At 35.6% G+C, this 106,013-nt stretch overlaps 5 protein-coding genes, 2 long non-coding RNA genes, 1 other non-coding gene and 3 pseudogenes across 15 annotated transcripts; 7 read left to right on the top strand and 4 right to left on the bottom strand.

Moving 5' to 3' along the window:
- Nucleotides 1–4,362: 4,362 nt before the first annotated feature.
- Nucleotides 4,363–7,524, bottom strand: LOC132622124 (uncharacterized). The gene is made up of 2 exons (XR_009575821.1): nucleotides 7,389–7,524; nucleotides 4,363–4,738 (listed from the first exon to the last, which is right to left on the bottom strand). It is a non-coding gene; the product is annotated as an uncharacterized LOC132622124 (long non-coding RNA).
- A 2,015-nt stretch (nucleotides 7,525–9,539) lies between these two features.
- Nucleotides 9,540–9,688, top strand: LOC132625263 (5.8S ribosomal RNA). The gene has a single exon (XR_009576710.1). It is a non-coding gene; the product is annotated as a 5.8S ribosomal RNA (ribosomal RNA).
- Nucleotides 9,689–10,062: 374 nt separating this feature from the next.
- On the bottom strand, nucleotides 10,063–22,853 carry LOC132622121 (phosphatase IMPL1, chloroplastic). Of its 4 annotated transcripts, XR_009575820.1 has the most exons (12): nucleotides 22,439–22,850; nucleotides 21,246–21,313; nucleotides 20,559–20,692; nucleotides 18,148–18,236; nucleotides 17,418–17,475; nucleotides 17,278–17,330; nucleotides 16,763–16,861; nucleotides 16,481–16,594; nucleotides 15,615–15,716; nucleotides 15,207–15,372; nucleotides 10,775–10,831; nucleotides 10,063–10,655 (listed from the first exon to the last, which is right to left on the bottom strand). XR_009575820.1 is itself a non-coding variant. In XM_060336659.1 (10 exons), the coding sequence occupies exons 1-10, from the start codon at nucleotides 22,727–22,729 to the stop codon at nucleotides 15,274–15,276; spliced, it is 1,107 nt and encodes a 368-aa protein (XP_060192642.1). In that variant the 5' UTR covers nucleotides 22,730–22,850; the 3' UTR covers nucleotides 15,056–15,273. The 4 variants fall into 4 exon arrangements, 2 of the variants coding, with proteins under 2 accessions (XP_060192642.1, XP_060192643.1); XR_009575819.1 differs by lacking the exon at nucleotides 10,775–10,831 and having other exon boundaries at nucleotides 22,439–22,849; XM_060336659.1 differs by lacking the exons at nucleotides 10,063–10,655; nucleotides 10,775–10,831 and having other exon boundaries at nucleotides 15,056–15,372.
- LOC132622122 (lectin-like) lies at nucleotides 11,684–14,667 on the top strand. The gene is made up of 3 exons (XM_060336661.1): nucleotides 11,684–12,030; nucleotides 13,292–13,410; nucleotides 13,959–14,667. The coding sequence occupies exons 1-3, from the start codon at nucleotides 11,734–11,736 to the stop codon at nucleotides 14,329–14,331; spliced, it is 789 nt and encodes a 262-aa protein (XP_060192644.1). The 5' UTR covers nucleotides 11,684–11,733; the 3' UTR covers nucleotides 14,332–14,667.
- A 1,866-nt stretch (nucleotides 22,854–24,719) lies between the features above and the next one.
- Nucleotides 24,720–26,614, top strand: LOC132622835 (uncharacterized). Its single transcript, XR_009576019.1, has 3 exons — nucleotides 24,720–24,963; nucleotides 25,304–25,359; nucleotides 26,311–26,614. It is a non-coding gene; the product is annotated as an uncharacterized LOC132622835 (long non-coding RNA).
- A 19,097-nt stretch (nucleotides 26,615–45,711) lies between these two features.
- On the top strand, nucleotides 45,712–45,843 carry LOC132625265 (5.8S ribosomal RNA; annotated as a pseudogene).
- Nucleotides 45,844–46,385: 542 nt separating this feature from the next.
- LOC132621764 (phosphatase IMPL1, chloroplastic-like) lies at nucleotides 46,386–94,064 on the bottom strand. Of its 5 annotated transcripts, none has more exons than XR_009575684.1 (9): nucleotides 93,686–94,064; nucleotides 92,480–92,547; nucleotides 91,778–91,911; nucleotides 90,173–90,261; nucleotides 89,446–89,544; nucleotides 89,163–89,276; nucleotides 54,705–54,806; nucleotides 54,297–54,462; nucleotides 46,386–46,804 (listed from the first exon to the last, which is right to left on the bottom strand). XR_009575684.1 is itself a non-coding variant. In XM_060336152.1 (8 exons), the coding sequence occupies exons 1-8, from the start codon at nucleotides 93,974–93,976 to the stop codon at nucleotides 54,364–54,366; spliced, it is 996 nt and encodes a 331-aa protein (XP_060192135.1). In that variant the 5' UTR covers nucleotides 93,977–94,064; the 3' UTR covers nucleotides 52,426–54,363. The 5 variants fall into 5 exon arrangements, 2 of the variants coding, with proteins under 2 accessions (XP_060192135.1, XP_060192134.1); XR_009575685.1 differs by lacking the exon at nucleotides 46,386–46,804 and adding an exon at nucleotides 52,426–53,324; XR_009575683.1 differs by lacking the exons at nucleotides 46,386–46,804; nucleotides 54,297–54,462; nucleotides 54,705–54,806 and adding exons at nucleotides 79,777–80,298; nucleotides 87,885–88,050; nucleotides 88,293–88,394 and having other exon boundaries at nucleotides 93,686–94,062.
- On the top strand, nucleotides 47,820–50,715 carry LOC132624447 (lectin-like; annotated as a pseudogene).
- Nucleotides 54,831–57,809, bottom strand: LOC132621766 (phosphatase IMPL1, chloroplastic-like). The gene is made up of 3 exons (XM_060336154.1): nucleotides 57,018–57,809; nucleotides 55,810–55,877; nucleotides 54,831–55,655 (listed from the first exon to the last, which is right to left on the bottom strand). Exons 1-3 carry the CDS (start codon nucleotides 57,282–57,284, stop codon nucleotides 55,514–55,516), a joined length of 477 nt encoding a protein of 158 aa, XP_060192137.1. The 5' UTR covers nucleotides 57,285–57,809; the 3' UTR covers nucleotides 54,831–55,513.
- Nucleotides 79,203–79,334, top strand: LOC132625264 (5.8S ribosomal RNA; annotated as a pseudogene).
- Nucleotides 81,319–84,314, top strand: LOC132621765 (lectin-like). The gene is made up of 3 exons (XM_060336153.1): nucleotides 81,319–81,672; nucleotides 82,957–83,075; nucleotides 83,624–84,314. The coding sequence occupies exons 1-3, from the start codon at nucleotides 81,376–81,378 to the stop codon at nucleotides 84,060–84,062; spliced, it is 855 nt and encodes a 284-aa protein (XP_060192136.1). The 5' UTR covers nucleotides 81,319–81,375; the 3' UTR covers nucleotides 84,063–84,314.
- Nucleotides 94,065–106,013: the final 11,949 nt, after the last annotated feature.

The following is a 106,013-nucleotide window of genomic DNA, read 5'->3' as shown; positions in this document are numbered from 1 at the left end:
CTTTTTCATTTGTTGCTTATCATAGATTTTTACATGTAAGCATTTCTTTTACTTTATATTTGTATTATGAAATTTAAGAATTTCTGAAAATTCTTTTACTCATATGTAGGCATTTCTTTTACTTTATACTTTATATTTCTACTTTAATGAGCTCATATGTGTTTACCAAGATTAGTACAAAAATGATTTTTTGATAGTTTTAAAAATTATTAAATGAAGACAATATTATCAGTCAAGATCGGGTTATCTTAAAATCTCTTGTTTGGTTAACTAAAATTAATCTTTTAAACATAAAATGAGTTTGAAGTAGGGCCAAATTAGAGTGTCAACTACCGATTTGATCGGATTCGGTAACACTTTGATTCAAATTCTGTATTTGTCTTAAAAGTTCATTTTGTATAAATTATTAATTTAGAACTAAATAACTTAAAAAATTAGGATTCAAAACTCATATATTTCAAATTATGGCTCCGCATTTAATTTGAAGTAAATAATTTCATCAAAATAAAAGTTATGGTATTAAAGGAGTGAAATGAAAATTTTGCTTTTATATATTGAAAATATACCATTTGAAGTTTAATTATTACCAACATAAATTATATTTCTTTTATTAAAATATTACTTTTTATATCTGGAGTTGGGCTCAGACTTAGCATGAGCCTCGTGAGACTAGGTATATATATATATATATATATAAATTAAATAATGGGTAAAGCATTTGCAGAAACCATGTATAAATAAAATTAAGGAGAATTTGAAAAGGTGTCAGTAACTTCACACCCTCAAACAATTAATCCTACACGTTTCTTAGGATTAAAGGCATCATTATGGTACATTAATGAAGAAATAACCATTCATATACCATCAGGCGAATTTAGTCTACATTAAACTACTTTTTTCAACATTTTGGCTTCTCCACGTTTTGGACATAATGACAGTAGATAAATAAGGTTTAAAGTTAATGCCACCTTTTAATATTCTTGAATTCCTTGGTGGTGGAAGGTGAATAGGAGAAAAAATTGAAGTATAGAGCCTCTTATCATCTGGTTTAATATCGTAAAACTATTGATTTAATAATTTTTTAAAAGATAAATTTGGGGAAAGGGCATTTTTGTAATTTGACTTTTAATTTAAGAGATTCCCACTTTTAGTATAACTAGTCTCTATGTTCGTGTTTTGCACGAATATATCTTGTGTCAAATACTATAAAACGCGTACTTAAAATAATAAACTTTCAGCTTATATATAATCTAAAAATAAAGATCAAGTATTCCAGTTTTATCCAATACGATAACATAATTTTGAAGGGCATAAAAATCGATCAATATTATCGAATCAACATTTCAATGTAATATGCAATGCCTTTAAACGTTGTAAAATTTAGGATTATAAAATATTTAGAATTTTGAAATTTTCTTGCCTGTTGCCTATGAGTGAAGTACTTGTAAATATTATTATTTTATATTGAGCAAGATACTTGAATACAAAAGCCAATAAAAAATTCATTTTGTTGTCTATGATTGAAGTGTCTGTAAATTGTATTATTTTATACTCCCTCCGTTTCTTAATAAATGGTGTTTTAGGCTTTTCATTTTGTTTCAAAATAAGTGGTGCTTTAGAATTTCAAGAAGAAATTGATCTTATTCTTCCAAAACTACCCTTATTTACATAATCAAGAATCATTACGTAGTTTTTTTTCTAGGCATTTTAATTAGGGGTAAGTTAGTAAAAACACTACTAATTTTTTAGGAGTGAACACTTTCTTAACGGGTGTGCACAAATTTTAAAAAACTACGTATTATGAAACGGAGGGAGTATTGAGCAAGATGCTTGAATACAAAAGCAAATAAAAAATTAATTGTTATCTATTAATATTAATGGCAACAAATATTTTATCAAATATGAATGTAGCCTAATTTAGTAGGATTCTATTATTGGATAAGATCTTCAAAATTAAATTTTATCCAACTTATACAATAGTCGCTGTCTTAAAATAAATATTTTTCTTTAATTTTATGAACTCTTATTCTATATTTGAAAACCAAACATATGAATTAATAAAAAATATCTAAGCCTATTAAAATATGATCCAATAGTAACCTGTTTTCTAAGTTAAATCTCTTAGTTTAGTTACGGACAAAGCATAGTTTAAATGTTCAATTACTCCTAGGCAAATAAGGGTACTGGATATATCCTTCTTTGAACGTGATAGTAAAGACTCTCCAATTAATTAGATTCCGAACAAAATTCAGAAGTAGTATTTGTTTCAAACTCTATTTTCAATTATAATATTTTTTCTGTTTACCAAAGTAGTCAATAGAAATATGGTAGAATTAGACTAAAAGGATATATAAGTCGTTCAATATTTGAAGGATATTTCGATCAACCAACATTTATATTCACGCTTTTAAAATAACTAGTCTCTATGTTCGTGCTTTGCACGAATATATCTTGCTTCAATAGTACAAATATTTTGAGTCTAAGTACTAAATGTCTCATTATTTTCTATTCCATCAATATTGAATCGAAGTTCTTTTTTTTTTTTTTGTCATATTTTAGGTTGAGTATCTTGAACGTAATAATCTAAAAAAATTGTATAATATTTTCTTGCTTCATTATCTATCGAGTTTGTATTGAAATACTTATTGAGGATGCTTTGATTGACAAACACTATATCAGTTTAAAATTGTCTTTTATAGTAGTACACTAAGTGTTACTATTATTTAGTTAGAATTCATATATTGATAATTTAATAGAAGATAAAATAAAAAGTTGATTTTTAGGCATAAATATTACTTGATAGTTTATTTGATCAAAGGTGTAGTGTGATGATAAATGTGATTGAACTTATAATTATTTACAATGCTTATGGCTGAGTTACCCAACACATATCTTGAATTTTCTTAATTGGACTAATGAGATTGTTTTTCATCTATACAATCACGTGTTCTTAATTTTATTTTACAGACACTAAAACTTATCTTAGTTTTATTTTGCTTGAGTTTGCTAACTTTTCAAAATTCAAAAAATTAAAAATTTTGCTTGAAGTTAGTTACCTAATAATAAGTAAGTAGGAGTCCTTGTCTTCTAATAACTCAATTTTTAAAAATAAAAAAAAAAATAATAAAAAAAAAGAGTAAGGGAGTACGTTGGGTTTCGGAAAGATTTTAGTTTTCAGTTGAATTCGAAGTCCTAGATATTAGGGGAAATTTAATATTTTAATTCTATCCAATATGAAATTATTATTTAGAGAAATATCAACTTAAAAGGCTATAAAAGTCGTTCAATATTTAAAGGATATTTTGGTCAACCAACATTTATATTCATGCTTTTAAAATAATATAGATATAGACTAGTCTCTATGTTCGTTCGATGCACGAATATCTTCAGTGAGGAGCAAGATTGCCATCGAAATAAGCACAAAGTTTTAAAAAAATCACATCAATATTCAGTATATGAAATATTATATTTAAAACTAATGGATTAAATTTTAAAATTCCAAGTTTAGTAAAAAGTATCCCAACAAACAATTAGAGTTACCTTTCTTATGTTTTTCATGTTTGGCCTATGTCTAAATCAGCTGAATGCTATTTTTTTAATTTTTTAAAAAACATTTATGCACTTTTTTCATCTTGTTTGTTTATTTCCGAATGTAGAAGGAAAAAGTTCATAAAAAGCTAATGACACATTTTATTCAACTCAAATTGAGATTATGAGAAACAAAAATATGTTTCACAAATTTGACTTCTATATCCATAAAGCGTTTATTTTACCATAAAACACATTTAAATTTTAGAGCGTAAAGTAATAAACTTCAAAAAATAAAAATATTAAATTTAGAACCCATGAACTTTAATGCATTCGCTTCTCATTTAGCATAAATTTTTATTTGCTAGTTATAATAATTTACTTTTGAAATAATTTGTTAACAGAATTAAATCTCAATTTTCTGTTTGTTAACATTAAGTGGTCATGACCAATTAATTATCAAGTTCTTTTTTCACGTGTAACGGTAGACTATAAAGGATATTGGGCTTGTTAAATTCTTTCTCCAACTAATACACGTTTCATGGAAATCCTTCATCAACTCTTATTCCTAATAATCAATTTTATATTATTATTCTTTTAGGTTTTTAGGCTTAAGAAGTACTTATGTTAAAAAGAAATACGAATAGAGTTTATTAAGGGTATAAAAGTCGTTCAATTTTAGGTTAGGTTTGAGTATATAAGTTCCATAAGAAATAGTATTAGAACTTATTAGGGGTATGAAAGTCATTTAATATTTGAAAAATATTTTGGTCAACCAACATTTATATTCATGTTTTTAAAATAATATATATATATATAATACAAAGACGAGTCTTGCAGAAAATTGTTCAATAATCTTTAAGATGGGTGCAAGGCACTCAATTAAGAATACAAAAGATAGTCATGAGAGGCCTATGAAGACAGAAGAAGCAAGCAAGCTAAGACCAGAAAGAAGCAGCATGACTGATGTCAATTATAATCCAACAGTCCAGCGCCCCACAGGAGAGAGCAATAAGAGTAGTGATGCCAAAAAGGCAGCAACAACAAATATAAGAAGAGCTCAACTTCCATTTACAAGATCTCTGCTTCCATATTATCTCAATGAGATCTTGAAAGAAGCAGATACTCCACTAGAGATCGATTGTACGGCAGCTATATAATGGAGTTCACCTCAAACAAAATAAGATGGTAGAGCACTTAAGTACTGTGGCTATAAGAATAAAATAAAAACTTAAAGTTAGCAAGTTTTGAATATAGAAATTAAGTCATTCTTTTTGGAATAAACTATAAAGGTAAGAGTGACATATAAAACAGAACAGGGGAAGTAATGCGTTAAAAGAGACTAAAAATCAGTAAACATGTGTTAGCAGTCAGGCCACCAAATGATAATCAGCATTCACGTCCCCTATTAGAAGCTATTCTAAACCAACATGTACCACATACTTAAAGGTTTATGTAGTTGAAGACTAGCAAACTAAAATGGCCTGAAATGATGCTGTTAATTGTTTATGCAGTGATGCGCTTCTTCCAGCAGCAGAACTACTACAAGTTTCCTGGCTAGAAATCCATGGAAGATTCAATACAGTTAGGCTATCCCCAGGACTCATTTATGAGGTTGTGTTTATTGTCTTGTTGAAGGGTCCTGCTTATGGATGGGAATATCCAGTGAATCTCCGACTAATTCTCCCAGATGGTAGCAAGCAAGGACATAAGGAGAATATGGTGGAAAAAACACGAGACAAATGGATAGAAATCCCAGCAGGAGAGTTCATGACATCAGCAGATCAGAAGAATGGAGAAATAGAATTCTCTCTATATGAATATGAACGTGAGAATTGGAAGAGGGGACTAGTCATTAAAGGTGCTGTCCTCGGTCCAAAAGCCTGAGTTCTATGGCATATACGTATTTGGCATGCAGCTTACTCAACTGCAGTTTCTTTTTAGCTTTTTCACACTGATGTTTAAAAAGATAAGCACTAAGCTAGCAGCAAAAAGCATGAGATAGTGTTGTTTTGCATATGTAATTAAGATGCATGTTCTATGCAGATATGTTTGAAGCCTCAAACATTTGACATAAAGCCCAGAACTTAATAGTATCAAGTGATAGATGTGTAATGGAAAGAGTTGACCCTATCTAGGAAAAATCTTGCATAACATGTGTTAAACTGGTGAAGTAAATAAATAAAAATATATAGAAACCTATGGGTCTGTAAAGCTCCAGAATAAAAAAGTAAAACTCTCAATTAAAACATTAGCGTATTTGCCAGAATAACAAAAAGTTGTACTATATGGGAATACATCTTAAGAGCCGGTATTGCACTCATATGAACATATAATGGATATGTTTGCCGGTTCTCTAAAGTTGTATGCACTGACTTGTGACTTGGGTAAAAATAGTTACTCAATCAAGTCTTTTAAAAGGTAATATAGATAACTCTATTTAATAGCATTGATCGGTAATCTAAAAGAAACGATAATATGCTATAGCATGTTAAATTACACTAATGGTATAAAAAATCATTCCATTATCAGTGCATTTAACGAAAAACATGGAAGAACACAAGTTATTGTACTTAAAGGAAAACCATACGAAGAATTATGCTTGGTGGCATGAATATATTCACAGAAAATGCAAGGAGATGATGAGAATAGACACTGACTCCCCACTTCAAGAGAGAAAATGAAAAGATGCCCCAACTAGAAGAGTTTCAACTGAAAGCTAATCTGCTCACGAGAGTGCAGACTGAATACATCACCTGGGCAGACTACATGAACCAACAAACATGAAATGGGGTCAGGGTAGTTACAACTTGCACTAAGTATGATGTTTGTTCACTAATATCAAATAATGGAAAGATAAAGCCGTAGTGGACTATATGGGGTCAGGGTGATTACAACCTGCAATAAGTATGATGTTTGTTCACTAATGTCAAATAATGGAAAGATACAGCCGTAGTGGACTATATCAGGTACATTACAATTTGTTTAGGATTGAAGCATAATTATATATTCACATTGAGTACTTTAGATTGCAAAGGTTGTCTGCGGAAACTTGTGTTAAGATGATTTGCATTCGAGGGATGCATTAGGGCCTTGTCTACTTACTCTAGAATTGACGAACTTTTATTGCTTGATTACACTTGGGTTCTTGCACAGTATTAATCTTGGATCCTCTAATTGTAACTGATAGATTTTCCATATTACTAGCAATCCTTTTCTAATTCATTCTCACAAGCATACCCAAGGATTTGATTAAAGCACCCAATTTGATTACAGAAACAAGTAGTTTATTTTATCCGTTAACTCAAGTCAAATAATCCAATTGATTAATCATGACTATCTGTTGTTTAACTAACTATCCCCTTATATGCCCTCTCCCTAGTTTAACGATAAATAGGCTTTAACCACAATTACATACATGGTTAAGTTTATTCTTACAAAAGTAAAAAAGACTTTAGAATATCAAGAAGAATAACTTGTACACATGGTGAATTTGTTAGGGAAGACGAGAATCAGATGCTTTACGCTAAGATTTGGGGCCCCGACTAATTTGGATTCACGCCATGTACGGCTCGTTAAAGGAAGAAGCACTCACTACCAAAATAAATTCTATTCTCAGGGCTAGACCTCTAGTTAAAGGTGAAGGGATACTACTCATCCCACCGCAACTCTTAATAGGAAGATTCTGAGTTTCACTTATAAAGAAAAAATCAGAATAGCATCAAACTTTATAGAAACAGGTACCCATAGAGCCTAGTTTTCTTTATATAATAAAAATGAAACTTGCAGAAAATTGCTTAGTATCTTTAAGATGGGTGCAAGGCACTCAATTAAGAATCCAAAAGATAGAGAGGTGCCACCTGTGAAGACAGAAGAACCAAGCAAGCTAAGACCAGAAAGAAGCAACACTGATGTCAATTATAATGCCACAGGAGAAATCAGCAATAAGACTGATGTTAATAAGACAGTACAGCGGCCCGCAGGAGAAAACAGCAGCAGCAATAAGAGTAGGGTTGCCAAAAAGGCAGCACTTCCATATACAAGATCTCAGCTTCCATATTATCTCAATGAGATCTTGAAAGAAGCAGATTCTCCACTGGAGATCGATAAATCGTCCACAGATCAACTGTACGGGCAGCTATATAATGGAGTTCACCTCAAACAAAATAAGATGGTAGAGCAACTTGAGTTTCCCTTCTTTCTCTACTTATTATTTTTTGCTTTCTTTGTGGCCAAGGTTTTTTTAGAATCCACTGAGACTCCGCCCTTTGTTGCCTTTTTCACTTTGATTGCTCCCGAGGCTTTAGTTCAGTGGTTAAGGGTGCAGTGGGTGATGCGTGTATTAAACGCATGTCACGAGTTTAAACTTCACTGAATTTCGAATTGTGCATTAGTTGATCCCCCGAGAATTTCTTGTCTACACATAAAAAATAAAAATAAAATATCCTAAAGTTCAAACAATCAAACACTAACTGGATAACCAAATGCACCCTCCTTTTTTCACCTTAATCTAATTATCTGACATGACGAGTGGCACAATTGGTCAGTAATCAAGAAGGATAAGTCTTTTGGCTCTTGGTAACTGATTCTTGTGGTGAATTTCTTTTTTTCCTTATTTTATATATGATCTTATTCTAATCTACTAACAGTATTATATATGTTGGATTTTTCATTTTGGTTTTTTTTAACACCAACAGCTTCTTTTTAAATTTCATAGAGTTTTCTGCGCAGCCTGCATTTTAAAATACTTACATAGCTGTTATAATATACTCACTAAATACACAGCATCTGCTTTTATAATATTCTCCTTCTTGATAATTTCTTCATTTATTTGAAGTTTATTTATAGTGTTATGCAATCTTAAAGATAATATTAATTCTATTATGATATGATATGCAGAAGTATTGGGTTGATAGAACGAACAACGCAAACTGCTTTATGTTATACGCACAAGATCTCTCAATCACTTGGGGAGGAGACACCCGTTACTGGATCTGGGTAGATATAGAAGAGACAAGGTAGCCACAAGAAGATATATATTATAGAATTTAAGTTATATATATATATATATATATATATATATATATATATATATATATATATATATATATATATATATATATATTATAGAATTTAAGTTATATACACCATTCGTGTAAGTGATTTTTACAAGTTACCATTACTTGTAGAAAATATTTTATCTAATTTTCAAGATTACAAATCTCACATTTTAAAGAGGTTTAACTGTAGATTATCCTTTGGATGTTTGACAGTATACAAAATTATTTACTATGACATATAACTTAAACCTTATATTATGTAGTATTCCCTTAGCTTCCCTTTGGTTCCCTTTTCTTTTCTTTTTTCAGTCTGCAAAAAAAAAAAAAAAATGACTCCTTTATAAATTTGGAAACAGTTTAACTTAAACTTCCTATTTTTCATACCGATGAGCTTTTATATTCAAACAAATATTAAGACATGATTAAGACCACAAGTTACAAAAGTCAAGCAACCACATATCTATTATGACATGTTAAGCTGCCAAAACATAGCTAATGGTTTTGAATTTTACTGCCTTTGTAGTGCTGAAAAAGTTTTAGCAGCAGAACTAAAAAGTGTGTGCTGGCTGGAAGTTTGTGGGAAATTTGATACAGCAGCACTTACCCCTGAAACTTTATACGAGGTGGTGTTCGTGGTGAAGATAAAAAAAAGATGCAGATGGATTGGAATCGATTACCATGAGGCTTATCATCCCAAATAAGTCGAACAAAGATGTTACAGTAAATCTCATGAATGAACAAGATAGAGAAAAATGGACGGAAGTGGCAGTAGGAGAGTTCTTCACAAGCAGTGAATTTAAGAGGAGGAAGAAGAGGGAGGAGATTGAGATTTTTCTGTATGAAACGGAGAGATTGAATTGTAAACAAGGTTTAGTTATCAAAGGTATTGCCATTTCCCAAAGTCTGACCCCTGAGATTCTCAGGTAATTCGGTGGATAATGAATGCCACTGTATTCTTTTCTATCTCGGCTCTCGCATCGATGAAGAACGTAGCGAAAAGCGATACTTGGTGTGAATTGCAGAATTCCATGAACCATCGAGTCTTTGAACGCAAGTTGCGCCCGAAGCCATTAGGCCGAGGGCACGTCTACCTGGCGTCACGCATCGCGTCGCAAAAAAAAAAAAAAAAACTATTTTTTTCCAACACCAGGCTTTTATTTGCAGCAGCATTTAATTGTAATCCGTAATGTGAGTCTAACACCCACATCTTACTATTGGACTAAAGCTGTGGGCTTAACCTTCTATATACTCTTCATTTAAAAAAAAAAAATCTCAAAGTCCCTGCTCAGTGTTTGAATCTTTACTAGGGTAATTTAACTACAAGATAATAAGGATTCGAAGGTTCGTTGGAGGATCAGGCTTCTTGGAATTTGGTACTCTTTTAACCTGTAAACCAACAGCTTGAATTCTTGTATGTGGCCAAATAAGTTGAAGTGCTTAAAAGTTATTTTGGCTTAAAAACACCTAGAACCAGTCAATCCAAACAGGCTCTTAGTCTAGTGATTCCTACTATGAACAGATATTAAGCAAATGCATGCCAGTGTAAAGCCCCAAAACTTTTGGGACTAAGTTATACATGATAAATTCATAGCTCACTCGGCGAGTAAATTAGGCCAGGTGCCAATCATGTTGCACCCAGTTTGTGGGCGTGACGCACAGTGATGCTTATAAGAACAAAGTCTTGAAAGCATCACTGTGTTGATGCTGGCTTGATATTACAGTAACTGGAATAAATAAGGATTATACCTTCATCTAACCTAGATTATCTGCTCACTCTTTCTTTGAATGTATTCATGCTAAAAACAAAAAAAAAAATTGAATTGGCCAAAGATCATTTGTGCGATGCAACAACAACAACATACCCAGTGTATTCCCACAAGTGAGGCTATGATCTCAAGGAAATGGAGAATATAAATTAGATAAGGACTGATCTGGACATATCGAAATAAAATCTGGTCTTAGAGATGCCATATTCCTCAGCAGCTGCTTGCCGTATGCTAAGACTTCAATCAGGAGAAACATCTGATACTGAAAGTATTGACCTTAAAAAGCGGTAACTCGACAATGCTGCATGCAATTAACAAGTAAAAAGCATTTTTTTAGAACAATAAACATGAAGCTTATCTCACAGGTCTATGTTCTAGAATTAATGCTATAAAGTTAGATTCTTAATTTTAACTACATACCAGAAGATCAACTCTTCTGCCCAATAATTGAACATGGCAAGCAATTCACAAAGCTAGCTGCCATATGTTCAACATACACCCACGAATAAACAAGGACGGGTCATACTTTCACACAATTGTTGTATCAAGTAACAGTATTATGAAATCTTGCAATATATATTTTGATCTAAAGTAAAGAATTTTTTATTCTTACACTAATCAGTGTTATTTAACATGTTCTAGCGTGCTGTCTGCCTTATTTTTCACGATAATAGTTCCACTTATTACGGGCAAACATGTACTTATCTTTTACCTGACCTGATAATGTAAAACTTCTTTTACAACTCTATATAAATTGATGCAATTACAAAAAGGAAGCAGCTATTGACCAAGGGTTAAATGATCAAAGTACAATCAGGACCAGAACAGGCAGAAGGCCTAAGAAGGTGTTGCAGGAGGTTAGAATGTGTTTAAATGTGCCAAGTGCAAGCTATTTTTCAGATAGGAGGATGTTTTTCCAATGAGGCATAGCCGAATAGCTAGAGCGATGAGCTTTTCAAAGCTTAGACATTCAGTAACATTAGTGAATTTATCACCAAAAGGGAAAGTCTACATTGTCATTACTTTTTTTAAATAATCGTCGTGTCCTAGCCAACTTGCGCAAACCTCAACTAATTCCATGGGGTACCCACTACCTCCCACAAGCACAAATATCGGGTATCTACATTAACATTGTCATAACTTATCGTAGAGGAATAACTTTTTTAAGGCCTCTGTTCATGAATCTGTGCTGGCATCTTTTGATTTTATCTTTCTCGAGTGGATGGCAGGAATAGATTCTTAAAGATAGATTCTGACTCCACTCGAGAAAGATGAAATCAAAAGATGCCCAACTACGAGAGTTTCAAAATAAAAGCTTCCCAGTTGATGAGAGTGATTACTGATAAACCAACCTCCACAAAGAGATCTTCTTCAGAGAAATGGGATCAGGGTTGTCACGAGATCAGGATTTACAACAAAATCAAGAACTACGCAACACTTCACCTCCAAGCCAACATAATGATGCCGCTGTACTCAATGAAGAACCAAGAAAGATTATGCGAAAAAGCAGCAAGAGTACTGAGACTAACAAGACAACGGAAGCCACCAAAGTACTCAGATTTCCACATAATTATGAAGAAATCCTTAAAGAGGCAGATTCTTCAGTTGACAGATCCTCCATAGACAAACTATATGATCAGCTACATGCTGGAGTATTTTTGAACCAAAAACGCAAGGTAAGAAAACTTGTCTCCATGGTTTAAGTATAAAACTAAGAGAAATGCTCTATTTGAAACACTGGCCAACCCTCTGAAAAGGAAAATTTTCCTTTACAAGCATCAAGACTTCCTTATTATCCTATTTGCAAAAAGATTTTTTTAACCTAATTCCACTCTAAAAACATTCAAGTTCTTCAAAAAATCAACTTTATCTATATTTCTAAATTCCCTTTCATTTACTCCCTCCATTTCAATTTGTTTGTTCGGTTTTGCCCTTTTTTTTTTTTTTTTTTTGAAACTAGTAAAGTTGTATTACTCAGCATACCCTGTATGCTGGCAACCTCCAAAAAGTGAGTAACCTGGAGAAAAGAAAAAAAAACTTACAGAGAACCTAGAAACTCTACAATCTGATCTGTATCCTCAATACAAAGCTGTTTACACCAAAAGAACAAAGTTACAATACAATCCATTTTACTTTCAGAATAAAATTGGACCTATCATCTTAAAAACATCTTTCATTTCTTTCTCTCCAGACAGTCCACCAAATGCAGGATGGTATTATCCTCCACCACCTTTTCTGACCTTTGCTCCCTCCCCTCCTAATCCAGCAGCTTGGCAGATCTGATGTGTGGTCTGGCATGATCCATCTAGTATTTGTTTGTCTGGTTTTGACTTGGCAGGGGGTTTCTAGTAAAGAAGACTTTTGAATTTTGTGGTCTTAAACTAAAGATATGTTGAATGTACCAAAATGCCCTTTGATCTTGTGGTCTTAAACATGCCATGTGGAGAATTGAAATTAAAGAGTTGCCAAAAAAGGAAAGAGACATTCTTTTTGAAACAGACTAAAGGAAAAGTAAGACAAACAAATTGAAACGGAAGGAGTAAGAGATTAACAAGAATTCCAACTTTTACCTTAACACCAAGCACCTAGTTAGTTCGGAGTACTAGATATCTTGCTAGTGTTCTTCCTTTAGAAGTTTTCTATGGGTGTTATTTTGATGTTGATATACAGGTTCCGGTGTCCCAACATGCTACATGGAAGCATATATCTACTTTGAGTTTATGTTGTGTTCTTTATGCATATTTTGTTTAGCTTAGATTTCTGCCTTCAAACTAACCCCAAGAGAAGCATGTCCTCTTGTGATTTATTGGACCAATTGTCCAATTCTGATGTTCAAGCTCAACTAATCAATTAAGCCTAATCGCTTGAAATTACAGTTTTTATTCTGTAGCCATAATATCTACTCCTATGACAATACTTAATTTGCACTTCATGCAGAAATACTGGGTTGATAAGAAGTCAAATGGCAACTGCTTCATGCTGTATGCAAGAGACCTCTTAATCACTTGGGCAGAAGATAACCGTTACTGGCGCTGGCCCTTGGTACAGGAGTCGAGGTAATATGAATTTTTTTAATTACCTTCAATGTAGATCCAAAGCTTTAACTAATCCAAAGCATCCTTTACAACACATAGGGCTGGAAAGAAAAAGAATAATCCCTCTATTTCATTTCAGGAGGTGGTGTTTGATAGGGTACGGCGTTTAAGAAAGAAAGATTTTTGGAACATACCAAATATACCCTTATAACTTGTGGCCGTAAACATGAACATGATACTGATAAGAATAAAATGAAAATTTAAAAGTTAAAAAGTTTTGAGTATAGAAATAAGACATTCTTTTTGGAATAAACTAAAAAGGTAAGAGTGACATATAAAACAGAACAGGGGAAGCAATGTGCTAAAAGAGACTAAAAGTCAGTAAACATGTGTTAGCAGTCAGGCCACGAAATGATAATCAGGATTCAGCAGTTAAAACTAACTAAAACTTTCACATTCCCTATTAGAAGCTATTCCAAATCAACATGTACCACATACTTAAAGGTTTCTGTAGTTGAAGACTAGCAAACTAAAAAGGCCTGAAATGATGCTTTTTATTGTTTATGCAGTGATGTGCTTCTTCCAGCAGCAGAACTACTAGATGTTTGCTGGCTAGAAATCCATGGAAGATTCAATACAGTTAGGCTATCTCCAGGACTCATTTATGAGGTTGTGTTTATTGTCATGTTAAAGGATCCTGCCTATGGATGGGAAAATCCGGTGAATCTTCGACTCATTCTCCCAGATGGTGTACCGCAAGAACATACGGAGAATATGGTGGAAAGGCCACGAGAAAAATGGATAGAAATCCCAGCCGGAGAGTTCATGACATCAGCGGATCAGAAGAATGGAGAAATAGAGTTCTATCTATATGAATATGAAGGTGGGCATTGGAAGAGAGGATTAGTCATTAAAGGTGCTGTCATCCGTCCAAAAGCCTGAGTTCTATGGCATATAATAGGAATTCGGCATGCAGCTGCAGCTTACTCAACTGCAGTTTCCTTTTAGCTTTTCCACACTGATGTTTAAGATGATGAGCACTACGCTAGTATCAGATAGTGTTCTTTCTTTTGCATGTGTATATTAAGATGCATGTGCTATGCAGATATGTTTGAAGCCTCAGACATTTGGCGTTAAGCCCAGAACTCAAAAGTATCAAGTGATATATGTGTAAAGACAAGAGTTGACCTATCTAGGAAAACTCTTGCATACCATGTGTTAAACTGGTGAAATAAATAAATAAATAAATAAATAACTTGTTTCCCCCCAGCAGGGAAACCTATGGGTCTGTAAACCTCCAGAATGAAAAAAGTAAAAGTCTCAATTAAAACATCAGTTTGAGGTTCAGCGTATTTGCCAGAATTTAAAAAAAAAAAAATTGTATTATCTGGGAAAATATTTTAAGAGCCAGTATTGCACTTTCTCAGTGACATACGAGCATTTAATGGATAAGTTTGTTGGTTATACTATAACATGGAAAAAAACATGGCATAACATATTGTTAATAGATATAATCGTATAAGCTGATCGACCAAAAGTCGTATAAAGTCTATTCTACTACTGATCGACCAAAAGTCATATAAAGTCTATTCTACTAACGGAAATGTCTTGCTACTCAATGTCGTTCCAGTAAGTCAACCAGCTATAAGTATATAACGGGAATAAATACAGTAAACATTTGAATATAATTTATTTCCGTTGCCAAGATCCTTTTACCTAAAGGATATGTTATATTAATATGTACCTAATACCAACGAATATTTGACCAGTTCCATACAATGGTAAGTAAAATAGAAAATACAAATGCAAATACTGACCTAACCAAAATCTGATCGTAGCAGAATCTTTCAAGCAGGACATCTAAAAACAAAACCTAGGGATGTATCAAACTTCTGTATGGTAATTTTCTGGCTTGAACCACACTGAGAAATCAATCCCTTTGCTCTTCAAATTCTCTGTTGCTGGACCAATCTTCTCAAGGAGCTGGACATGTTAACGGAAATGATAATGAGTAGCAAGACATTTCCTTTAAAGAGTTACATGTTCTAAATTTTTACCAAATTTTAAGAGGAATTAGAATATTCCATCCTCTAGATACTTAACAAAAATATTTAAGAAAATTAACCTACTTGATTTGACGTATTACGCGTTAAGTCAACTGCAACTATATGCAGATGAAAAACAGATTGCAAGTTAATTTCATTTCAACGTAGGTAAACACTTACCTTGGCATGGAGCAAACCGTTGGATACCAAGACGGATCTATCAAATACTGAAAACCTTCCACCATCCATACACGAAACTGTCCCTCCAGCCTCTTCAACTATCTGCATGAAACATACACCAGTATGAAATAAAGACTCGAATACAACCTGTCAATAGTTAGTTAACTAGCAGTAACCACTTAGAGAAATTTGAAAAGTACAACATTTAATCTATCTCACTTTTCATGAGTGGATGTCCTGGAGGTATTTCATTAGTACAGACTTTACCAACATCTGATACTTCAAGTTAAAAAGATGAGAACCATTCACTTCTTCGATTCATAAACCAATTCACTGATCTTGAAGAATTTGCATCCAATGGGATCATACGCGAACTTAGAAATGAGACAAGTTTTATATATTGCTACTAAGGTTTCATTCTAACAAACAAAGGCACTCCTGTTATAGGACCTTAACTCTCCTGCACACTTTGCCCCACTGCATTACTTGTTTATTTTACAATGGTTAGTTCTACTTATCGACCAAAAACAAAACACACACACACACACACACACATACACAATGGTAAGTTCTGCTGTTTTTCCTTTTCTTTGGTGAAGTACATGCTATCTTTAACTGACTAAATCTCTATTCACAAATCTATAAAGAAAAAGAAAATAAGTGGCAAAGACAAAGACAACATTTAACCTTTTTTTTTTCTTTCTATTTAATGGAAAAGAAGAAAAACAAGATATGATATTGAAAGTACGACTTGCTGATTGGACCTGTTAAGCATCAAACTGTGCCTACTCAGCTCTTTAGAATTTTCTTCAAACATGAGTAGAACAGTGTCTGAGATATATCGGTAATAATGAAAGCAACAATACCAGAACTCCTGCAGCCATGTCCCATGGCTTTAGACGATATTCCCAATATGCTTCAGCAATCCCCAAAGCAACATGACACATGTCAACTGCAGCAGCACCAAGCCTTCTCACACCCTATACAGAACATGGCAGGACGAAACGTTGTTATTATTATTATTTTTTAGTTTATTTTATTTTTTTGGGGGGGTTGGAGTGTGTAGGGTGCAAAATTTCAGAAAAAGATAAGAATAAAGTTTACTAAGCCAGCGACAGGAGCATTAAGATAAAGGATAAAGTTGCTACCCGGCTGACATCAGTAAATTCCTTGAACAATTCCATATTGGTTGCCCATGGATCATCATGATCATATCCAAATCCAGTCACTAGAAGAGATTGTTCCACCTAACCCCCAACCAAAAAATTAAGAACAGTAACGAATAAGTTAAAGGAATTGGGGAAAGAAGATTGACAGTAAGTGTACCTTTCATTTAGTGAGCTTTATATATGCAACACTATTGTCAATTTAAGACTTCAAAGCCAGGCCATATATTATCTCTTTGCCAAAAAGAAGGTGCAAAACTAGCACAATTATCAAATTGTAACAAATATACTTGCATGTAAATGGGTATAGACGCATAACAGGTCACACAGAGCAGGTAGAGTTCAACATTTACCCGACTTCCTAATGCAATAGGACAAGCAAGAACTGTGTGTATCAGATGCTATGAAAGTTATCAACAAACTCTCATTTCTAGTCATGGGTCTGTTGGAAATGGCAATTAAGCTTGTTTTACACATCTGTATGCATAAGTTCTCACCTTGTCAGTTCCACTGACATGAATCATTTCGCCATTAGCAAAGGCTCCTTTGCCTAGAAGAAGAAAATTGCATAATGTCATGAATAGATCTTTGGAATTTGCAATTGAGTAAATGACTTGTTATATATAAATGTCTTTACCTGCAGCTGCAGAAAAAGTGCGAGTATTCCAACACATAGGGCCACCAACAAACTCAACCTGTAAAGAAGCAGATCTTAACAATATTACAGTCTGGACGAGGATTTCATATGTCATATCTGAAAAGATATCAAAACAAGAGATTTGGTTCATTGATGATCCTTCCACTTTATGCTTTCCAAGTTCGTTCTCACAGTGTTTCTCCAAGATTCTGTAGATACTACATAAAAGTTACTATTAGATAAACGCCACATAATTTTGGTTGGTCAGCTAATTCTAGTCTTCTAAATTAAAAAATAGAGTTCCCTAGAGTTAAATTCGGCGACATTTATTCGAGCTCAACTAACACAAATTATGGATAGCTTTAGGAAGAAATCTTACAGCAATATTAAAGCACGTCACTTTTCAACTATTGTAAAATTTGTAAGTTTGCTGAAAATTCCTTCCCCTTTTTTATCTCTCAGTTCAGATCCCTTTATAGCTAAGAATATAAGAATTCTAATTTATGTTTTTTTTAGAATATATTATATGTGGCAGTAAGAGAATATAACAAATCAATCTCTTGGCACTACAACATTTAAGTTGCTAGTGATCATTCAAGATTTTGGTTTTCTTCTTGCACATTAGGTGTAAGATTATCAAAGACCAAGCTTGCTGGATAAGAGACAGTGCTCTTCCACTGAAACATAATAAATAATCCAAAAGAACATCAGAAACTATCCCAGCATATACCACAGCAGCTGCAGCAGGCTTCCCTCTAAAAAGAACACCCACAGAGACCGCAAAGCTAGGATAGCCATGCGCGAAATTTGTTGTTCCATCTGCAAGCCAAAGTTTCTCATTAATATTCATTCCCCATAGGTTGAGTTGTCTTTAAGATAATATGTGGTGCTCGTTTCTAGAATTTTGTTGAACTCACCCATGCAAGATATCTATTTGTATGTTATAAGATGATTTTATCAAGATTAAATTAAGTTTTTTAGCAAAAGATTTGGTCAGCTTTTGAAGCATATATTGTAGATATCTCACTTGATACAGTATATTTTTTGCATACTAGGGAAAGAAGAATCCACAGCGTGAATTGTGCAATCAACGTGTCAGATTTTGACTAAATTTCAAAAAGTAATCTGCAATAATCTAGATCTCAAGTTAGCTATGATATTCGTTAAATTGCAGCCCTTGATGTCAAGTTGCAACCGCTTCAAACGTCTCGTTATTTGGCCTCCCTTAACAAAGTCATGACCATTTACTAAAGTTGTGGAACTCTAGCCTGGTTGCGCTAGCCGCTCCACGTGCTTATGCGGCTGCATGGCTATGCCAATAAGTTACCTGGCTGTTTTATGTGCTTGCACGATCGCACGGCTATATCATGCTAACCTCCGCTGCTGCAGGACGTATGCAAGGAGTCGTAGATTTTTGGAGTTTCCTTCTTGGCTTAGGATTTCGGGTTTGCATATAAAGAGGGGAATTGCAAGACAAAGAAAGGGCCACCAGAATTCAGTTTTTAAAGGTAAGATCAAGCAAAAGCAAGGAGTCTTTGAAGAGACTGAAGCACCAAATAGAATTTCTTTCTTCTACTTTTGAAATTCACTTTGGAATCGTGATGTTTAGGAGAACCTCCGTGATGTTCTCAATTCTTCACCTTTTTTAATTTTGGGTAATTGTGGTGTGCAGGCCACCTTGCATCTCGAGTAATCCACTTGTTACCTCCTACAGTAGAGGTATCAGACAAATCTCCCCAACAAGGCTTAGGTAGGAAAGAAGAATTTACCTCATGTCATTTTTTACTGCGAGTAGAACTGGTCCCTATGGTTAGCAATCCAGCTCTTCAACTGCTACACCACTTCCTTGGGTGTCTATGACGTTCTCAACTCTTGGCATGAACCAGTTTTACTTCGTAAGGTTCTGACGGAATTCAAGATATGTTTTTCTTTTTGAAAAGGAAAAAAAGGAACTTCCAAGACCATAGAAGGAACAGAAAACAGTTTTTCAAGGCAAAATCAGAGACAAGAGTAGGAGCTTTTGAAGAGACTAGAACACCAAATTGGGTTTCTTTCTTTCACTGTTAATTTCCACTTCCAAATAAGAGATTCACTATGATGTTCTAGACTATTAGCACGAAATAATTTTTCTTTCCAATTTAGGAAGAATCTTATCATGTAGTTTGGATTAATTACTATCTTTCTTGGTCTTTATTACTAATAAGTGAGTTGTTTGTTCAATCTTGTATTTCATGTTTTCAATTGATTGACCACCACAACTAGATCCTTTTGGATTTTAAGGGAAACTTGGGAGATATTATCAATTTAGATGGAGGATTGAAAAGCTTGTGATCTATAGCATACAAATCAAATAGATGAATTTGGTATGATTTGATTGTAGAGTGGGGTAATACTTCAAACCATAGGCATGGAAAGTAGAGCTAAACTCATTGCATCCTCCTTATCTTAATAACCATAGAAATTATAGGTTATTTAAGAAGGTTAGCTTCACTTGACATAGGAATGTAGCCCTGAATAATTATGAACTCCGGCACGTCTCACATTATCAATAAACTCAAGAGGATGAGAAAGATCCAAACAAAGCAATTTAGTGAAGTCAGAAACACTAGGCTTGCTACCACAAGATTTTCTCTTAGCTACTTAGTTATTTTCTTTCCTTTCTTTATCAGTACTTAATTATTTTACTTCATTGTTTATTACTTCCACCCATTTTCAATTCTCAATCAATATGAAGTTAATGTCAACTCAACTTCATTATAAATCTTTGTGGGAGGATGCTCAATATTCATCCATATATTGCTTGTGCAATTACGTGCTTAACAATTTGCTAGTATATAGCTGCTTAGTACTTAGCTTAATGAACTTGTGTATTTGTTAAATCAGAACTAGTTAAATGTAACCCATTTAAACTAACTAGTTAAATGTAACCCTTTTAAACTAAAATAACCTGGCAGTTACAAGTTTAAACTACTTGGAACATTAACATTACCATTCTCAAAAACAAAAAAAAAAACTACTTGGAAAATCAATAAATTCAATCTACTTAGGGGAACCCACACAAGTTCTCTAACCCCGATAGAGAATTCGGCTACATGCCTAGCTACTTCCATTGCTGTGAAATCAGAGATCTGTAGAACAAACCTAAAGGGTCAATGCACCAGAGATAATCAGATGATGAGTCTCCAATAATTCCTCCTTCCTCCCCAAGGATTAGATGATCTGGAAAATTCTTCCTCACGACCTCAAGGATAGCAACTTCACTACTTTTATCTGTGCTGCAATAAGTTTAAACCAACACATTAACCACTGCAACAACATGATGAAAGTCTTCACGTATACATGATGAAAATCTTCACGTGCAGAAATAAAATGAACATTATAACCTACTCGCTAACAAGAAGGCATTCTCAAATGTTAGTGTTAAATTCAAGCAATGGTCTTAAGAGAAGGGAAAGAAAAAAATAAATCACGGAGCAGTTACCAATGATCAGATAATGATGGAAAGGGAAGTCAGACTATTCACTACAGTCTAGTGAAGAATTAAATCATTTCAATGAAAGCATAATAAATAAAAATAAAGGAAAATATTCTTCGTGACAAAACTAGACATAGTGATAATGATAGAAGTAGAATCACTAATTACTGAGAATCGCACGAGGGTCAGTCTTGACACCAGAAACTGAGAAACAACACTGCAACAAGAATGGAAAATCTATCAGAAATGGTGTTTAACAGCCTTATAAATCAACCTGACACATCAGCATAGAAGAAAAGAAACAGAAGCACTATCTCAGTTCACCAACATAGGAAAGTAATACAAGGTCTTACTCAGTCACTAGGTCAGTGAGCCCTTTATAGGTAACATTTCGAGGCTTATTCACAGCATCCATTACAACCTAAAATGAAAAATGAAAAAAAATGAGAAAAAACAGTTATGGATTAGGCGCCAGAAAGATTATTTAAAGGTTAGATGCAGAAGGGAGATAGATAAGTGGTGAAAAAAGAAATTGCAGGATCCCTTACTTGTCCATATAAAGAAAAGCAAAAAATGGATATTGAATGACCATAATCAGCACTATAATCTCAATGCACAAGAAAAGAAGACAGAGGATACCTCACAAAGCACAAGCAATACGATGATTGAGGCCAAGAGAAAAGGTAAACAGAAAAGGCAGCAAAAAGAAGGTAAAAGAAAATCGGAACAAAGCTATCAAGAACTAGAGCACGTCTATAGAGACGTGAGGAGTACAAGACATTCTATTAAATAAAATCTTTTGATAACTGCTAATATATGAGCACCTATGTATATATTCCTATACATCTTTTATTTCTTCTGATTGGTTACCTAATGGCTAATACCAGTAATCAACCTCATCCTAACCCCCACCCCCGAGCAGGCCTTTCCCTTTCCTGGCAATCAAATTAGTGAAAGGTGATAATAATACAATGTGTGGTGAATGATGACAATATAACACACACTTTAACGTAGAGTAAAGGGTTGTATTTATCTTTCTCTAACATCCTAACTCTTAAATGAAGCTTAACATCATGTTCTTAAGCATCCTACTTATCCTCTTGGCAACCAACTCCTTGTCTCTGATAGCTCAATAGAACGAAGGGTATCCTAATTCAATAAAGAGTTCATGGTCAAAAACACAACCGACCTATCACTTTCTCGCGAGTTTCACACCCCAACTATCAGCTATTCCCTCTTCCTACCTGAACTATAACCATTTACCTATTAAAACACACCTCGACGCTGATTAGGCCAATTGTTCCCTTTTTCTACCTGAACTATGACCTAGATGTGTTTTAATACATAAATGGAGATAATTCAGGTAGGAAAAGGGAACAAACTGATAGTTGGGGGTGTATGTTTTACCATTATCTCTTCAGTAAATCATGCAATGCACCAGGAAAAAAATTGCAATTTGTAAACAAGAACTCAAAATTCAAATCTTTAAGCAGAACATAGAAATAAAACCAGAAAGAAAGAAACTAATTAAAAAGGGGGGCCAAACCTGAGCACCAGTTTTGGCAGCAACTTCAACAACTTGAAGTAGCTCACTAGAGGGAATACTTCCAGTTGAGTCAGCACCAATCTTTGAGTATACTTTCTTGTTACCCAATTCAGATAAAGTAGCCTTGGTGCAAAATGCTCCATTTGTTTTGGCTCTAGTGGAAAAACTTGTACAAAACCCGTGTTTTGTGCTACAACTTCTAGGAAATGACAGATTATAAGGAAGAAGAATTCTGGGTAACTGACAAATTCTTAAACATGAAACTGTGGATGAAAGAAGACATCTTTCCATTTTCACAGTTTGAGTTTTCTTGGATTTTTGTACCAAAGCATCGGTGTTTGAGCTTTGCTATTTTCCTCAAATATTGTACTGTATTAATTTGAAGAATATGAATTGTTTTTGTACGACCCTTTGTTGCGTGATATTTTTCTTTGCTCCCTTTATTATGAAAACTAGTGAATGTATCCGCGCTTCGCGCAGTTATAAAAGTAAATATTGTTAAATTATGTTGTATTAGGAATTTCGGGATAGAGAAAAAACTATTAGTAATTATATATGTAGTTTGGAAACAACATTATTAGTTATTGCAAATAATAATATTTATTACTAATTATATTTAGAGACTTTTGGAATATACTAATGAAAAAGATTACTAATTTTATATAGAAGTAATTGTCGCCTTGTCTTGTTCGAATCCAACCAAGTATTGATTTCATAAATAAAATTAAATAGCATAAAAATGTGAGTATCATTACTTATATTTAGATGGACTTTAATAAGAAAAGAACAAAAATAGAAGTCTTTGGTCTAAGAAGTCCCACTTCAACCCTCCAGAATAAATAAATTCCATCGTGAAAAACATTTAAAAATATATTTTTACTTTTCCTAAAACACAATCACTAAATTTTAGTACATAAAGTAATCTTTTGACATCTAATTTCCATTTCTTACCCTTATTTGTATCTTCTATTTTAAAAGAGAACTTCAATAGGCAAATTGGTTAGCGAGTTTATAATTCAAATTTCTTATTACGATTTTTAATATGGGACTCATTAATATCATTATTACAATTTTCTTAATTTTCTTTTAGCTTCGGTTGAAACTTTTTTAGAGAGCATGATTAGTATCCCCCACCCCCCCACCCCCCGTTTTTTTTTTTTTTTTTAAACCTTGGTTAAGCACTCCAAAAAAAAAAACCTTAGGAAGCATATATATTTTTGCCAATTATCAGGCTGATCCCCTTCATCTAGGGATTTCTTAAAATGCAATAATAAACTCAACATTAGAAAAAATGAACAAAAAGATAATGCAACATATTTTGCTAGCAAATAACTGCAATTTCAATAATGCTAATATAAAATGAAAAAAAGCATAATATTGTTCATGTAAGAGACCGTAACTTCTTACTACTTCACATGTGGATTCAAAACCTATGTGTAACACCCCGTATTTTAGGACTGAGTTTAAGCTCATATCATTAGAGTTCTAGTGGAAACATGGAAGGTTTGAACGTTTTGCGAAAATGGTTGATAGGCCTATTTCGGGCAGCGATAACTCCTTGATCGGTTTGGAATTTTGGAAGGTACTATCAATGAAGTTGTAGTATGTAGAAATACCTTTCTAACGATATAAGGATCAAGCCAATCAGAGATCGGAGCAAGGAGATATGATCGTCTCAATATGGCTAATAGTAAGGCACTTGAAATCCTATAGAATCGGCTAAGTTTTTGATACGTCTGACTTCCAGTCAAATTTCATGAAAATCCGTTGGGAATTTGAGAACCCTTCCTTGATGAAAGTTGTAGCCCTTTGAAATAGCTTTCCAACGGTATCTTACGGGGGTCAAACGGACATCTGTGCAAAGAGTTATGCCCATTTTACTGAAGCATGTTCGCTGGAAATTCTGCCAGCGTAACGGCGACGTTACGGGCCGTATTTCGTGTTACGGTCCGTAACAGTGGACCGTAACGTCCCGAAAATTTCCAGAAACTCACTGGAAATTTTCACCAAGATACGGTACCAAGTTACGGTCCGTATCTCGTGTTACGGGACCGTAACAGTGACCGTATCTTGGTCCGTATATACGTTTCGGGTCACCTGACTTCGGGAGGCCATAACCCTATCATAACTTGGGAATTTGGGAAAACTCAAAGAACGAAAGTTGTAGATAATTGAAAAACCTGTCCAACCATAGGTTGTGGGTTCACAGGAGACGTCGGGATAAGGAAATATGGACGTTTTAAGATAGATAGGTCCCAACCCGTTTTCAAGTTGGGTCAACCCATTTTCCCCTTGGTATATAAAGAAAATATTACCCTAACAGCCCATTTTTCCTCCAAAACTCAGATTTTAGAGAGAGGAAGTGAGAGAGAAGGGAAATTAGAGAGAGAAAGTAGAAAATCAACCAAGTTTAAGGCCCCGAATCCCAAAGCTCGTGAAGGAAAAAGTGTAGTACAAGTCGTTGTCGTCATTTTAAGCCCAAGATCGGACTTGGGGGTGTTGATTTCGTGGTGACTACCCAAAAGGTAATATTTCTACTCCCCAATCATTTATAGTTATGAATTGATGAATTCTTGGGAGTATAATAATTGGGTTTGTTGAAGATGATTATATGAACTATGTTAGAATTGTTGGATTGATGACTTGGGATTGTTGTATTCATATGGATTATGAAGAATGATGTTAATTGCATCTAATTGAGACTGTAGAAATTGTTAGAAGTAAAAGAATGGGGATTTGGTGAAGAAAACACCATTAATGGGGGTTATAGAGCTTCATGCCCACTAAGTGTTTGATAAAATGCTTAGATGAACAAAACATGGATATTGTTGCTAATATAGAATCACTATGACTTGTATGCTATAGATTGAAGTTGAAGGGGGTGAAGGACATTGTGATACGCCCAAAAGCGGAAGGTTAAGGTATGTAGAACTTCCATCCACATGTGGGAACTTCTATGTTCTTCCCCATGATCCGTTTAGTAAATTCTATGAAGTTCAACTCCTAGGGCATTAAACCCAATGTATTGGTAGCCCGTAATTATGTATGTATGTATGTACATGAATTCCGTATATATGTTCGTTATTGTGTTCCTAAACCTCCATTTCGGACATTAGGAATCCTAGCTTAATCCATGAATCATGAATTCTTCCTCATGTGTTCTCATGATGTTTATATGAAATTGTAAAATGTTATTTTACAAATTACAAGCATGTTTTCAAGTCAGCTACAAACGTATGATTATGCATTATGGTATTTCTCATGATCAAGTTTACAAGTTATTTCATGAAAATATGTTTACAAGTCCTTTCGTGAAATCATGATTTCAAGACAAGTACAAGTTAATTCACGAAAGTCATGGGCTTCTTAGCCAACTATATTATTTTCATGTTCGGGAGTTGTAATAATACCGAGAAGGCTCAGATAGCCTGAAACTACGTATGCCAACGTAGGATAAGAATCGCTCCGCCCAGTAGGACGATTCCTTTATATGTTCCCCATTGAGGGATTTGGATCCATTCATGTTATGTTCATGTCTCGTGCCCCGGCAAGGTACGAGATGGCTTAGCTGATCGGGCAGAGATCAGACTCCACGCTCCTCCCCGTGGTGGTTTATGTCGGTATTACAGATTATTACAGATTATTACAGATTACTACAGACTATCTCATGCTTCCAGTACTCAGTTTCAGTTTTAAATTTCATGATTTTGTACTCATGCTCATGCTCATGTTCATGTCCAAGTTTTCAGTTTCAGTTCTTACTATGTTATTCCATGTTCCATGTTGTTTCTTCCGGTTGCTTTACATACCAGTACATTCAATGTGCTGACGTCCCCTTTTTATTGCCCGGGGGCCTGCATTTCACGATGCAGGTACTGATATACAGGACGACACATCTGCTCAGTAGGACAGCATTCGTATCAGCTTATTTGTGAGCCCCATCTCATTCGGGGTTTAGTCAACTTTTATCTTATGATTAGTTATGCATCTAAAGGTATGCTGGGGGCCTTGTCCCAGTAAGTATGTTTTTCAGTCAGACTCATGATAGAGGTTTCATAGACTAGAACAGACAGTTATGTCATGTCAGATAATCGAAGTCGCATAGCCATTTTGGCTCACTCATGTTTAAACAAGTACTTTATTAAGTATTATGACTTATTATGTTTTATAAAGGCTCATCATGCATTCACGTTATATTCCGCTTATGTTATGCATCATGATGATTCAGCAAGCCATGTGGTTCGTTCGGTCACATGTAGTCAGGCACCGAGTGCCGTGTTACGTCCAGGCCATGGTTCGGGGCGTGACACTATGCACCTAATTTCTCTATCTCGATTGATAATATTCTGTAATATCAGTAATATAACCTGTAAAGTTGAAATTCAGGTTATGCGACCGATCTTCAATCTTTTGGAACACTTCTAATATATAGTTACACAATAGTTTTTGTTGTAGCGCGGGCGCCTTGGAGCAAAGAGAGTTGATCATCATTTGGCAAAACACCAAACATACGAAAGAATTATTTGGATAAACCCAAATTATTTGTTGATTCTTTATTTCTTGCAATAGCTTTATTTAGCATCAAAGACTTCTATCTTCATCCCTATAAAGTTGGAAAAGAACCCACAAAACTCACTCAAAGAGAAAGAAAAATAGAAAGATTAACACAAAAGAGGGATTGAGGAGTCACCCAAATCCGAGAGAGGTAGAGCGTCTGAAATTGTTTATTTTTTTGTCTCTTTGTAGTCCAATTCATCAGCCCACTTTCATAGGCATTGTTATTATCCATATGTCTTCTTGTTTCTCCTGTGATTAAAGATGAGAATTTTGTGAAGAGGAAGAAGTACACAAGCAATAAGAAACGCTAGAAAAAAAAAAACATGTAGATACAACAAAAGATAAGGGAAAAATTATCGACATCCTATTATGAACTATACATCAACCATTTTATTCATCGTTGACACGTAACTATACGAAGGTTATCTTGATCCAAGTAATTAGTCATGTCTTCGTACGAAAAAATGTTGGGCGAAAAGGACATTTAGTCTACTGGTATTGGTGAAAAGTGAAAACATAGGCATGGAGAAGAAAAGATGAGAATGAACGTAATAGTATATATTAATCCATTAATCCTCCACTATCACATTATTGACATTGATTAACAGTAAATAAAGCTTCAATATATCATCGGTTATCAGCTCTTATGCATTCTCTTACTAATAGTTATTGATCTTTCATTTCCTAAACGCTTTTTTTTGCATTTACTTTAGTAATATAATTGAGGAGATTATCTTTGAGAATTATTTAATGATATAAATATAAAATAGTATACAGTTACAATTATGACGTAGAGGACTAAAATGTGCTCCTCATTTAGTTATGCAATTATCTCTTCCTCATTTAATAATATAATTATTTAGCCACTTTTAGATTTTTAAAATAATTTAAATAAAAGTATTTGGGAAAAAAGGCAAAAAAACCACAAAAAAGATAAATAGCAATGATGGCCATAGAGGGGTGTCACATCACCTTGTCTATGCCTAGCTTTATTATATATATAGATTGGACCTTTTGTATTACTCCCTCCGTTCTATATTAGTTGTCACATTTTTCTTTTATACACCTCTTAATAAATCACAAATAAAAGTGTGTATGTTTACTACGGTACTACCTTACCATCTCTCTCCAATAATTTACAGTCTAATCGATATTTGTTGTTCCCATGAACAATCAATATTAAGGGCAAAATGGAATAAAATTATTAAGTTTATCTAAATTTTATAAAATGACAAGTATTTTGAGATAAATATTTTTAATAACATTGACAACTAATATGGGACTTAAGGAGTACAATTGTAACAAAAAAGAAATCCAAATAGTAAGGATGGTTGTGGGCATAACAACAAAAACAACAACATGTCAATGTGATCCTACAAGTGGGCATAATATGGGAAAGATCAGAATTCGCATTTTTTGGATTCTTGATTTGGATTTTCGAATTAAGGTTCAACTTTGAATTTAATTTGTGAAAAAAGTTAAAGTTCAGATTTGGAATTTTGAATTTTGAATATCCAAAAATATGAAATTTTTATATATTATTTTTTGCCCTATTCATTAGACATTAACCCAATACTATGTTCAACATCCTATTAAAGCAATTAATATATCTATTAATACGTTCAACCTTATCAAATTTTAATATCTTATTGTGTATCTTCTTTATAGGTTATTGTTGAGTACCATTATCATCAATGCTGATATTTGGCATATTTATATGTGTTTTAGTATCACTTATTTTTCATTTTTAATGCCTTTGAGTGGTTTGAATGTAAAAAAGAATACCCAAAATGACTCAATTATTGCTTTTAATATTTAGGAAGACAACCGTTGCGGGCAACTGATGTTCCATTTAGACATTTTTTTCGCAATCAGCTAAAATTGCAAAATGGGTGTCATACACTCACGGATGACGTGGCATGGTGACTAATCAAAATAGGAAATGTGGCAATTGGGTGTAAAATAATAATTTAAAAATCAATTACAAGAAAAAAGAAAAGATAAAAAATATTTTCACCAAAATAAATAAATAAATTACCTACTTTGCTAAACCCTCCCCCACCTACCCCACCCCTCCTTCCCCCTTTCTACACCTCTGCTACTGCTGGGCACCATTTTTTTTTTTTCTTTTCTAACGGCTCCATTTTTATTTTTTTGTTTTCATTAGACTTTGATCCATTTTGGAAGCATATAATTCAAAATTTGGCACTAATCTATAGCCCCAATTCATTAATTTTGTTTTTGTTTTTTTGTTTTTGCAGTCCTCCAATTCGGAAATTCGATTTTCGAATTTGAAGCTCCAAGTTATGTTAATGGCGAGTTCCTCAAATCTCAATTCGAACTCCTCTCGACGTTCCAGTTCTTTTGAGATATCACCCACTCGAAATGGAGCCCGTTTGAGGCAACCCGAAAATTCAAATTGGAATCTTTGAGCTTTAACAATGGCAACTTCAACTTTCTTCTTCAATGGAGATATGCCACATTCAGGAAAAAAAATGGAGTCGAGAAGGCTGTGTTTTAAAAGAACAAAAAAATGTGACTTCCATGGAAGGAGCTTAGAAGCTCGAAAAGAGAAAATAATTAAATCAATTAGGTGCGCGAAATATTGTTCTTAAGAGCATTAAGAACTTGTTCATGAAGTATTCAGGAGTTTGGTTGAGAATCAAAGTTGTTTGAATGATTTTTGGAGCTGGGTTTGACGAGCAACATATTGCACAGTGAAAAAAAAATTGCAATGGTGTTAATTTGTTAATTTGCAGTGGAAGGATTTATCAATTTGTTATCACTGTTATGCCGGAAAACTTATCCGGTGGTGGTGTTGTGGTGGCAAGTTGATGGTTTATGGTGGAGGAAGTGTTGGAATGAAAGAGAAGGAAGAAGAAGACATAAAAAATAAAAATCGTAAATTTAAGCCCTTCACACGCCTGTTTTTTGTGAAGGTCACACAATTTTCCAACTCAACGAAAAGTGTCTAAATGGAACATCAGCTGCCCACCTGAGGTGTCTAAATGAAACAAAAGTTACTTGAGGTGTTCAAGTGAAAGAAGTGGAGGACCACAAGAGGCTGCGATGGGTTTGGCCTTTTTTTTATCTAGTAGTTTAGGAAAAATATTACCACGACTATCTTGTTAGCACAAAAATGGGAATCAACCCAAAAAAAAAACATAAAAAAGGACAAAGAAGTCACCGTTTGGGATTGAGAGAGAATAATAAAAGTTAGTGATGGAAAGATGTAAAGTACCATTCATAAAGGCAATATTTTAGGGTGATGATTTCATGTCAAAAATGCAGCTCATACATCTTTTTTCTAATAAAGTATTGTACTTTATATTTAACTTTTTAATTTTTTTCTCACCACTGTTTAACTTTTCCTCAATACTCATCACTTATCAAACACAAATTCTCTTTGATTTTTTATTCTTCAATCTTCATTCTCTATATATGCTCAAAATCAATTGATCGGACACTATTTTAAGAGGGAAAAAAGAGCTGAAGAGATGCTTTGGATTTGTTTTTTCAAGTTTTCAAGGATTGTGGATTTTGAAGGAGCGAAAATTATTTTAAAATCAAGTTATCCATCTCTTGAATCAAATTCTATCTTTCTATCTTTTATTAGTTTTCATATTTTTTTATTGATATTAATATTTCATCCATATAAAGGGTCTTTTAAATTTTTTATTAGAATTTAATTGGTATTTATGTTTCATCCGAAAGAAATTTCTCAAAATTGAAATTGTCTTACCAGATCAACAATGCCTCAAGAAAAATTGAACAGATTAGCTATATTGTCAATTGAAACAGAATTACTAGAAGATATTGATAATAAAAAAATTATTACTAATTTTGCGTCTCAAAAAGCTAGAAAAATAAATTTCAAATAAATAAATATATATAATTTTTTAAAAGTTAAGGCCCCTCATTAGAGTTTGGCCTTAGGCCTCTGATATGGTTGAGCCGCCCCTGCCTAGAAATTAATAATATAATAATAATCATTATTCACAAGCGTTAAATATACTTAGCAACAGAAATCACTTATAAATAGTATTGACCTTTCTGTGAGATAATATCAATCCCAGACAATTCAAATTATATTTGTAGTGACCGCTAATCTTTTTAAAGACTTGAATTAGGCATGATCATTGAAATATTACCCGCTAAAACAAAGTTCAAGACCCACTACTCAAGAACCATCTAATTTCAGTGTTATCTATATTAGTTCCAAAGATGTCCATCCCCTTATCATTTGGATTTTTTCTCTTTTTGGATGGTGGTTTCCCGTGGATCATTAATGTACGGTATGGTATGGTATAGTATAATGTTGTACTGTATTAATGAATACTATGTTTGGATAGACTGTATCGTTTGTTGTAGTTTAATAACATTTTTATTGTTTGGTTTGACTGTATGGTACTATGTAATAACATGTAAGTTTACTAAAATACCCTTAACTAATATAACTATTTAAAATATCAATAATTACTAGGATAACCCAAGTAAAAGACAGAATAATAACTGCGTTCATCTCTTCTTTTTTTGTTTGACTCTTTCAGTTTTAAAAAAACCAAATAACAAAGTTGCTTGAGAATATTTATATCATTAAGATGTTTTTATATCATCTTGATTACTTCACTGAGAAGTGTTCCCTTCTAGCGTTCTCCTCTTTCAAGCTTACATAAGGGCTACAGATAGTTACTTTGATGTTCTCTATCTACAACTTTGTTCATTAGTCTAGCTTTCTTTTATATTTTGATAAAGTAAGTTGGTTGCTGCACTAAGTTCGATCCGCAAATAGCTGGGAACTTTCACGTCTACTTCATTTTGTTGATTTTTCATTCCTAAACTGTTATTATCTAGTAGGTTAGTTTCATGAATATAGAGTACAGAGCATAAGATATTAGATACCTGATAGATTTTATCTGAAATAAGTCCCATATGATTAGCATATTTGACTCTACCATTCATATCGATGTAATGATCTGTTAGAGCATTGCCTTGTATATATCCCTACATTCAATCTGAAACCTCATATTCGACAACAGAACTTGAAATGAGAAGTATCAATAATGAGAATAGCAAGAAGGGTGTGCAACTGAATGCATTGGAGTTCATACTTTGATATTCACTCGAGGCTTGTCACCAACTTCAATACCATGAGAGATAGAAGAAAGTCACGAAACGAGATAACAAAAAGACTGATCCTGAACTCCAGTACAAGATACAATACCCTACTATTTAGACCAATGTAACAGTTTAATCATTGTGTTTGTTTAAATTGAAGAGGCAGATGAATGAGTTGGTTAAAACAGGATAAAGTAACTTTTAAACTTATGCAACAATTAGTTGGAAAAAAAAGAGCTTCTGTGTCCTAGATGCAGATGAAGCTCTAAAGAACTGAATGTTAACAATACATATTCTACATTAACAGAATGTAGCTGCAGTACCGTTAATTGCAAAAACGCTACCAAGACACTGTAGTGCTGTTAATTGCACTAACAAGGCATTCACGCTACAAAACAAATAGGAAGAAAAATACAAACAAGAAACGGAAGGTTGACACTATCATTATGCAATAACGGCAAAAATATTCTAGTTTCAATGATGATAATCCGACATGAATAATATAAATTCATGTCGAATAAATCCATAACATAAAATGTATTGCATAAAAATATAAATTACTAACAAAATCCACTACTAAATAATAATAATAATAATAATAATAATAATAATAATAATAATAATAATAAGATTAAGATTAAGAATACTAGTCTAACTCAACTATCAGCAATCAGCACAGACAATATTAGTGCTTTACGGGCTTCCCATGGGGCTCCAATCAACGTACGACAAAAGTCTGCATGGTGACAAGTATATAAATAAGCTCTTGTGATCAGAGTCTCTTCTAAATCCATCTCATTTACCATTGCCCATATCTCAGACTCTGGAATGGGTGGTAGTGTTAAAAGACAGTTGATGGCACTTGCCAAATAATCCATCCCGCCTCTCAACAAAGTAGCCATTTCTCAAACATGATCCTGTTTTGCCCATTTATTCTTATTAGCTAGTGGTGTTCCTGAAGAGACACTCAATTTAGTGGCACCATGAGTTGGTTGCTCTTGCTCAGCTTTCCCATATTCATCTATATTTTCCAGGGAGGCAACATTCTCAGAAACCAGTTCGTCTATATCATCAATTGTCACAGAGCTAGTACTTGGTCTTTTCAAATTATCACAAGCACCTCTTCTCAACATTTCTGGTCCAGTCTCAGCATGTTTTCCAGTAGCTCTATCTTTTTCATATAGTACAAGTAACTTATCAAAATGTCTCATTGGCTTGTCCCTCCATTCAGCAGCTTCGGGCTTAGCCTACATAGTTAAAAACCATTAATTAAGAATTGAAATATATCATCGTACTCGCCACAGAAGGAGTTCACCAATAGAGGAACAGAGCACTGCTCACGTTAAAAAGAGTTGGAGGCAAAATTGAACGTAGTAGTTTATATATTAATAAAACTAGGGTAAAGGATAAAATAAGAACTTTAAATAATAAGTAGGGGTATAATGGGTAAATGAAATACGTAACCACGGAAAAACCACGAAATCCGTGGTTACAAAAATTGAGGTTTTTCATGGTTATTTAACCATGAGATTACCATGGATTTACAATACCATACCATATAATTTTAAGAACAATGGAAACAAACATGATTTCATAAAAAACCATACGTTAATGAACCATGGGAAACCACCATCCAAACAGGGGGTTACAATATCAAAATTATGTATTGCATTCTTATATAAAATTTGGCGCCATTATTCCCTTACTTTCAATACAGTTTAAATATACTATAAGATATATTCTTCATGACTAAATTAAATTCATCTTTGACACGTAACCTCATATTTTCTTGGAAATATAGAATATAATAACACCACATCATAGCCCTAGAACGAAGTTCTCTTCTCCCATCAATCCAATACACCAAGGTAAGCCTATTCTAAGCCTTTAAAGTGAATTTTAACATATACACATGATTTATAAATAGAAATTCATTGCCTTTAATCTAGGGTTTTCAAGAAAACCCATCTCAAGAATTCAAGATTGAAGCTTTTGGAACTCTTCTTCAAAGATACAATCTTTATTACAAGTTTTGGAGCGATTAAGGTATGTAGGGTTCCTATCCACGTGCGGAACATCATTGTTCTTCTCCACATCACGTTCTTCCATGAAATTATGAAGTTTCACCAAAACTAGGGTTTCTAGTCAAATTCGTGATGACCCTAAGTTACATGTACCATGACGTATCATGTTCATATTAATAATTCATTATTGTATTCCATCTTGGTTATTGTTAATCCGTCTGTAATCCATGAACACCCATGCTTGGTATTTCGTGGGTTCTTAAATGAAAGATACGAACCATTATGCTTATTTTCATGAAAATCCTACATCCTTCCATGTTTTCATACAAGTTATATCATATATCTATATCCATGCTATATCACATTTACGAATCATGTTTACAATCAGGTTTATGTAATTCATGGGCTTCTAAGCCAATTATATCCATGATCATGTCTTTGGAGTTGCATAGATTACCGAGAAGGCTAAGACGACCTGAAACTACGTACGCCAGCGTAGGATAAGGATCGCTCCGCCCAGTTAGGACGATTTCTTCATGTTTACCCATTGCAGGTTATTGGATCCATTCATGTCATGTTCATGTCTCGTAACCCGAGAAGGTATGAGATGGCTTAGCTGATCAGGCAGAGATCAGAGGCTACGTACTCACGTGGTGGTTACACGTCAGTTATGCTAAGGCTCTCCCATTCAAAATATTTTACTCAAGATATATATATATATATATACTCATGTCAGATGATACTCATGTTCATGTTCATGTTCAGCTTACAGTTTCAGCTCTTACTGTTTCATATGCCATGTTTATTTCATTCAGTTGCTTTACATACCAGTAAAATTCAAATGTACCGACGTCCTCTTTTATTGCATGGGGGCCAGCATTTCACGATGCAGGTATTGATTTACAGGACGACGGATCAGCTCATTAGGATATTACCAGTATCAGCTTTTGGTGAGCCCCATCTCATTCGGGGTTTTATCTTTATTTATATTTATGTCAGTTATGCAGTTAAGGTATGCCGGGGGCCTTGTTCCGGTAAACAGTTTAGTAGTCAGACTCTTGTCAGAGGTTTCGTAGACTAATTTAGCATGCCATGTTAGATGCTCAGTTTTGGTTAGCCCTTTTTGGCTACATATTCATGATGTTGCACACTTATGTTTAATACAAGTATTTTCAAATTTATTATGATATTTCATACTTATTTAAACTTTCATGAGTACATATTCCGCATTAGTTCCTATCTCATGTTGACTCAGCAAGCCATGTGATTCCCTCAGTCACATGCAGTAAGGCACCGAGTGTCGTGTTATGTTCAGGCCATGGTTCGAGGCGTGACAAAGGTCGTGGAGTGACTCTTTGAATTCGGATTAAGGTAAGTTGAGACTTACGTAGTGTTATGTGTTGGTAAATGTAATAAGGGGCGTAATGGGAAATTAGAGGTCCCGTACTTGTGAGGTGACAAGCACTTGTGCGGGTACCAGTATATCTGTATGGGTAATTAATATGTAAAAGTGCTATAATTGTGACAGAGATTATGTGTTTAGCCTTCGTGATATGAGAATGGTGGATAAATCCATTTAGGTTGGTAGAATTGTTGTTTATTTGGGCATGAGAGCCATGATTGACTGAATACTAGTGATTGTTGATTTGAGTTGCATTCATCACTCCCCATCTCGTCTGATTTATGAAAAGGACTTACAATCTTGATATTAGGCATTTGCATGGTCTATGCATATCCATTCATTCTTTCATGATATTGTTAGCATATGATTGGTAAATTACAAGACAGAGGCCTGGGAGGCCAGATATTGAATATAGTATATGGTTCGGAGTGATGATGATATTCAACCAACTGTTGGGACCCGATGTGATCTGGGAGATTTGGTATTCCGGGTAGGAATATGGACCTCATGGGTCCCCCATGAGTCACGTGAAACCTAATGCAGGAGCGTGTATATATTGGATATGGCCATTGTATTGCATACTATTCACTTGTATTGCACGCATTTCCTTTATATTGCATACCATTTATGTCGTTTATATTATTTTCATGCCATGTGTGATGGGATCTTTACTCTTGAATTTGACTTAACTAAGGAAAAGACTGAACCTTTACGACTAAGCTGGAATAGAGATGGATTGTAAGAGTTGATATAGTGTTCATACCTTCTATACTTGTGGATTTCGTATGAATTGTGGATTTAAACTAACCAAGCAAGAAGAGGAGTATAGGAAGTACCAACCCTCGTCATTACTATCGTTTAGGGTCAATCAACAATGTTGTTGGGTACACGTGCTTCCCGTACTTACTTTACACTGGTCGCACCTACTTTTTGTGTGCAGATACTAATCCGGGCACGAGTTGAGCACCTTTCTTGGAGATTGTTGGAGCTTTTCGTGGCGTTTAAGGGTATGCTGATGAGGGTCCCACATCACCAGACTTCACTCTATCTTTACTATTTCTTCCTTATCTTCATTTCAGAAAATCTATGTATTATTATCCAGACTTGTACTCGTAATAGATGTTCATGTACTGTGAGACTTCCAGGTTTTGGGGGATTGTATTGACTTAGCCTACCTTTGTTCTTGTTTATTAGAGTTATTATGAGACTTATTATGATTTCCTTTATTTAAATTCCTCATTTTAGTTATATTTCGTGACTTAGCCTTGTTTGGGGATTTGGGTCGTGACACCGCATTTATACTTTCAGACTGTCACGACCCAGCCCCGTGGGCCGTGACTAGTGCCCTAACTGGACACCCACACAGACTTACTTATCAGATCGACATATCAAAGACTTATTCAAATTTAACATATGTTATTTATACAGATACTGTGAACAGACATCGTCTTAAGCGGTCACCTGTAACAGACATATCATACAAACGCCGGCAGACTGGCGGAATACACATCGCCCGAATATACATACATATACAAACATGTGGGCCGTTATGGCCATAATAGCAAATGGGACCGCTTAGGGCACAAATCACAAACATAATCGAACAAGCATGACCTATGACCCACATATATGTCTACAGGCCTCTACAAACCATAGCAGAAACAAATGACGGGACAGGGCCCCGCCATATCCCATATAGTCAAATATACAGAAATATGTACAACAAAATATATGTACCAAAATGTAGGCTCCGGATCAAAGGGAGCACTCCAAAGTAGCGGAATATGAAATCCTACACAGGCGGGTCACCAAAACGAATGTTTGTACCTGCGGGCATGAAACGCAGCCCCCGAAGAAAAGGGGTCAGTACGAAATATGTACTGAGTATGTAAAGCATGAAATGTAGAAATCCAAATCAGAACTGAAATAAGGAGTATGAAAAGTGATTACAGAATCGGTATACCAAACCTGTTTTAAAAACATAAGTAATGCAAATAAAAATCATGCATAAGGCTCAGGAACGTGGTCGCCACTCCGACGCTGGCGCCACAACACATCATACTCCAGAAGGTTTCAAATCTCCGTACAATCCCCGAACATATCATATCATCAAAACATATCACATCATCAGAACACATCATATGCCATATCACATCATAACGCCGTATATAAGCGGTACCCGACCCTATGGCGAGGTCTCGGGAACCGTAACACATCATACTGCCGAATATAACATAGTGCGCACGATCACAAAACCGGCCCGGGATCCGGCGAACAATGTAATAGTAGTATGCACGAGCGGAGTAGTGCGGAAACCATATGCATATAATTAAATAAATTTCAAAACTCGATGGACAAATATATTTACGACATCCGAAGGCTCAGAAATCAGTTTTGGGTCAATCGGAATTAGTATACGAAAGTTACGAACTTTTGAAATACAGAACCTTCTAAAAGCATTTCAGAAGCTCTTTTTGGAAATTCAAGTGACATTCATATTAGGGGACTTTCAACTATCATTATGGAGTAAATCAAATGGAGCCTTTAAGATCATATGTACGTATCAAAATATATGTATCCAAGACTTTAGCCATATCAAATATTTTTCGGACATCATTCGGAAACATATCAACTAGAATCTTCGAACATCACAAATACGTATCCAACCATACGGGATAGCTTACGGAGGTCAAAGACATCGGTCATCCTAGTGGCTCTAAGAATAGAGTTTTCTTTAGAAGCATACATAAATGTCATTTGTTCATTTCATAAAGGTCATGCCAAAAGAAAGAAAGAGAGGCTCTACATACCTCGATCGCTCGCTAACAAATCCCGATCACTCGCTAAACAAATCCCGACTCAAGTCTCGGGCTCTCCAAGATCTACAATAACATTATCAATTACTAAACATTAGCTACAAGTACTTAGAAATCCAATTCTAACTAGTACTTGTCTACAGAAATTTCGGCAGCATCTCCCCTGTAAATTCAACATCCCCGAGAATTTAACTCGGCCAAATTCATCAACAACCATACCAACAACCATAATAATAGTCATCAAGAATCAATTTAAACGCATTCTAACATTAATGACTTTCTTCTCTACATAGCGTATCATATTCAATTCAACTACGTCTTTTCAAGCCAATATCACCACTTACATATTCATTTACTAGCTCAAGATTATTCAAACACAATTCAAGGACATTCCAAACAATCTACACAACATTCCGACAATCCCACCAAAACCATACCTCACCCGAAACATCCAATCTTCGACATGAACATTACACATTTTTATCCTCCAATTTCATCAACAACAACAATAATTTACACCTTGACTGTGATGACCCGACCCCCTTGGCGAGTCCGCAATCATCTGGGTACATGGACCCCATGAACATGCGTGCATGACATGACATACTCAGGTATTGTGCGTGAGAGGGTAACTGGCTTTTGTAACGACCCGACCCCCTTGGCGAGTCCGCAATCGTATGGGTACTTGGACCCCATGAACATACATGACATATGGCACTTGTGGCCCATGAACATACATGATATGCTCAGGTATTGTATGAGCAAGAGACACAGACAATTCGCACACTCTGCAGAGCTTCGAACCCGTGACCTCTCCCCTTTTGTCCTCCCGAAGGAGACGACTTTCACCAGTTGAGCTGCAGCTCAATTAGTAAGAGTCGATTCCCTCAGGGGAATGTAAAGGTGACTGCAAGGTCGCGGGTTCGATCCTGTTATATCCCGTATTTTTGAACGTCGGATTATTTGTAAGCTGAGGTGGGGCCCACACATCGAGATTTTTTTTTGGACATCTGAAAAGTCATATGAATCACATATGTGAAGTTAAACACAACTCAAGAAGGACCCTTGGGCCAAATCAAAGTGGAAGTCCTCCAAACGAATATTTTTAAGAACGGTATTATAAGTTTGGAATTTGGAAAATACCAAGAAATAGAAGTTGTAGATAATTGAATTAGCTTTCCAACCATAGGTCATGGGTTCTCAGGTGACGTCGGTGCAAGGAGATATGGACGTTTTAAGGTCGAAAGGTCAGTGGGCTAGGCCCAACTCGGGACCAACCGAGTTGGCCCAAAAAAAAAACGAAGAGAAAAATCAGGCCCAATAGGGGCCATCCGGCCATGGTCCATAAAAGAGGACCCAAGTCCATGGGTTTTAATTATTTTCCATGTGACAAATTAAATATAAAGGGAGTCTTAGTCATGGAACTTTCAAGAGAAATTTAGAAGGTGAAAAACAAAGCAAAGAAGAGCAAATTAAAAGGGCCATACGGCCAAGCTCTTGAAAAATTGACCCTTTGAAATCTTTCTCCAAAAATTATTTTCTTGTGGTATTTCTACTAATTCAAGGGTCCTTTACAACTTGGTGTAATTATTTTGGAAGAAAGAACACTTGTTTCTTCAAGTTGACAACTTGGTCAAGTGAAGAAGATTGTAGAAAAAGGTAAGAATTAATCCCTTTTTATTATGTTATGAAGGTTGGTTATGTTGTAGTATGTAGAAATGGGTAGAATTTATGGAAATATGGAAGTTTACAAAGTGGGTGTGCATATATGTAAGTGGACATATATGTATATTGTTGTATAAATAATATGAGTTGAATTTTATGTTGTATTCTAGTTGTGGTTATGGTGAAATTTATATTGGAAATGGAAGAAAATGGTTCAAGTTGGCATGGAAAATTATTGGAAATAGTTATAGGAAATTATGTGATTTTAATGAAGTTTTTATGTAATTATAGAAGTGGAGTTTTAAATGTGAATTATTATGTTAGTTGGTGAATTTGGAAGGATAATAGTCCATATTGGCATGAAAGATTGGTTGTTAAGTGGTTATGAGAAGTTTTGTGATTTTATGGTAGATTTATGTAATTATGAAAATGAAATTATTAAGGTGCAAATTATGATTATGGTTGATGAAATTGGAAGATGGAAATATGTTATGAATATGTAGATTGAAGATTAGAAGTTTTGGATGGATTATGGTTTTGGTGGAAAGTTTGTATATTTTGTATATCTTGTGAATATTTGGTAGAAACGATATGAAATGCTTCCGAATTATATTGTAATGATCTTGATTAGTAATGAATGTAAAAACATTGAGATTGGTTTGGAAATGTGAAGTTGGAATGAAAGCTATTGCATTATGTTGGAAAGAAGACTAGTTGTGTTATATTGTGTTTTGTAGTCATGGTTGTTGTCATTGTGTTGATAGTTTGGCCGGGTTGAATTCCCGGATTGTTGTTGATTAAAAATTGGCTAAGTTGAATTTTGGGGATGGTGTATTTATAGGGGAGATGCTGCCCAAATTTTTGTAGACAAGTATTGGTTAAGATTGAAATCTTAAAGCCTTACAATTAACATTTGGTAATTGTGACCAAATTGTAGATTTTGGCGAATTTGAAACTTGATTTTGGAGACGTGTATGAAGCGGAAAAGGTATGTAAGGATTCACCCTTCCTTCTATGACATGTCTTAAACGTAATAAGTTGGATACGAGCCTCGGGGACAACTCTATTCTTCGAAATCCGCACCCAAAGTTTCCCCTTTTTCATTCAGTAGAATTGAATTAAATATTGTATGAAATGTTGAAAAATTGCCTAAACATCTAGAACTTGCACAAATAGGACCCGACTACCTTAAAACTCTCACAAGTGACGTCATGAAATGTAACGTATGTAAATCGTGTACGCCACCTCATTTGACCCGAGGTGGGCCCGTTATTCCCGGATTTTCTTAATTGTTTCGTTTATCGAACGATAAGTATTGTAACTATTCTAATGAGAATATTTTTGTGATGATTATGACGAACATGATTTCATAGTTGAAAATCTCGAATTATGGACTCGATATGAACATGAGAAAATAGAGTTAGTTCCTAATCCTCAATCTTATTTCTTTGAACATGATTCTACTTTCTAAAGACTTCAAGAATACAAGTTGACACCTTATGAGGTTTGTGATCTTATTATATGTCTTCTCTTAATACTACTCTTTATTTATAGTCTTGCCTTATATTACTAGTCCCTCCAAGGCGAGACAAAGTGACCATGGTTATTCCATAAGATAATCGGGGACTACCGACCTTATGTCACTCCGATACGGACATGATTTCCTTTGGGCTCTAATGCATGCTGCTTATATGTTATAAGTATATGTACATGTATATGGGGAAGATTGGGAAAGAGAAGGCGCTATAGACGCATAGCCACCTGATCAGTTGGAGTATGGTACATGATATCGTCCCGGACGCGGGATGCCCGGACGCGGGATATATGGTTAAATGGATCGGAGCCGACGCCTCGGCAATATGATATGTTCTATGTTATATATATATGAAAAGAAATGTTTTCCAAGAAAGCAAAGTATTATATGTATATGGATCGGGCTGCACGTGCCGCAGCAATACGTTATAGTATATGCACATATGGATCGGGCTGCACGTTCCGCAGCGCTAAGCATGCATGGTATCCGCCAACGTGCACTTATATGTACAGGTTATGTTTCTACTTCATGACACGCGCTATATCTCTTTTATGTTATTATTCATGCCTTACATACTCGGTACATTACTCGTACTGACGTCCCTTCTTGTGGACGCTGCGTTTCATGCCGCGCAGGTCAACAGGTAGACAAATTTGACTCTTAGAAGCTCCATCAGCAGTACTGTGGCAGCGCTCCAGTTGTTCCGGAGCCTCAGTTTCTTGGTACTACTTTTGTGTACATATTCGGGCACGGTAGAACCGGTCCTTCTTGTATATGTAGATGTACTTTGTTTAGAGGCTCGTAGACAGATATGTACAGTCAGATGTTTTGTACTTTTGTGGTCCTCGTCGTTGTATAATGTGCTAGCAAAGTTTATAAGTCCATGTCTACAATTATGCCATTAATGTTAGCGTTAAGCAACAGAAAAAAAAAAAAAGATACGGTATAGTCTATACGGCCCACCTAGTAGTAAAAGTACGATACGAGATAAGGGGTGCTCGGTACAAGTATCGGGTACCCGTCGCGGCCCCTAGTTGGGTCGTGACAGATCCCAGCCGCTGCAGCGTATATCGAACTGGCTAAGCACCCTCTCACGCACAATACCTGAGTATGTCATGTCATGCACGCATGTTCATGGGGTCCATGTACCCAGATGATTGCGGACTCGCCAAGGGGGTCGGGTCATCACAAAAAATGTGACTTTTTGTCGAGGATCCGACCCCCTTGCGAGTCGGGTTTCACCAATTGACTCAATTGGTGAAAGTCGTCTCCTTCGGGAGGACAAAAGGGGAGAGGTCACGGGTTCGAAGCTCTGCAGAGTGTGCGAATTGTCTGTGTCTCTTGCTCATACAATACCTGAGTATGTCATGCATGTTCACGGGCCACAAGTGCCATATGTCATGTTCATGGGGTCCATGTACCCAGATGATTGCGGACTCGCCAAGGGGGCCGGGTCATCACATTGAAAACTCCATTCCCATAATTACATAAAACTAAAATAAAATCACATACTTTCCTACAACAACTTAACAACCAATTTTCATGCCAACTTGAACTATTTGTCTTCCATTTACATCACAAGGGTCACAACAACACAATTAACATACTACATAAATCTAATTCGTGCTCCTCCACCAACTTAATACACACGACCATACACACACACACCCACAACACACAAATTTCATACTTTTCATTTATTTCCACACACTACAACATATATATAAGTCTTTCATAATATAAAAAGGATAGAATTCTTACTTTTTTTCAATTTTTCCACTTGCCAAAAAAAGTACTTTCTTGCCTCAAAAATTATACCACGTTGAAGAGGGTCTTGAACTTAGTAGGAATACTAGAAAATTATGATTTTTGGATCAAAGGTTGATAGGCTAAATTTTTTTCTCTTTTCTCCTTGGGTTGGCCGAACCCTTCTCTTGTTCTTGCTCTCTCTCTCTTTTGTTTCTTGAATGTTCTTGAATTATGAAGAACTTATGGCCCCTGTTTCCTTTTTAATACATGGGTTTAATTTTTATGGGCTTGGGCCATTTTTGCTGCCCATGGCCGGCCACCACTCAACATTTGGACCTCTTTTTTTTTTCTTTTTATTTTTTATTTTCCAAGACCATTTAGTTGGGTTAATATTTTGTAAGTCATGAAATAAATCTCCAAAATTCCAATTTTTTCCCTTGGCCTTCCTCGATATTTCCGCATCAATATTTTTCATGAACAACATATATGTCAAATAAATTCAAAATATTGCTTTATCTCTTACTAGTCACAATTATTTCAAATTATCCAAATGTGCGAAATTACGGGATATAACACAGACAGTATTCAGAATTTAATAGTTATTATTAAATTACACTCTTCAGTCAAATTTTCATGTTTGAATTCACATTCCGCAATAGTACATGTCCCATGTTGATTTAGCAAGCCATGTGGTTCGCTCGGTCACATGTAGTCAGGCATCGAGTGCTGAGTTACGTCCAAGCCAGGTTCGCAGCGTGACAACTGATAAGCCCCCAACTACTGTGTACCTTGGCTCTAATTTTCTATCATCAAGATGTATCGATACTCCAGAGTTGAGACGTGCACTTAATTACGCACGCATTTATATTATATCAATAATTCTTTAAAGTATCCTCCCTAATAGCTTAACCTTTTAGTACGTTGAGTAAGTCGAAAAAATAGAACAAAAGAAATACATTTATCAGCAATACTTATAACGTCTTCCCTTTTGAAAATTAACAGGATATAATTCTTGTTTCATTGTTGATCCGATATACTCCAATGTTTAATGATCCTCAATAGTTGAAAGAAGCAACACTCACTAAGGAAAAGTATGGTCCAATTCCTAGAGTTTGCATATTGTGCAATCAAGATCTCTCAGTGAAGGCATATAAGGTTCGACGATGGATGATTGAAAATAATCCACCACAAGATGTGAAGGTTATTTTAAGCTCAGATCATATGGTCATGTTCTCTAAAACTCTAGAGTTGTGCTCTCATTTGATGGAAATTGCTTTAAAGTACCATTGAAATTGTGTACTGTCAAACTTCTCTATAACGACCAGTATGGTTATTCAAAATATTTCTTGGATGCTATAGGAAATGCTATCATGGAGAATATGTAATATTTCATAACATGAAAAACCATTTGTGATGAAAACTCGACCATTATATATAGTGGAATATTGTTATAATTAGGATGATTGTTATAGAGAGAGAATTGACTGTATAATTCATGTACAAGTAAGACTAAGATTTGAGGAGTGTGTGGCTTTTATGATCGATGAGAGAAGCTTTCTGGTGTTGTTGTGCAAAATACTTCATGGATTTTACACTATCATATGAGTGTATTGTCCACCTTGTATTTATTGAATTTACATTTTCTGCTATATACATGTCTATTATTATTATTTATGTAGCTTTTCACCTGGATGCGCTGCTTACTCTCATATAAATTGTCAAACACTCTACTAATTTTTTTAGTTATATGAAAATAATAATTTTGCCTTTGTTCCACATGCATTAGAGGGGAGGAATTTGACCTTAGGTATTTCAAATTATTGCTTTTGAATTATTTTATTTTTTGAATATGTGCAAGGAAATTTGTTTTAAAATATAAAATCAAATGTCAGCTATTTCAACTCTTATGTTGGGCTCTTGCAAAATAAAAGTTCAAATAAAACCTGAAATGTGTCATTTGAAATTTTAAGCATTTAAATTTTATATATATATGCTTCCAAATGCCCCATAAAAATGAAACTAAAATTATTCAGGTGTTTTGTATGACAGAAATATCTTTTGCAAAATATCTTCCTCAAATATGTTTTTCTGGTATTTGGTTGGAGATGCAAATATAATTTTCTTTGAAAGACTAACAATAGTGTTAACAAATATCTAATACGCACAAATCAACTGACTTAGAGAGAGAGAGGCTCTACCTTCTCTCTACCTACCCACCCTTAAATTATTTTTCACATATACCAAGAGGGAGAGGCTCCGCCTCTTCCCTACCCCTTTCCCACACCGTCTTTACACCACCCACCACCGGAAAATGGCTGATCCACACATCCCACAAAACGATCCGCCGGAAATCCCTCTAAAACCACCAGATCCACACCAAATAGATATGGAGGAAGGCGAAAGCACACCTCTCGCATCGATGAAGAACGTAGCGAAATGCGATACTTGGTGTGAATTGCAGAATTCCATGAACCATCGAGTCTTTGAATGCAAGTTGCGCCCGAAGCCATTAGGCCGAGAACACGTCTACTTGGGCGTCACGCATCGCGTCGCAAAAAAATAAAAACTATTCTTTTCCAACACAAGGCTTTTATTTGCGGCAGCATTTAATTGAAATCCGTAATGTGAGTCTAACCCCCACATCTTACTATTGGACTAAAGCCGTGGGCTTGACCTTCTATATACTCTTCATTTTAAAAAAAAATCTCAAAGTCCCCGCTCAGTGTTTGAATCTTTACTAGGGTAATTTAACTACAGGATAATAAGGATTCAAAGGTTCGTTGGAGGATCAGGCATCTTGGAATTTGGTACTCTTTTAACCTGTAAACCAACAGCTAGAATTCTTGTATGTGGCCAAATAAGTTGAAGTGCTTAAAAGTTATTTTGGCTTAAAAACACCTAGAACCAGTCAATCCAAACAGGCTCTTAGTCTAGTGATTCCTACTATGAACAGATATTAAGCAAATGCATGCCAGTGTAAAGCCCCAAAACTTTTGGGACTAAGTTATACATGATAAATTCATAGCTCACTCGGCGAGTAAATTAGGCCAGGTGCCAATCATGTTGCACCCAGTTTGGGGGGGGTGACGCACAGTGATGCTTATAAGAACAAAGTCTTGAAAGCATCACTGTGTTGATGCTGGCTTGATATTACAGTAACTGGAATAAATAAGGATTATACCTTCATCTAACCTAGATTATCTGCTCACTCTTTCTTTGAATGTATTCATGCTAACAACAAAAAAAAAATTGAATTGGCCAAAGATCATTTGTGCGATGCAACAACAACAACATACCCAGTGTATTCCCACAAGTGAGGCTATGATCTCAAGGAAATGGAGAATATAAATTAGATAAGGACTGAACTGGACATATCGAAATAAAATCTGGTCTTAGAGATGCCATATTCCTCAGCAGCTGCTTGCCGTATGCTAAGACTTCAATCAGGAGAAACATCTGATACTGAAAGTATTGACCTTAAAAAGCGGTAACTCAACAATGCTGCATGCAATTAACAAGTAAAAAGCACTTTTTTTAGAACAATAAACATGAAGCTTATCTCTCAGGTCTATGTTCTAGAATTAATGCTATAAAGTTAGATTCTTAATTTTTAACTACATACTAGAAGATCAACTCTTCTGCCCAATAATTGAGCATGGCAATCAATTCACAAATCTAGCTGCCATATGTTCAACATACACCCACGAATAAACAAGGACGGGTCATACTTTCACACAATTGTTGTATCAAGTAAACAGTACTATGAAATCTTGCAATATATATTTTGATCTAAAGTAAAGAATTTTTAATTCTTACACTAATCAGTGTTATTTAACATGTTCTAGCATGTTGCCTGCCTTATTTTTCACGATAATAGTTCCACTTATTACGGGCAAACATGTACTTATCTTTTACCTGACCTGATAATGTAAAACTTCTTTTACAACTCTATATAAATTGATGCAATTACAAAAAGGAAGCAGCTATTGACCAAGGGTTAAATGATCAAAGTACAATCAGGACCAGAACAGGCAGAAGGCCTAAGAAGGTGTTGCAGGAGGTTAGAATGTGTTTAAATGTGCCAAGTGCAAGCTATTTTTCAGATAGGAGGATGTTTTTCGAATGAGGCATAGCCGAATAGCTAGAGCGATGCGCTTTTCAAAGCTTAGACATTCAGTAACATTAGTGAATTTATCACCAAAAGGGAAAGTCTACATTGTCATTACTTTTTTTAAATAATCGTAGTGTCCTAGCCAACTTGCGCACACCTCGACTAATTCCATGGGGTACTACCTCTCACAAGCACAAATATCGGGTATCTACATTAACACTGTCATAACTTATTGTAGAGGAATAACTTTTTTAAGGCCTCTGTTCATGAATCTGTGCTGGCAGCTTTTGATTTTATCTTTCTCGAGTGGATGGCAGGAATAGATTCTTAAAGATAGATTCTGACTCCACTCGAGAAAGATAAAATCAAAAGATGCCCAACTACGAGAGTTTCAAAATAAAAGCTTCCCGGTTGATGAGAGTGATTACTGATAAACCAATCTCCACAAAGAGATCTTCCTCAGAGAAATGGGGTCAGGGTTGTCACAAGATCAGGATTTACAACAAAATCAAGAACTACGCAACACTTCACCTCCAAGCCAACATAATGATGCCGCTGTACTCAATGAAGAACCATGAAAGATTATGCGAAAAAGCAGCAAGAGTACTGAGACTAACAAGACAACGGAAGCCACCAAAGTACTCAGATTTCCACATAATTATGAAGAAATCCTTAAAGAGGCAGATTCTTCAGTTGACAGATCCTCCATAGACAAACTATATGATCAGCTACATGCTGGAGTATTTTTGAACCAAAAACGCAAGGTAAGAAAACTTGTCTCCATGGTTTAAGTATAAAACTAAGAGAAATGCTCTATTTGAAACACTGGCCAACCCTCTGAAAAGGAAAATTTTCCTTTACAAGCATCAAGACTTCCTTATTATCCTATTTGCAAAAAGATTTTTTTAACCTAATTCCACTCTAAAAACATTCAAGTTCTTCAAAAAATCAACTTTATCTATATTGCCCCCCCACCTCTTTTTTTTTTTTTTTTGGAAACTGGAAAAGTTGTATTCCTCAGCATTAAGGGTATGCCGGCAACGTCCAAAAAGTGAGTAACCTGGAGAAAAGAAAAAAAAACTTACAGAGAACCTAGAAACTCCACAATCTGATCTGTATCCTCTATACAAAGCTGTTTACACCAAAAGATCAAAGTTACAATACAATCCATTTTACTTTCAGAATAGAATTGGACCTATCATCTTAAAAACATCTTTCATTTCTTTCTCTCCAGACAGTCCACCAAATGCAGGATGGTATTATCCTCCACCACCTTTTCTGACCTTTGCTCCCTCCCCTCCTAATCCAGCAGCTTGGCAGATCTGATGTGTGGTCTGGCATGATCCATCTAGTATTTGTTTGTCTGGTTTTGACTTGGCAGGGGGTTTCTAGTAAAGAAGACTTTTGAATTTTGTGGTCTTAAACTAAAGATATGTTGAATGTACCAAAATGCCCTTTGATCTTGTGGTCTTAAACATGCCATGTGGAGAATTGAAATTAAAGAGTTGCCAAAAAAGGAAAGAGACATTCTTTTTGAAACAGACTAAAAGGAAAAGTAAGACAAACAAATTGAAACGGAAGGAGTAAGAGATTAACAAGAATTCCAACTTTTACCTTAACACCAAGCACCTAGTTAGTTCGGAGTAATAGATATCTTGCTAGTGTTCTTCCTTTAGAAGTTTTCTATGGGTGTTATTTTGATGTTGATATACAGGTTCCGGTGTCCCAACATGCTACATGGAAGCATATATCTACTTTGAGTTTATGTTGTGTTCTTTATGCATATTTTGTTTAGCTTAGATTTCTGCCTTCAAACTAACCCCAAGAGAAGCATGTCCTCTTGTGATTTATTGGACCAATTGTCCAATTCTGATGTTCAAGCTCAACTAATCAATTAAGCCTAATCGCTTGAAATTACAGTTTTTATTCTGTAGCCATAATATCTACTCCTATGACAATACTTAATTTGCACTTCATGCAGAAATACTGGGTTGATAAGAAGTCAAATGGCAACTGCTTCATGCTGTATGCAAGAGACCTCTTAATCACTTGGGCAGAAGACGAGGTAATATGATTTTTTTTAATTACCTTCAATGTAGATCCAAAGCTTTAACTAATTCAAAGCATCCTTTACAACACATAGGGCTGGAAAGAAAAAGAATAATCCCTCCATTTCATTTCAGGAGGTGGTGTTTGATAGGGTACGGCGTTTAAGAAAGAAAGATTTTTGGAACATACCAAATATACCCTTATAACTTGTGGCCGTAAACATGAACATGATACTGATAAGAATAAAATGAAAATTTAAAAGTTAAAAAGTTTTGAGTATAGAAATAAGACATTCTTTTTGGAATAAACTAAAAAGGTAAGAGTGACATATAAAACAGAACAGGGGAAGTAATGTGCTAAAAGAGACTAAAAGTAAGTAAACATGTGTTAGCAGTCAGGCCACGACATGATAATCAGGATTCAGCAGTTAAAACTAACTAAAACTTTCACATTCCCTATTAGAAGCTATTCCAAATCAACATGTACCACATACTTAAAGGTTTCTGTAGTTGAAGACTAGCAAACTAAAAAGGCCTGAAATGATGCTTTTTATTGTTTATGCAGTGATGTGCTTCTTCCAGCAGCAGAACTACTAGATGTTTGCTGGCTAGAAATCCATGGAAGATTCAATACAGTTAGGCTATCTCCAGGACTCATTTATGAGGTTGTGTTTATTGTCATGTTAAAGGAGCCTGCCTATGGATGGGAATATCCGGTGAATCTTCGACTCATTCTCCCAGATGGTGTGCCGCAAGAACATACGGAGAATATGGTGGAAAAGCCACGACAAAATTGGATAGAAATCCCAGCCGGAGAGTTCATGACATCAGCGGATCAGAAGAATGGAGAAATAGAGTTCTCTCTATATGAATATGGTGGGCATTGGAAGAGAGGATTAGTCATTAAAGGTGCTGTCATCCGTCTAAAAACCCGAGTTCTATGGCGTACAATAGGAATTCAGCATGCAGCTGCAGCTTCCTCAACTGCAGTTTCCTTTTAGCTTTTCCACACTGATGTTTAAGATGATGAGCACCACGCTAGTATCAGATAGTGTTCTTTCTTTTGCATGTGTATATTAAGATGCATGTGCTATGCAGATATGTTTGAAGCCTCAGACATTTGGCCTTAAGCCCAGAACTCAAAAGTATCAAGTGATATATGTGTAAAGACAAGAGTTGACCTATCTAGGAAAACTCTTGCATACCATGTGTTAAACTGGTGAAATAAATAAATAAATAACTTGTTTCTGTAATGTACTTGGATCGAAATCAAAGAATTAGGGAAAAAATGGAAATTTTATTACTTGTAGAATTCAATACAGCAGTTGCTACAAAGAAGAGTAAAATGAAAGAGAACTAATTCGAAGCTAAACTCCATTAACGAGCTTGAATTCCTCTGTGAAATCCTAAAAGAATAAGAAGGAAGAAGAAGATGAGGGAAGAGAAGAAGAGCCGGGGAAGAGACGGATGAGAGAGAGAAGAGAACTAGAAATCAAGAATTAGCCAAATCTTTACATCCCCTTTCCGTTGGTTCACGTGTGTATATACGGGAGTGAGTTGGAACTTAAAACTCACGTGCTTCCCATGTGCCCCAAAATTATATCTGGGATCATTACAATCCATCCTGCTTGAAATCAACCTTGTCCTCAAGGTTGTTGATGAAGGATGACTCATGAATTGCTGCAATCATTGAGCCCAAAAGATAATGTTCTTTTGCCCGATCTAAGAAGCTCATTGTGGAATTGGCAATTAGTAGCAACTGGTCCAAATTCCATCCTCCCGGAACCTACCTTGCCTAAATCGTCTCCACCTTCATTCCGACCATATCCAGGTGGAATTGCAGGTAGCACAACCACTAAGTCCACAACAAGGTTGCAATACAAAAGGATAATGCTTGAGATATATTTCATACCAAGATCAGTCACCCTTATGTCAGGACAGAACCTTAAAGCATCTGCACTTAATAGCTTTAAACCAATCCTAAAAAGGTATTCTTTGTTAATGTATAGTAGAGTATCTTCAGAAGTTCCTGAATGAAAGACTAGACTTGCTTGATCATCCTTCCTTCCAAGTTCATCCAAATGGATGGGAAGGGCAGTAGCTAAACACAAGAAGCAAATACACTCACTCAAGTTCGCGACTGCAGCAGCAGAAAAGTTTTCGTAAGGACTCCTGAGCTGGCAAGATTTCAGGTTGTGTGAAGCATATAAATTTACCACAAAAGTCTGGAATATCACTGAGCTAAACCAAATGCTCCAACTATTGAAATTTTTAATTGCAAACTGTCCCTTACTACAAACATCCAACATAATTATGCTGTTGATGTTAGTTCTAAGCAGAACTATAGCTCGTCGCACCATATGAAAATCAGTGTGCGTAACCTCACTGTATTCCACCTTCATTACCCCTGATATCAAGAGAGTAGCTACCACCAAGTTATCAAACTCAATAGCTAAAAAGTTTAACAATGCCACCCAACATATCTTCTGATTTGGCACTGTTTCTAAAATTTTGCAGCAAGCTAATTTGGCATTTGTAATTGGGACAATATGCTTCAGATGTTTCGAAATTGGCAGCTTAATCTTCATACTTATCATTGCAACTGTAAATTTAATTAGAGTTGTTGATGACCCGGGGCTTACTAGGTTGGTCCATAATTCCTAACCAATCAATTGTACCTCAGGATTTTCACCAATTTTGGTGTCAAATACATTGCCACGACCTTCAACAAAGAGGATCTCTCTACCACTGCTGTAAAATACACTGCCAGGACCTTCAACAAAAAAAGGATCTCTCTACCACTGCGTTGTATAGCAAGCAAAGTTGTATAGTAAGCAAACTCCAATCAACTCTTCTAACATAACAATCATAAGGGACACACCCATCAACTTTCACTCCCAGCTTAGCTTGTATTTCCAAAGGCAATAAAACTGTCACATGAAGACTCTTATAGCAGGTAATACTGGAATTAACATGAACCACTTCTATTTTTTGGTCAAACTGAAGATGACGAAGAAAGAAGAACATGGGCATCTCTGAAAAGAAAAAGACTTGGAGTATATTTTTTATCAAAACCATCAAGAAGGTGTTCATTAAACAAAAACCGGGTACAATTTCTAGCAAGTGTGACTCGATATGTTTTTCAACATACCCATGAAGAAACTTAGAAGGGAAGTACCATGTAACCATTCTAGATTTGCTTATATCACCAGGGCACTCTATACTAAGGTTGCTTACATATTTTCCTGGCGGACCCCTTTCCATTGGAAGATAACAAACTTGAATTATGTGTAATATATGGCGTACATAACATAAGACATGAATTTCGGAATATCTACCACATGAATTGTTATGGAGCCTCTTGTTTGACATTTTATCAAACACCTTGCGCCCATCTGATAGCCTGCTCATGGGGAGGTCATTAGTTTCCTTTATCTCAATAGTCATCAACTTGAATGTAGTATAAGAACTGGTAGCACTACCCATCAAGCAAGAACGCGCTTCAGCCAACTCCGAGCTTCGGTTAAGATCTCCTTCTGCATTGTTAGATTCTTCGGCATCACTTGATTGAATTACTCCTTCTACAGGATCAGATTCTTCAGCATCACCTGATTGAGTTACTGAAGCTTTTTCAACCTCATTTGACTCAATATCCAATATTTTTGAAACTTTTGGTCCTGCTGTACTTTCTTGATCTTCTTTAAAAACATGATAATCGGTTCCCTTATCTTCCAGCCTGATTCCAAACCTCTCTAATAATCTGTGCAGTGGCCAGTCATTTTATCCAATTTTCCCCCAATCCGGACACTAGCCGACTGAATCGTCTTTGAAAAACCGTCAAATGCAATTTCTTCGGTCATGGCTGTCAAACTCCCAAAGGTGCCGAGATTAGGCTCTGATACCATTTGTAATGTACTTGGATCGAAATCAAAGAATTAGGGCAAAAATGGAAATTTTATTACTTGTAGAATTCAATACAACAGTTGCTACAAAGAAGAGTAAAATGAAAGAGAACTAATTCGAAGCTAAACTCCATTAACGAGCTTGAATTTTTCTGTGAAATCCTAAAAGAATAAGAAGGAAGAAGAAGATGAGGGAAGAAAAGAAGAGCCGAGGAAGAGACGGATGAGAGAGAGAAGAGAACTAGAAATCAAGAATTAGCCAAATTTTTACATCCTCTTTCCGTTGGTTCACGTGTGTATATATGGGAGTGAGTTGAAACTTAAAACTCACGTGCTTCCCATGTGCCCCAAAATTATATCTGGGGTAATTACAATTTCCCCCAGCAGGGAAACCTATGGGTCTGTAAACCTCCAGAATGAAAAAAGTAAAAGTCTCAATTAAAACATCATTTTGAGGTTCAGCGTATTTGCCAGAATTTTAAAAAAAAAAAATTGTATTATCTGGGAAAATATTTTAAGAGCCAGTATTGCACTTTCTCAGTGACATACGAGCATTTAATGGATAAGTTTGTTGGTTATACTATAACATGGAAACAAACATGGCATAACATATTGTTAATAGATATAATCGTATAAGCTGATCGACCAAAAGTCGTATAAAGTCTATTCTACTACTGATCGACCAAAAGTCGTATAAAGTCTATTCTACTAACGGAAACGTCTTGGTACTCAATGTCGTTTCCAGTAAGTCAACCAGCTATAAGTATATAACGGGAATAAATACAGTAAACATTTGAATATAATTTATTTCCGTTGCCAAGATCCTTTTACCTAAAGGATATGTTATATTAATATGTACCTAATACCAACGAATATTTCACCAGTTCCATACAATGATAAGTAAAATAGAAAATACAAATGCAAATACTGACCTAACCAAAATCTGATCGTAGCAGAATCTTTCAAGCAGGACATCTAAAAACAAAACGTAGGGATGTATCAAACTTCTGTATGGTAATTTTCTGGCTTGAACCACACTGAGCAATCAATCCCTTTGCTCTTCAAATTCTCTTTTGCTGGACCAATCTTCTCAAGGAGCTGCACATGTTAACGGAAATGATAATGAGTAGCAAGACATTTCCTTTAAAGAGTTACATGTTCTAAATTTTTACCAAATTTTAAGAGGAATTAGAATATTCCATCCTCTAGATACTTAACAAAAATATTTAAGAAAATTGACCTACTTGATTTGACGTATTACGCATTAAGTCAACTGCAACTATATGCAGATGAAAAACAGATTGCAAGTTAATTTCATTTCAACGTAGGTAAACACTTACCTTTGCATGGAGCAAACCGTTGGATACCAAGACAGATCTATCAAATACTGAAAACCTTCCACCATCCATACACGAAGCTGTCCCTCCAGCCTCTTCAACTATCTGCATGAAACATACACCAGTATGAAATAAAGACTCGAATACAACCTGTCAATAGTTAAGTTAACTAGCAGTAACCACTTAGAGAAATTTGAAAAGTACAACATTTAATCTGTCTCACTTTTCACCAGTGGATGTCCTGGAGGTATTTCATTAGTAGAGACTTTACCAACATCTGATACTTCAAGTTAAAAAGATGAGAACCATTCACTTCTTCGATTCATAAACCAACTCACTGATCTTGAAGAATTTGCATCCAACGGGATCATACGCGAACTTAGAAATGAGACAAGTTTTATATATTGCTACTAAGGTTTCATTCTAACAAACAAAGGCACTCCTGTTATAGGACCTTAACTCTCCTGCACACTTTGCCCCACTGCATTACTTGTTTATTTTACAATGGTTAGTTCTACTTATCGACCAAAAATAAAACACACACACACATACACAATGGTAAGTTCTGCTGTTTTTCCTTTTCTTTGGTGAAGTACTGTGAGGACCCACAGCTGGGCGCTGACCATGCTGTGAACCTCTGGGTATCTGACCCCATGAATGACTGCTGTGGCATCTGCGCCCTGCTGACCAGTCATGACATACTCAGGTATTGTAGCAGTGAGGCACGATAATTCGAGATAACACGCTGCAGCGCCTCGAACCCGTGACCTCAGGCCTTTTGTTCTCTCGAACTAGTGAAGAATTAAATCATTTCAATGAAAGCATAATAAATAAAAATAAAGGAAAATATTCTTCGTGACAAAACTAGACATAGTGATAATGATAGAAGTAGAATCACTAATTACTGAGAATCGCACGAGGGTCAGTCTTGACACCAGAAACTGAGAAACAACACTGCAACAAGAATGGAAAATCTATCAGAAATGGTGTTTAACAGCCTTATAAATCAACCTGACACATCAGCATAGAAGAAAAGAAACAGAAGCACTATCTCAGTTCTGATACAAACAAATAACCACCAACATAGGAAAGTAATACAAGGTCTTACTCAGTCACTAGGTCAGTGAGCCCTTTATAGGTAACATTTCGAGGCTTATTCACAGCATCCATTACAACCTAAAATGAAAAATGAAAAAAAATGAGAAAAAACAGTTATGGATTAGGCGCCAGAATGATTATTTAAAGGTTAGATGCAGAAGGGAGATAGATAAGTAGTGAAAAAAGAAATTGCAGGATCCCTTACTTGTCCATATAAAGAAAAGCAAAAAATGGATATTGAATGACCATAATCAGCACTATAATCTCAATGCACAAGAAAAGAAGACAGAGGATACCTCACAAAGCACAAGCAATACGATGATTGAGGCCAAGAGAAAAGGTAAACAGAAAAGGCAGCAAAAAGAAGGTAAAAGAAAATCGGAACAAAGCTATCAAGAACTAGAGCAAGTCTATAGAGACGTGAGGAGTACAAGACATTCTATTAAATAAAATCTTTTGATAACTGCTAATATATGAGCACCTATGTATATATTCCTATACATCTTTTATTTCTTCTGATTGGTTACCTAATGGCTAATACCAGTAATCAACCTCATCCTAACCCCCACCCCCGAGCAGGCCTTTCCCTTTCCTGGCAATCAAATTAGTGAAAGGTGATAATAATACAATGTGTGGTGAATGATGACAATATAACACACACTTTAACGTAGAGTAAAGGGTTGTATTTATCTTTCTCTAACATCCTAACTCTTAAATGAAGCTTAACATCATGTTCTTAAGCATCCTACTTATCCTCTTGGCAACCAACTCCTTGTCTCTAATAGCTTAATAGAATGAAGGGTATCCTAATTCAATAAAGAGTTCATGGTCAAAAACACAACCGACCTATCACTTTCTCGCGAGTTTCACACCCAACAACTATCAGCTATTCCCTTTTCTTACCTGAACTATAACCATTTACCTATTAAAACACACCTCGACGCTGATTAGGCCAATTGTTCCCTTTTTCTACCTGAACTATCACCTAGATGTGTTTTAATACATAAATGGAGATAATTCAGGTAGGAAAAGGGAAAAAACTGATAGTTGGGGTGTGAAACTCAATTCAGGTGTATGTTTTACCATTATCTCTTCAGTAAATCATCCAATGCACCAGGAAAAAAGTTGCAATTTGTAAACAAGAACTTAAAATTCAAATCTTTAAGCAGAACATAGAAATAAAACCAGAAAGAAACTAATTAAAAAGGGGGGCCAAACCTGAGCACCAGTTTTGGCAGCAACTTCAACAACTTGAAGTAGCTCACTGGAGGGAATACTTCCAGTTGAGTCAGCACCAATCTTTGAGTATACTTTCTTGTTACCCAATTCAGATAAAGTAGCCTTGGTGCAAAATGCTCCATTTGTTTTGGCTCTAGTGGAAAAACTTGTACAAAACCCGTGTTTTGTGCTACAACTTCTAGGAAATGACAGATTATAAGGAAGAAGAATTCTGGGTAACTGACAAATTCTTAATACCATTATCATCAATGCTGATATTTGGCATATTTATGTGTTTTAGTATCACTTATTTTTCATTTTTAATGCCTTTGAGTGGTTTGAATGTAAAAAAGAATACCCAAAATGACTCAATTATTGCTTTTAATATTTAGGAAGACAACCGTTGCGGGCTTGTCACTTGCATGCTTTTTTCTGGCGTAAAAACTAGAGGTTAGTTGGTCATGCGAAATTTTTAGATCAAATAAAAGCGCTTCCTAATCTTGTTTTTAGCATCAGCTCGATTTGACAGCCAAGAGACATCAATGCAATTGGAAAAGCCTTCGGTCAGTTTCAAGTAGAAGATTGGAAAAGCCTCCTAATCCTCAACTTTTCTCTTTTTCTTATTTTGTTGATTCTCTCTTGTTTACTTTGGGTCTTTTTAAGTAGAAGATTGTTGGCTAATTATTTTATTTAGGGTTTTGATGAAATTGAATGTCGGATGATTTCGTTGATTATTTCTTAATCATTTGAGATTAAGAATTAGTTGATCGCTCACTTTGTTAATTGAAAAAAGTCATTGTTTATTTTTTAATCATCTGTAACTTCTACTCGTTCATCCTATTATCATTATTTGTTTTTGTTCTTTATTTTATTCAATTACCTAGAAACAGAGCCGGCTCAACCTATAGGCCACATAGGCAATTGCCTAGGGCCCCACAATTATGGGGGCCCGACATTATTTTATACTATGTAGTAATTCTTTTTAGGCCAAACCCATCGCCAGCCCCCTGTGATCGTCCACTTCTTTCACTACTTTGAACACCTTAAGTGACTTTTGTTCCATTTAGATACTTCAGGTGGGCAACTCATGTTCCATTTAGACACTTTTTCGCAATCAGCTAAAATTGCAAAATGGGTGTCATACACTCACGGATGACGTGGCATGGTGACTAGTCAAAATAGGAAATGTGGCAATTGGGTGTAAAATAATAATTTAAAAATCAATTACAAGAAAAAAGAAAAGATAAAAAATATTTTTCACCAAAAATAAATAAATTACCTACTTTGCTAAACCCTCCCCCACCTACCCCACCCCTCCTTCCCCCTTTCTACACCTCTACTACTGCTGGGCACCATTTTTTTTTCTAACGACTCCATTTTTATTTTTTTGTTTTCATTAAACTTTGATCCATTTTGGAAGCATATAATTCAAAATTTGGCACTAATCTATAGCCCCAATTCATTTTTTTTTTTTGTTTTTGCAGTCCTCCAATTCTGAAATTTGATTTTCAAATTTGAAGCTTTAAGTTCCGTTAATGGCGAGTTCCTCAAATCTCAACCAAACAACACCAAATTTCGGATTCGAACTCCTCTCGACGTTCTAGTTCTTTTGAGATATCACCCACTCAAAATGGAGCCCGTTTGAGGCAACCCGAAAATTCAAATTGGAAGCTTTGAGCTTTAACAATGGCAGCTTCAGCTTTCTTCTTCAATGGAGATATGCTATATTCAGGAAAAAAATTGCAATCGAGAAGGCTGTGCTTTAAAAGAACAAAAAAATGTGACCTCCATGGAAGGAGCTTAGAAGCTCGGAAAGAGAAAATAATTAAATCAATTAGGTGCGCGAAATATTGTTCTTAAGAGCATTAAGAACTTGTTCATGAAGTATTCAGGAGTTTGGTTAAGAATCAAAGTTGTTTGAATGATTTTTGGAGCTGGGTTTGACGAGGAACATATTGCACAGTGAAAAAAAATTGCAATGGTGTTAATTTGTTAATTTGCAGTGGAAGGGTTTGTCAATTTGTTATCACTGTTATGCCGAAAAACTTCTCCGGTGGTGGTGTTGTGGTGGCTAGTTGATGGTTTATGGTGGAGGAAGTGTTGGAATGAAAGAGAAGGAAGAAGAAGACATAAAAAATGAAAATCGTAAATTTAAGCCCTTCACACGCCTATTTTGTGTGAAGGTCACACAATTTTCCAACTTAACGAAAAGTGCCTAAATGGAACATCAGCTGCCCACCTGAAGTGTTTAAATGAAACAAAAGTTACTTGAGGTGTTCAAATGAAAGAAGTGGAGGACCACAAGAGGCTGGCAATGAGTTTGACCTTTTTTTTTTATCTAGTAGTTTAGGAAAAAAATTACCACGACTATCTTGTTAGCACAAAAATGGGAATCAACCCAAAAAAAAAAACATAAAAAAGGACAAAGAGGTCACCGTTTGGGATTGAGAGAGAATAATAAAAGTTAGTGATGGAAAGATATAAAGTACCATTCATAAAGGCAATATTTTAGGGACGCATGATTTCATGCCAAAAATGTAGCTCATACATCTTTTCCCTAATAAATTATTGTACTTTATATTTAACTTTTTAATTTTTTCTCACCACCGTTTAACTTTTCCTCAATACTCATCACTTATCAAACACAAATTCTCTTTGATTTTTTATTCTTCAATCTCCAACTAAACTCTTCAATCTTCATTCTCTATATATGCTCAAAATCAATTGATCAGACACTATTTTAAGAGGGAAAAAAGAGCTGAAGAGATACTTTGGATTTTTTTTTCAAGTTTTCAAGGATTGTGAATTTTGGAAGAGCGAAAATTATTTTAAAATCAAGTTATCCATCTCTTGAATCAAGTTCTATCTTTCTATCTTTTATTAGTTTTCATACTTTTTTATTGATATTACTATTTCATCCATATAAAAGGTCTTTTATATTTTTATTAGAATTTAATTGGTATTTATGTTTCATCCGAAAGAAATTTCTCAAAATTGAAATTGTCTTACCTAAGATCAACAATGCCTCAAGAAAAATTGAACAAATTAGCTATATTGTCAATTGAAACAGAATTACTAGAAGATATTGATAATAAGAAAATTATTACTAATTTTGCGTCTCAAAAAGCTAGAAAAATAAATTTCGGATAAATAAATATATATAATTTTTTAAAAGTTAAGGCCCCTCATTAGAGTTTGGCCTTAGGCCTCTAATATGGTTGAGCCGCCCCTGCCTAAAAATGTCACGCCCCGAACCTGGGCCTGGACGTAACACGGCACCCGGTGCCTGACTGCATGTGACCGAGCGAACCAACTGGCTGGCTGAATCAACATGTGATACCAAAACATAACTAATTTATAGAATAAAACTAACACATGCTGATTAACTAAAAGTCTCACTGAAATATCATAATGCGGAAATACTTAGACAATCTGAAATATATCTGACAGTAGCCTACATGGCTAAACCAAAACGATTGATCAACTGCCAACAAGGCTAACATAATAAATATCTGACTGTCTGAACTGTGTCTATGAAGCCTCTAAGAGTACTGAATAATAGAGCTGTCTATAAACTGAAATAACTGGATAGCTGACAACGCCCCGAAGGAATGTGGGCTCACCAGTAGCTGATACGTGCACTCCTAATTAGCTGAGTCGTCAACCTGTGTATCGTTACCTGCATCGCGAGATGCAGGCCCCCAAGCAATAAAAAGGGACATCAGTACATTTGAATTGTACTGGTATGTAAAGCAACTGAAGCAATAAAATACTAAAACTGAAACTGAAACTGATATCTGTAACTGTAATAGCAAGGAAGTAGAGATATGAATACTCCCTGCTCTGTATCTGAATCATCTGTATTATCTGTGTTTGTATATGTGGGGCCTCGGCCCAATAATAAATGCACGCTATGGCCTTGGCCTAGTAGTGCGTCAGTCAATGGCCTCGGCCATGTATACGTATACACAAGACTGTGTTGTGCCCTCGGGCAAAATCACATATGTATAATTATGGTTAATTAATAAGGACTGAGACCATAACAACAATGAACAATGCCGAACTGAAATAGACATGCTGGACTGAATTGAAAACACTGACTGTTTCTGGGCATACTGAATTTCTAGACTGAGACTCATGTGGTAACAATACATAAGTCTATAAAGATTACGTGCTGAGTTCATGATATTCAAATTGATAACCATGAACGAATTCTGTATCTGCAAACCTAGAAGATAACAGTTCTACAACATATCATAAAACTAGGGCTAAACTCTACTTTGAGTCAAATTACTGACAAGTAGGAAGAATGAGGCGTAGGGAGAATCATGAACATTCCCTAACGTAGATAGTTAGCCTCACATACCTTAATTCCAGCCTTTGAGCGTAATACAATGTTCGTCAACCCTTTCAACTTTGATCTATATCAATATAAGTCAAAGGGATTCTATATTAGCAATAATATTCATGTTTTGGTCATCTAAGCATTTTATCAAACACTTAGTGGCATGAAGCTCCACAGTCTCCATTAATGGTGATTTCTTCACCCAATTCTCATTCTATTACTTCTAGGTGATTCTACAATCTTAATTAGATGTAATTAACATCATTCTCCATCACCCATATGAATACTACAATCCCAAGTCAACAATCCAAAAACCCTAGCATAGTTCATATAATTCTCTTTATCAAACCCAATTACTATTCTCCCAAGAACTTATCAACACTTTAATCATCATGAAACATCATAAAACTTACCTTAGTTATTGTAGGAATAAGCCTTGAGTTGAAATGCTTCACTTGAACAAAACCCTAGTTCCACCTTCTATGGAATTTCTTGACTTGAATGGATTTGATATGTTTCTCACATTTAGTTATGTGGATTGATGAAGTGGATCTTTAGTTTCACTTGGATTCTTGCATATGAAGTGTTTGGATGGCTCTAGAGAACCCTTGAGTCATGTAGGGGAAATGAGAATGAAAAAAATGAGTTTGGGTCTCTTATTAATATCTTAAAATCTGACCCATCGGGCAATTCTACGCCCATTTTTATGGACCGTCAAACTGTTTGACGGACCGTCAAAATGGTCCGTAAAACTACCCAGCAAAAATTGAGTTTCTGTGATCATTTTACACTGACTTGAGTCAATTTGACGGACCGTATAATTGTTTTACGGACCGTCAAAATGAACCGTAAAACTGCCCAGCAAAATATGGTTTTCTGTGACCATTTTACGGACCGTATAATTGTTTTACGGACCGTCAAAATGTTATACGGACCGTAAAAATGAACCGTAAAACTGACCAACAAAAAATGATCCTCTGTGACTATTTGACGGACCGTATAAATGTTTTACGGACCGTCAAATGGTCCGTCAAAATTCTTCTGCTCGGACAGTCTGTCGTATAATGGGCATAACTCTTTGCACAGATGTCCTTTTGAGGCCCATAATATACCGTTGGAAAGATATTTCAAGGGGATACAACTTTCATCAAGGAAGGTTTCCCAAAATCCAAATTAATAGAGGGGTTATGGTCGTTGGAAGTAAGACCTTCCATAAACTCACTTGCAAACATGCCCCGTAGAGTGGCTTCCAACTTTTCTTTGCCCAAAGACATTTCTTATGACTTAATTGGTTTTCAAAACACTTCCTATAACCCTCATATTGGTTCCATTATATTATCATCTTATGAGTCAAACTTTCGTCCGAAGTTACGAGGTGTTACAATATCTCCCCCTTGGGATCATTCGTCCTCGAATGATAAAAATTCGGGATTCTACAAAAATTTCGCCGGAGTTTCCCTTGTAATAAGGCACTACCAACCTGTCACAACAACCCATAATATCATTGCCTCACAGGGCTACATCACAATAGCATTATATATTGGCCACACACGACTAAATGTATGAAAAGAAAACTTACATACCTCAAAATCTTGGTGCTTCATCATAAATATATTCTGCGGGCTGAAACAAGTGAGGGTACCTGGATTTCATATCCTCCTCGGCTTCCCATGTAGCTTCCTCAACTTCCTAACTTCTCCACAGGACTTTCACTGAGGCTACTTCCTTAGTTCTCAACTTGCGAACTTGACGATCAAGAATGGCTACAGGGATCTCCTCATAGGTGAGGCCATCCTTAACTGTTAGAGTATTAGTAGGAACAACCAACGATGGGTCTCCTACACACTTCCTCAACATGGATACATGAAACACTAGGTGTACAGCGGCCAAATCTTGTGGCAACTCAAGTTCATAAGCTACTAGACCAACCTTTCATAGAATTCTGTAAGGTCCAATATATGGCGGGACTATGTTTCCCCTTCTTACCAAATCTCATGCCACTCTTCATAGGTGAGAGCTTAAGAAATACCCAATCATTAACTTCAAACTCTAAGTCTCTTTGTCTTACATTTGTGTAAAACTTCTGGCAATTCTGAGCCATTTTCAATCGCTTCTAAATCAACTTGACCTTCTCTACAGCCTGATAGACCAAATATGGTCCTAACAACTCTGCTTCCCCAACTTTAAACTAATCAATCAGTGATCTACACCTTCGCTCAAAAAGGTTTCAAATGGTGCTATCCCAATTACCTTGAAATCAAGGACACAAGCTTACTGAACGAATACAAGATTGCTAAACTGCTGAGATACTAAACTGAATGTCTATTGAATTGACTGAAGACTGGGCTGACTAAATACTGAGCTAACTGAATACTGGGTTAACTGAGTACGGGACTAGCATGAATAGGTGAGTACTGGACTGATATCTGAGTACTAAGCTGACATAAATATCTGAGTATTGAACTAACATGAATATTATAACATGAGATCTGAATAGCGTATCTGTCTAACCATTTGTCTGAGGATGAAAAGTTGTACTAAGGTTCACCTTGGTACCCAATCCTTTCTGAAAGGATTTTCAGAAGTTCGATGTGAACTGAGCACCATAGTTTGAAATAATGGACACTAGGGTCCCATACAATCTAGCAATTTCATTAACATATGACTTGGTATAATCTTCTGTTCAATCTGTGGTCTTAACTGGCAAGAAGTGCGCTGACTTCGTAGGTCTATTCACAATCACCCAAATTAAATCATGCCTCCTATCTGAACGAGGTAGACCTAGAATGGTGAGCTGCTGACATAATTATCTCTCTGAGTCTATCTACAGCTGGAACGCATAATCTGACTCGGTATCTCAAGGTACCGTTATCTCTCCCTTGTTCAAAAGCTAAGGCTTTATGTTTGTGAATCCCCTCTTTTATCTGCAGCAAGTAGGAATCACCAAACTTCTTCTCTCTAACTTTTATAACTAAGGAGGAATAAGCCATGTTCTGGGCAACAACTCCACTCACTTTGGAGTCCGAAAGTCGAATTCCTAGCTTGGATAAGCGGTGGACTTATTTCACCATAGTTCTCTTGTCTGCCTAAATCATGAGATGTACTTCCCATACTTGATTTTTTTTTTCGACTCACTTCTGAGCGATTTCTTATTGGGAAAAACTAAATTACTTACATGAACGGGTTGCTACTGTATTCATACCTGGCATACTCCATCTTAACAACTTAACTCTGCTCACACTGTAAATCTTAGGACAACCCCTATAGATACACCTAGCTATAACTGATTCCCCAACCGGTATGGATACTTCGAAAGGTTCATGCAACTTTTCGGGTTCTATCCCAAATTTCTTAGCAACATACGGGGTTACATAAGATAGAGTGGATCCTGGGTCCATAAGAGCAAATACATCGAAGGTGAAGACTGTTAGCATACCTGTGACAACATCTCCACGAGCCTCTGTATCCTGGCGACCTGACAGTGCATACAGACGGTTCTGACCACCGCCCGTATTACCGGACTTTGTTGCTACGTGCCCCTGTTGGGCTTGGGAATTTCGGGGAGCTGCTGAATTTGTGGACTGAGCCACATTACCCCCAGTATTCTGTCTTGCAGATGGGCAATCCTTCAGATAGTGGCCCTGCTGACCGCACCCGAAACAACCATCCGTGCCCGAACGGCACACCCCTGGGTGTCTTCTTCCACACTTACTGCATGAAGGATATGTAGTTGCTCCAAAATTCTGACTCTTTTGGTTGAACTTGGACCTCTGAAATGGGACACTAACTGTAGACTGAGCAGGTCCTGATGGTATATTCTTGAAGAACTGGAGGTTTCCTCCTCCCTGACTGAAATTTCCTGTAGACTTAGCCTTCTTGTTGAACTCCTTGTCTTTATCTTTTTGTAAGGTTTCTTCCTCCTTTAGCCTTGTCTCATTGCCTTGTACAAAAGCAACCATCTTGGAAATAGTCATTGTCCCATTTTGTGAAACAATATTGGCTCCATCATACAAATGGGAATCAAGACCTCCAACGAATCTTCTCACTCTTGCCCTCATATCGGGTAACATGTGTGGGGCATGCTTAGCCAGGCTAACAAACTCCAAATAGTAATCTTGAACTGGCCTGCCATTTTGTTTGAGCTTCAGGAATTGTTCAGCCTTAGCCTCTCTGACCTCTACTGGCATAAAGTGGTCTAGGAATGCACTAGCAAATTCATCCCACGTAGCATCAGGCGCATTCTCACCTCGGGACAATTCCCAAGATTCATACCACGTGTTAGCAATGCTCTGCAACTGATGAGCTCCAAAAGTAGTTGCTTCAGTTTCTGTAACTGTCATAATCCTGAAGATCTTTTGGAGAGCATCAATGTAGTCCTGAGGGTCTTCATCCTTCTTCGTCCCCGTGAATACTGGAGGATTCATTCTGAGAAAATCCTTCGTCTTAGAGGACTCTCCATTGCCTCCTGAACTTGACCCAGATTCCTGACGTTGGGCCTGAGCTGCTACCAGCTGGGTGAGCATGTTGATAGCACTCCTAATATCCCTGTCTGAAGCACTAGGAGGTGTAACGGTAGGGGCGGCTGGAGCTGTTGCCTGAGTCGGAACAGTATCTTCGTGAGCTACTTCAGCGGCAGCCCTTTGGCTGGTGGCTGTGTTTCTCTTCTTGTAATTTTTTTTGTAAGGCATTTTCTGAAAATACGTACACACACGAATTAAGAAGCCATCCTAAAAATACTGCTCTAACTGCACGATCTAGAATATGAAAGAAATGAGACAATCCTGAATGTCTTGGTGGTCAACTGTTTATATGTGTGGGGCCTTCACACATATAAAAGAGACCCCACTGGACACGGCTTCATAGACTCCCTAAGACACTTGAACCTGGGGCTCTGATACCAAGTTTTGTCACGCCCCGAACCTGGGCCTGGACGTAACACGGCACCCGGTGCCTGACTGCATGTGACCGAGCGAACCAACTGGCTGGCTGAATCAACATGTGATACCAAAACATAACTAATTTATAGAATAAAACTAACACATGCTGATTAACTAAAAGTCTCACTGAAATATCATAATGCGGAAATACTTAGACAATCTGAAATATATCTGACAGTAGCCTACATGGCTAAACCAAAACGATTGATCAACTGCCAACAAGGCTAACATAATAAATATCTGACTGTCTGAACTGTGTCTATGAAGCCTCTAAGAGTACTGAATAATAGAGCTGTCTATAAACTGAAATAACTGGATAGCTGACAACGCCCCGAAGGAATGTGGGGCTCACCAGTAGCTGATACGTGCACTCCTAATTATCTGAGTCGTCAACCTGTGTATCGTTACCTGCATCGCGAGATGCAGGCCCCCAAGCAATAAAAAGGAACATCAGTACATTTGAATTGTACTGGTATGTAAAGCAACTGAAGCAATAAAATACTAAAACTGAAACTGAAACTGATATCTGTAACTGTAATAGCAAGGAAGTAGAGATATGAATACTCTCTGCTCTGTATCTGAATCATCTGTATTATCTGTGTTTGTATATGTGGGGCCTCGGCCCAATAATAAATGCACGCTATGGCCTCGGCCTAGTAGTGCGTCAGTCAATGGCCTCGGCCATGTATACGTATACACAAGACTGTGTTGTGCCCTCGGGCAAAATCACATATGTATAATTATGGTTAATTAATAAGGACTGAGACCATAACAACAATGAACAATGCTGAACTGAAATAGACATGCTGGACTGAATTGAAAACACTGACTGTTTCTGGGCATACTGAATTTCTAGACTGAGACTCATGTGGTAACAATACATAAGTCTATAAAGATTACGTGCTGAGTTCATGATATTCAAATTGATAACCATGAACGAATTCTGTATCTGCAAACCTAGAAGATAACAGTTCTACAACATATCATAAAACTAGGGCTAAACTCTACTTTGAGTCAAATTACTGACAAGTAGGAAGAATGAGGCGTAGGGAGAATCATGAACATTCCCTAACGTAGATAGTTAGCCTCACATACCTTAATTCCAGCCTTTGAGCGTAATACAATGTTCGTCAACCCTTTCAACTTTGATCTATATCAATATAACTCAAAGGGATTCTATATTAGCAATAATATTCATGTTTTGGTCATCTAAGCATTTTATCAAACACTTAGTGGGCATGAAGCTCCACAGTCTCCATTAATGGTGATTTCTTCACCCAATTCTCATTCTATTACTTCTACGTGATTCTACAATCTTAATTAGATGTAATTAATATCATTCTCCATCACCCATATGAATACTACAATCCCAAGTCAACAATCCAAAAACCCTAGCATAGTTCATATAATTCTCTTTATCAAACCCAATTACTATTCTCCCAAGAACTTATCAACACTTTAATCATCATGAAACATCATAAAACTTACCTTAGTTATTGTAGGAATAAGCCTTGAGTTGAAATGCTTCACTTGAACAAAACCCTAGTTCCACCTTCTATGGAATTTCTTGACTTGAATGGATTTGATATGTTTCTCACACTTAGTTTTGTGGATTGATGAAGTGGATCTTTAGTTTCACTTGGATTCTTGCATATGAAGTGTTTGGATGACTCTAGAGAACCCTTGAGTCGTGTAGGGGAAATGGGAATGAAAAAAAATGAGTTTGGGTCTCTTATTAATATCTTAAAATCTGACCCATCGGGCAATTCTACGCCCATTTTTACGGACCGTCAAACTGTTTGACGGACCGTCAAAATGGTCCGTAAAACTACCCAGCAAAAATTGAGTTTCTGTGATCATTTTATGCTGACTTGAGTCAATTTGACGGACCGTATAATTGTTTTACGGACCGTCAAAATGAACCGTAAAACTGCCCAGCAAAATATGGTTTTCTGTGACCATTTTACGGACCGTATAATTGTTTTACGGACCGTCAAAATGTTATACGGACCGTAAAAATGAACCGTAAAACTGACCAACAAAAAATGATCCTCTGTGACTATTTGACGGACCGTATAAATGTTTTACGGACCGTCAAATGGTTATACGGACCGTCAAATGGTCCGTCAAAATTCTTCTGCTCAGACAGTCTGTCGTATAATGGGCATAACTCTTTGCACAGATGTCCTTTTGAGGCCCATAATATACCGTTGGAAAGATATTTCAAGGGGATACAACTTTCATCAAGGAAGTTTTCCCAAAATCCAAATTAATAGAGGGGTTATGGTCGTTGGAAGTAAGACCTTCCATAAACTCACTTGCAAACATGCCCCGTAGAGTGGCTTCCAACTTTTCTTTGCCCAAAGACATTTCTTATGACTTAATTGGTTTTCAAAACACTTCCTATAACCCTCATATTGGTTCCATTATATTATCATCTTATGAGTCAAACTTTCGTCCGAAGTTACGAGGTGTTACAAAAAATTAATAATATAATAATAATCATTATTCCCAAGCGTTAAATATACTTAGTAACAGAAATCACTTATAAATAGTATTGAGCTTTCTGTGAGATAATATCAATCCCAGACAATTCAAATTATATTTGTAGTGACCGCTAATCTTTTTAAAGACTTGAATTAGGCATGATCATTGAAATATTACCCGCTAAAACAAAGTTCAAGACCCACTACTCAAGAACCATCTAATTTCAGTGTTATCTATATTAGTTCCAAAGATGTCCATCCCCTTATCATTTGGATTTTTTCTCTTTTTGGATGGTGGTTTCCCGTGGTTCATTAATGTACGGTATGGTATGGTATAGTATAGTGTTGTACTGTATTAATGAATACTATATTTGGATAGACTATATCGTTTGTTGTGATTTAATAACATTTTTATTGTTTGGTTTGACTGTATGGTACTATGTAATAACATGTAAGTTTACTAAAATACCCTTAACTAATATAACTATTTAAAATATCAATAATTACTAGGATAACCCAAGTAAAAGACAGAATAATAACTGCGTTCATCTTTTTTTTTTTTTTTGACTCTTTCAGTTTAAAAAAAAAAACCAAATAACAAAGTTGCTTGAGAATATTTATATCATTAAGATGTTTTTATATCATCTTGATTACTTCACTGAGAAGTGTTCCCTTCTAGCGTTCTCCTCTTTCAAGCTTACATAAGGGCTACAGATAGTTACTTTGATGTTCTCTATCTACAACTTTGTTCATTAGTCTAGCTTTCTTTTATATTTTGATAAAGTAAGTTGGTTGCTGCACTAAGTTCGATCCGCAAATAGCTGGGAACTTTCACGTCTACTTCATTTTGTTGATTTTTCATTCCTAGACTGTTATTATCTAGTAGGTTAGTTTTATGAATATAGAGTACAGAGCATAAGATATTAGATACCTGATAGATTTTATCTGAAATAAGTCCCATATGATTAGCATATTTGACTCTACCATTCATATCGATGTAATGATCTGTTAGAGCATTGCCTTGTATATATCCCTACATTCAATCTGAAACCTCATATTCGACAACAGAACTTGAAATGAGAAGTATCAATAATGAGAATAGCAAGAAGGGTGTGCAACTGAATGCATTGGAGTTCATACTTTGATATTCACTCGAGGCTTGTCACCAACTTCAATACCATGAGAGATAGAAGAAAGTCACGAAACGAGATAACAAAAAGACTGATCCTGAACTCCAGTACAAGATACAATACCCTACTATTCAGACCAATGTAACAGTTTAATAATTGTGTTTGTTTAAATTGAAGAGGCAGATGAACGAGTTGGTTAAAACACGATAAAGTAACTTTTAAACTTATGCAACAATTAGTTGAAAAAAAAAAGCTTCTGTGTCCTAGATGCAGATGAAGCTTTAAAGAACTGAATGTTAACAATACATATTCTACATTAACAGAATGTAGCTGCAGTACCGTTAATTGCAAAAACGCTACCAAGACACTGTAGTGCTGTTAATTGCACTAACAAGGCATTCACGCTACAAAACAAATAGGAAGAAAAATACAAACAAGAAACGAAAGGTTGACACTATCATTATGCAATAACGGCAAAAATACTCTAGTTTCAATGATGATAATCCGACATGAATAATATAAATTCATGTCGAATAAATCCATAACATAAAATGTATTTCATAAAAATATAAATTACTAACAAAATCCACTACTAAATAATAATAATAATAAGATTAAGAATACTAGTCTAACTCAACTATTTAGTGCTTTACGGGCTTCCCATCAGGGGCGGAGCCAAGTGTAACCGAGGGGGTTCATCCGAACCCCCTCGGTAGAAACTTACAGTGTATATTGAAGGTTAAAATTATTTTTTTATGTATATATGGTAGGTGTTGAATCCCCTTGGCTTCTTCGTATGTTTACCTCTTCATATTTTTGAACCCCCTTACTCAAAATCCTAGCTCCGCCGCTGCTTCCCATGGGGCTCCAATCAACGTACGACAAAAGTCTGCATGGTGACAAGTATATAAATAAGCTCTTGTGATCAGAGTCTCTTCCAAATCCATCTCATTTACCATTGCCCATATCTCAGACTCTGGAATGGGTGGTAGTGTTGAAAGACAGTTGATGGCACTTGCCAAATAATCCATCCCGCCTCTCAACAAAGTAGCCATTTCTCAAACATGATCCTGTTTTGCCTGTTTATTCTTATTAGCTAGTGGTGTTCTTGAAGAGACACTCAATTTAGCGGCAACATGAGTTGGTTGCTCTTGCTCAGCTTTCCCATATTCATCTATATTTTCCAGGGAGGCAACATCTCAGAAACCAGTTCGTCTATATCATCAATTGTCACAGAGCTAGTACTTGGTCTTTTCAAATTATCACAAGCACGTCTTCTCAACATTTCTGGTCCAGTCTCAGCATGTTTTCCAGTAGCTCTATCTTTTTCATATAGTGCAAGTAACTTATCAAAATGTCTAATTGGCTTGTCCCTCCATTCAGCAGCTTCGGGCTTAGCCTACATATTTAAAAACCATTAATTAAGAATTGAAAAATATCATCGTACTCGCCACAGAAGGTGTCACGACTCGACTAGGGGGCCGCGACGAGCACCCGGTGCTGGCCCACTCGGGCACCCTCTTAGCTTACTCTTATACTTACATCTAGGTGAGCCACATAATTAAACATACATTTCCATTCATTCATCAAACTAGTCCCATTGGACGACATTACCATTATATCGTAATAGGCCTTTTATACCACATCAAATGTATATGGGCCAACGTGGCCGACAAAATGATATACCAAAACATAGGCCAACAAGGCCAGACATGTCTAACATATATACACGTGACTACGAGCCTCTAGAGAGTATGACATAACACATGAGCGGGACAGGACCCCGCTATGCCCATAATTATATACACAAGAGAGTAAGTACCCAAAAGCTATGGCTCCGGAAGAAATAGAGCTCTGCTATGTCATCTCTGAATAAGCAGCTATGGATCAAGTCTGTCTCCCTGTGCACCTGCAGGCATGACGCAACGTCCACAAACAAAAGGACGTCAGTACGAAGAATGTACTGAGTATGTAAAGCATGATCAACATAGATATAAAAGCATAATAGACAACACATGAAGTAGCGTGGAAGGGGAGACAATAATATCATCGTCATAGCACTTACTTACCTTTCATAGGGACTTCCCATTTCTCGTACGTATTTGTACACATACGTCATCGTCCGTATTTCATATAAGTACTCGTACCATACTTGTGCTCGTGTTTGTATACATGTCCTTATTCGTATTCATATACATAGTCTTATCACATTCATATTCATATTACATACTTAGTCATTACATATACGTAGTGCTTACATAACATACCCGACCACATAGGATCGGTGTTTCATACATATCCCTTACATAACATACCCGACCATATAGGTTCGGTGTTTCATACATACCTGGCCAACTAAGGCTCAGTGTTACACGTACCTGGCCCTACCAAGGCTTTAGGGTTATCCGTACCATCTGCAGATGTGTGCGCGCATTTCGTAATCGTATACATACTTTATACATAATCATATACATATATTCTACCCGGCGTTATAAGCTCGGGGTTTTCATTATAGCCCTTCATAGGCACATATAAGCATACTAGCCCGTAGGCATCTTTAACATCATCATTATCATTATCATCGTTACTATCATCATCATTACTATCATCATCGTTACTATCCTCATCATTACTACCATCATCATTATCACTACATCTATATCATAGGCTTACTCATCATATGAGGTGCGTAGTACAATCGTAGCACGTATCAAGGATCGTGAGCTTATGAGCTCGGAATGTCAATCATTCGAATACAACGGACTCATATAGAAGATTTAAGAGTTTGGCCAAGGAACCATGCCTTATGAAAGAAGGGTTAGCCTTACATACCTTTTCGTCGAAGTAGTTTACACTTGCACGTTTCCTTCCAATGCTAGCGTTTATACCTTCATTAATATTATAACAATGACCATTAGTCATTCACGTCATCCACATCGTCTAGATTTCTCAATTTGCTTCTAATTCTCCCATATTTATGGTCATAACATCCAACTTCGTCCATTTGTCTAAAGTGTCGAGTTCATGATCTTAGTACCATTTATAATATATTCGTATCACAACACAACAACATTCATGATTCAATTCAAACTATTCCTCAAAATGTCACTATTCATCATTCATGACCTAGTTGACCATATTTTCTACAATCCATGTATTTTAATTCTCCAACACCTTAAACATCATGTAAAAATCATGAATCTTACCTTAGAAGTTGTAGGAACAAGCTTTGGTTGATAATACTCCACTTTGAGCAAAACTCTAGTTTTTCTCCATTTGGATTTCTTGACTTGGATGATCTTTGATGATGTCCTTACCCTTGATTCACTTGTCTTAATGTTGTTGATGGCTTATAATCCTTGAAAACTCATGTAATAAATGTAGAGAGAAGTTTTAGAGAGAAGTGGTGTAATGTTGAAATGAAATAAAACAAGTGTTGGTCCCTTTATTTAATGACTTGTAAAATCTGTGCTGAGGTGAACAGTGGTCGTCCATCGTGGTTTACGACCCGTATTCCACTATACGGCTCGTCCACCATGGGCGTATTTAACCATTTCCAGGACCAGAAACTTTGGCTGTATGCATGGTGGTTTACGACCATGGTTTACGGGCCGTAAATCACTTTATGGTCCGTAAACCTGGTCGTATTTTACCATTTCTCGACTGGGCAGAAAGTTGAAACCTTGCATGGCAATTTACGACTGCCAGTTTACGGACCGTATACCAATTTACGGTCTGTATTCTGCACTTTACGACCACTGGGCAGATTTCAAATCTGCAACTTTTCATATTTCTTTGAACTTCTCATTTTAATCACCCACGTCCATGCACATGCATTGCTCACCTTATATCTCATCTTAACTCATCCAACTTTATCGTCTCACATCGGATACCCTCGAAATCTCGCCTAAGGTCATCAAACGTCGTTTCTTGCTCATGGACATCATGCACTCATATTCATCACTAGTTCATTCACTTGCGTACCAACGGAAAATTTTCCGAGATGTAACAGAAGGAGTTCACCAATAGAGGAACAAAGCACTGCTCACGTTAAAAGGAGTTGGAGGCAAAATTGAACGTAGTAGTTTATATATTAATAAAACTAGGGTAAAGGATAAAATAAGAACTTTAAATAATAAGTAGGGGTATAATGGGTAAATGAAATACGTAACCACGGAAAAACCACCAAATCCGTGGTTACAAAAATTGAGGTTTTTCTTGGTTATTTAACCATGAGATTACCACGGATTTACAATACCATACCATATAATTTTAAGAACAATGGAAACAAACATGGTTTCATAAAAAACCATACGTTAATGAACCATGGGAAACCACCATCCAAACAGGGGGTTACAATATCAAAAATTATGTATTGCATTCTTATTTAAATTTTGGCGCCATTATTCCCTTACTTTCATCAATACAGTTTAAATATACTATAAGATATATTCTTCATGACTAAATTAAATTCATCTTTGACACGTAACCTCGTATTTTCTTGGAAATATAGAATATAATAACACCACATCATAGCCCTAGAACGAAGTTCTCTTCTCCCATCAATCCAATACACCAAGGTAAGCCTATTCCAAGCCTTTAAAGTGAATTTTAACATATACACATGATTTCTAAATAGAAATTCATCGTCTCTAATCTAGGGTTTTCAAGAAAACCCATCTCAAGAATTCAAGATTGAAGCTTTTGGAACTCTTCTTCAAAGATACAATCTTTATTACAAGTTTTGGAGCGATTAAGGTATGTAGGGTTCCTATCCACGTGCGGAACATCATTGTTCTTCTCCACATCACGTTCTTCCATGAAATTATGAAGTTTCACCAAAACTAGGGTTTCTAGTCAAATTCGTGATGACCCTAAGTTACATGTACCATGACGTATCATGTTCATATTAATAATTCATTATTGTATTCCATCTTGGTTATTGTTAATCCGTCTGTAATCCATGAACACCCATGCTTGGTATTTCGTGGGTTCTTAAATGAAAGATACGAACCATTATGCTTATTTTCATGAAAATCCTACATCCTTCCATGTTTTCATACAAGTTATATCATATATCTATATCCATGCTATATCACATTTACGAATCATGTTTACAATCAGGTTTATGTAATTCATGGGCTTTTAAGCCAATTATATGCATGATCATGTCTTTGGAGTTGCATAGATTACCGAGAAGGCTCAGACGGCCTGAAACTACGTATGCCAGCGTAGGATAAGGATCGCTCCGCCCAGTTAGGACGATTCCTTCATGTTTACCCATTGCAGGTTATTGGATCCATTCATGTCATGTTCATGTCTCGTAACCCGAGAAGGTATGAGATGGCGTAGCTGATCGGGCAGAGATCAGAGGCTACATACTCACATGGTGGTTACACGTCAGTTATGCTAAGGCTCTCCCATTCAAAATATTTTACTCAAGATATATATGTATATATATACTCATGTCAGATGATACTCATGTTCATGTTCATGTTCAGCTTACAGTTTCAGCTCTTACTGTTTCATGTGCCATGTTTATTTCATTCAGTTGCTTTACATACCAGTAAAATTCAAATGTACTGACGTCCTCTTTTATTGCATGGGGGCCAGCATTTCACGATGCAGGTATTGATTTACAGGATGACGGATCAGCTCATTAGGATATTACCAGTATCAGCTTTTGGTGAGCCCCATCTCATTCGGGGTTTTATCTTTATTTATATTTATGTCAGTTATGCAGTTAAGGTATGTTGGGGGCCTTATTCCGGTAAACAGTTTAGCAGTCAGACTCTTGTCAGAGGTTTCGTAGACTAATTTAGCATGTCATGTCAGATGCTCAGTTTTGGTTAGCCCTTTTTGGCTACATATTCATGATGTTCCACACTTATGTTTAATACAAGTATTTTCAGATTTGTTATGATATTTCATACTTATTTAAACTTTCATGAGTACATATTCCGCATTAGTTGCTATCTCATGTTGACTCAGCAAGCCATGTGATTCCCTCAGTCACATGCAGTAAGGCATCGAGTGTCGTGTTTTGTTCAGGACATGGTTCGAAGTGTGACAAAGGTCGTGGAGTGACTCTTTGAATTCGGATTCAGGTAAGTTGAGACTTACGTAGTGTTATGTGTTAGTAAATGTAATAAGGGGCGTAATGGGAAATTAGAGGTCCCGTACTTGTGAGGTGACAAGCACTTGTGCGGGTACCAGTATATCTGTATGGGTAATTAATATGTAAAAGTGCTATAATTGTGACGTAGACTATGTGTTTAGCCTTCGGGCCATGAGAATGGTGGATAAATCCATTTAGGTTGGTAGAATTATTGTTTATTTGGGCCATGAGAGCCATGATTGACTGAATACTAGTGATTGTTGATTTGAGTTGCATTCATCACTCCCCATCTCGTCTGATTTATGAAAAGGACTTACAATCTTGATATTAGGCATTTGCATGGTCTATGCATATCCATTCATTCTTTCATGATATTGTTAGCATATGATTGGTAAATTACAAGACAGAGGCCTGGGAGGCCAGATATTGGATATAGTGCATGGTTCAGAGTGATGATGATATTCAACCAACTGTTGGGACCCGATGTGATCTGGGAGATTTGGTATTCCGGGTGGGAATATGGACCTCATGGGTCCCCCATGAGTCACGTGAAACCTACTGCAGGAGCGTGTATATACCGGATATGGCCATTGCATTGCATACTATTCACTTGCATTGCACGCATTTCCTTTATATTGCATACCATTTATGTCGTTTATATTATTTTCAGGCCATGTGTGATGGGATCTTTACTCTTGAATTTGAATTAACTAAGGAAAAGACTGAACCTTTACGACTAAGCTGGAATAAAGATGGATTGTAAGAGTTGATATAGTGTTCATACCTTCTATACTTGTGGATTTCGTATGAATTGTGGATTTAAACTAACCAAGCAAGAAGAGGAGTATAGGAAGTACCAACCCTCGTCATTACTATCGTTTAGGGTCAATCAACAATGTTGTTGGGTACACGTGCTTCCCGTACTTACTTTACACTGGTTGCACCTACTTTTTGTGTGCAGATACTAATCCGGGCACGAGTTGAGCACCTTTCTTGGAGATTGTTGGAGCTTTTCGTGGCGTTTCAGGGTATGCTGATGAGGGTCCCACAACACCAGACTTCACTCTATCTTTACTATTTCTTCCTTATCTTCATTTCAGAAAATCTATGTATTATTATCCAGACTTGTACTCGTAGTAGATGTTCATGTACTGTGAGACTTCCAGGTTTTGGGGGATTGTATTGACTTAGCCTACTTTTGTTCTTGTTTATTAGAGTTATTATGAGACTTATTATGATTTCCTTTATTTAAATTCCTCATTTTAGTTATATTTCGTGACTTAGCCTTGTTTGGGGATTTGGGTCGTGACACCGCATTTATACTTTTAGACAGTATTCAGAATTTAATAGTTATTATTAAATTACACTCTTCATTCAAGTTTTCATGTTTGAATTCACATTCCGCAATATTACATGTCCCATGTTGATTCAGCAAGTCATGTGGTTCGCTCGGTCACATGTAGTCAGGCATCGAGTGCTGAGTTACGTCCAGGCCAGGTTCGCAGCGTGACAACTGATAAGCCCCCAACTACTGTGTACTTTGGCTCTAATTTTCTATCATTAAAGATGTATTGATACTCCAGAGCTGAGGCGTGCACTTAATTACGCACGCATTTATATTCTATCAATAATTCTTTAAAGTATCCTGCCTAATAGCTTAACCTTTTAGTACGTTGAGTAAGTCGAAAAAATAGAACAAAAGAAATACATTTATCAGCAATACTTATTACGTCTTCCCTTTTGAAAATTAACAGGATATGATTCTTGTTTCATTGTTGATCCGATATACTCCAATGTTTAATGATCCTCAATAGTTGAAAGAAGCAACACTCACTAAGGAAAAGTATGGTCCAATTCCTAGAGTTTGCATATTGTGCAATCAAGATCTCTCAATGAAGGCATATAAGGTTCGACGATGGATGATTGAAAATAATCCACCACAAGATGTGAAGGTTATTTTAGGCTCAGATCATATGGTCATGTTCTCTAAAACTCTAGAGTTGTGCTCTCATTTGATGGAAATTGCTTTAAAGTACCATTGAAATTGTGTACTGTCAAATCTCTCTATAACAACGAGTATGGTTATTCAAAATATTTCTTGGATGCTATAGGAAATGCTATCATGGAGAATATGTAATATTTCATAACATGAAAAACCATTTGTGACGAAAACTCGGCCATTATATATAGTGGAATATTGTTATAATTAGGATGATTGTTATAGAGAGAGAATTGATTGTATAATTCATGTACAAGTAAGACTAAGATTTGAGGAGTGTGTGGCTTTTATGATCGATGAGAGAAGCTTTCTGGTGTTATTGTGCAAAATACTTCATGGATTTTACACTATCATATGAGTGTATTGTCCACCTTGTATTTATTGAATTTACATTTTCTGCTATATACATGTCTATTATTATTATTTATGTAGCTTTTCACCTGGATGCGCTGCTTACTCTCATATAAATTGTCAAACGCTCTACTAATTTTTTTAGTTATATGAAAATAATAATTTTGCCTTTGTTCCACATGCATTAGGGGGGGAGGAATTTGACCTTAGGTATTTCAAATTATTGCTTTTGAATTATTTTATTTTTTTGAATATGTGCAAGGAAATTTGTTTTAAAATATAAAATCAAATGTCAGCTATTTCAACTCTTATGTTGGGCTCTTGCAAAATAAAAGTTCAAATAAAACCTGAAATATGTCATTTGAAATTTTAAGCATTTAAATTTTATAAATATATGCTTCCAAATGCCCCATAAAAATGAAACTAAAATTATTCAGGTGTTTTGTATGACAGAAATATCTTTTGCAAAATATTTTCCTCAAATATGTTTTTTTTTTGTATTTGGTTGGAGATGCAAATATAATTTTCTTTGAAAGATTAACAATAGTGCTAGCAAATATCTAATAAGCACAAATCAACTGACTTAGAGAGAGAGTGAGGCTCTGCCTTCTCTCTACCTACCCCACCCTTAAATTATTTTTCACATATACCAAGAGGGAGAGGCTCCGCCTCTTCCCTACCCCTTTCCCACACTGTCTTTACACCACCCACCACCGGAAAATGGCTGATCCACACATCCCACAAAACGATGCCCCCTGGAAATCCCTCCAAAACCACCAGATCCACACCAAATAGATATGGAGGAAGGCGAAAGCACACCTCTCGCATCGATGAAGAACGTAGCGAAATGCGATACTTGGTGTGAATTGCAGAATTCCATGAACCGTCGAGTCTTTGAACGCAAGTTGCGCCCGAAGCCATTAGGCCGAGGACACGTCTACCTGGGCGTCACGCATCGCGCCGCTACAAAAAAAAAGTATATCCTTTTCCAACAACAGGCTTTTATTTGCGGCAGCATTTAATTGTAATCCGTAATGTGAGTTTAACCCACACATCTTACTATTGGACTAAAGCCGTGGGCTTGACCTTCTATATACTCTTCATTAAAATAAAAAATCTCAAAGTCCCCGCGCAGTGTTTGAATCTTTACTAGGGTAATTTAACTACAGGATAATAATGATTCGAAGGTTCGTTGGAGGATCAGGCATCTTGGAATTTGGTACTCTTTTAACCTGTAAACCAACAACTTGAATTCTTGTATGTGGCCAAATAAGTTGAAGTGCTTAAAAGTTATATTACTTAAAAACACCTAGAACCAGTCAATCCAAACAGGCTCTGAGTCTAGTGATTCCTACTATGAACAGATATTAAGCAAATGCATGCCAGTGTAAAGCCCCAAAACTTTTGGGACTAAGTTATACATGATAAATTCATAGCTCACTCGGCGAGTAAATTAGGCCAGGTGCCAATCATGTTGCACCCAGTTTGGGGGCGTGACACACAGTGATGCTTATAAGAACAAAGTCTTGAAAGCATTACTGTGTTGATGCTAGCTTGATATTACAGTAACTGGAATAAATAAGGATTATACCTTCATCTAACCTAAGATTATCTGCTCACTCTTTCTTTGAATGTATTCATGCTAAAAACAAAAATTATTTTGAATTGGCCAAAGATCATTTGTGCGATGCAACAACAACAACAACATACTCAGTGTATTCCCACAAGTGAGGCTATGATCTCAAGGAAATGGAGAATATAAATTAGATAAGGACTGATCTGGACATATCAAAATAAAATCTGGTCTTAGAGATGCCATATTCCTCAGCAGCTGCTTGCCGTATGCTAAGACTTCAATCAGGAGAAACATCTGATACTGAAAGTATTGACCTTAAAAAGCGGTAACTCAACAATGCTGCATGCAATTAACAAGTAAAAAGCACTTTTTTTAGAACAATAAACATGAAGCTTATCTCTCAGGTCTATGTTCTAGAATTAATGCTATAAAGTTAGATTCATAATTTTTAACTACATACCAGAAGATCAACTCTTCTGCCCAATAATTGAACATGGCAATCAATTCACAAATCTAGCTGCCATATGTTCAACATACACCCACGAATAAACAAGGACGGGTCATACTTTCACACGATTGTTGTATCAAGTAAACAGTACTATGAAATCTTGCAATATATATTTTGATCTAAAGTAAAGAATTTTTAATTCTTACACTAATCAGTGTTATTTAACATGTTCTAGCATGCTGTCCGCCTTATTTTTCACGATAATAGTTCCACTTATTATGGGCAAACATGTACTTATCTTTTACCTGACCTGATAATGTAAAACTTCTTTTACAACTCTATATAAATTGATACAATTACAAAAAGGAAGCAGCTATTGACCAAGGGTTAAATGATCAAAGTACAATCAGGACCAGAACAGGCAGAAGGCCTAAGAAGGTGTTGCAGGAGGTTAGAATGTGTTTAAATGTGCCAAGTGCAAGCTATTTTTCAGATAGGAGGATGTTTTTCCCATGAGGCATAGCCGAATAGCTAGAGCGATGCGCTTTTCAAAGCTTAGACATTCAGTAACATTAGTGCATTTATCACCAAAAGGGAAAGTCTACATTGTCATTACTTTTTTTAAATAATCGTAGTGTCCTAGCCAACTTGCGCACACCTCGACTAATTTCATGGGGTACTACCTCCCACAAGCACAAATATCGGGTATCTACATTAATACTGTCATAACTTATCGTAGAGGAATAACTTTTTTAAGGCCTCTGTTCATGAATTTGTGCTGGCATCTTTTGATTTTATCTTTCTTGAGTGGATGGCAGGAATAGATTCTTAAAGATAGATTCTGACTCCACTCGAGAAAGATAAAATCAAAAGATGCCCAACTACGAGAGTTTCAAAATAAAAGCTTCCCAGTTGATGAGAGTGATTACTGATAAACCAACCTCCACAAAGAGATCTTCTTCAGAGAAATGGGGTCAGCGTTGTCACAAGATCAGGATTTACAACAAAATCAAGAACTACGCAACACTTCACCTCAAAGCCAACATAATGATGCCGCTGTACTCAATGAAGAACCAAGAAAGATCATGCGAGAAAGCAGCAAGAGTACTGAGACTAACAAGACAACGGAAGCCACCAAAGTACTCAGATTTCCACATAATTATGAAGAAATCCTTAAAGAGGCAGATTCTTCAGTTGACAGATCCTCCATAGACAAACTATATGATCAGCTACATGCTGGAGTATTTTTGAACGAAAAACGCAAGGTAAGAAAACTTGTCTCCATGGTTTAAGTATAAAACTAAGAGAAATGCTCTATTTGAAACACTGGCCAACCCTCTGAAAAGGAAAATTTTCCTTTACAAGCATCAAGACTTCCTTATTATCCTATTTGCAAAAGATTTTTTTTAACCTAATTCCACTCTAAAAACATTCAAGTTCTTCAAAAAATCAACTTTATCTATATTTCTAAATTCCCTTTCATTTACTCCCTCAATTTCAATTTGTTTGTTCGGTTCCCCCCCCCCCCCCCCCCCCCCCCTTTTTTTTTTTTTTTTTGTGAAACTGGTAAAGTTGTATTCCTCAGCATTAAGGGTATGCTGGCAACCTCCAAAAAGTGAGTAACCTGGAGAAACGAAAAAAAAAACTTACAGAGAACCTAGAAACTCTACAATCTGATCTGTATCCTCTATACAAAGTTGTTTACACCAAAAGAACAAAGTTACAATACAATCCATTTTACTTTCAGAATAGAATTGGACCTATCATCTTAAAAACATCTTTCATTTCTTTCTCTCCAGACAGTCCACCAAATGCAGGATGGTATTATCCTCCACCACCTTTTCTGACCTTTGCTCCCTCCCCTCCTAATCCAGCAGCTTGGCAGATCTGATGTGTGGTCTGGCATGATCCATCTAGTATTTGTTTGTCTGGTTTTGACTTGGCAGGGGGTTTAAGAAAGTAAAGAAGACTTCTGAATTGTGTGGTCTTAAACTAAAGATATGTTGAATGTACCAAAATGCCCTTTGATCTTGTGGTCTTAAACATGCCATGTGGAGAATTGAAATTAAAGAGTTGCCAAAAAAGGAAAGAGACATTCTTTTTGAAACAGACTAAAAGGAAAAGTAAGACAAACAAATTGAAACGGAAGGAGTAAGAGATTAACAAGAATTCCAACTTTTACCTTAACACCAAGCACCTAGTTAGTTCGGAGTAATAGATATCTTGCTAGTGTTCTTCCTTTAGAAGTTTTCAATGTGTGTTATTTTGATGTTGATATACAGGTTCCGGTGTCCCAACATGCTACATGGAAGCATATATCTACTTTGAGTTTATGTTGGGTTCTTTATGCATATTTTGTTTAGCTTAGATTTCTGCCTTCAAACTAACCCCAAGAGAAGCATGTCCTCTTGTGATTTATTGGACCAATTGTCCAATTCTGACGTTCAAGCTCAACTAATCAATTAAGCCTAATCGCTTGAAATTACAGTTTTTATTCTGTAGCCATAATATCTACTCCTATGACAATACTTAATTTGCACTTCATGCAGAAATACTGGGTTGATAAGAAGTCAAATGGCAACTGCTTCATGCTGTATGCAAGAGACCTCTTAATCACTTGGGCAGAAGACAACCGTTACTGGCGCTGGCCCTTGGTACAGGAGTCGAGGTAATATGAATTTTTTTAATTACCTTCAATGTAGATCCAAAGCTTTAACTAATCCAAAGCATCCTTTACAACACATAGGGCTGGAAAGAAAAAGAATAATCCCTCCATTTCTTTTCAGGAGGTGGTGTTTGATAGGGTACGGCGTTTAAGAAAGAAAGATTTTTGGAACATACCAAATATTCCCTTATAACTTGTGGCCGTAAACATGAACATGATACTGATAAGAATAAAATGAAAATTTAGAAGTTAAAAAGTTTTGAGTATAAAAATAAGACATTCTTTTTGGAATAAACTAAAAAGGTAAGAGTGACATATAAAACAGAACAGGGGAAGTAATGTGCTAAAAGAGACTAAAAGTCAGTAAACATGTGTTAGCAGTCAGGCCACGACATGATAATCAGGATTCAGCAGTTAAAACTAACTAAAACTTTCACATTCCCTATTAGAAGCTATTCCAAATCAACATGTACCACATATTTAAAGGTTTCTGTAGTTGAAGACTAGCAAACTAAAAAGGCCTGAAATGATGCTTTTTATTGTTTATGCAGTGATGTGCTTCTTCCAGCAGCAGAACTACTAGATGTTTGCTGGCTAGAAATCCATGGAAGATTCAATACAGTTAGGCTATCTCCAGGACTCATTTATGAGGTTGTGTTTATTGTCATGTTAAAGGATCCTGCCTATGGATGGGAATATCCGGTGAATCTTCGACTCATTCTCCCAGATGGTGCACCGCAAGAACATACGGAGAATATGGCGGAAAAGCCACGACAAAAATGGATAGAAATCCCAGCCGGAGAGTTCATGACATCAGCGGATCAGAAGAATGGAGAAATAGAGTTCTCTCTATATGAATATGAAGGTGGGCAGTGGAAGAGAGGATTAGTCATTAAAGGTGCTGTCATCCGTCCAAAAGCCCGAGTTCTATGGCGTACAATAGGAATTCGGCATGCAGCTGCAGCTTCCTCAACTGCAGTTTCCTTTTAGCTTTTCCACACTGATGTTTAAGATGATGAGCACTACGCTAGTATCAGATAGTGTTCTTTCTTTTGCATGTGTATATTAAGATGCATGTGCTATGCAGATATGTTTGAAGCCTCAGACATTTGGCCTTAAGCCCAGAACTCAAAAGTATCAAGTGATATATGTGTAAAGACAAGAGTTGACCTATCTAGGAAAACTCTTGCATACCATGTGTTAAACTGGTGAAATAAATAAATAAATAACTTGTTTCTGTAATGTACTTGGATCGAAATCAAAGAATTAGGGCAAAAATGGAAATTTTATTACTTGTAGAATTCAATACAGCAGTTGCTACAAAGAAGAGTAAAATGAAAGAGAACTAATTCGAAGCTAAACTCCATTAACGAGCTTGAATTCCTCTGTGAAATCCTAAAAGAATAAGAAGGAAGAAGAAGATGAGGGAAGAGAAGAAGAGCCGAGGAAGAGATGGATGAGAGAGAGAAGAGAACTACAAATCAAGAATTAGCCAAATCTTTACATCCCCTTTCCGTTGGTTCACGTGTGTATATACGGGAGTGAGTTGGCACTTAAAACTCATGTGCTTCCCATGTGCCCCAAAATTATATCTGGGGTCATTACAATCCATCCCGCTTGAAATCAACCTTGTCCTCAAGGTTGTTGATGAAGGATGACTCATGAATTGCTGCAATCATTGAGCCCAAAAGATAATGTTCTTTTGCCCGATCTAAGAAGCTCATTGTGGAATTGGCAATTAGTAGCAACTGGTCCAAATTCCATCCTCCCGGAACCTACTTTGCCTAAATCGTCTCCACCTTCATTCCGACCATATCCAGGTGGAATTGCAGGTAGCACAACCACTAAGTCCACAACAAGGTTGCAATACAAAAGGATAATGCTTGAGATATATTTCATACCAAGATCAGTCACCCTTATCTCAGGACAGAACCTTAAAGCATCTGCACTTAATAGCTTTAAACCAATCCTAAAAAGGTATTCTTTGTTAATGTATAGTAGAGTATCTTCAGAAGCTCCTGAATGAAAGACTAGACTTGCTTGATCATCCTTCCTTCCAAGTTCATCCAAATGGATGGGAAGGGCAGTAGCTAAACACAAGAAGCAAATACACTCACTCAAGTTCGCGACTGCAGCAGCAGAAAAGTTTTCGTAAGGACTCCTGAGCTGGCAAGATTTCAGGTTGTGTGAAGCATATAAATTTACCACAAAAGTCTGGAATATCACTGAGCTAAACCAAATGCTCCAACTATTGAAATTTTTAATTGCAAACTGTCCCTTACTACAAACATCCAACATAATTATGCTGTTGATGTTAGTTCTAAGCAGAACTATAGCTCGTCGCACCATATGAAAATCAGTGTGCGTGACCTCACTGTATTCCACCTTCATTACCCCTGATATCAAGAGAGTAGCTACCACCAAGTTATCAAACTCAATAGCTAAAAAGTTTAACAATGCCACCCAACATATCTTCTGATTTGGCACTGTTTCTAAAATTTTGCAGCAAGCTAATTTGGCATTTGTAATTGGGACAATATGCTTCAGATGTTTTGAAATTGGCAGCTTAATCTTCATACTTATCATTGCAACTGTAAATTTAATTAGAGTTGTTGATGACCCGGGGCTTACTAGGTTGGTCCATAATTCCTAACCAATCAATTGTACCTCAGGATTTTCACCAATTTTGGTGTCAAATACATTGCCACGACCTTCAACAAAGAGGATCTCTCTACCACTGCTGTAAAATACACTGCCAGGACCTTCAACAAAAAAAGGATCTCTCTACCACTGCGTTGTATAGCAAGCAAAGTTGTATAGTAAGCAAACTCCAATCAGCTCTTCTAACATAACAATCATAAGGGACACACCCATCAACTTTAACTCCCAGCTTAGCTTGTATTTCCAAAGGCAATAAAACTGTCACATGAAGACTCTTATAGCAGGTAATACTGGAATTAACATGAACCACTTCTATTTTTTGGTCAAACTGAAGATGACGAAGAAAGAAGAACATGGGCATCTCTGAAAAGAAACAGACTTGGAGTAGATTTTTTATCAAAACCATCAAGAAGGTGTTCATTAAACAAAAACCGGGTACAATTTCTAGCAAGTGTGACTCGATTTGTTTTTCAACATACCCATGAAGAAAATTAGAAGGGAAGTACCATGTAACCATTCTAGATTTGCTTATATCACCAGGGCACTCTATACTAAGGTTGCTTACATATTTTCCTGGCGGACCCCTTTCCATTGGAAGATAACAAACTTGAATTATGTGTAATATATGGCGTACATAACATAAGACATGAATTTCAGAATATCTACCACATGAATTGTTATGGAGCCTCTTGTTTGACATGTTATCAAACACCTTGCGCCCATCTGATAGCCTGCTCATGGGGAGGTCATTAGTTTCCTTTATCTCAATAGTCATCAACTTGAATGTAGTATAAGAACTGGTAGCACTACCCATCAAGCAAGAACACGCTTCAGCCCGGTTAAGATCTCCTTCTACATTGTTAGATTCTTCGGCATCACTTGATTGAATTACTCCTTCTACAGGATCAGATTCTTCAGCATCACCTGATTGAGTTACTGAAGCCTCTTCAACCTCATTTGACTCAATATCCTATATTTTTGAAACTTTTGGTCCTGCTGTACTTTCTTGATCTTCTTTAAAAACATGATAATCGGTTCCCTTATCTTCCAGCCTGATTCCAAACCTCTCTAATAATCTGTGCAGTTGCCAGTTCATTTTATCCAATTTTTCCCCAATCCGGACACTAGCCGACTGAATCGTCTTTGAAAAACCGTCAAATGCAATTTCTTCGGTCATGGCTGTCAAACTCCCAAAGGTGCCAAGATTAGGCTTTGATACCATTTGTAATGTACTTGGATCGAAATCAAAGAATTAGGGCAAAAATGGAAATTTTATTACTTGTAGAATTCAATACAGCAGTTGCTACAAAGAAGAGTAAAATGAAAGAGAACTAATTCGAAGCTAAACTCCATTAACGAGCTTGAATTCCTCTGTGAAATCCTAAAAGAATAAGAAGGAAGAAGAAGATGAGGGAAGAGAAGAAGAGCCGAGGAAGAGACGGATGAGAGAGAGAAGAGAACTAGAAATCAAGAATTAGCCAAATTTTTACATCCCCTTTCCGTTGGTTCACGTGTGTATATATGGGAGTGAGTTGGAACTTAAAACTCACGTGCTTCCCATGTGCCCCAAAATTATATCTGGGGTCATTACAATTTCCCCCCAACAGGGAAACCTATGGGTCTGTAAACCTCCAGAATGAAAAAAGTAAAAGTCTCAATTAAAACATCAGTTTGAGGTTCAGCGTATTTGCCAGAATTTAAAAAAACAAAATTGTATTATCTGGGAAAATATTTTAAGAGCTAGTATTGCACTTTCTCAGTGACATAAGAGCATTTAATGGATAAGTTTGTTGGTTATACTATAACATGGAAAAAAACATGGCATAACATATTGTTAATAGATATAATCGTATAAGCTGATCGACCAAAAGTCGTATAAAGTCTATTCTACTACTGATCGACCAAAAGTCGTATAAAGTCTATTCTACTAACGGAAACGTCTTGCTACTCAATGTCGTTTCCAGTAAGTCAACCAGCTATAAGTATATAACGGGAATAAATACAGTAAACATTTGAATATAATTTATTTCCGTTGCCAAGATCCTTTTACCTAAAGGATATGTTATATTAATATGTACCTAATACCAACGAATATTTCACCAGTTCCATACAATGATAAGTAAAATAGAAAATACAAATGCAAATACTGACCTAACCAAAATCTGATCGTAGCAGAATCTTTCAAGCAGGACATCTAAAAACAAAACGTAGGGATGTATCAAACTTCTGTATGGTAATTTTCTGGCTTGAACCACACTGAGAAATCAATCCCTTTGCTCTTCAAATTCTCTGTTGCTGGACCAATCTTCTCAAGGAGCTGCACATGTTAACGGAAATGATAATGAGTAGCAAGACATTTCCTTTAAAGAGTTACATGTTCTAAATTTTTACCAAATTTTAAGAGGAATTAGAATATTCCATCCTCTAGATACTTAACAAAAATATTTAAGAAAATTGACCTACTTGATTTGACGTATTACGCGTTAAGTCAACTGCAACTATATGCAGATGAAAAACAGATTGCAAGTTAATTGCATTTCAACGTAGGTAAACACTTACCTTTGCAGGGAGCAAACCGTTGGATACCAAGACAGATCTATCAAATACTGAAAACCTTCCACCATCCATACACGAAACTGTCCCTCCAGCCTCTTCAACTATCTGCATGAAACATACACCAGTATGAAATAAAGACTCGAATACAACCTGTCAATAGTTAGTTAACTAGCAGTAACCACTTAGAGAAATTTGAAAAGAAATTTGAAAAGTACAACATTTAATCTATCTCACTTTTCACCAGTGGATGTCCTGGAGGTATTTCATTAGTAGAGACTTTACCAACATCTGATACTTCAAGTTAAAAAGATGAGAACCATTCACTTCTTCGATTCATAAACCAACTCACTGATCTTGAAGAATTTGCATCCAACGGGATCATACGCGAACTTAGAAATGAGACAAGTTTTATATATTGCTACTAAGGTTTCATTCTAACAAACAAAGGCACTCCTGTTATAGGACCTTAACTCTCCTGCACACTTTGCCCCACTGCATTACTTGTTTATTTTACAATGGTTAGTTCTACTTATCGACCAAAAACAAAACACACACACACACACACACAATGGTAAGTTCTGCTGTTTTTCCTTTTCTTTGGTGAAGTACATGCTATCTTTAACTGACTAAATCTCTATTCACAAATCTATAAAGAAAAAGAAAATAAGTGGCAAAGACAAAGACAACATTTAACCTTTTTTTTTTCTTTCTATTTAATGGAAAAGAAGAAAAACAAGATATGATATTGAAAGTACGACTTGCTGATTGGACCGGTTAAGCATCAAACTGTGCCTACTCAGCTCTTTAAAATTTTCTTCAAACATGAGTAGAACAGTGTCTGAGATATATCGGTAATAATGAAAGCAACAATACCAGAACTCCTGCAGCCATGTCCCATGGCTTTAGACGATATTCCCAATATGCTTCAGCAATCCCCAAAGCAACATGACACATGTCAACTGCAGCAGCACCAAGCCTTCTCACACCTTATACAGAACATGGCAGGACGAAACGTTGTTATTATTATTATTTTTTATTTTATTTTATTTTTTTGGGGGGGTTGGGAGTGTGTAGGGTGCAAAATTTCAGAAAAAGATAAGAATAAAGTTTACTAAGCCAGCGACAGGAGCATTAAGATAAAGGATAAAGTTGCTACCCGGCTGACATCAGTAAATTCCTTGAACAATTCTATATTGGTTGCCCATGGATCATCATGATCATATCCAAATCCAGTCACTAGAAGAGATTGTTCCACCTAACCCCCAACCAAAAAATTAAGAAAAGTAACGAATAAGTTAAAGGAATTGGGGAAAAAAGATTGACAGTAAGTGTACCTTTCATTTAGTGAGCTTTATATATGCAACACTATTGTCAATTTAAGACTTCAAAGCCAGGCCATTTACATGCAAGTATATTTGTTACAATTATCAAATTGTAACAAATATACTTGCATGTAAATGGGTATAGACGCATAACAGGTCACACAGAGCAGGTAGAGTTCAACATTTACCCGACTTCCTAATGCAATAGGACAAGCAAGAACTGTGTGTATCAGATGCTATGAAAGTTATCAACAAACTCTCATTTCTAGTCATGGGTCTGTTGGAAATGGCAATTAAGCTTGTTTTACACATCTGTATGCATAAGTTCTAATTTATGTTTTTTTTAGAATATATTATATGTGGCAGTAAGAGAATATAACAAATCAATCTCTTGGCACTACAACATTTAAGTTGCTAGTGATCATTCAAGCTTTTAGTTTTCTTCTTGCACATTAGGTGTAAGATTATCAAAGACCAAGCTTGCTGGATAAGAGACAGTGCTCTTCCACTGAAACATAATAAATAATCCAAAAGAACATCAGAAACTATCCCAGCATATACCACAGCAGCTGCAGCAGGCTTCCCTCTAAAAAGAACACCCACAGAGACCGCAAAGCTAGGATAGCCATGCGCGAAATTTGTTGTTCCATCTGCAAGCCAAAGTTTCTCATTAATATTCATTCCCCATAGGTTGAGTTGTCTTTAAGATAATATGTGGTGCTTGTTTCTAGAATTTTGTTGAACTCACCCATGCAAGATATCTATTTGTATGTTATAAGATGATTTTATCAAGATTAAATTAAGTTTTTTAGCAAAAGATTTGGGCAGCTTTTGAAGCATATATTGTAGATATCTCACTTGATACAGTATATTTTTTGCATACTAGGGAAAGAAGAATCCACAGCGTGAATTGTGCAATCAACGTGTCAGATTTTGACTAAATTTCAAAAAGTAATCTGGAATAATCTAGATCTCAAGTTAGCTATGATATTCGTTAAATTGCAACCCTTGATGTCAAGGCAAAATCAGAGACAAGAGTAGGAGCTTTTGAAGAGACTAGAACACCAAATTGGGTTTCTTTCTTTCACTGTTAATTTCCACTTCCAAATAAGAGATTCACTATGATGTTCTAGACTATTAGCACGAAATAATTTTTCTTCCCAATTTAGGGTGAATCTTATCATGTAGTTGGATTAATTACTATCTTTCCTGGTCTTTATTACTAATAAGTGAGTTGTTTGTTCAATCTTGTATTTCATGCTTTCAATTGATTGACCACCACAACTAGATCCTTTTGGATTTTAAGGGAAACTTGGGAGATATTATCAATTTAGATGGAGGATTGAAAAGCTTGTGATCTATAGCATACTAATCAAATAGATGAATTTGGTATGATTTGATTGTAGAGTGGGGTAATACTTCAAACCATAGGCATGGAAAGTAGAGCTAAACTCATTGCATCCTCCTTATCTTAATAACCATAGAAATTATAGGTTATTTAAGAAGGTTAGCTTCACTTGACATAGGAATGTAGCCCTGAATAATTATGAACTCCGGCACGTCTCACATTATCAATAAACTCAAGAGGATGAGAAAGATCCAAACAAAGCAATTTAGTGAAGTCAGAAACACTAGGCTTGCTACCACAAAATTTTCTCTTAGCTACTTAGTTATTTTCTTTCCTTTCTTTATCAGTACTTAATTATTTTACTTCATTGTTTATTACTTCCACCCATTTTCAATTCTCAATCAATATGAAGTTAATGTCAACTCAACTTCATTATAAATCTTTGTGGGAGGATGCTCAATCTTCATCCATATATTGCTTGTGCAATTACGTGCTTAACAATTTGCTAGTATATAGCTGCCTCGTACTTAGCTTAATGAACTTGTGTATTTGTTAAATCAGAAAAAGTTAAATGTAACCCTTTTAAACTAACTAGTTAAATGTAACCCTTTTAAACTAAAATAACCTGGCAGTTACAAGTTTAAACTACTTGGAACATTAACATTACCATTCTCAAAAACAAAAAAAAACTACTTGGAAAATCAATAAATTCATATCTACTTATGGGAACCCACACAAGTTCTCTAACCCCAATAGAGAATTCGGCTACATGCCTAGCTACTTCCATTGCTGTGAAATCAAAGATCTGTAGAACAAACCTAAAGGGTCAATGCACCAGAGATAATCAGATGATGAGTCTCCAATAATTCCTCCTTCCTCCCCAAGGATTAGATGATCTGGAAAATTCTTCCTCACGACCTCAAGGATAGCAACTTCACTACTTTTATCTGTGCTGCAATAAGTTTAAACCAACACATTAACCACTGCGACAACATGATGAAAGTCTTCACGTATACATGATGAAAATCTTCACCTGCAGAAATAAAATGAACATTAGAACCTACTCGCTAACAAGAAGGCATTCTCAAATGTTAGTGTTAAATTCAAGCAATGGTCTTAAGAGAAGGGAAAGAAAAAATAAATCACGGAGCAGTTACCAATGATCAGATAATGATGGAAAGGGAAGTCAGACTATTCACTACAGTCTAGTGAAGAATTAAATCATTTCAATGAAAGCATAATAAATAAAAATAAAGGAAAATATTCTTCGTGACAAAACTAGACAGTGATAATGATAGAAGTAGAATCACTAATTACTGAGAATCGCACAAGGGTCAGTCTTGACACCAGAAACTGAGAAACAACACTGCAACAAGAATGGAAAATCTATCAGAAATGGTGTTTAACAGCCTTATAAATCAACCTGACACATCAGCATAGAAGAAAAGAAACAGAAGCACTATCTCAATTCTGATACAAACAAATAACCACCAACATAGGAAAGTAATACAAGGTCTTACTCAGTCACTAGGTCAGTGAGCCCTTTATAGGTAACATTTCGAGGCTTATTCACAGCATCCATTACAACCTAAAATGAAAAATGAAAAAAAATGAGAAAAAACAGTTATGGATTAGGCGCCAGAATGATTATTTAAAGGTTAGATGCAGAAGGGAGATAGATAAGTAGTGAAAAAAGAAATTGCAGGATCCCTTACTTGTCCATATAAAGAAAAGCAAAAAATGGATATTGAATGACCATAATCAGAACTATAATCTCAATGCACAAGAAAAGAAGACAGAGGATACCTCACAAAGCACAAGCAATACGATGATTGAGGCCAAGAGAAAAGGTAAACAGAAAAGGCAGCAAAAAGAAGGTAAAAGAAAATCGGAACAAAGCTATCAAGAACTAGAGCAAGTCTATAGAGACGTGAGGAGTACAAGACATTCTATTAAATAAAATCTTTTGATAACTGCTAATATATGAGCACCTATGTATATATTCCTATACATCTTTTATTTCTTCTGATTGGTTACCTAATGGCTAATACCAGTAATCAACCTCATCCTAACCCCCACCCCCGAGCAGGCCTTTCCCTTTCCTGGCAATCAAATTAGTGAAAGGTGATAATAATACAATGTGTGGTGAATGATGACAATATAACACACACTTTAACGTAGAGTAAAGGGTTGTATTTATCTTTCTCTAACATCCTAACTCTTAAATGAAGCTTAACATCATGTTCTTAAGCATCCTACTTATCCTCTTGGCAACCAACTCCTTGTCTCTAATAGCTCAATAGAACGAAGGGTATCCTAATTCAATAAAGAGTTCATGGTCAAAAACACAACCGACCTATCACTTTCTCGCGAGTTTCACACCCCAACTATCAGCTATTCCCTTTTCCTACCTGAACTATAACCATTTACCTATTAAAACACACCTCGACGCTGATTAGGCCAATTGTTTCCTTTTTCTACCTGAACTATGACCTAGATGTGTTTTAATACATAAATGGAGATAATTCAGGTAGGAAAAGGGAACAAACTGATAGTTGGGGTGTGAAACTCAATTCAGGTGTATGTTTTACCATTATCTCTTCAGTAAATCATCCAATGCACCAGGAAAAAAATTGCAATTTGTAAACAAGAACTCAAAATTCAAATCTTTAAGCAGAACATAGAAATAAAACCAGAAAGAAACTAATTAAAAAGGGGGGCCAAACCTGAGCACCAGTTTTGGCAGCAACTTCAACAACTTGAAGTAGCTCACTGGAGGGAATACTTCCAGTTGAGTCAGCACCAATCTTTGAGTATACTTTCTTGTTACCCAATTCAGATAAAGTAGCCTTGGTGCAAAATGCTCCATTTGTTTTGGCTCTAGTGGAAAAACTTGTACAAAACCCGTGTTTTGTGCTACAACTTCTAGGAAATGACAGATTATAAGGAAGAAGAATTCTGGGTAACTGACAAATTCTTAAACATGAAACTGTGGATGAAAGAAGACATCTTTCCATTTTCACAGTTTGAGTTTTCTTGGATTTTTGTACCAAAGCATCGGTGTTTGAGCTTTGCTATTTTCCTCAAACTAGTATTCGTACTCGCGATGCGCGGTTGCATGAAAAGAAACTAATGTAAAAAATTAGTACACATTCCTTAGACATCAAATCTAATTGTTTCAATTTTTAAATTGACAATTTTTCCGAGATCATTTATTTTTTCTTTATAAACCAATTTTAATATCCTACCCACACTGAAAAATTAAATTAAGAGTTGTTAATAATTTTTTAAGTATGCAAATAACTGCAACTTTAAGATTTAATTTTTATAGTGTCTTTTTTCACAAATGCTATTTCAATTATTTATTCGTCCCAAATTTATATATAATCATTTCTTTCACACTAAAAATGATTAATTTATCTTTTAATTAAATAAAAGTTAATTACACTCCATGTTATTGCATCCATTAATATTGTCCGAAACTTGACATATGATTTTATAATAATTTACACTTGGCTAAATATCTTTGCCCACTATATATTTTATTAATTGAAAACTTGTTAGATCTCTTTATAATTTATCAATATATCTGCCACATATTACTTACTACATAGCAAAGCAACAGAATGACTTAATTACATTGTATAAGCAAAAAATATTCTTAAGCAATTGGTCAAACGAATGAACTTGCAGTGGAAAACGTATCAGATATTGTATTCGTCATTAAATCAAATTTCTTGTCCCATTGTCTCAATTTTTCCTTTTATATAACACTGCGATTTTTTTCTACTCATACAATATTCACCACTCATACTTGTTCTTCAAACTCTTATTCGCTGTCTCCTTCTCCTTAAATGGGTGATTTTAGTGATGAATTTACAGCGTTGAAATTGATAAACAGCCAATGCTTGAATTCCAAGGATCAACCTCAATAATTAATGTATATAAAATGTTTTCTGGACTATATTTATCCAACGACTCTTGGGATAAAAAAAAGTTCAAAATATCTTTATTCTTAACTTTTATTCAATTTCCTAGTTGAAGTTTAAAGTAAATCTTCTCAATCGCATAGAAATGTTTCATTCCTATCATTACATTGTCATGTTTAAATGATTTTTATTTCTTTAACTTGAAATATTTATCTTTGAATTGATATTTCATACAATTATTTTTTGTATAATCAACGATTACCCTTGGACTACAATTTTTCCTATAAACTATCTTTACTAAAAGAACAACCATAGCAGCTTACTTCACATAAATGAACAACCTTTAGACTTACAAAAGGAGAAAATGTAAAACTATCAACAATACAATTATCTATTTACTTCATAATCTCTGTGTTACTCCTTAAACTTTTGATAAGAGATTTCGTTCTTAAAAGTTATTGGGAAAGGCATGATAATTTACTAAGTTGATTTGGTAAAACTCCTTCATATATTTCGTTTCTCTATCGTATTTGTTCATTTTTCATATATTCATTTCGCATTTCTGAGATATTTATATACATCAGATCTATTGAACGAAACTTCAGATTCCTTAGTTACACCTGTGACAAAAGATGAATGTAATGTTAATTGTAACAACAGAACATACCCAGTATAATCTCACAAGTGGGGTTTGGGGATAATGTTAATTGTAAACAACTACAAAATAATAGCAATAACAAAGTTAAATTAAGCTTGAAAATATACCTTGAATATTATTCAGAGAAATTTGATGTGCATAACCCATAATCCTTTTACCCATCATAGAAATCCTATACAAAATAAAAAAAATCACAACTATGCTGGAGTATATATTCTTGTTAACTTCTTTTTTGAATTAGAGATAGGATAAGTACTTCATAAGTGATGGAATTGACTCATGGTCAAGTTTGTTAGCAATTTGACCGTACATGAACTTTTGATGATATTAATTATGACACCTAATTAAACATCTTCGTTTTTATTATATTAAATCTCATGTTGAGTATATTTTGTTAAACTTTGAATCTTCAATATTTTTCCAGTTAAAGAAGGTTACAGTACGACACCCATTTTTTTTTTTTTTTTTTTTTGTAACGTGCACCACTTTATAAAATATGCCGGAGAGCTTATTTTAATTATTCAAATTTCAGACATCTTTTATTTGTTTGTTTAGTCTAATGACACAAATATTTTTTAAATCGTGCAGATTATGTTGAAAATATTATTTGAATTATTTAAAATTCAAAATTATTTTGTCACATCTTTTAAATTAACCTCAATGCAAAATACTCTTTTTATATAGGTGATTTATTTATTTATTATTATTTAAGATTATTTGGATTATTTAAAATTCGTATGTTTAAGATTAGAATGCTTCATTTTTTAAGATAAAATGATAAAGAATTCCATTAGGTTTAGATCACTTCTTCAAAATTCAAGCTTACCGAAACCTAATTCAATGAATTATCTTCTCATTAAATTTGAATATTTATATTTCAATTATATATCAATTCAAAATTTATATTACAATTTTTATTAACTTTGTCCTAAAATTGTCAAGTGGCTTGTTATTAGTTTGCCACTTGGCTTAACCACATTGCTTATACCTCTCCTATTTTATATAGTAGTATTGATACCCGCGCGATGCGCGCCTAATATTAAAAAATATTAGTCATAACAAACTATAATCTGATTTGTTTGAGCATATTAGATGATATTTGTTTTTAGAAAATCTCGATTGTCTTCTTATTATTACATTAACTATTAATATCATCCAAAATATGTTAAACGACATTTTATTAGCCATTTGGTTTGGTGTCCTGGCCCACCCGTCATCACAACATATTTATACATACTTTCATAAATTTAATATAAATATCAAATGTGAGTAAATTTTTTCTCTCGTTATGTTACAATTTTCTCCCTCCATCAAGCTTCCACTGTACCCAAGGCTGAAAATCTTATATGGCTCTTCATTTGTCATCTCACTTTCCAAAGAGATGTTGATATATTTATTTTGTTAGGCAGTTCTCATCTTTCTATTTTTTTTTAATTTATAATTTATTTCTGTGTTTATAATAATGGTTTTGCATACCCAAATTAACCACCTAAATTGCCTATTACTGAAAAGTTGAAGAAAAGGAAAGAGACAGTATGCATGTAAGTGATACAACCATAGGTCCATAGCATTAAATGGAGTTACACTTATTAAAAGATTACATAGAATTAAATTAAATAGAGAAATACATTTGTAGATCAAGAAAAGACAAATGCAAGTTGAAAGCACAAATAATTTTGTTAACACCAACGGTAAATGATATCCTAATTATATGGAAATTTGGTAAATGAAAAGTTATTAAAAACGTAGTTTACAATACCCAATTGTATAAAGGTCTATAATAGCACCAAAATCTATGTATTATGATACGGGATTGTTCATTTACTACTAATATTTTAGATTAGATAATTATGGAGATGTTCTTTTAAGCTTTGAAGTTTTAAATAAGATATCTAATAATAATATAATTTTCCTTAAAGAGATTTATGATACATCAAACTTTAAACCTCATTAACTTAAAATTTGTAATGTCTCATATTAATATAGACGCCAAGGGCATATTACGTTAGATAGATAAAAGCTCCACGTTCATATATACACAAATTACCTCATTAAGTATACAAAATCTATAACAACCATTTGTTCTGGAATAACCAATTATAATTGAAGCATAATAATTTGACGGAAAAAAAAAACTAATGCGAATAATTCTAAAAATCCAATTTCTCTGCATTAAAATGAAAAATTGTTAGCGATGTCTCTTTTTTCTAGTATAATAGGAGAAATAATTAAGCAATATGACATTCAATGCAGTAAAAGATTCACAAAGAAAAGACTTACGATATGATTTATCCGGAGAGATTGACGAAAAGTTCAAAACATGGAAGTAAGAACCTATTTACCATAAATGGTGGAGAAAATAATATCAATTAGAGTATAAACATTCACCACATGATATAGCCACAAAATAACCACCACCACTCCTCCACCTCCCCCCCCCCCCCCCCCCCCCCAAAGTACTTATTTTTTCAATAAGTACTTATTTGAAAAAAAGTGAAGTGTTTGGCCAAGCTTTTGAAAAAAAATAAGTGCTTGTGAGGAGTAGTAGAAGCAGTTTTTCAGAAGCTAAAAAAAACTGCTTTTGCCCAAAAGCACTTTTTTAAAAGTACTTTTGAGAAAAATACAAATAGAAACATTTTTTAAAAACTTGGCCAAACACTAATTGTTGTTCAAAAGTACTTTTATAATTAATTAGCCAAACACAAACTAATTTTTGCCAAAAGTGCTTTTTTGAAAAGTACTTATTAAAACAAAGTTACATTCACAATTTAAATTCAAAAATTCTATCCATAGATTAAAAACTTTAACTTCCAATTCAAATTTATGTTATGACATAACTTAATAAGTAAACTTTGTCTTAAACTTTGTCTTTTGATCAAACATCTCCTTTTTATTTTTAAGAAGAAAAATTGATTTCTTTCATTAGTGGAGAAAAGTAGCCACTTAATATCATTGTAATTTTGAAAGAAAATAATAAAAGATACTTAAACATTCAAAATTCTAAAACATATATGCTTCAGTTTTATTCAATCTACCTTTTTCTAATTATTTATTAAATAAGGTTACTTGTACCAAAATAATAGATACAACTTTCTGAATATGCTAATCTATCTCTCTGTATATATAAAGGGAAAAGAGATACATGTAATCATAATGAAAAAATAACTTAGTATTCGAAGAGAAAAATAAAAACAAACAGAATAATGTAACACAAATTAAGCTTTTATTTGCGCAGTGCTCCTAAAACAGTGGATAACGCCAAAAGTAATTCTTGTACATTCATAATATATTCAGTCATTCCTTCCACGAGTGATCTGGTGAATCTCCTTTATATATTTCGGTTATCTATTGTGCTTGTTCATTTTTCATATATTCATTTCGCATTTGTGAGATATTTGCATACATCATATCTATGGAAACTTCAGAATCCTTAGTTACATCTGTGACAAAAGATAAATGTTTAAAGTTAGTTGTAACAAAACGAAAAAAAAAAGAAAAAAACTAAATCAAGCATGTAAATATACGTTGGCAATTTGGTAAAACTCCTTTATATATTTCGATTCTCGATTAAGCTTGTTTATGTTTCAAATATTCATTTCGCATTTGTGAAATATTTGTATATATTGTATCAATGGAAACTTCAGATCCCATAGTTACATCTGTAACAAAAGATAATGTTATGTTAATTGTAAAAAAAAAAAAAAAAAAGCATAAAAATATACCTTGATAATTATTCGGAGAATGTTGATGTACATAATCTATACTGTCTTTATGCATTTTAGAAAACCTATACATCAAAAAAAATTATATAAGATATAAGCATACGAAAACTACAATCACATACTCATAAACATTATTTAAGTAGTTATTTAAAATTTAAATATACATTTTAAAAACATAGGATCCTAAGATCTATTTTGAGAAATCTTTATGCATCTGATGTTGTGATATCCTGATTGGCTAGAGTGCAAGAATTAACCAACTTTTTGTTGGTCAATTCCTATCAAGTGTCTGTGGCAAAAATTAAAAACAAAGCAATAGCATCAGAGGCTCTAATAATTCTCTGATTTCTACTCTAACATCTCTAAAACTGTACAAATAAAATTAGATATTGGCTGACAACATAGATATTCTCTGCCTCTTAGCATATGATTAACTTCCTAACGTATGAATAAATCATATCTTCAATTTCTTCTACTACATACCTTCAGGCTATCTCTATCAACAAATCAATTGCAGTAAGCAAAATATACAATGAAACATGTATTAAACAAAAAGATCAACAATATAAAAATAAAGAAACAATAGTTGTTTGTGCCAATATTGAGTACCATATGAATATCCACTTATCAATCATAGAGTAAATAAAAGCTAAAAATTAACAAATAAATAACAATATCGAATTCCGTAAATTAAGCACATTTTACAACACTATTAAATAAGCAAGTTTCCTCCAAGAACCCTAGACCTACCAAAATTCAAATCAAATACGTCCTTGAAGGTAAGGTACTATTAGACCATATATATAGAGTTAGATGTAGATAAGCATTAAGAATTATGATAATAATAAAGAATTATAAAGATATTTGTCTTCAAGTTTGGACTTATCCTTTCGATGTTTGATTAATAATAACTCCTTTTGAAAAAGATATCTGAGTTTGATAAGTCCTAAAATTACGTTATTGTTAAAGATAAAGCTAAGAAATTGTAATCACTTAATTTTAAGCAGTAGGCATTAAATTCAATTTTTAAAACTTTATCAAAAGATTCATATATCAATTCAAAACTTTTATAACAATTTTCAAATTTTGTCCTACTTCTGATAAATTTATCCTAATTTGCAGATTACTCAAACTAAATTATATGGATTCTACTTATAAAACTGTAAACTGTAATAATTTTTAAATGTATAAACTTCAATTGTTTAGTACTGATTTGGATAGATACAAATTTAAAACAACAAAGCAAATAAGAAGGAGAAGAGAAAAAAAAATCGTGGGTTGTTTATGAAGAATAAAACGTTATTTTACTACAAAAGGAAAATACTTTTACTTTAATTGTTTTAATTTTATATTTACTTTCAAACGTATAGAATTTTGAAGCTAGATATTTATATTTAGTAAATCATAACATCCGAGATAACTACGCTTGGTTTGCAAAATTTATCTTTCAATTTAAATTTGATAACTAATCAAATTTAGATGCTAATATTTTAGTTTGAAATGTTTATATTTGAATTCAAAAAAATTATTACATAACTTATTAGCTTTGTCTTAAAATTGCCAAGTGGCTTGTTATTGCCACTTGGCTTAATCACATTGCTTGTACCTCTCCTTTTTTATATATATAGATATTGTACTGTATTAATTTGAAGAATATGAATTTTTTTTGTACGACCCTTTGTTGCGTGATATTTTTCTTTGGTCCCTTTATTATGAAAATTGGCATATAATATAACACCTTTTGTATTACTCCCTCCGTTCTATATTAGTTGTCACATTTTTCTTTTACACACCTCTTAATAAATCACAAATAAAAGTGTGTATATTTACTACGGTACTACCTTACCATCTCTCTCCAATAATTTACAGTCTAATCGATATTTGTTGTTCCCATGAACAATCAATATTAAGGGCAAAATGGAATAAAATTATTAAGTTTATCTAAATTTTATAAAATGACAAGTGTTTTGAGATAAATATTTTTAATAACATTGACAACTAATATGGGACGTAAGGAGTACAATTGTAACAAAAAAGAAATCCAAATAGTAAGGATGGCTGTGGGCATAACAACAAAAACAACAACATGTCAATGTGATCCTATAAGTGGGCATAATATGGGAAAGATTAGAATTCACATTTTTTGGATTCTTGATTTGGATTTTCGAATTAAGGTTCAACTTTGAATTTAATTTGTGAAAAAAGTTAAAGTTCAGATTTAGAATTTTGAATTTCGAATATCCAAAAATATGAAATTTTTATATATTATTTTTTGCCCTATTCATTAGACATTAACCCAATACTATGTTCAACATCCTATTAAAGCAATTAATATATCTATCTATTAATACGTTCAACCTTATCAAATTTTAATACCTTATTGTGTATCTTCTTTATAGGTTATTGTTGAGTACCATTATCATCAATGCTGATATTTGGCATAGTTATATGTGTTTTAGTATGAAAGAGATTAATTCCGTGATTATTCTCATTGATGGAATTGGTAAATATACCATAGTTACAATGTCCTATTAGGATACAAAATATACTAACAAATTAGAAGATTTACAAAATATTTTATGACTACATATTTACATCATTTATCATACCCCCGCAGTCGAAACGGGAGGTTGACGAACGCTGAGACTGTCCCGAAAATCCTCAAATAAGACCTGTGGCAGTCCTTTAGTGAAAATATCGGCGAGCTGATATCGGGACGGAACATGAAGGACACGTACTTGGCCGCGCGTCACCTTCTCACGAACAAAATGGATATCCATCTCAATGTGCTTGGTGCGCTGATGCTGGACTGGATTCCCTGACAAGTAAATAGCACTGACATTATCACAATACACCAAAGTAGCCTTAGGGATCGGACAATGTATCTCCAAGTGTAGGTTACGTAGCCAGCATGATTCAGAGACAACATTAGCAACCCCCCTATATTCTGCTTCCGCACTGGAGCGGGAAAGAGTAGGTTGGCGTTTGGATGACCAAGATATCAAATTGTCTCCCAAAAACACACAATAACCTGACGTTGAACGTCGTGTGTCGGGACATCCCCCCCAGTCAGCATCAGTATACGAAACCAAATCAGTAACCGAAGATGGATAGAGATGCAAACCATGATCAAGAGTACCCTGAATATACCGAATAATCCGTTTAAGAGCAAGCATATGCGTATCTCGTGGAGCATGCATATGAAGACAAATCTGCTGCACGACATAAGAAATATCCGGTCTGGTGAAGGTAAGATACTGAAGAGCACCTGCAAGACTCCAGAAATGAGTGGGATCTGCACAAAGATCGCCAGAAGCGGCACTGACCTTCGGTTTAGTGTCAACCGGAGTGGAGGAAGGCTTACACGAGGACATGCCTGCACGCTCAATAATCTCCGTAGCATAACTTCGTTGTGAAAGAAACATACCACCCTTGTGACGGGTCACCGCAATGCCAAGAAAATAATTCAAAGGACCTAGGTCCTTCATTGCAAATTCTGAGCCAAGAAGGTCCATAATCGAACAGCGGAGAGTATCTGAAGAAGCAGTAAGAATAATATCATCCACATATAGTAAAAGGTAAGCCAAGTCGGGACCTTTGTTGTAGATTAACAATGCGTTGTCGGACCTGCTATTAACAAAACCAATGGAATAAACAAAGTCAGCAAATCTTTTATACCAAGCTCTCGGTGCTTGTTTAAGCCCGTATAAGGACTTGCGCAACAAGCACACATAATCGGGATGAGATGGGTCTCGAAAACCCATTGGTTGATGCATATATACTGTCTCCTTGAGCTCGCCATGAAGAAATGCATTTTTGACATCCAACTGATGAATGGGCCAATGCTTAGAGAGAGCTAGACTTAAAACAGTGCGAATCGTAGCTGGCTTTACGACCGGACTGAAAGTCTCACCACAATCAATGCCAACCTGCTGTGTTTTGCCATCACCTACAAGACGGACTTTATGCCTCTCAAAATCACCATTAGACTTTTCTTTATGAGTAAAAATCCACATAGACCGAATAACATTCACATTAGGTGGATGGGGTACCAACTCCCACGTCTTATTTTTAATAAGAGCATCATATTCATCATTCATGGCCAATTTCCAATTCGGGTCACGTAGCGCATCCAACGGATTACGAGGTATGGGGGACCTGGTAACTGCTGTATGTAGATTAAATGACTGCTTGGGCTTAAAGATCCCGCGCTGACTACGAGTGACCATTCGCGTTTGGGTAGGGGGCTGCTGGATAGGAGGAGTAGTGGTGGAGTTTGGTGGGCTGTTGGCAAGCGGGCTGGGCATATGTGCGGGCTGGTCTAGCGTGGAGGACGGGAGACGCTGCTGCCCAGCCGAAGGTGGCGTGGGCAGCTGGCCTAGAGCAGGCGGAAAACCACTGGGCAGCGGGGGAGGGGGACACGGCTGCGGTGAAGAGGGGCTAGTGGCAAGATGACGGATCACGTAAGGTGAAAAACCATCATCAAGGAAGTTATACGAGGTGGGAGTGGAAGTGTGGATTTTAGAGAACGGGAATTGAGTCTTATCAAACAACACGTGACGACAAATATTGATTTTATTTGAGGATAAATCAAAGCATTTGTAGCCACGATGGCTTGGTGGATATCCCAAAAAGACACATGGAGTTGACCGAGGTTGCAACTTGTGAATATTAGTAGACGGAAAGAGGGGATAACATAAACACCCAAAGACCCAGAGATGAGAATAAGATGGTTTCCGTTGATAAAGGACCTCTAAAGGGGATTTGTAACCCAACAACTTGCTTGGTAGAATATTAAGGAGATAAGTTGCCATTTGTAATGCATAATGCCAAAACGATGGAGGAATGAAGGCATGAGCAAGAAGAGTGCGGATGACATTATTGATGGAACGAATTTTTCTTTCGGCTTTCCCATTTTGAGAGGATGTATGAGGACATGAAAGACGGAAAGACATCCCATTGGATGCACAAAATTTTCCGAATTGACCATTATCATATTCTTTCCCATTATCGCATTGGACATTTTTGATAGGACGTTCAAATTGAGTAAGGATATGGGACTTAAACTCTATGAATTTTGAGTAAACCTCAGATTTTCTAGCCAAAGGGAAAGTCCACAAAAAAATAGTAAAATCATCCAAGAATAAAACATAATAACGATGCCCCATAGAGCTCCAAATAGGAGACGTCCACAAATCACTATGAATAATGTCAAACGGAAATAAAGTTTCGGAAATAGAACTAGCAAAAGGCAACTTAACATGTTTACCAAGAACGCAAGAATGAAAAATACTAGATGAACTAGAACTATTACATTCAATGCTCTTATTGCGCCTAAGAAAATCCAAAATAGAAGCTCCCGGGTGGCCCAAACGATCATGCCAACACGTAGAAGACAAGGCAGCAAAAGTTGATGGTGAATGGAAGTGGTGTTTGAGGGTGGACAATGGATAAAGAGCACCCCTACTATTACATCTCATGATAGCCATCCCCGTCCGGAAATCCTTTACAGAAAACCCATAAGGATCAAATTCAACACTCACAGAGTTATCAGTAGTAAATTTACGAACCGATATTAAATTCTTTATGAGTTTTGGAGCAAGAAGGACATTATTTAATAACAATGGAGGGTTCGGGGGAGGCAATTTAGCACGACCACAACCTCGAATTGGAATTGACTTACCATCACCAACAACAATGCCAGTATTATGATCGCTCAAATTAAAATAAGACGAGAGAGTACCTTTTATGGATGTCATATGGGATGTGGCGCCGGTATCCATATACCAATTTGGATCGGGTTGGCTCAACGTCATCGTGTGCATGGCCAATTCAATATCAGTCGGAGTCCACGGCGTCGTTGGGCCTGCTGCTGCATACGCCTGTTGCTGTGGTCGCGAGCCCAATATTCCAGGTTAGGCCATCGACCTGCCACCAGAAGAAGGTGGTTGCGGCTGCCACTGCTTCTGTGGCCGAGCCCACTGCTGGGTGGGATACGGGCAAGGGGGAGCCCATTGCGGCATCCACCCCCATGGCTACGGTGAAGGGGACTGCTGCCACTGCTGTAGTGGTGAAGAGGACTGCTGCCACTGCTGCTGCATGGGGGCCTGCTGTCGGTCACGACCACCATGGCGACGGTGTGCACTGCCGCCGCCAGAACCACTGCCACCGCCGTTATTTTTCCCGCCGCTAGAGCCACGATTTTTTGTGGTTATTTTTTCCCCTATGATGGTGAGCACGACCCGAATTTTCCATAGGAGTGGAGTCATCAAACTCACGTTGGGAATTAGCCACCATAGCCGAGGGCGAGTCATCATGCATTTCAGCCAACGCCTTTTCCTCAAGGCACAGACTTGACCGAGCTTCGGAGAATGATGGAAGAGGCTTACTTTGCCGGATGTAGGTTCCCACATTCTTGTACGCTTCGGTGAGGCCAGCCACCATTTGAAGAACGAGGCGGTTGTCGGTCACCGGAGCCCCCACGCTCTTGAGTTGATCGGCCAAGGTCTTGAGTCGTTGACAATACGCCGAAGCGTTTGGAAAATCCCGCAACTTGACATGAGAGAAATCATGTTCCAATGCAACGGCACATGAGTTTTTGTTGTCTTGAAAAATATTACGGAGGCGATCCCAAGCCTCTTTCGCCGATAGATCTTCTTCGATGATCGTATGCAATAAGTCCGTGGAGATGGTTGCACATACCCATTGAAGTACCATGGTATCCAAGGTGGACCACAACTCCTTT

Source organism: Lycium barbarum, chromosome 12, assembly GCF_019175385.1.
Source record: "Lycium barbarum isolate Lr01 chromosome 12, ASM1917538v2, whole genome shotgun sequence".
Classification (NCBI taxonomy): domain Eukaryota; kingdom Viridiplantae; phylum Streptophyta; class Magnoliopsida; order Solanales; family Solanaceae; genus Lycium; species Lycium barbarum.
This window is presented reverse-complemented; position numbering and strand designations above follow the sequence as displayed.

What these genes read in the sequence shown, in the direction of transcription:
- LOC132621764 (XM_060336152.1), bottom strand. Translation starts at nt 93,976, where the DNA reads ATGGAAAGATGTCTTCTTTCATCCACAGTTTCATGTTTAAGAATTTGT. An exon ending in AATTTACTGATGTCAGCCGG is followed by an intron (nt 89,277 to 89,445) that starts GTAGCAACTTTA and finishes TGTTCTGTATAA; the next exon opens with GGTGTGAGAAGGCTTGGTGC. An exon ending in ACGGTTTGCTCCATGCAAAG is followed by an intron (nt 54,463 to 54,704) that starts GTAAGTGTTTAC and finishes TAACATGTGCAG; the next exon opens with CTCCTTGAGAAGATTGGTCC.
- LOC132622122 (XM_060336661.1), top strand. Translation starts at nt 11,734, where the DNA reads ATGGGATCAGGGTTGTCACGAGATCAGGATTTACAACAAAATCAAGAA. An exon ending in TTTTGAACCAAAAACGCAAG is followed by an intron (nt 12,031 to 13,291) that starts GTAAGAAAACTT and finishes CACTTCATGCAG; the next exon opens with AAATACTGGGTTGATAAGAA. An exon ending in CCCTTGGTACAGGAGTCGAG is followed by an intron (nt 13,411 to 13,958) that starts GTAATATGAATT and finishes TTGTTTATGCAG; the next exon opens with TGATGTGCTTCTTCCAGCAG.
- LOC132621766 (XM_060336154.1), bottom strand. Translation starts at nt 57,284, where the DNA reads ATGATAATGGTATTAAGAATTTGTCAGTTACCCAGAATTCTTCTTCCT. An exon ending in CTGCCAAAACTGGTGCTCAG is followed by an intron (nt 55,878 to 57,017) that starts GTTTGGCCCCCC and finishes TTTTCATTTTAG; the next exon opens with GTTGTAATGGATGCTGTGAA. An exon ending in CTCACTGACCTAGTGACTGA is followed by an intron (nt 55,656 to 55,809) that starts GTAAGACCTTGT and finishes TTCTTGTTGCAG; the next exon opens with TGTTGTTTCTCAGTTTCTGG.
- LOC132622121 (XM_060336659.1), bottom strand. Translation starts at nt 22,729, where the DNA reads ATGGAAAGATGTCTTCTTTCATCCACAGTTTCATGTTTAAGAATTTGT. An exon ending in CTCACTGACCTAGTGACTGA is followed by an intron (nt 20,693 to 21,245) that starts GTAAGACCTTGT and finishes AACTTATTGCAG; the next exon opens with CACAGATAAAAGTAGTGAAG. An exon ending in ACGGTTTGCTCCATGCCAAG is followed by an intron (nt 15,373 to 15,614) that starts GTAAGTGTTTAC and finishes TAACATGTCCAG; the next exon opens with CTCCTTGAGAAGATTGGTCC.
- LOC132621765 (XM_060336153.1), top strand. Translation starts at nt 81,376, where the DNA reads ATGGGGTCAGCGTTGTCACAAGATCAGGATTTACAACAAAATCAAGAA. An exon ending in TTTTGAACGAAAAACGCAAG is followed by an intron (nt 81,673 to 82,956) that starts GTAAGAAAACTT and finishes CACTTCATGCAG; the next exon opens with AAATACTGGGTTGATAAGAA. An exon ending in CCCTTGGTACAGGAGTCGAG is followed by an intron (nt 83,076 to 83,623) that starts GTAATATGAATT and finishes TTGTTTATGCAG; the next exon opens with TGATGTGCTTCTTCCAGCAG.